Source organism: Theropithecus gelada, chromosome 9 (assembly GCF_003255815.1).
Source record: "Theropithecus gelada isolate Dixy chromosome 9, Tgel_1.0, whole genome shotgun sequence".
Lineage (NCBI taxonomy): Eukaryota > Metazoa > Chordata > Mammalia > Primates > Cercopithecidae > Theropithecus > Theropithecus gelada.
Window position 1 is genome coordinate 64,480,455 of NC_037677.1, and position 142,248 is coordinate 64,622,702.

Below are 142,248 nucleotides of genomic sequence, written 5' to 3' on the forward strand. Positions count from 1 at the left end.
ATTTTTACATTTTCAGGTCTGCTATTTGTTGTGTTCAATGCAAATTGAAGTCAGTTACTGTATTTTTTATCACTGTCTCCTACCACGAATTGTCCTTATCTAATAGAAGTACTCTCTTGTACCTTACATAGAGCCTGAAGTACACATATTCTGTCTTTGCCAATACAATGTTCAGTTGAGGAAGGTTATACTCCGAGTTGTGTGTCCAGTCAACAAAGACTTATTGAGCACCTACTACGTGTCTTGGGAGGTGCAGGAGCTACAGTGATCGTAAGACGCAATCCTCGCCCTCTTGTTCTCCTTTCCCTGTAACTGCCCCCTTTCCCATGGGCCCAGTTTTCCTCCTGGTGGCTCCTCTAATGGAGAGTTATTTCCACAGGCCCTTGGATGCATGGGTTGCCCTGGCTCCCACGCAGGCCCCTCAAACCCTGGCAGAGCCCTCCTCACAGAGCCAAGGCAGGGATATTGGGGTGTGTGGTGCCAGCCGGGTCCTGGCCAAGGTAACATTCTCCACAGGCCCATTCCCCTTCCAGGTATGAGTCCTTCTGATCCCCCAGGCACCATGGGCCAGGAGCCTCTGGGTGTCTCTGCTGCTCTGTGGTGGAACCTGTGTCCTGCTCTCACTGCCCACTCTCTGTCCAGATGGCTCCTCTCATGGGAGTTGGTTTCTGAGACCCACTTTTGCTGCCAGTAAGGCCCAGATGATGCTGAGGGGCCCTCCACCGACTTGCCCAGAGGTTCCCCAATGGAGCCCTTGTCAGACTCAGGAGGGCAGCTAAGGCCAGTCATAAAATCCCCCTTCAGGAGGCTGAGCCCCCGGCAGCTCCTTGCTGATGGTGTCGGTGTGGGCTTCTGCTAGAACTGCTCCAAGTACTGCCTCAAGCGCAGGCTTAGCTTCTCAAACTTGATGTGGATATTTTCTATTTGTGTGATTTATCCGGGTGTTTCCACTGGATATTGGGACTGGGGGCAGCCCTGGCATGCTGACTTTGGCAGATGGAGGAGAAGACACAGGAGCAGCGAGAGGAAGGGACAGTGCAGCCACCAGCGAGGTGACAGGTGGCATTAAAGGGCACCCGTACATCTGGCACAGCCACTCCCTGAGCCATTACACCTGGAAAGCCTTAGATGCCCCTTCTGGAGAGGAAAAGGTAGAGGCCAGAGAGGGACAAAGGTTTGGCCACAGCCTATAAGGAGTCCAGCACACTGAGCCTGGCCCTCTGGGGCTCACACATGGGATCCAGTGAGCCCACTGAGTCCTGGGGGCCCAGACAGTGCAGGGGCCACAGTGCCAGGCCACTTCCGTTCCCTGGGTTGGCACCTGCTTAGTGAGCACCCCTTATGTCTCAGGCACCGCAGCCTCATCTCTCGGGAGACAGCAGAACAGAACGCAGGTCACGATCCCACGCCCCAGTGGGGGAGACTGACCATACACAAACAAATCAGTGAAATGGATACCTGTGATTGCGGTTTATTATCATGACCTGTTACTATAGCCTGTTCAGTGCAAGGGCAAGTGCTGGGGGAGGGGTGGGTGCTGAGCCCTCGCGGGGGCTAAGAACTTTCCATGCATGATCCCATGTCCTCCTCACAGAGACCCGACCAACTGGGGATCATCCTTTTGCTTTTGCAGACGAAGAACCTGCCCTCCAGAGCCCTAGCACTCCCACTTCTCATTCTGGCATCTAAGTCGTGGCCACCCTCCCCAGCCTCAGTCCAGGGCCCTCTGCAGCTGTCTAAAGACGGAGGCCTCCCTCTGGTGGCCACATGATGCCCAGGTGGAGGCACTGCTGGGAGACTTCACCTCAGATCCTATTGGTGGGGGAAGGAGGCAGCACTGGGCCAACAGGTGGCCCTGATCCTACTCAGCTACTCAGATGCAGGCAGAGTAGTTCAAATCCTGGTTCTTCCATTTATTCCACTAACTGTATGACCTGAATAAGTCAGCTGATCTCTAAGCCTCTATGTCCTTACTTGCCAAATGCAAATCATAAAGGCCCTGCCTTTTTGCTGTGATGACTAAATGGGATGAAGAATGAAATGTGCTAAGCAAATGCCTGGTATATAGTGACCGAATGAGAGCCAATAACAGTAACCTTGGTTGCTACCCCTATTGTTAGTATCCAGCCTGTTTCCCAGCCTATGAAATGGGAGTAGAAAAGTCTCATCTATCCCAGCTTCACAAAATGATCACTCTTTTAGTCAACAATTATTTATTGAGCACCTACTATAATCAGGACCTATAGTATTTTAGGTCTCCCCACCTTGTGGTCTGCTCTTTTTGGGGTACGGGGTGGAAGGCAGACTCCTGCTGCCACCCAAGCAGGTGCCCAGGCTCTAGGAGTGGAGAGGGTGGAGTTGCTGAGTGCTGGGTGCCAAGCAGTGGGTCAGCTGCGCCACCTAGCGACCACATGCCCCCAAGTCAACTCTGCTCATTTTCTTGCTGGGAACACTTGTGCCTTCTGCCTGGGCTCTCAGGACTGCAAATCAGGCTCCCTCCAAGGTGTCACAAGCTATAGAAAGCCAGGACCTTGTGCCAGAGCCAGTGGCCCCATAATATTTCCAGGTGCTTCTCAGGCCCCAGGAAGGTGGTAGGCAAGGCAAGAGCTTGGAAGGAGCCAGGCTCTGGGATTGCTGGCAGGGCCTCTTGGCCTGCAACTTACTAAGCTAGTCTGGCCTTTATCTTTCTCTCCTGCAAAATGGGTTATCATAAAAGAAGTCCCTCCACACACAAAATTGAAATGAGCCTCAGAGGAGATGGGAAGGCGGGGGAGGATGTGAAAGTGTTGGGAGCTAGATCTTCCTGTGAGAGGACAGATGGAATCGTGTGAACTACGAATGAACCGAGTCAGCCCTGGTGACCTGCTGACTAGAGCAGGGACCCAGGGCTGAGGCTAGAGTGGTGGATAGGACCTCAAATTCCAGGCTGGAGGAGGTCAACCAGGGATTGTGGATAGAAAAGACAGATGAGGCCCTCAAATGCTGAGGTTGGGAAAGCGAAATCAACAACTGAGACTCATAAGAGGGGGCCTCAGAAGTAAGAGAAAAACTAGGTTAGGTTGGTGTCTTGGAGGAAAACCAAGAAGGCATTTCAAGGAGGAGAGAATGATCAACTGGCCACATGTGGCAGACAAGCCAAGGAGCTGAGTAATGCCACGGGGACATAGGACCTAGCAATGCAGCGGTCACTGGTGATGTTGATGAGAGCAATTTGGGGCAAGTGGGACAAGAGTCTAATTAGGGACATCCAAGAATGATGGGAGAAGAGGAACCAGAAACAGAGAGGACAGACCCTCTTTCAAAGCAGTTGCTGTGAAGGGAAAGAGAGACAGGGCAGGGGCTGGAGAGGAGAAATCATCAGGAGACTTTGCTTGTCTGTGTGCTTGTTTAAGATGGGAATACTGAGCCTATTTATATGCTCATGAGAATGGTCCAGCTGGCCCTTTGAGAAAATCTTTAAAATCCATAAACCCCAGTCAGACTAATTAGGGAAAAGAGACAAAAAGACAAATTGCCAATATCCAGGAATAAGAGAGATGAAACCACTACAGGTTCTAGAATAATAAGGGAGTGTTATGAACAACTTTATGTCAATAAGTTTGACAGCTTAGATGAAATTATAAAATTCTTTGAAGGACAAAACTACCAAAGCTCTCAAGAAGAAATAAGTAATCTTATATCAATTAAAGAAATTAGATTTATAGTTTAAAATCTTTCTACAAAGAAGATTTTCCAGGTAGCTTCACCAGTGAATTTTATCAAACTTTTAAAGAAGAAATACCACCAATTCTACAAACTCTTCCAGAAAATTGAAAAGAAAGGAATATTTCCCAGCTAATGCTATGAAGCCAGCATGACTCTGATACCAAAACGAAACAAAGATTTTACAAGAAAACAATCCTCCTAAACAAAGGTGCAAAAATTCTAAACAAAATTTTAACAAACCAAATCCAACAATGTATTAAAAGGGCACTTCATCATCACTGAATGGGGCTTATTCCAGGAATTCAGCATGTGAAAATCAATGAAATTCACCATATTCGCAAATTTTAAAATATGCAGAAAAGGCATTCGACAAAACCCAACATCTAGTCCCAACAAAAATGTTCAGTAAACTAGAAATACAAGAGAACTTAGTAAACCTGGATAAAGAATATCCATGAAAAACCTACATCTAACATTATACTTAATGATGAAAGACTGAACACTTTCCCCCTAAGATCAGGACGAAGTCAAGGATGTCTGCTCCAACATTTGCTATGCAACACTGACCAAAGCGTAGTGAAAAATCCAGAAGTAAACCTACACATATATGGTCAATTGTTTTTCAACAAAGGTGCCAAGGCAATTCAGTGGAAATTCACCTCTGCTTTCAACAGGTGGTGCTGAAACAATTGGATATGCATGTGCAAAACAGATTAACTTTGATGCATACTTTGTAGCATATTAGAAAATTAACTCAAAATGAATCCTTGACTTAAATGTAAGAGCTTTATGTAATTGTAACATAACTATAAAACTTCTAAAAGAAAATGTAGGAGAAAACCTTTGTGACCTTGGTTTAGGCAAACATTTCTTAGCTATGACACCAAAAGCATCATGCATGAAAGAAAACATTGATAAATTGGAGTTCATCAAGTTAAAAACTCCTGCTTTTTGGAAAACACCATTAGGAGACTGAAAAGACACACCACAGAGCACAGTGGCTCATGCCTGTAATCCCAGCACTTCAGAAGGCTTAGGTGGGAAGATCCTGAACCCAGGAGTTCAAGAGCAGCTGGGGCAACACAGTGAGACCCAATCTCTACATGAAGGAGAGAGAGAGAGAGAGAGAACAAGACAAGCCACAGACTGAAATTTTTCAATCATACAACTAATCAAGGACCTGTATCCAGAATATACAAAGTGTTGTCAAAATTCAATAATACAAAAACAATCTAATTTTTTAAGAAAATATTTCGAAAGACATTTCAGCAAAGAAATTATGTGGATGACAAATATGTCTAAGAAAAGCACTCAACATGATTATTAAGGAAATGCAAATCAAAACCACAGTAAAATATCACCACACACCCATTAGTATGACTAAGAAAAACGGCCATACCAACTGCTGGCAAGGATGTAGGGAAACCAGAACTCTCATACACTGCTGGTGCAAATTGTGCAACCGCTTTGGAAAATAGTTTGGCACTTTCTTAAAAAGCTAAACATATAGTTACATATAATCCAGCCATTCTACTTCTAGATATTTACCCAAGAGAAATGAAAGTACGTGTTTTTATAAAGACACATGCACAAGTGTTCATAGCAGCTTTATTTTTAACAATCAAAAACTAGAAACACAAATGTCCATCAGTAGGTGAATGGATAAATAAACCATGGTATATCCATATAACAGTATACTGCTCACTTTGGGAGGCCGAGATGGGCAGATGACGAGGTCAGGTGATCGAGACCATCCTGGCTAACACGATGAAACCCCGTCTCTACTAAAAATACAAAAATTAGCCGGGCGCGGTGGTGGGCGCCTCTAGTCCCAGCTACATGGGAGGCTGAGGCAGGAGAATGGCGTGAACCCGGGAGGCGGAGCTTGCAGTGAGTAGAGATCACGCCACTGTGCCCCAGCCTGGGCGACAGAGCCAGACTCGGTCTCAAAAAAAAAAGAAAGAAAGAAATGAACTTCTGATATATGCTACAAAATGAATGAATCTTAAAATGATTACTGAGTGAAAGAAGGCAGACAGAAAGAGTGCATGCTGTATGAGTCCACTTATATAACATTTTAGAAAATACCAAGTAATTTATAGAGACAGAAAGCAGAGCTCTAGTTGCTTGAGCATAGGGTGTGGGTGGCGGGAAGGGTTATAATAAACAGATTACAAAGGGACAAGAGGACATTTTTTAGAGTGATGGAGGTGTTCATTATCTTGACTGTGGTAATGGTTCCACTGACACATTTGCCAGTTTAAATACACGCAGTTTATTTTATATCCAGTATACCTCCATAAATTGTTAAAAATATATTTCAAGAATATTGTATTGGACATTTTTATACAAAATCAGTCTTCCTTAATGCATCTTACAAAAAATAATTATATAATAAATCGAAAAGCAAAGCCCAAAATCTCCCCAACTTCACAAATGATGTAGGCTGCACAAATATTATTATTTTCTATGTGTGTCATGGTGTGGGAAAGGAATCGTTTATGGATCATTCTTCCATCCTTGTGAGACAAGAGGCCAAGATACTGTCATTGGCTTTGAAGCACAAAAGGGTGTCATGGCCAGGGAGTCCCCAACCACAGGATGGACAAAGCCCTCTCCTGGTACTCTGCTTCCATCCATTTCTTTTTTTCTTTCTTTCTTTATTATTATACTTTAAGTTCTGGCATACACGTGCAGAACGTGCAGGTTTGTTACATAGGTATACATGTGCCACGGTGGTTTGCTGCACCCATCAACCCATCATCTACATTAGGTATTTCCTCTAATGCTATCCTTCCCCTTGCCCCCCACCCTCTGAAAGGCCCCAGTGTGTGATCTTTCCCTCCCTGTGTCCATGTGTTCTCACTGTTCAACTCCCACTTACGAGTGAGAACAAGCAGTGTTTGGTTTTCTGTTCCTGTGTCAGTTTGCCAAGAATGATGGTTTCCAGCTTCATCCATGTCCCTGCAAAGAACATGAACTCATCCCTTTTTATGGCTGCATAGTGTTCCATGGTATATATGTGCCACATTTATTTTATCCAATCTATCATTGATGGGCATTTGGGTTGGTTCCAAGTCTTTGCTATTGTGAATAGTGCTGCAATAAACATACGTCTGCATGTGTTTTTATAGTAGAATGATTTATAATCCTTTGGGTATATATCCAGTAATGGGATTGCTGGGTCAAATGGTATTTCTGGTTCTAGATCCTTGAAGAATCGCCACACCATCTTCCACTATGGTTGAACTAATTTACACTCCCACCAACTGTGTAAAACCATTCCTATTTCTCCACATCCTCTCCAGCACCTGTTGTTTCCTGACATTTTTATGATTGCCATTCTAACTAGCGTGAGATGGTATCTCATTATGGTTTTGATTTGCATTTCTCTAATGATGAATGATGAGCTTTTTCTCATATGTTTGTTGGCCGCATAAATGTCTTCTTTTGAGAAGTGTCTGTTCATATCATAACAAACAGTCTCTCAGACCACAGTGCAATCAAATTAGAACTCAGGATTAAGAAACTCACTCAAAACTGCACAACTACATGGAAACTGAAAAACCTGCTCCTGAATGACTACTGGGTAAATAATGAAATTAAGGTAGAAATAAATAGGTTCTTTGAAACCAATGAGAACAAAGACACAACGTACCAGAGTCTCTGGGACACAGCAAAAGCAGTGTTTAAAGGGAAATTTATAGCACTAAATGCCCACAAGAGAAAGCGGGAAAGATCTAAAATCGACACTTTAACGTCACAATTAAAAGAACTAGAGAAGCAAGAGCAAACAAATTCAAAAGCTAGCAGAAGACAAGAAATAACTAAGATCAGAGCAGATCTGAAGGAGATAGAGACACAAAAAACCCTTCAAAACATTGATGAATACAAGAGCTGGTGTTTTGAAAAGATTAACAAAATAGATAGACTACTAGCAAGACTAAAAAAGAAAAAAAGAGAAAAAAATCAAATAGACACTATAAAAAATGATAAAGGGGATAGCACCACTGATCCCACAGAAAGACAAACTACCTTCAGAGAATACTATAAACACCTCTGGGCAAATAAACTAGAAAATATAGAAGAAATGGATAAATTCCTGGACACATACACCCTCCCAAGACTAAACCAGGAAGAAGTCGAATCCCTGAATAGACCAATAACAAGTTCTGAAATTGAGGCAGTAATTAATAGCCTACCAACCAAAAAAAGCCCAGGACCAAACAGATTCACAGTCAAATCTACCAGAGGTACAAAGAGGAGCTGGTACCATTCCTTCTGAAACTATTCCAATCAATAGATAAAGAGGGACTCTTCCCTAACTTATTTTATGAGGCCAGCATCATCCTGATACCAAAACCTGGCAGAGAGACAACAAAAAAGGAAAATTTCAGGCCAATATCCCTGATGAACATCAATGTGAAAATTCTCAATAAAATATTGGCAAACTGAATCCAGCAGCACATCAAAAAGCTTATCCACCACGATCAAGTTGGCTTCATCCTTGGGATGCAAGGCTGGTTCAATATATGCAAATCAATAAACATAATCCATCACATAAACAGAACCAAAGACAAAAACCACATGATTATCTCAATAGATGCAGAAAAGGCCTTCAATAAAATTCAACAGCCCTTCATGCTAAAAACTCTCAATAAACTAGGTATTAATGGAATGTATCTCAAAATAATAAGACCTGTTTATGACAAACCCACAGCCAATATCATACTGAATGGGCAAAAGCTGGAAGTATTCCTTTTGAAAACCGGCACAAGACAAGGATGCCCTCTCTCACCATTCCTATTCAACATAGTATTGGAAGTTCTGGCCAGGGCAATCAGGCAAGAGAAAGAAATAAAGGGTATTCAGAGAGGAAGAGAGGAAGTCAAATTGTCTCTGTTTGCAGATGACATGATTGTATATTTAGAAAACTCCATCATCTCAGCCCCAAATCTCCTTAAGCTGATAAGCAACTTCAGCAAAGTCTCAGAATACAAAATCAATGTGCAAAAATCACAAGCATTCTTATACACCAATAACAGACAGAGAGCCAAATCATGAGTGAACTCCCATTCACAATTGCTACAAAGAGAATAAAATACCTAGGAATACAACTTACAAGGGATGTCAAAGACCTCTTCAAGGAGAACTACAAACCACTGCTCAAGGAAATAAGAGAAGACACAAAGAAATGGAAAAACATTCCATGCTCATGGATAGGAAGAATCAATATCATGAAAATGGCCATACTGCCCAAAGTAATTTATAGATTCAATGCTATCCCCATCAAGCTACCACTGACTTTCTTCACAGAATTAGAAAAAACTACTTTAAATTTCATGTGGAACCAAAAAAGAGCCCATACAGCCAAGACAACCCTCAGCAAAAAAAAAAAAAAAAAAAAAAAAAAAAAACCTGGAGACATCACGCTACCTGACTTCAAACTATACTACAAGGCTACAGTAACCAAAACAGCATGGTACTGGTACCAAAACAGATATATAGACCAATGAAATAGAACAGAGGCCTCAGAAATAACACCACACATCTATAATATCTGATCTTTGGCAAACCTGCAATGGGGAAAGGATTCCCTCTTTAATATTTAATAAATGGTGTAGTGAAAACTGGCTAGCCATAAGCAGAAAACCGAAACTGGACCCCTTCCTTACACCTAATACAAAAATTAAGTCAAGATGGATTAAAGATTTAAATGTAAGACCTAAAACCATAAAAACCCTAGAAGAAAACCTAGGCAATACCATTCAGGACATAGGCATGGGCAAAGACTTCATGACTAAAACACTAAAAGCAATGGCAACAAATGCCAAAACGGACAAATGGGATCTAATTAAACTAAAGAGCTTCTGCACAGCAAAAGAAACTATCATCAGAGTGAACAGACAACCTACAGAATGGGAGAAAATTTTTGCAATCTATCCATCTTACAAAAAGCTAATATCCAGAATTTAAAGGAACTTAAATTTACAAAAAAAAAAAAAAAAAAAAATCAAACAACCCCATCAAAAAGTGGGCAAAGGATATTAACACACACTTCTCAAAAAAAGAAGATATTTATGCTTCCATTTATTGAGAGGTGAGTGACCAAGGTTTGGAAAAGATGAGATGAGTGTCTGCTGGAGCTTAGCCATCTGTGGCACCAGTGCTGGTCCACCGAAGCAGCTGGCCACAGAAGCAGTGTGAGGTAGAGGGGTGTCTGTGAGTGGTGCTGGAAAGAGGGAAGACAGGGGGTCCAGGTTCCGGGTTCCAGGTAAGGTGACCTTGGATAAGCGATTCGGAGCAGCCCATCTCCCACGGTGCCCCTGCCATCCTGCTGCCCCTAAAGGCAGCTGCCGTCTCCCCTCTGGGCACAAAAGGGGTTCTCAGAACAGCCAGGGTCTCCAGGACTACAAGTCCTCCAGCCAGACACAGAGCTTGACCTGGCCTTGTGTTCATTAGGTCAAACTGGGACAAGACAGAGGCTGCAGCAGTGGCTACAGTGAATATCCCCGGGACAGAGCTTCAGAGGCAGCTGCAGCCTCCACTGGTTTTGCACGCCTAGTACTGTGTGTGCAGAGAAGGCAACAGAGGCAGTACAGCAGAGGGGCTGAATGGCTCAAGAGATGCTACCTGGGCTCAAGTCATGGCTTTGTCACTTACCAGCTGCCTGCCTGGGCAAGTTACTTAACTGCCCTGTGCCCAATTTTCCCACTAAAAAAATGGAGATAAGAATTACCCTAGTCGTGAGGATTAGAGTTAATATTGTTCCTGGCAAAGTATGCTCTATGGTGTGTTTGTTATTGCTGTGTTATTGCATACTTTTAAAAACCCTCCTCCTGCCCCTTCTTACACATGGGGTTGGTACACATGGCAGACCAAGCATCTGACCACTTGACTTCTGGGTGTATAGACGGTTCCCACCGTTAGAGTTCTTCACGTTTGGACATTTGGGGCTCTTGCTGCTTTATTTCTTTGTCTTTTTTTTTTTTTTTTTTTTTTTTTTTTGAGACAGAGTCTTGCTCTGTTGCCCAGGCTGGAGTGCGGTGGCGGGATCTTGGCTCACCACAACCTCCACCTCCCGGGTTCAAGCGATTCTTCTGCCTCAGCCTCCTGAGTACCTGGGACTACAGGCGTGCACCACCATGCCCAGCTAATTTTTGTATTTTTAGCAGAGATGGGTTTCACTATGTTGGTCAGGCTGGTCTCGAACACCTGACGTCGTGATTGGCCTACCTCGGCCTCCCAAAGTGCTGGGGTTACAGATGTGAGCCACCGCGCCCGGCCTCTTGCTACTTTATTTCTATTGCCCTGGCTACTAAGAGCCTCACAAAAAATCTAGATCCCATGTCTTGGGGCCGGAAGGTTTGGGTGGACTGATTCACGCAAGTCCCGGCATCTCCAGCAGGGGTCGACGGACACCACGCTCTGCATGCGTTGCGCGGCAGCCACTGGGCACACTGAGGGCTGCAGGGAGAGCTGTAAGTGGACCTGTGGGCAACTCCGCTTCCCTGGTACCCCGTTCACCCCATTTCCTGGAGGTGGAGTCTCATGCTATACCTGGCCCAGGCTCTTTCCCTCGGTTCTCGGTAAAACAGGCGTGGTCACCTCTGGCCCTGTGGCTTCCCCCCACCACCACCTCCGCCTGTGTCCCAAGCTATACCAAATCTTCATCCCATGCTCCCTCTTCATCCTCGCATCCACAAGAGGTTTCCAAATCCAGATTGCAGCCTTCCTTACCCCCGCCCCAACAAAACGGCACACAGGAAAGGCAAATAAATAAATAAATAAAAATAAATCATATTTTTATTGTTTGATTAACAAACTGGTTGGGGGGAGGGCAAGAATAAGACATGCGGGGAAATACCAGCTTTGATTAGTCAGAAACTCCTGTTATCTGTACAAAAAAATGAATGTTACAAAAATCACATAAAAAACTAGGCTCAAGGAAGCAGCCGCCCTCGCAAAAGAGGGCTCAAGGCACCTGGGAGGCTGAGAAGAGGCCAACCTGGTCATGGGCGTGGCTGTGGGGACAGCCCTTCCCTCCTTCCCTCCTTCCCTTCTGCCCTTCCCCAAATGCCCTTCCCTCCGGCCAGAGGGGCACACTCCCTCTCCCCGATTACAAGTGCTACAAAACTGCCTTGAATACCACCGGCCAAGGCACTGCCAGAGATGACATGGGCCCTGAGTGGAGCCCCAGGCTCTCCCTCCCCGGTGGCCCAGGCCTGGAGAAAGGAGGGCCTTGTTCCCCAGGCCCCCAGGCGGGCACAGATTCTGGAGCTGCCTGAGGGAAGCCTCTTAGGGGAGGCCCAGGCTCCGCCCCCTGGGGAGGCAGCGGCCGTGGGACCCACACACAGGCACACACACCCCTGGTTTTGGTCAGTACTGAGTGTGGGCAGAGGGGCCGCAGCCCTGTCCAGTCCCATGATGTTGACTGAGAGGTGCTATCCCAGACGGTCCTTGCTGGAGCTGCCATCGCAGGCTGGGCCCTAATTGGGGTAGCACAAACAGCATCCCGTGCCCGCCGCCTCCACGCTGGCCTTGGCACCGGGTCCCAGGAGCCCATCAGTGACAGAGTGCTCCATGATGATGTCCTCCACCCGGGTGATGTACAGCAGTGTCAGCAGCACCCCCAGGAACTGAGAAGAAGGGGCAGGGCTGGTGAGGGCCTGCTGGGCATCAGGGCAGCCCTCCCCGCAGCTCCTGGCTCCCAGAAATCCAAGCAGCCAGTCCCAAGCCCTCATGGCCCTGTGTGACTTGGGCAACACCCACAGCAGAGACTTCTCCCAGCACCCACACTGCCCAAGAAGCTGGGCCCCTCTCCCTCTCCCAGGAAATCCCAGAGTTCCTTGCTGTGCCCGATCAGCAAGGGCCCCTCCTTTCTGGGATTTCTGCCTCCACCCCAGCTCTGTTACACACTATCTAGGGGATCTTGGCAAGTCACTGAAGCTTGCGGCTCCTCAGTTTCCTCCTCTGTGAAATGGGCATCGTAATAGTGCCTCCCTCACAAAAAAGAAGTGAAGCAGCAGTGCCTGCGCAGCACTTGGAAGAGCTTTGCCACCACTGCTATTGCCATTCGCCCCTCCTTCCAGCCGTGCAGCCCTCCCTGGGCAAGTCCTGGACTTCTACGGAAAAAGCCCCTTCGCTCTCCCGCTCTGCACCTTCTCTGCCCTTCTGCAATCACCAAGCCACACTTTCTCTGAACCCATGGCCGGCCCACCTGGGGGAGCAGGATGCCCAGAAGGATGCCCGCCATGATGGTGTAGTTGTCCATGAACCAGATGATCACAGCGTTGGTGCAGCCCCGCACATAGATGACATCCTGCACGCTGAAGCGCTGCATGGGAAGGAGCTGGGTCAGCGCAGAAGAGCACCTGGGCTGGCAAGAGCCACAGTCCCGACTCTGCCAGTTACACAATGTCCAGGCTAGTCCCTCAACCGCTGTGATCCTCAGTTTCCCATATGCAGCATGAGAAGGTGGCCCTAGATTCTGGTTCTTAATGGACAGTACTGTTCTCTAGAGAGGACTGGGGACACCGTGGTGGCACTTTTGGTTGCCCCAGCAATCGAGGTTGGGAGCTGAGGGACTGCAGAGCTCAGGGTAATCCTACTCCACAAACAACTGCCCTGCCTGCATGTTTCTCAGATATCCCTGCATGAAAAGCCTCACGGATGTTTTCCATACATGGAAAGCCTGTCTATAATTATCCAAGCCAACAGCCCCACTCCAGGTACATATAAAAAACAAAGCAGAGCTGGGCATGGTGGCATGTGCCTGCAGTCCCAGCTACTATGGACGCTCAGTTGGGAGGACTGCCTGAGCCTAGGAGTTTGAGACCAGCCTAGGCAACAGTGAGACCCTGTCTGTCTCTTAAGTCGGGGGGGGGGGGGGGAAAAGCATTTCTGCATTGGTTTTAATATACCATGAATTTTCCAGAACTACTACTAGGTAAATTAAGGAATGATTATACATTATTTAATCCAGAACTTTATCAAGAGTTGTTCACCGTTTTTAAAAACCATGCCCATGCCAATGGCAAAAATGATGCCCATGGTATGTGAGTCGCCAACACAATGCCTCCTATCAGCTGCCCTGTAGCTACTGCAGCCTCAGGGATGCCTCACATCAGTGCAGACACCTGACTACATTGTATCTTCTCCTGCACCCCTCACTGCCTAAGCACTTACATGATGAACTATGTTAAAGAGCTGTAAATTGCTGTATTTCATTTCTACTTTATCTCAGATCATCATGTTAATTGTTTTGGAATCGGGCATGTAGGCAGGTTATCTGTGAATTTCACTTGGGGATAATACATAGGACATTACCACTGTTTGTTATTAAAATGGCCATTGGTTCTGAGGGGTTGAGAACCACTGCTGTTCTATGGCTCTCAAACATGTGTCAGAATCAGCCACTAGCCCCATCCCAAGAATGTGCATTTCTCACATTCCCAGGGGATGCTGTTGCTGCTGGACAGGGGACCCCACTTTGAAAGCCACTGCTCTGCATGTCAGGTCACCATTCCTTTTAGGTCCCTTCTCAGCACCACCCCTGCTTCTCTCTTAGACCAGGAGTGTTGCCCAGGAAGCTGACCCAGGGGCAGCCCCCAGAGGGGGTTACCATCCTCTAGAACTCCTGGGTCCCAGGTGGCCCCAGGGGCAGAGGCAAGCTGGTGCTGAGCATGGCTGAGCACACAGCACACTGCGGGTACCAGGAAGGGCCGTGGTGGCTTCATGTGGACCAGCCCACAGTAGGTGCTTGGTAAACCCTGACAGGTGGCATCTCCCAGCCTGGGGGAATTCTTGGTTCCTTGAGCCCTTCTGTGTCTGGGTGGGGGTGGAAAACCCCAGCAGCCCTGGCTCTGGGTCACAGCCAGGAATGTTGGAAAATCTCAGTGGCCAGAACCCCGACCTCAATAAACCCCTCCAATCACCCCAGGGTGGAACAGGAAGAGCAACATTTCCAGGGAAAGGCGTTTCAAAGACATTACCTCCTTGTCGATAGTTTTGTAGCCACACATGGTGTTGACAACTTCTGTCTGAAATGGAAATGTATAATAGCTAATATTTATAACGGTTCTAACTCAAAAAGGCACTATTATCCTACCCATTTTACAGATGAAAACTGAAGCACAGAGTTGCACTGTCCAGCAGGGATGGAGCTGAGATTCCGACCCAGGCAGTCTGGCTTGAGTCTCCATCATAACCACCTCCTCCTCCGAGAAATGCCCCGTGAAAACACTGTAGGAACGCAGGTTCCATGACTTTTACAAGGGAGAACCGCCCCTCCACAAGCAGCAGATCAGGACCCCAGAGAAAGGCGTGCTGCCCAGGCTCCTGGGCTATGACCGCCTCACAGCACTGCTTCGCTCACATGGTAATGCACCGTCTCAGAAGTCAGGGTGGGGCTGTTCCTGTACCGCTGGCTCTTGGGGAGGAAAACCTCAGACCACAGCTGGCACAGGGTCAGCTGTGGTTTACCTGAAGTCCAGGCCAGGGCTCCTGGCCACGCTTCCCTGTTCCATAGACCACTGCTCCACCAGCAGAGAGGGCTACCAAAACTTCCTTCTTGGGAAGAGAGGTGCTCTCCAGATTTCCCAACTACTGATTAATTCAGGCATAGGGAAAGCTGTGGTCACGCCCTAGACCTCGTCAAACCCCTCCCCAGGCAGGCCCTAACTCACAGGCTGCCGCGGGCACCTCCCATCACCACCTGTGCCCTGCAGGGTCTCCTTCTCCAACCACCAGGGAAGAGAGTGAGACTCCCTGGTCCAGCCCGTGACCCCCACCAGCCCTGCTGCTCTACATCTAAGTGAACACTGCCGTGGGGGATGGATGCCACAGGCGCCAGTGATGACTCAGGGAGTCAACAGCAGAGCCCCCAGTGTACCCTCTGGTGTTACATTTCCTGGGTCCAGATCCTGCTGTGCCACTTAGGAGCTGTGACCAACCTTAGGTGGGCTGCCAAGGAACCGGCACGCAGAGGTACTTAATACATATTTGTTAACTGAGCGAATGAATGAATGAATGAATGAATGAATGAATGAATAGGCTGTGATGATCACAGAACCCCACCTCCTAGGGCTGTTCTGGACATAAAGTGAGATGCACATGTAAAGTGCTTATCATAGGGCCGGACACATGGAGAAGCACAGGAACGCTGGCAGGTGTGATTTGTTCATAATTCCTGCCCTTGGAAAGGTAAGGGAGGGTGTCTTCTCTCCTTCCAAGAAAGAGGGTTGGGCTCCAGATGTCATCTAGGTCAATCTAAATGTCAGGGCTTGATGTGCAGGCAAGATAACTTCCCTCGGTCTAGCTGGTTCTCCAGGTAGCCTCAGTTCCAGCCAGTGTTTTTGGCCCTTCCAGGCCATAAACACGACCCCAGTGGAGAGGGTCAGGCCTGGAGAGCAGGTGCACGGGCACATGATGGGAGTGAATGCTTTCCATCTCGTTGGTTCATCATTCATTCGTTCATTGAACAAATATTAACTGAGCACCTATTGCATGCCAAGCCCAGTTCTAGTCACTTGAAATACAAAAGTCTTGAACAACAAGACAAAGTCCCTACCTTCATGGAACTTACGCTGCAGAAAGGGAGATAATGAACATAACAAATAGGTAAGCTGCATGGTACGTAAGGAGGTGACAAGAGTGACTTCACTGGGCCAGCCCTGGTGACCCGGGGGTGATAAGTCTCTTAGCAGACAGGCGACTGGCATAGGCCTCTCTGGTGCCAGAGCCCAGAACCCTTCTCCAGGCCCAGGGGGGACTCACCTCGCCCTGCCAGGGGATGCATCCATAGTCTTTCCAAAAGTAAAGCCTGCCTGGGTTTACCTGCCTGACCACAGAATCGATATTCTGCAAGAGGCTCTGCTGAAGTTCACAGACCCCAAGACCAGGGTCCAGCAGCCTCTTCCATCCTGCACAGGGCCACAGGACAGGAAGTCAGAAAGGGGACTCCTGGGCAGCCAGAAGATCACAGCAACGTTCGTGTGTGCATCCTCTCACCCTGAGCAGACTGAGCAGCTAATGGGACAGGGAGGGGGGCCTTCACGACAGGCCCCTAAGGGGTAGCCGACAACAAAGAAGGGGAGGTTCGTGAAAATTTGTCCTAAGAGCTCAGCAGGCACAGCAGTCTGGAGCCATTTAATGTAGAAGCACGCTGCCCTCTGCACCAACAGCTCCCAAGGATATATCCTGCTATAACCAGATTTTACAGCCCTATGTGAACTTCTATGGCTCAAATCCTCTATTGGAAGCTCATTTAAGACATTTCTGTTAAAGCTGAGTGTTAGAGAAAAAGTTACTTTTCCTGAAGAACTGGTATGTTCTGCTGAACAGTAACAATGTAACAGACCATGTCTCCCTTTTCCTTTTGGCTGCCAGGAAACTCTAAGCTAGCGGCCTCCAACCTTTCTGGCACCAGAGACTGGTTTCAAGGGAAACAATTTTTCCACAGGATGGGGTGCGGAGGGGTGGGGGAAGATGGTTTCAGGATGAAACCATTCCACCTCAGATCATCAGGCATTAGTTTGATTCTCATAAGGAGCACGCAATCTAGGTCCCTTGCATGCACAGTTTACAATAGGGTTCGTGCTCCTAGTGCCACTGCCAATGTGACAGGAGGTGGAGCTCAAGCGGTAATGCTCCCCCACCCTCTGCTCACCTCCTGTTGTGAGACCTGGTTCCTAACAAGTCACTGACCGGTACTGGTTCATGGCCTGGAGGTGGGGGAGCCCTGCTCCAAGCCACCAGAAATGAGGCTCAGCTCCTTTTCAGTGAGTCCATGAGGCCCTGAGGCTTAGATAGCAGGATTTTATATTTTTCTCCACCATCTAGGCCTCCTATCTGAGAATACAATTTCCACAGTCCTGATTTTTAATGTTATTTTAGTTTTTTACACTACATATTTCCTGTGTACTTGTTCAAATCCTAGGTTGAATGGTATAGTGTAAAATAAATAGATTTGGACACAAATCAACCAGTTCTATGGAGGAAGGGAATGCCCTGTTTCACGTTTATAGAAAATCATCCAGGTGTGGTGGCACAGGGAGAATCAATGGTCATGTGTAACACAGGGTCAGATAACCCTGGCCAGGGGAAGGCTCCTCCCTACCTCGGTGCTCTCATTCAGATGCTGTCTTCAGATTCTACCCTCTCTGCAGACGGTGTCCGTGTTTATACCCCCAGCCTAGTCGTCCCCAGAACTCCAGACTCCTATATCCAACCGCATCTTTGACATCCCTGCTGGGATGCTGAACAGGCTCTCAAGCCCCCCATGTCCACACTGAGCTCCTGGTCGCCTCCTGCCTCCTTTCAGTCCTCCCCTCTCAGGCAGTGGCAGCCCCATCTTTCCTGTGGCTCAGACCAAAACCTGGGTATCCTCCTTGATTTCTCTCTTTCACTCATCGCCCACATCTGCTATGCCAGCAAATCCTGTAGGCTTACTTGCAAAATACAGCCAGAATGTCACCACTTCCACCACCACCACCACCACCCAGCTCCAAGCATCTGTCTTCTCCTGCCTGGTGCAGGGATGCTGCGGGCAGCCCTTAGCTGTCAGCCCCCTGCAGTAACTACTTCATGTGATCGTTAATTTTATATGTCAACGTGACCAGGCCACGGGATGCCCAGATATTTGGCCAGACATTATCCTGGGTGTCTCTGCAGAGATGTTTCTGCATGAGGCTAATGTTTAAATCAGCAGACTAAGTAAAGCAGATGGCCCTGCCCAAGGGGGAGAGGTCTCATCTGATCAGTGAAGGCCTGAACAGAAGACTGCCCTCTCCTCAGTGACCATAAGAGATTTCTCCCTGCTTGGCTACCTTCGGGCGTGAACTGAAACACTGGCTGTTCCTAGGTTTGGAGCCTGATCGGCCTTTGAATGGGAGCTCCACCCTCAGCTCTCCTGGGTCTCTGGCCTGCCCACTCACCCTGCAGATCTTGGAACTTGCCCACCTCCATAATTACACAAGCCAATTCCTTATTATCAATCAATCCCTCTCTTTGCTCTTGGTGTATTAGTCTGTTCTTGGCTGAACAGAGCCAGCAAGTCCCTTCTTGGGTGGACCACTGGACTCATGCAATGCCTGGTCAATGTGGGTGGGAGTGTGAAGGCCTGGCCCCCTCATCCCAGTAGGGGACAACTCTGAAGGGCTGTCCTTGTAGATGTGGCTGAGGCCTTCAGCCGAACTGAGCTGAGGCTGCATCACTGCTCAGCTCCCTTCATTGCCCAGTCCCGCTTCTGGCTCCCGCTGCCACAGGTGCTGATCCAAGAGCACCTTCCTGGACAAGATGACCTGTGACCCCTGGATCACTGCGTATCAGCCCCTAACTCTATCCCTTCATCTAGCATGTCCCTCACAACAGCCAGGCTGATTCTTGTGAAACCAAGTCAGAGTGCCGCTCTTCCATGCAGCCCTGTATGGCCCCTGTCACTCCTCCCTGACTCCACTCCTACCATCCTCCCCTGTAACTCCCTGTGCTCCAGCCACTCCGTGCATTTCTCAAACGCCCTGGGGTGATTCCCACCCGGGGCCTTGGCACAGCTGTTCTTGCTGCCAGGAATGCCCCTCCCCCAGACACCTTCCTCGCTTTCTTCAGAGCTTCACCCAGATCTCACCTTTCTCAGTATCCCAAACTGCAATCCTCTATGCCCTACTTTCTTTTTCTCCTTAGCATTTATGACCCTCTAACTATCTTTTACTTATTTTGTCAGTTTTCTCCAGTAGGATGTCACCTCCACGCAGGCAGAGACTTTGTTTGCTACACCCCCAGAACCTGGAAATGTGTCTGGCATAGAGTAGGTCCTCAGCCAAAATGTGTTGAATGAATGAATGAATACAACTTCGGCTTCCACATCTCAGCTTAGGTATTCAGATGCTGCTGCCCTGGGTGACGAGGCTCAGGATCGCCCCATGTAGGCCTCTCTGGAAACTCTGCTCCTCCTCAGCAACCCCCTTCCCAGAGAACTACCCTAAAATGGCAGCTAACATTTCCAAACAAAGTTTCCCTCCTGGCCCAGCCTTTTTTAGAGCTAGTGCACTTGGCACTGGCTCTCTGACTCATGGGCGAGGCCCCCACCCGCAGCTGCTCAGTTTACAGAATCTGGCTGGGGATGGGCCCACACTGGAATCTTCCCTTTGCCCTCCAGAGCACCTCTCCACACTCCTCCACTATCCAGCCTCTTGTTTTACAGATGAGGATGTAAAACAAGAGGCTTTTTGTTTTTTGGTGGGGATGTCAGGAGAGAAACTTTCCATGATTATCTGGCCCATGAGTAATTGCAAAGCTCTCCACCTCGTTCCAATCCTGAAACAGTTTCTGGACACATTTGTCAAACACAAGGACTGATGAAGACTTTCACTTAAGCGCTGACTACACAGGACATTATCCCAAATGACCAAGGTGACAGAGCCGAGAGGATTGTGCTGGGGAGAGGAAGAGGCTGGCATTTACGTCATCAGACCCCCTTCCAAGCACTCTGCTGCTGAGGATCACCAGGACCTCAAGGCTAAAGACTAATAGAGATGTCCAAGGTGCAGGTCCTACCAGGCTCCACTAACACTGCAGAGCCAGCTCTCCCCGGCTAAGCTCCCCTGGCCTAGGCGCCTCTCCCTGCTGCCCTCACCTGGCCTGCACAGTTCTCCAGAGTGTAGCTCAGGTAACAGCTGCCTGCACTTCATCCCAGCCCTGCCAACCTTGGGCAAGACACCCAGCCTTTGGGTGCCTCAATTTCCTCATCTGTAAAGTGGGTAAAATAACAGTATGTACCTCACAGGGTTGTGAATACTAAATGAGTAAATACCACCAAAGTGCCCAGAGCAGGCCTGCACAAGGTAGGTGCTCAATAGATGTTAACCAACACCACTAAGAAAGATATGGCCTCCCCACCCCCAACCCCTAGAAGCACCATTTTCAGGAGCCCTTGAGAATCAGGAAAGCCTCCGCTCTGCCACCAACTCCTACTTCCCCGCCATCCACCCACACCACCCATCTTCAACTTGGGGAGAGAAACAAGAGAAGAGTTGTACTATCTGGGGTCCCTGACAGCCCCCCACCCCCCACAGGAACAGTGTCTACCGTGTTCCTGATGCAGCAGGTGTAGGGCACCCCACAGGCTAGGGGTCCAGGGGCACTGCAGTCGTGGTACTGGTTCTTGCTCCAGTCTCGGTAGTCCTCCCCGCCACAGCACTTGAACTAAGGAGGGAAGCAAGCAGGAAAGAGGAGCTGCCGTCATCACCCAGGCCCCGCTCCCACGACAGGAAAGGGCCCTGCCAGAAGACGGACGCAGTTCATGATGTGGGTCACCCTGGTGCAGGGAGAGGCTGTACACTTTCAAGTCGGAGCTGTCAAAGTGTGGCATGGCTGCCTACATGGTAGTGAACCCCCTGTCATTGGAGAGGTATGGAAGCCAAGGCTGGGCTGCCTCTTGATGGAATATCAGGATAGTGACTAGACACTGGGAGGAAAGGGGCTTCTTTGACAACTGGCCTCTACCTTCTTCATCTTCGTGTCCCCAAGTGCAGGTGCTGGGCTGGAAAAGATGGCCCTTAAAGTCCCAGAGACCAAGCATGACTCTGTGAAAGTCCCTGCACCTCAACTGACCTTCGCACCCGCCCTAGGAGCCACCCTGTCCAGCTCAGCTGGCCCTGCCCTTAGCAAGGAGAGCACCCGAACCTCACAATCTGCCTGGGACTCTCCCCTTAGCCAAACCCTCCCTGCCTCCCCTCCTTGCTCCTGTAGGAAGTAGTTGGTAATCCTCCTGATGGCAGGTATGTGACTGGCATTGTCCTGGGCACTGGAGAGACAGGGTGAGCAAAAGCAACGCAGCCCCTGCTTAGGTGGAACACATTCCAGTGGAGAGACAGAGTGAGCACTGGATGGAAAGGTGCTGTGCACCCCGGAAATGGAGAAACAGGGGAAGATTGGGGAGGGGCGGCTCTAGGTTGGAAGGTCACAAAGGGGCTCTCTATAGAGAGGATACTTCCTCTGAAACACGGAGACAGGAAGAAGCCAGCCGACTCATGCAAAGGCCCCACACAGAAACAAGCTTGTATTTCAGCAACAGGTGTGGAGGCCAGCAAGCCTGGAACAGAGAGAGCGCAGAGCATGAGGCTGAGAGGGCAGCACAGGCTGGACCATGCAAAGCTTTGCCAGCCAGCTGAAGCAGGGAGCTGGGACTGGAGGGCTCAACCAGGGCTGTGGTACATGTCCTGGTAGCCAGACACCCTTCAGAGTCCCCACAGTGCCCCTTAAGCCATCAGGTTTGGGGACCTGGAAGTGTCTTTCTGCAATGCAGTTCAAAGGGCATTTGCTTTGCAATGGAACAGACCCAAGGTCAAATCCTCAGACCACCACTCCCTGCTGTGCAACCTCAGGCAAGTTGGTCAGCCTCTCTGAGCCTCAGAGAGTTGTCTGTAAAGCAAGAATAAGGATGGCAGCTCTGCACAGCTGAGCTGTGATTACATATAGTGCCATGCATGAAGCACTCAGCACTGGGCCTGGCACCAAGCAAGTGTTCATTCAGCATTAATCACCTCCTACCTCCACCCCAGGAGACATGAAATCCCCAAGCCAGCTAAAGGCTGGTTCCAATAAAAACATCTCACTCCACCCGGAGCAGAAGTCAGCTCTCCCGGCCCAAGCTGGCAGGCACATCCCTGGCAGGAAAAGGCCTTCCAGAGGCTGCACCTGTTGTGACTGAAGACAAGGTCTGGGCCAAGGGTGCGGCCACAGCAAGTGGCCCTGCGTGTGGGGAGAGGCTGGTCCCCACTGAGGGCTGGCACAGGGGCCCAGGCCAGCTGAGGCCCCCAAGATTATGTCCCAGGAAGTGCTGCCCCGGCTGAGTGGTCCTGCGGCCCTCACTCTGTTTGTCCTCACCCAGGAGAACATACCAACCATCCCCGCGGCTGGCGCTGTGGTCTCACCCTGTGCCTGGCACTGTTCTAAGCACGTCTCCTAAATTGAGTCAAGGTAATCCTCATGACGACGCCCCAAGAGCTTCCTGTCATTATTCCCCTTATGCAGGTGAGGAAGCTGAGGCTCAGGACCAAGTGAAGTTGATGTACAAAAGCCACCCAGGACAGCGGCTGGCCCTACCACTGCTATTATTAGTAGTAGTATTGCACCAACAGATTTGGGTGGACCTAGAGGGGAGAGATGTGTCCCAAAAGGAACAGGATCATCATCACATTCAAGAAGTGTCATGGAAGTAAGAGAGGAGTCTGGTTCAGTGTCCCATATTTGGGGGAAACTGAAATCAGTGAAGAGCTTTCTCCCGATCAGGGCTGTCTTTCACTTGACAAGGAGTGAGTTGTCACTGAAGAGACTTGGCAGAGGGGGCTTTGGACTGGGGGAGGTTTCTCCCCTCGAGGTTGCTCACCCTCAAGGAAGGAGGATCCTTGCCCATTGGAGGGTGGTACCCTAGGACCCCGCAAGGTTGCTTGTAGCGACACCTTACTTTGTATTTGGGGGTGGGGGATAGGAAGCCAGTGTAACTGGAGAGGGACAGAAGGGTGACAAGGTTTTGGGCCAGGAATGTGGGCAGAGGACTGGCTGAGAAGGTTGGGTCCTGGCTTCCCCATCCTTGGTGGACCATCCATGCTTACCCTTGCCTCCCAACCTGGCCAGTCACCTGCTTTGGGAATGGATAAGTCACCTGGCCCCTCACCCCATCTTCTTGAGCAGGGGCCTGAATGGGGGGCTAAGGGCACGGGAGGTGCATCTCTACCCCAAAGCACCTGGCTCACCTTTTTCTGAACAAAGTCCATGATGTTTTTGAAGTCCAGATCGTCATAGTAGTTCTCAATTCCTCTTCGAATGTTGTCGTTAAGGAAGGCAATGGTCTATTCAAAAGGAGAAATTACAAAGAAAAAGAACCACACACTCCTGGAGTCCAACTCAAGGTTCCCCGGAAGCCTGGATGGGTAGAGAATGCCATGTGCTGGTGCCTCCAGTGTTCACCTGATGCCTGAGTCCCTGTGCTATGTCCCAGCAGGAGTAATTCACTCCACTCCCTTTACAGACCAGACAGCCCAGGCCCTGAGAGGCTGGGCTGTGCTTGGGGACACACAGCTCTGATGCCGCCATGCCTGAGCTGAGACCTGGCTGTCCTGGTCCCAGGCCCAGTGTTCTTTCTACCGCCCGGGGATGGGCCCACACTGGAATCTTCCCTTTGCCCTCCAGAGCGCCTCTCCACACTCCTCCACTATCCAGCCTCTTGTTTTACAGATGAGGAGACCGAGACTTGGGGAGGGAGTGAGGTCACAGAGCAGGCTGGGTGGGGTATTGCCAGGACTGGAATTCAGGTCTCCTGACCTCCCTCACATGGACCGCTCTCTTCATCACTGCAGCGCTCAGTCCCCCTCGGCTGGGGCTGGGACAATTCCTGCCAGGAGGAACGTGGCAGGCCGCCCTCTCCCAGTCACGCTGCACTTTCTGGATCAACAGCCTGGCTGTTGTGCTGAGACCCAGGAGCACAAAGGGCCCCACAGTGGGAAGGGGCGGGGGCAGGAGCGGGGGCAGTCCAGCTCACTGTAACAATTGCAGCTTTCAGAGCACGGAGGTCGAGTATCAGCAGAGACTGGGGACAAAGGGGGCATTCTCGGCTGCGATGCCGGCCTGAAGAGCCAGACAATTCCCGGGGGTGGCACCACAGCGTACGCTGGGACAACAGGATCCTGGTTCCAGGCCCCATCACGGCTTACTTCTCCTCTCTGGGCCTCAGCTTCTCCACTGTGAGCCAAACCCGTAGGCCTATCTTTAAGGTAACTTCCAGCTCTGAGGATCAAAAACCAAGTCCCAGAGGGGCTGTCAAGCCTCATAATCAAGGACACGGTCCCCACAGCCACCCAGGCCTCTGCTACTTCTTGTAACTTCTGAGCCTCTGTTTGCTCACCTGAAAAATCAGGAGGAAAACACTCTCTGCCTCATAGGAATGTTGTGAGATTTAAATGAACAAAAGCTGTGAAGGTGTTTAGCAGGACACCAGGCACATCGTAGGTCCTGGTGTTATTATTCAAGATTTGTCTGTTTTTCAAGGAGACGAATACTCTATGGTACTACTTCGCACCCACATGTCGGTGGAAAACAAATCCCATGGGAAACCGAGGCTCCAACTCTTATTCAAAAAACTGACTGCGATGGAGGCAGCCTCTGAGGGTCGAGTCCTGGCCAGCCCCACTCTCACAAACACCCTGCAGCCCATAGAGCGATGTGGCTAGTCCAAGGTTGTCCAGCTCGCCACTGGCAGAGAGCCGCTGGGACCAGGGTGTCAAACTCCCAGTCTGACAAACTTGCTAAGAAACCAAGTTTCAGGTTTGGAGCCATCTCCCGAAATTATCTCCAGAATCAGGAAAAGAGGAACAAAGACTGTAGCACCCACCTCCTCCCTGAGCCTCACTCTGCTCAAAGTCAAGGTAAAGAAGGAGATCGAGGCCTGGTGCGGTGGCTCACACCTGTAATCCCAGCACTTTGGAAGGCCGAGGTGGGCAGATCACCTGAGGTCAGGAGTTCGAGACCAGCCTGACCAATGTGATGAAATCCCGTATCTACTAAAAATACAAAAATTAGCGGGGCATGGTGGCATGCGCCTGTAGTCCCAGCTACTCGGGAGGCTGAGGCAGGAGAATCGCTTGAACCTGGGAGGCAGAGGCTGCAGTGAGCCGCGATGGCACCACTGCACTCCAGCCTGAGTAACACAGCGAGACTCCATCTCAAAAAAAAAAAAGGAGATGGGCTCGGGGAAACTGGCCTTCGTAGCCAGAAGGAAAGTCCTCTGCTGATGATAAACGCAGCTCTGGAGCAGGCCTGGGACTGCAGAAGACTGGAGTCAGCCCCAAGAGAAAAGAGGAGATGCAGGCTCCTGTGAACGGCTGTCAACTCACCAACCCATGGCCCTTCGCGGGCCTGGCACTGACCCCCAGGGCAGAAGTTGGGTGGGAGCATTGCCTTCCAGCCGAGCAGCCTGAGCAGAACAAGGATTCTCCTGGCCCCGGGCCCACCCTCCCAGAGGCCCCCAGCTCACGAAGCTTTTTCATCCTTGGGTGCCTGCTCCTCTGGGTGATGAAGGGACAAGCCAGCTGGCTAGGGTGTGGTTGCGGGTGCCTAAAAAACAGGACACCAGGGTGGGGCCAGTCTGCCATCCAGGGTGGGGCAGGGGAATGAGCTTACAGCATTGAACGACACGCTTGGCTGAGCTACGTACTCTTGGGGTGCCGCCAGGGTCAGGGCCTTGCCTAAGGCCACACGTGGGGAGGTTCCTCCCAGGCGGCTTGCCCTTACTCTCGAGGCACCACAGACACAGTCCTGGCCCACCATGTCCTCTGCACCTACCTGGGCCCACTGGCCCACTTACAGCACCCCCACTGGCCACTATGCTGTTTGGACTCTCCCAGGGCTGCCAACAGGGTGTGATGAAGGTGGGAAGCCCAGGGCAGGAAGGAAGGGAAGTGGCAGAGTAGAGGCTGCTCTGTGGCTGTGGGGAAAGGCTCTGCATCTCTGGTGAACAGCCACAGCCTGCCTCTCCAAACCATCCCCAAACCATCCCGGCTCCTGGGCACTTTCCAAGGTTCGGACTTCAAGAGGGGCCTCGAAAAATTAGGCCTTCCATCTGGTAAGCTGAGCCCAGTTTTTGGGGGAAGGGGGGCCCTGCAGGAGCAACAGATGTCCCTGGGCTTCATGGACAGCAGCTGCCCCGAACACCCATCAGGGAGCAATTTGGGGCCTGCTGGCTCTTGCAAGTGTGCACTACTTGTATTTGTGTGCACGTGTGTATGTGTACCAGGGAGACGAGGAGGACACTGAGATGGTTCCTGTGCTGTGAGGGGCGATGGCGGGGTGGGGGGTGTGTGTGAGAAGATCCCATGAGGCAAGCTGGCTGTGCAGTTTGTTAACTGGAAAGTGCTTATGCCCACGTTGACAGTACTGGTAATGTTCTGAGAGACCAGAGGAGCCACTCAGAGGACAGGGAAGAGAGAATTCTAGCTTCCTCTGCCATTCTCAGATGCCCAACATACGCAGGGCCACTGCCCCCACCCCATCCCCCTCCAAACCAGGCCATGCCAGCAGGAGCAGTTCCAGTGAGGACTAGAAAACCAAGCTAAATTAAGCAAAGAGTAAGCAAACATCAAAGGCCACAAAGTTTGAAAGCATGTTGTTTAAAGCACCAAAGAAAGCTATGAAGAACTGTCCTTTCTAGCTTTGTCTTTTAAACCTAGTTTTTATCTGAAGCCTCCACATCACCCCTCTCTCAGGGTTTTTAAATGAATGAGGAACTGAAGCAGGTGAGGCATGTGGCGGCAGCTCCTCCAGCACAGAGGACAGAGGGGTAGGAAAAGGAGTGGAAGGGGCGGCTGCTGGAGTCTCCTACCAGGCCAGCTGCCTGCATAGGACTAAGACCCCCTCCGGGGAGGGAGCAGGCTAGGGCTCCCCTAGGCTGCCTCTGGCTAACACCACTTCCATGTCAACCTGAGACCTGAGGCTGGGAAGGCCCTGCTGCTGGTCTAGTGCAGGCCTAGCTCTCAAACTTGGAGGAGGAGCTGGTCACGGTGGTCCCTGCCTATAATCCCAGTACTTTGGGATGCCAAGGCAGGAGGATCACTTGAGTCCAGGAGTTCGAGACCAACCTGGGCAACATGGTGAGACCTCATCTGCACACACACACACACACACACACAATTAATTATCCAGGCATGGTGGCATATACCTGTAGTCCCGACTACTCAGGAGGCTAAGGTGGGAGGACCGCTTGAGCCTAGGAGCTGAGGCTGCAATGAGCTGTGATTGCACCACTGCACTCCAGTCTGGGTGACACAGCAAGACTCTGTCTCAAAAACAAAACAAACACTTGGAGGAGAGGTGCTTGGCCCAGGATTTTCTTCCTTCATTTGCGCCTGGAGCCAAGCCATCATCTCAGCCTTTCCCCAGTCCCTCTAGAATGGGGACTTGTCCTCATTGCCCCTGGACCCTAGCCTCTGCTCCAGTCCCGATAGAAGCCTAATGTGACAACCAGGAATGGAAGAGAACCCAGGGAGCCAGAAGAAAAGAGAATGCAGGAAGGGGCGTGTGGAGTGAGCATCTGCCAGACCCTTCCTCAGAGCCTGGCCGGGGTCACAGGCTCATCTCCATGGTGGGGGAGGGTTATGTTTCAGTGTCCTTGGGACTGGGGGCTCCAGCCTCACTCCCCGACGGCTGTCCACAGTGGGGCACACCTGTTGGGGAGCCTGGCCAGACCAGCGAGGAGCACTCTCTACTTCTGGACGGCCAACAGCTCTGCTGTAGGTGGGAAAGACACACAGCCGGCCCTCCACATCCACGGGTTCTGTACCCGCAGATTCAAGTAACCGTGGATGGAAAATATTTGGGAAAAGGAAAAATAAAAAATAACAACACAACAGTAAAAAAATAATACAAATTAAAGAACAATACAGCATAAGCAACTATCTACACAGCATTTATACTGTATTAGGTATTTGGTTGTTTTGTTTTGTTTTGTTTTTTGTTTGAGACGGAATCTCGCTCTGTCACCCAGGCTGGATGGAGTGCAGTAGCGTGATCATGGCTCACCGCAGCCTCTGCCTCCTGGGTTGAAGCGATCCTCCTGCCTCAGCCTCCCTAGTAGCTGGCATTACAGGTGCCCACCACCACGCCTAACTACTTTTTGTATTTTTTCTAGAGACAGAGCTTCACTATGTTGGCCAGGCTGGTCTCGAACTCCTAACCTCAAATGATCCGCCTGCCTTGGCCTCCCAAGGTGCTGGGATTATAGGCGTGAGCCACCATGCCCGGTCCTGTATTAGGTATTTGCAAGTAATCTAGGAGTGACTTATGGAAGGATGCGTGTAGGTTATATTCAAGTACTACACCATTTTATGTAAAGGACTTGAGCATGCGTGGATTTGGGTATCCTTTGGTGGGGGGGCATGTCCTGGAACCAATCCCCCTCAGACACCAAGGGACAACTGTATATATTCAGGTGTTGGCCAAGACAGCCATGGTGCCACCTACTTTCTCCTGCCTCTGACCTCAAGGTTGTGCCCAGAGCCAGCTTGTGCCAGTGCCATGATAAAATAGGCAGGCTGGTGCTCCCCACTGTTCCCTGACCACAGTGTCAGGTAGGACCACAGTGTCCACTGATCCTACCGTGGTGGTAGAGAGAGGAGGCCTGGGATGGGGATATAGACACACCCGCTACTGCCCGGACCCTCCAGGTGTCCATGCTCAGCTGCACCTGGCTGGGAACATGAGGAGCTGCCCACCTCTGACACCTGACACCCTCACGAGAAGTCCCAGAACAAGCTGGGACAAGAGCAAGTATCAAGAGGGCTGAGACCCAGACAGCTGGGGAAGTCACTCAGGTCCTCCTCTGGCCCCTGGCTGGGGTCAGGGTGTCATACTTCTCCTGCTCCTAAGGCCTGCTCTGTGCCCGGCTCCCCAGCGCATGGCCACTCGCCCCTGTATGAGTGCAGAAGCGGCTCCAGTCCAACTGTCAGGCCACGCCTAGCAGCAGAAATCTTGCCTGGGGTCAAAGGCTGGGGGAGTTTCCTTCTTATATCCAGGAGTCTGTTTAGCTTTCAATGCCTGGCTGTGGCTGTGGTCTGTGCACCTCGCTGAGAACCCAACATGTAATCCTTAGCCTAATGACTTGTTCTGATTTGTCATAACTCAGAGTTAACAGGGCCCGTGGCACTGGAGACTGAACTTGTTACGTTGTGGCTCAGAGAAATCCTCTTGATCAAGGAAAAATGGAATTGGGAAATCACCTCCTCCTGGAGGTTGACCTTGATTGCTCCTCACCTTTTTCTCCATTTACACTGCCCTTCCTACCATCATCAACAGCCAGGCTACTCCTTCCCCATCTCCACCACTGGCCTGACTCCTGTTTTACAAAATCATATCACATTAGAGTTGGAAGGGATATTATTTTTCTTTTTGTGATATTTTCCCCTTGATTATTAAAAAAAAAAAAAAATTGAGAGCTAGGGAAAAATATAAAGGGGAGGAGAAAAATCACCCTAGTCTCATCCCTCAGAGGAAATATGAGTTCACATGCTGATATTTTCATTCCTTTAAGTCTTTTTCTAGACCTATTTTTTTTTCATTGTAGAGATCTTACTGCATTTATAATTTTGTATCTCATTTTTTAAGTTTTCAAGATGACGAATCATGGCCTGAGCCTCCAAACAGCGGAGAGGCGTCAGTGAAGACCCTTCCTGGGCTGCACACCAAGGCCCTCCCCATGAGGTGACACTACCCAAGGGGAAGGAGCACCCTTCACAGGCTACCGCACCTGCAAGGTCTGGGGATGACGGGAAACCATCAGGCCTGACCTCAGGCCCAAGGAAACCTAAGCTGTGAGCACTGAAGGGCCCCTGGACGTTCCGCCGGCCAAGGCCTTCATCTCAGCCCAGCTCCATCACTTGAAAGAAGGAGGTGATGTTCTGTTGACCTACAGGGCACCGGAAAATGACAAATCAAATGGCCTTTGCAGCAGTGCGCTAGAAACTAGAACTGCTGCCCATCATGGAAGGATGGTTTATGAAGGCCATGCATGCTGCTGACCACAAACTGGACGTGGGCTCCAGCCAGGAAAGCACTAACCCATAGTCCCTGGAAAGCCGCAGGCCGGCCGGGAGCTCTGCTGGCTGTACAGAGAGGCAGCCCCATGGTCAAATGGAATAAAGATCTCTCCCCTCACAGCTGCTGAAAAGTGAACCAGTATCCTGGATCTGCCAGCTCAGAGGAGAGGCTCTGACAAGTAGAAAAGAGAGACAGGGAGGGGCACGTAGCAAGACGGGACTGGGAAGCATTCCTGAGGCGCCTCTGCCTTGCTGTGTGCTCTCGGGGGAATTCTTAACTTCTGTGTGCCTCCATGACTCCATTGATGGGATGGCCACTTGCCCCTGTATGAGTGGAGAAGCCGCTCCAGTCTGACCGTCAAGCCATGCCTAGCAGCAGAAACCTTGTCTGGGGTCAGGGGCTGGTGGAGATTCCTCCTTCTATCCAGGAGTCTGTTTAGTTGGCCACAAACTGGACCTGGGCTCCAGCCAGGAAAGCACTAACCAGTAGCCCCTGGAAAGCCGCAGGCTGGCCAGGAGCTCTGCTGCCTGCACAGAGAGGCAGCCCCATGGGCAAATGGAATAAAGCTCTCTCCCCTCAAGTCTGCTGGAAAGTGAACCAGCATGCTGGATCTGCCAGCTCAGAAGAGAGGCTCTGATAAGCAGAAAAAAGGCAAAGGGAGGGGCAGGTAGAAAAGAGGAAAAGGGAGAAGCAGTCTCATGGGCAAATGGAATAAAGCCCCTTTCCTGGGGCTCATAAGACAGTAAGGCCCCTGGATTCCAGGTGTGCAGACTTGCCTGTGGTTAGGTCCCACTGCAGGAGGTCCCAGCAGAACTAGTATGGTCCCTGCTTCCACCCGAGCTGGAATCACACTCCCATGAACATTTTCACAGGGCCAGACCCTGGGCCATCTGAGAGGTCTGCACAACGCGGGCTGTGGGACAGCACCTGCTGCCTTAAAAGCAACTGCTGACAACAAAGATAATTTGGCTGGGCACAGGGGTGCATGACTGTAGTCCCAGCTACTTGGGAGGCTAAGGTCAGAGGATCACTTGAGCCCAGGGGTTCGAGGCTGCAGTGAGCGATGATCGCACCACTGCTCCAGCCTGGGTGACAGAGTGAGACCCTGCCTCAAAAAAATAAATAAACAATTTTTTTTAAAAAAAGATAACTTGGCTCACAGCCCTAATGCATGTCCCAGCAGCGACTGTCCAGCTGCACCAGGACCAAGCTCTCTGGGGCAGGGAGGGGTGCAGGCCAGGCAGTGGACACAGAGAATGGGGTTTCTGCAAACATGCCCTGCTCCTCGAGCCCCACCTATGGCAGCAATGCAGGATGAGGACAAAGGAAGAAGATTATGGGAGGAAAGACAGAGTCCTGGGTTGGAGTCAGCCCTGCTCCACCACCAGCTTCTTGTGGGGACTTGACCACTATGTGCCAGAACCATGACCAGTCCTTCACATGCATTCTCTCATCAGATCTGTGAGCTAGGTGTCCCCTAATAATCCATGAGGCCAAGCAATTCACCCAAGGTGGCACAGCTAGTATGAAGTGCATACATCCTGCCTGAAGGAGCCGGAGCGGGGAGCCATGAGAACCTTTCTGGCTCTAAGGCGCCCTGATTCTGCAAACCCTGCCAGGGTCAGGATGCCAGGCATCATCCTGTCAACCTGCCCCTCTCCTCACTCCTCTAGACAGCGCAACAGCCTCTGACGGTACTGCCTCCAAAACACACACCAAATCACCTTTTCAGCCCAGGCCCACTGCCTCCACCTCAGTCCAAGTCATCTTACCCCATTCCCAGGATGACCCCCACAGCCTCCCAGCTGGGCCCCTGTGTACACCTTCAACTCTTCCCTGTCCATTCCCCAACTCAGCAGCCATGGTAAAATATAAACTGGGTCACATCGCTTCCCACGTAAGACTCTCCAAAGGCTCCTGCCACCTCTAGAAAAAACTCCAAGCTCCTAACTCATGGCCTACAAGGACCTCTGTGACCTGCCTGACCAGCCCTTTCGACGTCACCTTCCACCCCTCTCCACCCCACCCATCCTCAGCCACATGGCCTCCACGCTGTTTTGCTCACATGCTAAGCTCATTTCTGCTCAGCTTCCCTCTGCTGGGACCTCACTCGGCTGGCTCCTTTTACCATTTCAGCACGGTCCTCCCATCTCCTCCCCAGGCACTCTCATGTCAGCCTGCTTCATTTTCTTAGTCACTGCTTTACTTGTTCAGTGTCTGTCATTCTCTTTTAGCAGAATGAAAGCTCCATGGGGGTTATCTGCCCTGCTTACTGCTGCACCCCTAGTTAACAGCCTAAGGCACCCACAGTGGGTGTTCCGTACACACATGGCCGATACACAAATCCACAGGCCCACCTGGTTCCGGAAGGTCAAGGCCACCACACCACCAATGAGCTCCATGATGAGGCAGATCCCAAGGATATACATGAACTGGAAAACAGAATTCAGAGACTCACCTGGAGAGGGGCAGAGGGCATGTGTGGGGTACAGGGGATGCACCATCTGCTCCAACAGCAAGCACAAGGAGAAATGTCCCTAGGGGAGCTCCTATCAGCTCCCAGGCCTCTGCCCCTTCCTCCCCTGAGAACGTGGACGTGGACAGGCAGGCCCCAGGAAAATCTGTCTCTGGAGCCGGAGGGCAGGCAGAGTGACTCAGCTGTCCCAGCCAGATCGTCACCTCCATTCGTCTTGGGGGTCTATGTGGAAGAGCACACCCTTCCCCCACCACCATAAGAGAGCTGGACCTCACTGCCACTGAGCCAGAGGGGCTGGGCCTGGCTTAATGGGCAGGCTGGGGCAGTATTTCCAGCTCCCCACAGAGAGCCCTCAGATGTGACCTCCCAGATCCCCCAGAGTGGGTGAGGGGGATGGCTGAAGCTTAGAGGATATGCACCCCCACCTCTGCCCTTTACTAGAGAGCAGGCATTATCCAAACTGATTTCGGCAACTTCCAGCCTCAAGTAGCACCCAAACCCGGTTTATAGCGGATTGCAGGGGCTTCCCATATAGGGGGAGACAATGAGGTCAAGAGACACACAAGTGCAGAGTGAACGGATCTGCCTACTCACTACCCCCAACTTTGGGGAGTCATCCCTCACCCCACAATAATGGGATGCAGATAGGATTGACTCCCCATGCCCCATCCCAGAATGGGCACATGGCCCAAGCCAGGCCCACCAGAGTCCTGGGACTTTGGCCAGAGCTGGTAGGAAAGACTCCCTGAAATCTAGAACCATAAGGACTCTGCTGGCCTGAGGCCAGCAGCGACCACCGCAAAGGGGGCAGCCCCGGCTGGCAGGGGCTGGGGAGATTGCCCAACCCTGCCCAGTGGCGCCATCTAAACCCCTGGACCCAGTGTGGGTTTGCTGGTTGCATGAGCTAATGACTCACCACCTCCTTTTTTTGTCTTTCCTTGCTCTCATTTGAGTGTGGTTTTTCCTACTCACAACTGAGCATCCAGATGAACACAGAGTTTAAGTAAGAGCAGTATTCCAATCAGCTTTAACATGCAGAAGGGGAGGTGGCCTGGGCACTCTTGGGCCAGTATGATCAGATGGGCTGATCTAAGGAGCTCTCTAAAGGAGGTGGTTTGAGGCAGGGACCAAAGAAACTGAGCTGCCCAAGGGCACAGGGGCAGGTGCCGCAGCTCTCCTGGGGAGTCCCAGCTGAGGGGTGGTGTGGTCCACTCACTGCTTGGAGAAGGTACAGGTTGTCACGGAGGGACGCCAGCACACCAATGAAGGAGACCATGAACATGACGACGCCCAGGAGGATAAGGATGATGGCTGGAGCCAGGAAGGCACTTTCAAGGGTTTTATATTTCTGCCGCTCGACCTCTGCATAGATGCCCACAGATAGGACCAGGGCCCCGATCAGCTGCAGCAAGAAAACAGAGGGTGAGAAAGAGACTAAGGTCACTTGATTTTCCAAAGCAAACAGTCATCTGGGGCTGTGGTACCTGCTGTGTGGGAGGCTTGCCCCAGGTTACGGCACATAAAGGGTCCTGTTAGTGGCTGAACTGTTTCCCCAAAATTCCTCTATTGAAATCCTAACCCCCGGTACCTCGAAATGTGACTATATTTGGAGACAGGGTCCTTAAAGAACTAATTAAAGTTAAAATGAGGTCACTAAGGTGGCCCTAATCCAATATGACTGGTGTCCTTATAAGGGGAAGAGATTATGATACAGACACGCACAGAGGGAAGACCGTGTGAACACGCAGGGAGAAGGCAGCGTCTACAAGTCAGAGACAAGCCTCAGAAGAAATCAGCCCTGCAGGCCGGGCACGGTGGGTCATGCCTGTAATCCCAGCACTTTGGGAGGCCAAGGCGGGCAGATCACGAGGTCAGGAGATCGAGACCATCCTGGCTAACACAGTGAAACCCCATCTCTACTAAAAATACAAAAAATTAGCCGGGCGTAGTGGCAGGTTCCTGTAGTCCCAGCTACTCAGGAGGCTGAGGCAGGAGAATGGCATGAACCCAAAAGGTGGAGCTTGCAGTGAGCCAAGATTGTGCCACTGCACTCCAGCCTGGGTGACAGAGTCAGAGTCCAACTCAAAAACAAAAAACAAACAAACAAAAAAAAAACCCTGCCACCTTGATCTTGGACTTCTAACCTCCAGAACTGTGAGAAAATAAATGTCTGTTGTTTAAGTCATTCAGTCTGGTACTTGATGTTATAGCAGCCCTAGCAGACTAATACAGACCCAATCTGGAGATGCCACTTTAGAGGAGAGTACAGATGGGTTAGGGGAAATGCCACTGGCTGGAGGGTCAGAGAACATGGGTTCGAGCCCCAGCTCTGCTACTTGCTAACCCTGGCCTTGAACAGGCATTTCCATGTGATTCTGTGTTCTCATCTGAAAGACAGGCATGAAGACATTCATTTCTGCACTGCTCACACCACGGCTCTCGTGAGAGAATGAACGTGGAAACACTACAGACCTGGAAGTGTGAGGCCGCCGTGACCTGTATTAAACAGGCAGGTCACCCAAAAAACATTCCAGAAGTGCTCAGGGCGACAGACATTTCACACAGTACCATAACACAGAATTTACTTTCAGGATGACCACAGAGAAGGCCAAAGGGTGAAGCAGGAAGAATTTTGAGGGAATTCGCAAGTAGAATCCCTCACTCTCAACTTTTCTAACAGTGGACATGCTGTTACAGAACACCCTGTAACTTTCCACCAGGAAAACCCAGGCTTCTTGTTGCTTGTCAACTGCCATGTGTGCTCACCCCAGGGCCTTGGCACAGGCAGTTCTGACTGCCTGGAATGCTCTTCCCTGACACCCGCATGGCTCACTCCCCCACCTCCTTCTCTTCTTTGCCCAGTTACCACCTGCAAACGGGGGCCCTTCAGGGCCACTTTATTTACAAATGGGAAGTTCCTCCCCGTGAAACTCCTGATCTCGTTTCTCTTTTTTATTTTCTCCTTAGAACTTACCCATATTTAACATACTACACTATTTCTGGTTGGTTTTTTTATGTTTTTGGTTTTTTTTTAAATTTGTCTTCCTCACTAGAACATAAGCTCCAGGAGGGGTTTTTCAATTGCTTCGGACATCCCCAGCACCTAGACATTCTGACACTGAGGAAGTAGAATCAGCATTTATGATCAACATCTGCTGAATGAACAAGATCTGGGCTTTCCAACAGACCCTCTGAACTCAAGTCAGGCACTGTCTACCCAGTCCCCTGACTGTCCAAGGATTCTGACTTTCTGGGCCACATATTCCAAAGGGCAGGGACAAGTCATCAGATAACTGGACTTCTCCACTAAGCTGAAGGCAGCATGGGAGAGTAAGTGGAAGACACGGTGCTGTCAGCTAGGGTCCAAGGAAAGGAAGGGATGATACAGACAGATGTTGGTGGGAAGTGACATGAGCATAGCCATCCCAGTGTCACCATGCAGAACACCGAGGAGGCTGCCCCTCCAGCCACTCACAGGGCTGCCTGAGCCTTAAACTGACTTCATGGGTCTCCTTACTGATCATCATGTCCTCAAGTAGATGTCCATGACCTCCTTCTAAAGAGAGCTAAATCCTGAGTAAAGGGAAGTGACTGCTTCCTCGTAAGCTTTGATGCCTGACAGGGAAGCCAGAAGTCAAACAAGCAGACACAGCTTATGCAGAAACACAGGATAACAGAGGATTACCAGGAAACCATCTCACTTGGATCCAGTACGCTGCTATGTTTCAAGGCTAAGTGCCATTCCCCTTGGCTTGAAAATTAATCCAGGATTAGTGAGACCCTTCCCCCAGTCTAAAAGGATGCCTTTCCAACACATGGGCCAGGAGGGACTCAAGACACTGACAAGCTCGGCCACCAGCCACTTACTAACAAGTTGGCCTTAGAAGGCAGGACACACACACACACACACACACACACACACACACACACCCTCTACAGGAAAATGGAGACCATGAAAATACTTACTTTTGGTAAAGAAAGGTAAACCAGAGACTATCCGGTCAGTCATACTCCAAAACTCAGAACATGGAGAAATCACTGTTCGAGGGCAGCCTAAGTACCCCAGGTCCTCAGAGAGCAATGGTGAGCAGCCATTAAAAAGCCAAGTCCAGATTGGGCACGGTGGCTCATGCCTGTAATCCCAGCACTTTGGGAGGCTGAGGTGGGCAGATCACCTGAGATTAAGAGTTCGAGAGCAGTCTGGCCACCATGGCGAAACCCCATCTCTACTAAAAATACAAAAATTAGCCGAGCATGGTGGCACGTGCCTGTAATCCCACCTACTCAGGAGGCTAAGGCAGGAGAATCGCCTGAACCAGCGAGGTGGAGGTTGCAGTGAGCCGAGATTGTGCCACTGCACTCTAGCCTGGGTGACAGAGCAAGACTCCGTCTCGAGAAAGAAGAAGAAAAGAAAAAAAAAAAAAAAAAGGCCAATCCCCCTCCTCAGTGACTCCACCTGTGAGGAATCACTCACTAAACTCAACCTGGACAAATAAAAGAGCCCTGAGGCTCATCCACCTCAAAGCAGAGAATCATGGTTAAATAAGAACCCCACAGAGCATGGAAGTTTTCAGAGCCCAGGCATGGAGTAAATAAAATATTCAAGGACTCGGGTACCTGAGGGTGGCAGAGGTAGGGTTTTATCTTCCATTTTGATAAAAAGCATAATTCTCACCCTGTCGTGGAACCAACACAACTATTATATCTTAACATTTTCAGAACTGGCCCAATATACTTTTGGAAGTTCTATGTTCCCTGTTGTAAAAAAAAAAAATCCTTTTCTTCCTTGGCAGGATGGGGACAGCTGACATCCTTCCCCGTTCCCCTGCCCCCAGCCTGTTCCCATTCCTCCTTCCTGCCTGAGGCTGTGCTTCTGAGTGAAGGTACTCTGCTTTGGAAACCATCCCCCAAGTACCGGAGCTGCCACTGGCCCCAATGCTGAGCAGAACTGACCCCAACCCGCTCCATAAAGGCAGTCAGTGGCTTCTTCTATTTTTACAAGCTCCCCAGAGCCCTGGGACCCACTCCAGAACACCCTTGCCAGCAGAAAACAAAACTTCCCTTGCTCCGATCTCACTCTCTGCTGTTATAAAGCATTGCCATTTCCTTGCTAGTTAGCCTTGAGACATTTCCAGACCATAAACCCCATGGGAAAAGCTCCCAAAGCAAATGTAAACCAAGGACTCCCTCAAGCCATCCTAGGCCCTATTTCTCCTGGTCTAGCAGAAGGAGCTGCCACCCCAACCCTCCCAGCAGCCTGGCAGGCAACTCCCAGGCAGCTCCTCATATAGCACAGGCCTCTCTGGCCTCCCCATTCAAGTGCCCCCAAGAGCAGCAGGCATGGGGAGAGGCCGGCATAAACCTTCCCAGGAACTTCGAAATTTCCAAATGATATTTACATCTCTGATGACATCAGTTTATCCATCTGAGGATAAAATTATCTGTCAATGCCAGCATGCAATCCCATCCGCTCCACTCTGCTAATTATAGCCTTCCACTAGGCAGCCGGCCACTCAGCTCTAGCACAGGAAGCAAATGGCCCATCTGTCAAGCAGGATGGCCTCAGCTAAACAGGGCTGGGGGTGGGGGGCACACGGCCATGCCCATTTAGGGCCAAAGAGGGAAAATGCGAGCTGCTGGCAGCCCACAGCCAAGCCCAAAAGCCCAGGCTTTGTGAACCACATGGCATCTTCAACAGGCTGCAGAGGAGCCCTGTGGCCCCACATGAACCAGGCCTGAAGGTCCCCTCTGAGCCCTGCATCCCGGAACCCTGCTTCCTCCTGTGCAGGGAGAGGCTCAGCTCCAGGCAGCTGCTGGGAAGCAGGAGACTCTGTGAGGCATTCCAGCACCTGTGCCTCCTGAAGGAAGCATCTGGTCACCCGTCCTGGCTGGCTCACCACAGCTGGGGCAAATCTGTGCTTAATGAGGACCTGCAAGGCCCATTTTCAGCCCCAAAAGGCAAACGCTAGGCTCTATTGTGTTCCAGGCCCTGTATTACTCTCTGTAGGCTCACAAGGGGCCAGAAGACTATTGAGAAGGGAGGGTAAGAGAGGCTGGAACTGATGGTCCCATGGATGGAATTTAGGGAGCTTTCAAACTGGAGATGGAGAAAAATCCACATCTTTACTTTTGTTTACCTCTAACTGAAATATCCCTTCCATGTGGGATGTGGCAACAAACTGAAGTAATATTAACAGCACCTGCAATTTTGTCAGCAGTAGAAATCTCATATCTTAAAATGTCATTTACATTCCTCATTACTTCAAACTTACGATAGTATTCGACTCACTGCTAGTCACTGCTAGATCTTGTGAGTGAATGCACTGATAAAGTTGCACATTATTACATCAAAAATTTGGTTGTATAAAATGCTAATAATTGTATCCTACTATAATTGGTTTCTTTTGTAACCGTGTGTATTTCATTTTATGCATTTAAGTATCTTGTCCTGAAAAAGGATCCATCCACAGGCTTCCCCAGAGAACCAAAGGGTCCCTGGCACACAAAAAGTAAGAACCCCTGGTTTACAGGAAGCAAATATCATTCCTGCCAGGAGAGGTGAAGAGGGCTCTAGGAATTTGAATGAAAGGGACAGGGAAGAGGGAGAGTGCGGGACTTCAGGATGAGCCCCCTGTCGGAGCCCGCAGTTCCTGGAAGGCCCTGAGAACCACTTCATTCTGCAACCGTCTCATGGAGCAATCGAGGTCCAGGGCTCCATGTCGGGCCAAAACAAAGCGCTTTTCAGACTTTCTAGCTTGAAAGGGGGTGGGGAAGAGCTAAACTCCAAGGCTTGAGAGAGGTTTTGAATAAAGTGAGACTAGCAGGGCCCCCTCCTCCTGCCCAGAGAAACCCTGCACCTCCCTTCCTGAGGCCCTCTGCCCCGAGGCCCATCCTGCCTGGCCCCGGGCCAAGCCCACCCTGCAGACAGTCACCTGCTCTGCACACTGCTGCCCCAGCTTCCCCTGTCCCAGAGCAGGGTGCTGGCGGGAGCAGCAGAGGCAACAGAGGAGGCAGGAGTTCTGGGCCTCCATGGGTGAGCTCAGTACCCTTGGCCGTGTCACTTCCCGCTTGTGGGCCTCATTTTTCACCTGTAAAACAGTAAAGCCTGTTGGCTCTTATAGTGATTATGCTGTGCCACTATCCTGTCAGGGGTCATACCTGCATCATCTCATTTCCTTTCATCAACATACCCCCTCAAACACCCAAGAAACGACTAATCTCGTTTCACAGACTAGGCCCAAAGAGACTAAGCAGCACAGAACCCATGAGAGAGTCAGGATTCACAACCAAAACTCTGCCTGGCCAGCCACTAGGGCTACCAGACGGGCCTTTTGTGAAGAACTGGGGGGAAAGAGGTGGAAACACCTTTGCAAAATACAAAGCCGACAATAGCAGAGCAGCAGTGCTGAAAGAACTTCCTGGATGATGCCAACACTTAGTGTGGTATCCACGAGCCACGTGTGGCTAGCAAGCTCTTGAAACGGGGCCCTGGTGCCTGAGGAACTGAACTTTCCATGTTATTTTGCTTTAAGTTAAATTCGACCACAGGTAGCTGGTGGCCACATATTGGACAGCACAAGTCTAGAGCGTCTCTCACTGGTGCTGCCCCTCACCACTCCTTCAAGGTTCCTTTCTGAAGGTAGATTCCATCCTTATAAAAAAGGTGGCCGGGTGCGGTGGCTCATGTCTGTAATCCCAGCACTTTGGGAGGCCGAGGTGGGTGGATCACAAGGTCAGGAGTTCGAGACCAGCCTGCCCAATATGGTGAAACCCCACCTCTACTAAAAATACAAAAATTAGCTGGGCGTGGTGGCGCACACCTGTAGTCCCAGCTACTTGGGAGGCTGAGGCAGGAGAAGCACTTGAACCCGGGAGGCGTTGGTTGCAGTGAGCCAAGATCGCGCCACTGCACTCCAGCCTAGCGACGGAGTGACACTCTGTCTCAAAGAAAAAGAAAAAGGCACATGCTTCAACCCTCCTGCCACAAGCTAGGGAAGGCTCAGCAAGTGTTCACCAACTTACTCAGGAGAAAACAGTCTTCTCTCCTACATCGCCAGGGCAGCTGGGTTCCTGCCTTCCCACTCCCCTTTCCTGTAAGGAAAGCAAAACAGACCAAGGATAGGAGGTCCTGGCAGTGCCCCCAATCCAAACTGCTATAGGGCCCATTCTGTCTCCCCTAGGGAGCACCAGCCCCACCTCCAGGACCACCAGGCTGTACTCTAAGCTCTGGGGACACTGAACCTCCATCCCACTGACCTGGCCCTACTTATGCTTGAGGAACGGGGCTCCCGCACAACCCCAAATCAAAGCCAGCTCTTGAGAAAGCAGCAGAGGCTGCCTCCTGCCGCCAGCAAAGACGCATTCACTTGTCTTTGTCACTAGTACTTTGCTGTCAATCCTGCCTTGACTCTGGACAGGACTTCTTCCTTTATAAAAACTGGACATCAAGTACAGAGAACCTAGTTAATTGTAATCCTTGGTCCCTGACATTCTCTGACACAGCCTCTTTTGTTACTCTTTTTTTTTTGAGACCCTTTGAGACAGGGTCTCACTCTGTCATCCGGGCTGGAGTGCAGTGGCGTGATCATAGCTCACTGCAGCCTCAATCTCCTGAGCTCAAGCGATCCTCCTATCTCAGCCTCCCAAAGTGCTGGGATTACAAGTGTGAACCACCATGCCCAACTTTGTTTGTTACTTTTGTTAATGTCAGAGCACCATTGATCAAACCAGTCCTTCTGTCCCCACTGATCTGCTATGACCCCACTGTCATACTCTAAGGTTTTCCATAAGCCTGGGGCTGTTTCTGGCTATCTCCTCCATTGGTTGTTCTGTCTGTTTCTAAACAAACCTCCTTATTGTAATAACTTCAGTTTTACAACACATCATGCCATCTGGTAGGCCAAGTCTCTTCTTCCTGTCTTCTTCAGAAGTGTCCTAGATATTCTTAGATCTCGAATCTTCCATACACATTTTAGAATCATCTTCTCAAGTCTCAGGAAAAAACTCAACTGAACTGAACTTTGATTGGAACCACAATGAATCTATAGATCCGTTTGGGGAAAAATGGCATTTCTACTCTAGCAGGTCTTCCTGCTCCTAAATGGAATAAATAGTAAATAAATATTTATTATTTGTAAATTATCCCTTTATTAATATTATTAAATAATAATCCCTTCTTATTTTATGTCTTCTTTAAACAATTATGGCTTCTTTAACAACAGTTCTCATTGCCTCCCTCAAGCTTTCCATGGTGTCTGAGCAGAGCTGGAGAAAGACATCTAAAGTCTTGGGTTCATCAGTTCAAAGGTGACAAACATGGCCTTTGGAAAACAAACCTCTCTAGGAAGCGAAGTGGGCACACCAGTCTGTTTTGCTACCCCTCCTGTTGGCAATAGTTGCAGAAACTTGATTTAAGACTCCCACAGGCACACAGCACATTCCAGGCTGTGAAGGAGCTATGCTGGGAGTTTTGCAAACCCCAGTTATTCAATCCAGCCAGGGCAGAGAGTGGAATTTCTCATCAAGGACAACCACAAATGAATGAAGTACAGGGTGGGAGTGGGGGTGGCATGCCTTGGGCTGTTTGGGGGAAGAGTTTGGGGACAGGCAGGTAGAAGCGGTAGAACAAATAAGTGACCAAGGCATTCTGAGACAAGATGCAGAGCAATTACTTCCTCCTGGGGAAACCAGAGAAGGACTCTGAAGGATGCACGGAGTTTGACTTCACGCAACTGGACCCTCCCTGAACACAGGGACTGGCCTAATATATCTGCTGGAAGAATAAATCTGAGAAATGGTTTATGGCTTCAGACGCCTGTAAGCCCAAAGAAGGAACTCTGCGATGATCCCAGTCTGGAACAGAGCCTTCCAAGGCTTAAGGATAAGAATGACTCATGGTTAATCGGAGAACCACAGAAACAGCCATGGGAAGGAGAGTCAAGAGCGACTTCATCTCCACCCAATACCCTCCTCGCCTTGCTTTTCTTTCTCCCTCACTCTCCAGACCTCTCTGTCTCTCTCTCCCCACCTTCCATGTGTCTGAACCAAGAGAGTCAGAGCCTGCCTCCCAGGGCTGTGTCCCCAGCGTACATGGGAAATGGTGTCTGGTGATTTTGTTCACAGATCTCAGCCCCGGGTGGACCTCCGGCCAGGCCCCCGCAGACCCAGCTGACTGAGTAGCCAGAGGTCAATCAGAGCAAAGACAGTGCTCCCGGGTGCACCCTGGACGTCTGGCCCTGGTGGCGAGACAGGAAGCCCCAGCTCAGGCCACTGCTGGCAGCATCCTCTGTCTGGGGTTGGAGCTCCAGCTGAGGGGTAGGAATGGGGAATGGAGGCTGGAAGTCTGGGTATGGGCTTAGGGAGCCCAGGAATGAAGAGCTGGGTGGGGTGGGGTGGGGTGGGGCTTGCTTCCTCCCAGGGTAACCGCTCACGGGTATATTCCTGTGTCAAAGCATTGCTGGTCACCCCTCCTCCTCCTTCTGGCCAGGACCGTGTCCCTCTGCAGCCCACAGCACCCAATCAGCTAAGCCTCCACCACTCACAACTGTAGGCCGCCACCAGCAGGAGTGAGTAAGATGGCCCAGGTCTCCCTTCTCTCAGACCCTTTGAAAGGAGACACGGGCTCACAGAGATGACAGGAGGCCTTTGTCCTATACAACAGCCTCCAGTCCAAGGTCCTGGCAGCCTTTCAGAGCCCACCCTGTCTGGGAACTGCTCCATGCATCCCCTGTTCCTCCACTGGCCTAGGGTCTTCCCTAGAGACTGCCTGAAAGTTATCCTCATGGGGCCCGACCGTGAGGGCAACAGGAGTTCCAGGGAAGGGGTCTGGGAGTGCCCTGTGGTCTCACTCTCCTGACCCCTCTGGGCTGCCGAGACGAGAAGCCACCATGAGGGAGAGCCATCTGAAAAGGAGCAGGCGGTGGGGAGAGCAGGTGCGGGGAGGAGGTGGGCGGAGATGAAGGGAACTCCAACAGCAGGAGCTGAGGATGTGAGGCTCAGTCAGAACTGCCGGCTCCCAGGAGACACCTGGCTGAGTAGGGCATATATAAACTATCTCTACACAACTTGGGCAGTGCTAAGGCTTATGATTATTTCATGGATCTTGTTTTTAATGTCAGATGTAGTTCTCTATATAAAAAAGAAATGCATCAAATTGCTTTTTACATATGTGGCCCTTGGTTTATTCTTTCCCCCTTTGCATGGAATCCCACATCTGAACTGTACCCTTTGCCCCTGAACTATGGATAGAAGGCAGAGGCGGCAATCAGATCTCAAGTGTCTGGAATGCGCAGGGCCTTAATGAAGACATAGGGCCCCAGTTCAAGGGCTCATGTCTCCAAAGAGGACAAAGGGGAAAGGAAAGGAGCACTGGGCAGCTGGTCACATGGGCACCCTAGGCTCCAACCCCAGTTCTGCTACCAACTCTTTGTGACCTTGGGGAAGTCCCTTACCTTTTCTGAGCCTCAGTTTCCCAGTTGGCATGACAACCCCCAGGGTTGCTCCACTGCTCTGGGAGTCCATGGAAACTCCCCTCGAATCCTGGCATATAAGCAGACTGCGGATGGCCCGTCTCCTCCTCTCGCCCCACACACTGCTCTGACTCCGCCCCCACGGGCTGCCCTCTGCTCTCCCACCTAGCCCAAGGATGTCACATTTCTGCAAGGGTAAAACCCTAAAGCAGACAGCAATGCCTTCCCTCCCCAGCCTGATGAAGGCACACACCTCCAGCACTGCCTCCCATAGCAGCCTCGGAAAGGACATGGTTTCCTGGAAATAATAAAGCCAAAAGGGGCTCATACCCATCTTCCAAGCTCAGCTCAAAGCCCTCCTCCCATTGCTTGAGCCCAGGAGATCACGGCTGTAGCAAACCATGATCGTGCCACTGCACTCCAGCCTGGGTGACAGAGCAAGATTCTGTCTAAAAACAAGAAAATGCCCTCCTCCCCTGGGAAGCCTTCTTGGATCACCCCTGCTACAGGGATATCTCTCCACTTCTGAATATCTATAAAACCAACAATGGGAAGCCCTTGCTGGTAGTGACATTGACAGCATTAACTATGCTCTTTGGACAGAGAATTCCAGGTATTTCTTATGGACAGCATGCAGGACATGGTGGCAAGATCCAGCAACACACACAACTTTGCCCTCAACAACTTCACAGTCTGCACGTACTATGCAAATGCATTAGGATGTCCCAGAAGTTCACAGAAGTTTGGTGGCTTAGTTACCAGACCACACTCTCCTCATGGAAGCCAGACAGAAAGTGGTTAGGGCCCAAGCCTGTTCACAATGGCCAAATAAACCACAATGTCCTGAAGCCAGATGCCACGCGAAAGCTCCTGGCACCCAGCAGGCGCTTAGTAAATGTTACTTCTTCCCCAGTAACCATGCAGTGCTGTTGTAATGCTGACATTTCAAAACCCAAGTCAGAAGCCAGAAACCATTTCCCCTTCAGACCCTCTTTGGTCCAGGGTTAATTCCAGGGAGGGAGGAGTCCCTATTCTGAATTCCAAGGCAGCACTCACTGATTCCACATACATTAAGCACCTCTTATGTAGCAGACACTGGGAATAAGCAGATGAGTTCCTGTCCTCAAGAAGCTCTGTCTGGTGAGAGACCTACCAGCACATCAACACATGTGGGAGTCATCAAAACCCTGGGGTAGATGGGATCAAGTGTGCAAAGGCGCCGGAGAGGAGACACTAAATGAAAAAAGCCAAGATCAGGGAAGGCTTCCTGGAGGAGGTCATGTTTGAACTGAGTCCATTTAATGGACAAGCAGGAATTCCTAAGGTGGACAAGAGGGATAAGGAGTTCCAGATGCCCATGAAGGTACCACAGAACAGCAGGTCAGGTCAGCAGAGCTGGAATCAAGGACAGGCAGAGGACGAGGGAAGGGGAGGCAGACAGGGAGGTTCACAGAAGCCACAGCACCAAGGCCAGGTCTCATGGGTTAAGCCAAGAAGTCCATTTATTCATATGACATCTATTGACTGAGTGGTTGTTGCACACCATGCATTATTTAAAGCCAATGGGTCTCAAAGTTTTTGGCCTGAAAACTCCTTTTCATTCTTAAAAATGTTTGAAGATCTGGAGCTTTTGTTTATGATGATATCCATCAATTATTTACCATAAATTAAAACTAAGACTTATTTTAAATATTTATTAGCTCATTTAGAAATAACAAGAGACAGCTCGGAGCAGTGGCTCATGCCTGTAATCCCAGTACTTTGGGAGGCAGAGGTGGAAGGTTCACTTGAGTCCAGAAGTTCAAGACCAACCTGGGCAACACAGGGAGACCTCATCCCTACAAAAAGTAAGAATTAGCCAGGTGTGGTGGCACGGCTCTGTGATCCCAGCTACTTGGGAGGCTGAGGTGGGAGGATGGCCTGAGCTCAGGTCAAGACTGCAGTGAGCCGTGATTGCAACACTGCACTCCAGCCTGGGTACTAGAGTCGAAAGAGGGGAGGGGAGGGGAGGAAAGAAGGGAGGGGAGGGAGAGAAGGGAGAGGGAGAGAGACAGAGAAAAAAAGAAATAAATATTGATTTATATGTTAAATAGCATATTTTTTTATTTAAAAAATTCCCCCAAAAAAACACACAAAAACTGAGTGAGCAGAGTGGCGTGGGCTCTGCATGTTTGTAAATGTTAACGTCTGGCTGCTGAGAAGGCAGCTGGATTCTCAGATCTGCTCCTCATCGGCTCCATTGCCACATCGAGTGTTCAGGTGCCTCTGTGACACTCCATCACATGCTCCCGAGAGAGTGACAATAGGAGTCTTAGTATTACTATGAAAGTGGTTCTAGATGCAAGAGCACCTGACAGTGGAACCCAGAGGTCCCTAGACCCACTTTGGGAGCTACTATTTTAAGAACTGGATGTGCAACGAGAGCAATGAAAGAAAACCACAAAAATCCCAGCTTTGGTGGAGCTCACATTCTACTTGGGGAGAGGCAAATATGTAAGAATAATATCTACTATGCTATGGTTATAAGTGCTACCAAGAAAGATAAAACGGGGAAGAAGGCTAGGGAAGCTGGGGAAAGTGGCCATCAGTGTGGCCAGGGAAGGTGACATTTGAGAAAAGACTTGGAGCAGAGGAGGCACCAAGCCACACGGATACGTGAATGAGCATCCAAGCAGGCACCATGGCCTTGGGATGTGCCTGTGTTTTCAAGAAACAGCAAGGGGGATGGGGCTGCTGGAGAGGGAGCATCTAGGAGATGAGGCAGTGGGCTGATCAGGAAGGAACTCTGAGGCCACTGAGAAGACTGACTTTTGCTCTGAGTGGGTGGGAGGCACTGAAAGTTTGCAGATAAGTGCTCAGTTGCAACTGTGATCTTATTTTATTTTAAATAATTGAGACAGGGGTCTTGCTATGTTGCCCAGGCTGGTCTCGAACTCCTGGGCTCAAGCAATCCTCCCACCTTAGCCTCCCAAGTAGTGCTTGCCACCACGCCTGGCTGTGATCTTTAAATGAGTTGCTTGGACTGCTATGCCAAGAGACTGGGAGATGGAGGTGGGATGGGCCGGTCAGGGAGCTACTGTGGTGACCAATGTGAGGTGACAGTGGCCTGGACCACAGTGGGCATGTGAAGGGTGTCCAGAAGCAGGCAGTGTATTTTCAGGCTGGAATAGGGAAATAATTGAAATAATTTAAGCAGGGGAGTCTCATATTCAGATTAACTTTTAAAAGTTCTTTCACCAGAGTGTTTCACATCAGCCTATGTGTTCATCATGATGGGGAAAGGTGCCATTGCAATGGAGAGGGCTGGTCAAGTTCAGGATGGCCAACCATGGTGTGTGCTATCTGGCTTAGTATTACTATGAAAGTGGGGAAAGTGGCCATCAGTGTGGCCACACACCCCTAATGGGATATTCCGTACTTCCCGCTGCACCCCCTGTGAAATGCTCCTGCAGGAAATGTGTGGCATGAACCTAATCATGAGGAAGCTGTGAAGCTCTGAAGCAAATCCAGACATTTCACACATCAAGTGGCCTGGAGGCTTCAAAGGACTCAAAAGAAGCAAGGATAGTCTAGGCTGGGGGAGATTAAAGAGATATAGAGCCAGAAGTAATGTACAAACCTCGGTTGGATCCTGGATTGGGTAAAATATCAGCCACAAAGGACATTTGGGGAATGAGGTGCTTTCCAACACCATCAGCCAGTTCTCTGATTCTCTTGAGAGACCAGCTGGGTGTCATACAATGTAATTCAATTCTGACACCATTTACCTGGAGTTAGCATCAGATCCCATAGGTTAACGTGCTCAAGCCCACGAGATTAGGCTGGGCATGGTGGCTCATGCCTGCAATCCTAGCACTCTGGGAGGCCAAGGTGGACAGATTGCTTGAGCTCAGGAGTTTGAGACCAGCCTAGGCAGCATGGCGAAACCTCATCTCTACAAAAAAATACAAAAATTAGCTGGACATGGTGGCGAGCACCTGTAGTCCCAGCTATTTAAAAAAATATAGTATTATTAAAAGTAATGGCAAAAACTGCAATTACTTTTGCACCAACCTAATACTTGGGAGGCTAAGGTGGGAGGATTGCTTGAGCCTGGGAGGTAGAGGTTGAAGTGAGACAAGATCAAGCCACTGCACTCCGGCCAGCCTGGGCGACAGAGTGAGACTCCGATGCAAAAAAAAAGTCTACAAGATTGCCTGACCTTCAGATGCCAATCACAAGTCCAGGACTCAAAGTCTGGCTATAAGTCAGGGGTTCCCACAACCCCTTCCCCAAGTTTCATAATTTGCACGAATGGCTCACAGAACTCAGGGTTACTTGTATTAACCAGTTTATTACAAAGAATACAACTCAGGAACAGCCAGAAGGAGATGCACTGGGCAAGGTGGGCAGGCAGCTCCCAGGCCCACTCTGGGCCCACGCCCACCCCTCAACACCTCAGTGAGTTCCCAAACCCAGAAGCTCATCTAATCTCATTGTTCAAGAGTTTTTCTCTTCTACTGGTTGAGAGTTGGAAAAAAAAAAAAAAGTTTTACAGAGAGCCCAATCTCCAGCCCCCATCCCCCACCACCCACACCCTTTCTGTCCAGCCTATGGGAGAGGCTGAACTGTCCAACCCTCTAATTATTTGGTGTTTCTGGTGATTCGCCCCATCCTAAGGCCGTCTAGGGCCTTACCCTAAGTCGTTTCATCAGCGTAAACTCAGGTGTGACAAAATGGGCTCACTATTAATAACGAAAGGCATTCTTATCAGGAAATTCCAAGGGTTTTAAGAGCTCTCAGCAGGAACTGGGGACAAAGAACAAACATATTTCTTACAACACAGGAATGTCATAAGAAATGTGGCCTGTATGTAGGACTGAAAAGTCTGATTTCATGGTGATTTTTTTTTTAATCAGATGGACAGCAGTGGTGTGAGGAAGAATGCCCTTTCTGGGAAGCCGAATGCTGGGGTATTTAGAGGAGTGGGGTCACAACGATTGCAGTCTCCTTGTAGCTAGGTTGGCAAAAAAAAGAAGTGGTGTATTTAGAGAGAGCTGTTAAGGCAAGATGTCCACAACTGATAACTCAGAGGTGGGCAGATGTTCTTTGAATTCTTCCTTCCATTTTTCTGTGGGCTTAACTTAAAAAAAAAAAAAAAGTCCATTTCCCCTATCGCAGCTTGACACAGGAAGTATTGATTAGGGGATACTCCAGCCGCCTGATAATGCTCCCCGTCTGGTATGAGAGAAGGGGGCTCTCTCGGCCCTACCCCAGCCTATCCCAAGCATCAGAACCAAGGAACAAAGAGCCGCTGCCCCACACATCAGTGCACTAACTTTCCAAGAGCCATGACCCGGTCACACCAGGGCACACTGGGTCTCCCCAGGCAGGCTGTGGACCGCCAGCTGGGGGTCTTTCAGTCCTTTAGAGCATCTTTCCCCAGTGCCTGGCACGGGGCCCAGTGTGTGCACCTGGTGATTAAGGGTGGAGATTCAGGGAGCCTTGGGTCTGGCTTCCAGAAACCGATCAGCTCTACTAATGAGACTGTGGGGGAGCGGGCGGAGCCTGGAGTCTCGTGGGTGGGGACAGTTTTCCAGGCAAGCCTTTCCTAATTGGCTTTCTGAATTTCCCCTAAGCAACGAAAGGAACCACCTGGCCCCAGTAGGTCTTGGATCAGGGACAATGTAGGCAAGTAACACACAACAGTCCCCACCAGGACCCCAGAACCTATAACATTCAGGGTCTCAGAGGTCACCCCTCAAGTTTCAGATGCACTGGGCCATTGTTTATCAAAAAGAAACCCAAAGCAATGTATAAGCTGTGATGCTGCGTCCTGATTTTTTTTAATGCGCTATGAGAGATGTTTTAGGGACAATTAGGTGTGCTTTGGCATAAACTTAGTATTTTCTTAGGCATGACAATGGTGGTGTGGCTATAACTATATCCAAGAACATTCTTTTACCTTGTCTATAGCAAGCAAGTTCTATGTTTTCCAAGAAGAGTTTTTTTTGTGTGTGTGTGTGTGTGCGTGTGTGTGTGTGTGTGTGTGTGGGTGTGTGTTGTTTTATTTTGTTTTGTTTAGAGGAGACAAGGTCTCACCCTGTTGCCCAGGCTGGGGTACAGTGGTGTGATCATAGCTCACTGCAGCCTCAACCTCTTGGGCTCAAGCGATCCTCCTGCCTCAGCCTCCCAAGTAGCTGGGACTGCAGGCACATGCCACCATACCAGGCTAAAGGAAGAGGTTTATTTACTACAGGTTTGAATCTTCCTTTGCCTAAAACTCCAGACCAGATTCCATGCCATCAGGAAAGTCTCAGTGGCCACAGGCAAGGGTGAGCTCACCGAGGCCTCAGTCTGGTGGCCTGTTCTGGCCTGGAATTAATGCCCAAACCAGATGTTTCACTAACTGCTACCCTGGAGCTAAATACAGGCTGTAATGGGAACCTGCCTATTACACATCCAAGTGCACCTATTAGGAAACAGGGTGCCGAGGGCTTTAGAACATGCTCCTCGCTGCATGGGGAAGAGGCCTGGGGGAAGGGAGAGGGAGGGTCGCTTGTCATCTTAAATCCTTTTCTCCTCTGCTTTAAGAATATCAGGACAAGAGAAGATGCATGCAACAAGCCAATATGACTGTGAACCCTGTGCAGAAAGTGGCAGCCGGGAAAGGAGGTAAATGTCAGGAACGGGCTCCCAGAGGGCTGGCGCTGATGCGACCCAGCAAAGAGCCTAGGCCAGCTGGAGGCGCTGGACCACTTACGAGCTGCGTGAAGCTGGACAGACCATCTCCCTCAGAGCGCCAACTGCCTCTCCACTGTGACATGGGAATATAATGGTCACGCGAAGGAGACTCTGAGGTGGCGAAACTACTTTGTAAATGTAAGATGCTGGACCATAATGAGAAGCCACTTCCTTAACAGTCAGCAGTACACAGACTGTGTTAAGTGTCTGCACCTGACCAGGAGATGCCACACTGCCTACATTCTCAGAAAAGAGGTGGAAGAAACTACTAAGAACTCCCAGTGTCTCCCAAACTCCAGCCATTCTCTTATCACGTCTCCATGTGGTCAGGTTGGCCAGCTACTTGCATTATTATTAACTCAATGTTTTAATAAAACCTCACTGGCTTTTCTTACTCAAGTAAATACGGTCCTGACCTAAACTAATCAAGACCTACACAATCACAAGTTTGAGGTACTAATTATTTTTTTAATACACATCACACTTCCCACATGCACACTAAAATGTTTAAATGTTTCCCCCATAGCCCACCTACAATCATCTCGTGCACCACCAGGAATCAGCGGGGGGATGCTGATCTGGCCCAACCCCATGATTTTGCAGATGGGAATCTGACGCTGAGAGAGAGGCTGGCACGCCCACCAGGTCACACCGCAAATTAGCCCTCACTCAGCAGCTGCAACCCGGGTCTCCCATCTCCCAGGCCAGTGATCTGTCCGCCACAGGCCGCCCTCCCTCATCAGGAACAAGACTTCTCACGCCCTGGCATATCCTCTCCAAAAAAAGAAAAATTTAAGGATGCATTTCTGAAGGACAGTGATGCTGGCCTCACTTCTGCCTTCCTGCGGCTCCAGAGAGCCAATGGGACCTGGGCCCTGGCGTCTGGTGCCACTTCGGGTCAGCTTGCTCCCTCCATCCCAAGGTGGCAACCAGCCCACCTCCCTGGGAGAGCCTGTGGCCCCTGCCCTGGGGAGCTGGTGCTACTCCAGCAGAGATACCAGTCCGTGTGTTAGCAATGTCTTGTAACTTCTACATAAAGTTACTAATCTAGCCGGGATGGCCTTCTGGAAGCGCAGAGCCTCGGGGAGGATCAGAGACACCCTCATGCTTAGAACATGTTTGATGAGTGACTAAATGACCAAACCAATGGACAAACAACACATCCCCAAAAAGTCCATCTCTCTAAGAAAAGTTCTCCCAAGAAAGAAGAACAAACATCTAGGCCAGGAAGGAAGCGGGTAAGTCTGCCGAGAGAGAGAGGCTTCACACCCCACCTCCAGTTCTCACGAGTGAGTTACCTAACTCTCTGAGCATCTCCTTCCCAAGTGCAAATGAGGCAAGAGCAGCGCTGTCTCTTAGGCTGCTGGAGGATGAAATGAGAGAATGGCTAGAAAACAGCTCAGCCCAGAGCCTGGCACACAGGAAGAGCTCGTTAACTGTTAGTTTTAAAGACAATATAGGACAACCTAGGAGGATGCAGAAGGCACAACCCAGCTAGACAGAGTGTGGGGGAATTCCTGGCTGAAAAAAAGTCAAGTTTCATTCCATGTGAGGCCAGCACCAGGAGACCACAGTGGAGAAGGAAGATACTGTAGAAACAAACAGGCCAGAAGAAGGCCCCACTCCATCTCAGGGTCTGTGGGTACCTGAACAACTCCTGCCCTCATCTTGTCTCTGCTCTCAACATGAGTCTACCCGCCTAGTGGTTGGAAAGCCAAGTGGCCACTGCCACCCCCAGGGGAAGCCCAGAGCCCAACACCCTGAAGCTAAGTGTCTCTGCCACAGCCTCCTGGGAGCCTCTGGCCAGGCCTGCTTGCTCCACCCAGATCACAGAATGTCTGCAGCTGTCGGAGCATGCTGCTAGGACTCAGTGAGCGCCAGCTTCTCAAGGGGACAGGGACAGGGCTGGCTCATCTGTTCCTGTGACCCGGTCCCTCCCAGGTCAGAGGCTGTCAGAACCAAGCCAGAGACATGAACAGGGTTCCCTCAGCCTGGGTTCTGACCCGGCAGGGAACATTCTTCTCTTCTCTGTGAGAAGTCACAAGTCAGCACTCTGTCCCCACCCCCTGGCTGGACAGGAAGCTCCTGGTTTGAAACCACTGAGTAGTGTCCATTGTCCCCCCTGCACACTAGAAATTGTCCCATTGGCAGAGTTTTAGAACCAGGGGCACATGCTGGGTAGACTGGGGCTTGGTTTCCTTCTCTCTGAAAGGAAGGGGTAGCACTAGATGCCCTCTATGGCCCCTCAAAGTTCAACCCACTGGAAGTCCAGGCCACATACTAACTGCCCCACACAATGGGTGACACTCCTGTTCTGAAGCTGTCAGGGAATCCCATGTTTTACAGCTCAGCTTGGCAAGCAGTTTTGATTTAACTGTTTTCACAACTGGCAAGTCCTTCCCGAGAGCTAGCTCGCATCTACCTTCCTCAGTTTTAACCTCTTTCCATCAGGTTTTCCTTGCAAAGGGGAAGCCCTAAGAAACCAGCTGTAGGGCATGGCCCCCTGGCCTGAGGAGGGGCCAGAAACCTCACTACCCACAGTCTCACTCCTCTCCCAGCCCCCCTGTTCTCACCCTGCTCCTTCCCCCTTGGTTTTGAGCACAACCCACAGAAGGAAGGTGGTTCTCAGGGCCCTGCTCAGTTGGGCCCCTCCCTAGTAAGGCCACCTGCTGAGGCAGAAGGGCTTGCATTTTCCTATGGCTTCCTGAACAAATGACCACAAATGGGGTGGCTTAAAACAGAAGTTTAATCTCTCACCGTTCTGGAGGCCAGAGGCCAAGGTGTCTACTGAGCCATACTCCCTCCAGAGGCTCTAGGGGAGAAGCCCTCTTGCCTCTGCCAGCTTTTAGTGGCTCCCAGAGTTGCTCGGCTTGTCTGCCTCCGGCTTGTCTGCCTCACAGAAGGCCATGTACTCAGTTCCCTCTGTGTGCCCATGGCCTCCTCTTCTGTCCATCTCAAATCTCCCTCCGCCTTTCTCTTATAAAGACACTTGACACTGGATTTAGGGCACACTCAGGTCACCTAAGACGATTTCATTTCAAGATTTTGAACTGAATTATATCTGCAAAAACCTTTTTTCCAAATAAGGTTACATTCACAGGTTTTAGAACCTAAACATACATACCTTCATACTTTTTTTTTTTTTTTTTTTTTTTGAGACGGAGTCTTGCTCTGATGCCCAGCTGGAGTGCAGTATCACCATCTCGGCTCACTGCAACCTCCACCTCCCAGGTTCAAGCAATTATACTGCCTCATCCTCCCAAGTAACAGGGATTACAGGCATGTGTCACTATGCCCGGCTAATTTTTGCATTTTTAGTAGAGACGGGGCTTTACCATGTTGGCCAGGCTGGGCTCTAACTCCTGACCTCAAGTGATCCACCCGCCTCAGCCTCCCAAAGTGCTGGGATTACAGGTGTGAGCCACCGCACCCAGCCAAGAACATACCTTTTTAATGAGGCCACGACTCAACCCACAACAGAGCTCACCCATCAGAGTGAGAAATCAAGGCCTCATCCTTCTGCTAACTGGCCCCTAGCTTACCACCATGACCCCAAGCAACGTTCTCTCCCCTGTTTGGCCCTCTTTCACCATCTGTGAAGTGGGGATAGATCACCGCCTGCCACATCTCTCCTATGGGGGCCAGAACTGGGGTCACTGACCTGGAGATTACAGCCAGCTTTCCAACACGATAATCCTGCATCGAGACTTCTCAAACTCGAGATATCATTTAAGGAGGAAGAATTATCACCGGCCACCCCACAAGTTTCTGAATCCCTGACTCATAAAACTCAAGCCTGATTCTATAGAAACTTACTCGGTTACAAAGGTAACCGCACAGAAACCTTGTCTTTAGAGCACATAAAAGAATGTTTTGAAGATAACCAAAAGGAAAGCAAAATTCTACAACTCACAGACTCCTCTCCCTCCCACAACATACATCCTGGTTCCCTGCAGGAGAAGCCAGCTCTCATAGTCTCCCACATTCCCAGGCCGGTGGTCTCCACATACCTCCACCAACCCTTCCTCACCCACATGGGGCCCTACTGACTCCCCCTACTCTTCTCCCAAACCCCTGGCTAGAGTGTTCTCTTTCTTTCTGGGCCTCTCCCAACTGTGTTTGCTAACTTTTCCCAGCTCAGAGAACCTGTCCAGATTGTAAGAGAGGTCAGAAGAAGGTCTCAAATCACTCAGGATTCACCTACAGAGAAAGGTGTCCTGGAAATCGCCAGTACCATCAGAATTCCCTTACAGATACCACCCGGAGCTGTGGTTTCGCCTCCAGCTGCAGATTAGAATCACCCAGGGAAGTTTAAAAATTATAGGTAGGGCCAGGCGCGGTGGCTCATGCCTGTAATTCCAGCACTTTGGGAGGCCAAGGCAGGCGGATCACGAGGTCAGAAGATCAAGATCATCCTGGCTAACATGGTGAAACCCCGTTTATACTAAAAATACAAAAAATTAGCTGGTTGTGGTGGCGGGTGACTGTAGTCCCAAGCTACTCGGGAGGCTGAGGGAGGAGAATGGTGTAAACCTGGGAGGCGGAGTTTGCAGTGAGACGAGATCGCGCCATTGCACTCCAGCCTGGACGACAGAGCGAGACTCCGTCTCAAAAATAAAATTAAATTAAAAAATAAAAATAAATAAAAATATTACGGATAAAGCTGGGTGCGTTGGCTCACGCCCGTAATCCCAGCACTATGGGAGGTGGAAGCAGATGGATCACTTGAGACCAGGAGTTCAAGACTAGTCTGGGCAACATGGTGAGACCCTGTTTCTACAAAAAAAAAAAAAACACAAAACTTTAAAATTAGCCAGGTATGGTGGCACATGCCTGTGGTTGTAGCTACTCAGGAGGCTGAGGTGGGAGGATCACTTGAGCCCAGGAGGTCAAGGCTGCTGTGAATCATGACTGCACCACTTGCTCTGGGTGACAGAGCAAGACCCTGTCATTATAATTATAATTTTTTTTTTTTAAATTACAGGTGCCTGGGCCTAGCCCAGACCCACTGAATCAGAAGCTCTGGTGATGGGGGCGGGTCGGGAGTAGACACGTGTCCTTGTGAAATCCTCCCAGGGTAGGAGGCCTTGAGCCATGAAGTCGAGGTCCACTGGCCAAGAAGGTACTGTCTTTTGACTCTGGGAAGTGACCTAGTCTCAGAATCCTGTGCAGTCTCAGCAGCCGACACCCCACCCTACTGCACCTAGGGGATGGTCCCAATCTGCCACAGGGCGGGCCAGAGGCTGGCCTCAGCCCACCACCAGCCACAGTGTGCCCATGCCTGCACCCAGCACCTGGCACATGGTGAGTGCCCAGAAATGAACACCCTGACCCCAAGCACCCACAGTCTCCCCACACTGCACCCAGCACAGCTGGAGAGGCTGGCATGGCCAACTCTCTGGTAGGAGATGGGAAACAGCCTGGGTGGGTAGGGGGTGCTGTGTCACTCGTATAAGGTCACAGGCAACATCCTGAGAGGGACTTCCAGCAGCCCCAGGAGTCGGGAGTTCCCGCTCTCCCAGGCAGTGGGAGGGCTCTGAGGAGGGAAAAACAAGCCCGTCTGGGCCAAGGCTGTTTTCCTTCCACCCTCCAGGGAAACATTTGCTTCCCTGCAGGCCCAGATGCAAAATGTCTTGGCGAGAAAGTCCCTTTTGGAAAAAATTAAAACCCAACAGGCACCTTTCCCACAGTGAAACGGTTCTTGTCTCAGGAACAGATGCAAATGATGGTTCTCACACAAGTTACTTCCATGCTCAGGCCTCAGTCTCCTCCTCTGTAAAAGGGGACAAGGCACACGGGGTCATTCTGAGAATGCAGAGAGATGACGCAAAGTGTGGCGAGACACGTGGCAGATGGCGTCTCCTCCCAGCATCTGCATGAACGGTTACCCAGCCAGATGCCCACTCAGAGCTCTGTGGGCACTGCCTCATCCAAGCCTCACCCCTGTGGGCAGCACAACAGCTATCCCCTCCCAGCAGACAAGAAAACCAAGGCGCAGAGAGTGTTCCATGACTTGTCACATGGACATTCTCCTCACCCGCCAACCAAGAAGTGCTCATCCTCCTCAGCTCTGCTTGGCCTCCAGACCTGGTCTTCCCAGAGGGCATTTCTGACCTCAACACTCAGGCCCAAGAAACATTCTGTAGCCCGCCCTCCCTCTCCCAAGACTCATCTCCACTCCTCTCTGCGAGGCCTCCCTGCCCAGTGAAGCCCTCAGAGTCCTCCCAAGGACTCCTCTGTAAAACACGACAAGACTCCCTGTCCTGCCCAGCTCGAGGGTCACTCTGAGAATCCAAAGAGATGAAGCAAAATGTGGCAGTCAGGCCACCACAGTCACGCAGCCCAGCTCAGACTGGCCCTTGATGGAACCAGCTCCTCCAGCCAGTTGGTCTGACCCTTTGGGCATGCATGTGGTCTTTTCCAGGGACTGGGCCCTTCCCACCCCTTAGTTCCTGGGTTACCACGGCACACCACCAGAGGCAGAGATGGCTGCCATCTGCTTCACAGGCCGACCCTCTAGCTGGGGAAGGTGACACCGTAAGTCTATGGTGTCTCTTCCTCACCTCCACCGGCTCAGGGGCCTAACTTGGAGCTAAACAACTCATGCTGACTGAGGGCTAGGACCTCTCAGAGCCTTGCAGGACACTTCTCAGACAGCCTGCCTGGCCCTGCGTGCCTGTTGTGGCCCAGTGCCTCTGACAGTGTGCCATGGTAGCCAAGAAACTAAGAGGTGGGAGGGGCCCAGCCTCTAGAAAAGACCACATGCACGCCCAAGGGGTCACACCATCTGACTGGAGGAGCTGCTTCCATAGCCATCTGTTCTAGGCAGGCTGAGTACCCCTAGGGGCAAAGGAGCCTCCTCTGACAAGACCGATTCCAGAAGTTCTCATCTCATCACCTCATCTCATCTCATCTCATCTCATCTCATCATCTCCCCAGCTACCCCTGGGCAATGCAAGACTCCCAGGTGACTCTCCCTCCCTCCATGGGCGGGGGGCCCTAGAGTCTCCCTCCCTCCGTGGGCGGGGGTCCCTAGAGTAGACCCTGTGCTTTTGTACCTCTCATCTCACAGGATCCTCCCTATCACCCTCTGGGGTACCCACAGAGGAGGCATCTTGGAGGCTCAGAGAGCTGGTCCTTTACCCAACGTCACACAGAATAGCCAACACCTGATCTAGGTCTCTGGATGGCAAGACCACAGGGCCTGACAATGAAACCCTGCTTCTCAGTCACTCGAACCCCAAACTCTTCACACAACCAGGCCCCTGCCACCCTCTCCACCCACAGCACGGCCCTTCCTGGGCTTCCTCATCTGTGGCAGCCATGCTTGCAACCTGCCTCAGGGACTCTGCACTCATGGGTCTCTCTGCCTGGGATGCTCTGGACAAGTCTTTATGGCTGTCCAGAGTCTTTATTCTCTGGACAAGTCTTTATTCTCTATTTGAGCTTCAGCTGAAATATCAGCTCCTCATAAAGGCTTTCCTGACCACATCATCGAAAGTAGAAACGCCCATCCCTCCCCACTTGCTTCCTAATTTTCTCCTTAGCACCTATCCCAAGTGATATTTATTTACTGCTCTGTCTGTCTTCCAGGGCCTGGACTAAGCCTGCCTTGTTCATAGTTGTTTCCCACACCTATCACAGTATCACAGCGCCTGGCACTCAGTAGGCATCAAATAACTATTTGTTGACTTAATGAACAAACAAATCAACCAGAGAGCACGGCTGGTTAAGACTGAATGCTCCTGCCTTCCAACAAGAAGTCGAGTCAAACCCATTCGCATCTAAAAGTTCTCTCTGGGAAAGCTTGTTTTTTTGTTTTGTTTGTTTGTTTGTCTGTTTTGTTTTTTACCCCCGCAAAGTTTTCTGACCAGACTTACCCAGAAAACATCTTTCCCCTGTGGGGAGCCAGTTGGTACAGAAATTTCATTATCAGTCCCTTATCAGGTTGACCGTGAGCCCCACCCCACGGTGGCATTGTGAATCACCTGGGAAGAAAGGGCTCCGGGCAGGAGGGCAGGTGGTTATTCCTGCTTCTCCAGGAACCAACCCAAAGGCAGCAAGGTCCAGTCCTATGACACAAAGCAATTCCCCTATTAAAGTGGGGAAGGAGACCATGTACAAAGTCGAGGCTAAGAGCGAAGGACATTTCTCAGGGCCTTAGTTTGCTCATCTATAAAATGAAGGTGTTGGAAGGTTCTCCACACCCCGGGCAGGGCTGCAGGCCTGATTCTCTGGATATTAAAGGCTCTGTGGCCAGACTGGGGGAGGGGAGGACCTCTCTGTCCCCGAGGCCTGAGCCCAGTCTGACGCTGTGAGATCATCTCTGACGGCCCATTAGGCACGGCTGGCCACTTCTCCAATATGAAGGCTGCTCCACTTTCATCTTCACTATTTGAGTTTCAGTATTTGGATTGCTTATCTACAGCCAGAAAATGAACTTTGCTCGACAAATCAAACACAATAAGAAAAATGATTAAAGAAATAAAATGTCTACATATATTTACAAGATGTCCAGATGGATGTTTACCGACACATAACAGTGGTTGAATCCCAGTGGTAGAATCAGAGGGGACTTTTGTTGTTTTCATTGTACTTTCCTGAATGCCTTAATTTTTTAAGCTATGCACATGTATTATTTTCACAAAAACAAGAAAGCTCTTCTTGAAAGTAAAAATCTCGTCCTGCTGCACTCCAGCCTGGGCGACAGAGCGAGACTCTGTCTCAAAAAAAAAAAAAAAAAAAAAAAATCTCCTGGAAACTGTCTCCAGAGAAGTGCTTTCTTTTCGGCCTGGCTTCACCTAGCGCTTCACTGGGAGGCCAGGGACGTGGCCTTTTTCAGAAAGGTTATCTTCCACCGTCACCCTGACAATAGGGAGGAACATACACGGTGCCTGGAAAGGTCATGAGGGCCCGAGGAAGAAACTGGAGTCAGGCAACCTGGGTCTGGTCTTGGCCTGTCACTAACTTGCCGTGGGCTTTCAAGCAACTCACTTCTCTTCAGGCCTCTGATTTCTCCTCGGTAAATTTAAAAGGCTGCACTAGAGGTGTCTTTAACAGCCCTTCTCATTCTTAGTGTATGGCTCTTGAGCAGCAAGGCCAGAGAGGAAGGCAGGAAAAGAACGGCTAATCCGTGAGTAGTTGATGGCGTGTTCGTCATGTGCCAGGCACTGCTCTAAGCTCTTCAGATGTATTAATCCATTTAATCTTCTCAGCAACTCTCAGGTAGGTACATAATATCCATTTAGAGAGGTGCATGGAAGTTATGCCTAGGCCACTTAAACTTTAAGTCTCAGAGCTGGGATTTGAACCCAGGCAACAGGGTACAGAATCCACACTCTTAACCATTAAACTATAAGAAATGTAAGAAATCACAGGCCAAGCTCTGATAAGTAGGTTCATCCTTGGAGAAGGCCCAGAAAGAGTTTCTATTGCCTCTGGCGTTCACTGCCTCCATGACCTATCCACCCTCAGCTCCTCCCTACTTGCCCCCAGCTCCCACCAAGTCCTTTTCTTCCTGATTAGTCAACACTCCCCAGCCATGACACCTCTACCCACTTGAAAGTCCTACCCTGTTATCAAGGAAATAGGCTTAGTGCTCTGAGGGGAGCCCATAGCACCACGATCAGCCCTGCCCACTTTGCAAAGTCAAGGCCTCAGCAGACCTGACCACTGCGGGTTACACCCCCAGCCAGGCCTCTGCCCCACGTTGGATCCCGCCTTGTAGGTGCAAGTGGGACTCAATCACCATCATGCAACAAGCCTCTCCTGAGCACCTACTGTGTGTCCAGGCCCCAGGGCCAGCATTCAGAGGAGGATATGGATGAGCGACAATCCTGACCTCCGGGAGCCCACAGTCCAGCAAGGAAAGCAGTCCTGTAAGCGGATCTCTAAGATACCCTGTGGGCAGTGCTAAAATTAGAGGTGTGTCCCCAACAGGCTGAGGGTGCATGTGTCAGAATGATTCACCCTGTATGGTGGGAAGAGGAGGCTCTAAGTGCCTCTGTGTGAGCTCATTTCTCCCGCAGACATCTCCATGACTTACTGGAAGGGCGAAGGAGCACTGGCCTGAGGATGCGGAGACCTGGGGTATATGCCAGCTCTGCCAAGTGAGCCTCAAACACACCCTTTTGCAGCCCCAAAGTTCCCTGCTGAAAACAAGAGGGCCCTGAGTGTGGGACACATAACCATAAGTGGTTTAGGGGCATATTCATAGGGACTTACAGACTGAGCTTTCCTCATTCAATGCCCTTTCCACCCCTCCGATTGCATCAAGGACTTGCCAACCTACCTTTTGAACAGAGAGGGTGGGCATCAGGGTCACAGCCTTCAGCACCCATGACATCTAGCTAGGATTTAGTATCATTGTTTTGTTTTCCCTGTACTATATTTACTTTAAAACTTTACCTGCTATTTATGATGAGGGGTCTTGGTTTCTCATTCATAATACTAACATAAAACCTTCTTTTAAAAATAAATTTAAAGGCGTGTATATTCAGGGCAACTTGAATCTATGTGCCTAGAAAATAAAAAAATATATAATTTTAAAAAGGGAAAAAAGAAAAAGAAATTTAAGTTTAAAAAGTAAGTTTAGGCTGGACGCAGTGGCTCACGCCTGTAATCCCAACACTTTGGGAGGCCCAGGCTGGTGGATCATTTGAGGTCAGGAGTTTGAGACAGTCTGGTCAACATGGTGGGACCCCGTCTCTATCAAAAATACAAAAATTAGCCCAGCATGTTAGTAGGTGCCTGTAGTCCCAGCTACTCGGGAGGCTGAAGCAGCAGAATCGCTTGAGCCCGGAAGGCAGAGGCTGCAGTGAGCCAAGATCACACCACTGTACTCCAGTCTAGGTGAAAGAGTAAGGTTCTGTCTCAAAAAAAAAAAAAAAAGTAAATTTAAATAAGCATATTAAGTAAATAATATTACAATTGGTATCACCTCTATATAGGACAATTTAATAACATCAAAATGTTAAATGCACATACAAAAACAGGCAAAGCTATTCTATACTCCTAGATAATCTAGTGGTGACCACCCCCAAAGGTAAAAGATAGTGCCTAGAAAAGGGCTTGAGGGGTATCTGGCTTCCGCTGTCCATTCTGCTGGTTGACCTGGGGGCTCACTGTACAGGTGTGTTCACTTTGTGAAAACTTATTAAGCTATATACACTGATGACAGGCGTGTGTCTGCATGTATAACATATATTCACATACCCCTTAACTCAACAACCCCATGCCTAGAAATTACTCCGCAGACATATACACCCATGCAAAATGACACATTCAGAGATACTCACTGTGTCACTGTTCTCAGTTAAAAAAAAAAAAAAAAGAGAGAGAGAAAGAAGGAAGGAAGGAAGGAAGGAAGGAAGGAAGGAAGGAAGGAAGGAAGGAAGGAAGGAAGGAAAGAAGGAAGGAAGGAAGGAAGGAAAGAAGGAGAAAGAACGAATGAACATTGGAAACAACCAAAGAGTTCCCCAGCTGGGGACTATTAAATAAATGTGGCATAGATTCCACTCTAGTGGTACATAGTTTTGTGCATAGTGTGCTACCTTATTTTAAATATACATATGTTTGGCCTAGGACATCCTTTGACTAGGATAGCTCAGAAAAGAGTGACAGGAAACTGATAACAAAGGCCCCCTCTGGACTGGGCAGGCCAGGAGAGAGGAGTAGGAGGGGAGGCTTTTCACTAACCACTACCCTTTTCTCTTTTTTTTTTTCTTTTTTTGAGACAGAGTCTCACTCTGTTGCCAGGCTGGAGTGCAGTAGCGCTATCTAGGCTCACTGTAACCTCCACCTCCCGGGTTCAAATGATTCTCCGCCTCAGCCTCTAGCTGTAACTGAAACTACAGGCACGCGCCATCACACCAGCTAATTTTTGTATTTTTAGTAAAGATGGGGTTCCGCCATGTTGGCCAGGATGTTCTCGATCTCTCAACCTCATGATCCACCTGCCTCGGCCTCCCAAAGTGCTGGGATTACACCTCACCCAGTCTTAGCCTTTTCTACTTCTAAATTTTGTACCAAGCCATCATGATGGAAACCATGCATTTCCATCAATAGTAATTTATTTTTTATTTTTTTGCAAGAGTCTCATGCAGGCTGGAGTGCAGTGGCACAATCTCAAGTCATTTCAACCTCCATCTCCTGAGCTCAGCTGATCCTCCCACCTCAGCCTCCCAAGTAGCTATGACTACAGGTGCATGCCACCACGCCCAGCTAATTTTTTTATTTTTAGTAGAGACAGGGTTTCACCATGTTACCCAGGCTGGTCTCGAACTCCCAGGCTCAAGCAATCTGCCCATCTTGGCCTTCCAAAGTGCTAGGATTACAGGCATCAGCCACAACACCTGGCCAATAGTAATTTTTTTTATTTTTAGACCGAGTCTTGCTCTGTCTCCCAACTGCAGTGCCATGGCATGATGTCAGCTCACTGCAACCTCCGCCTCCTGGGTTCAAGCAATTCTCATGCTTCAGCCTCCCGAGTAACTGGGATTACAGGCACACGCCACCACGTCTGGCTAATTTTTGTATTTTTGGTAGAGATGGGGTTTCACCATGTTGGCCAGGCTGGTCTCAAACTCCGGACCTCAGGTGATCCTCCCACCTCAGTCTCCCAAAATGCTGAGATTACAAGTGTGAGCCACTGGGCCCAGCCCCAGTAGTAATTTTTAAAGTAAGCAAAAAGTCTTACAGAAGGTACAAGCCTGTCATAAAACTTATGAACCCTCTAGACCTAAAAACAGATGCAAATTGTTAGCACTTTGTACTTATAAAGCAAGTAACCCTTCCCTCAACCCCAGAGATGGACCCAGAGATAATGGGCTTTCCTGTAAATGGTTTCCAAATAACAGTAAACCTGGTCCAGGACAAATTACTTAACTCACACTGGGCCCTGCCCTGCAGTCAAACTCTGGCACCTGGAGCTGCCCTGGCAGAGCTGGCAGGTGGCTGAGTTCTTGGCATGGGTGTGGAGATTTTAAACAGAAATACTTCTCCAGATGGGAGTTAAGGATTAGTAAGGCAACCTCAGTCGGCAGAGGAGGGAGTCCAAGTTCTGAGAACCACCCTGCCCAAGAGAAGCAAGGCAAGGGTCATTGAGTGGGCTTCTCTGGGAGCTGCAAAGGACAGCGACAGAGCAAAGCCTTAAAAATTAGAGTTCGGGGGCCGGGCGCGGTGGTTCACACCTGTAATCCCAGCACTTTGGGAGGCCGAGGCGGGCGGATCACGAGGTCAGGAGATCAAGACCATCCTGGCTAACACGGTGAAAGCCCGTCTCAACTAAAAAATACAAAAAAAATCAGCCGGACGTGGTGGCGAGCGCCTGTGGTCCCAGTTACTCGGGAAGCTGAGGCAGGAGAAGGGCGTCAACCCGGGAAGAGGCGGAGCTTGCAGTGAGGCAAGACTGCACCACTGCACTCCAGCCTGGGCGACAGAGCGAGACTCCATCTCAAAAAAAAAAAAAAAAAAAATTAGAGTTCGGTTTTATTTAACTGCATGATGTATGTTTGTACTGCACTTGTTTTGCTCATATGTCACTCTTTCCCCATATTGCTAATCCTAAAATAATTCAGTGAGGTGCAGGGCAGAGATTCACTTATTCATTTTACAGATGAGAAAATGGAAGTGTGAGGAGGTAGAGAGATTGGTTAGTAATTTATACATCTGGGGAAAGGGTGAAGCCCGAAATACAACTCCCATCTTCCTACCTCCCTACCCATCAACCTTGGGCTCTCCTCTTTCAATTCTGATCTACAGAGAGAAGGGCTCACAGGCCAGACAAGGGGCAGGCACAGAAATCCTAGGGACGTAAAGGACCTATGAGACCACCTAGGGCAGCAGTTTTCAATACTGACTGCACACTAGAATTACCTTAATTCTGGTAAGTAATTTACTAGAATTAAGCTTAAGTAAATTTAAATAAATACCTATGCCAGGGCACAAGAATCTGTAGATTCTGATGCAACCGCTGATTTCTAGCTCAAATCACCCGCACTCCCATCCCACATATGACCCTCTGTCTCCCTGGAGCTTCCACCAACAGGTCCTTGCTCCACCCTCCCACCCCAAACATGCTGCTCATCTCTCTTCCACATTACCTGGAGTCAGAGAATTGGATTGGAAACTGGTCTCAGACTAGTTTTATAAATGGAAAAGTCAACGAACAGTTCTGAGGCCCAAAACAGGGAAGTGACTTGCCTAAGATATCCATAAGTCAGTAACAGAGCTGAATCTGGATCTCCCATTACTAGGCAAGGCCCCACCCACAAAGGGGTCACAGGCAAAACCAGTCCTGATGGCAAATCCAGCAGCTCCTGCTAGCAGAAGAGACCCAGCAAGGGGTTAAGGAGGACAACAGGGGAGAGTGTGTGCGTTTGGTGGGAATGGGGTGTCAGTAACCACCCTGGGGTCCCTGGCCAAGTCTGCTCTCCTGGCGTACTGGAGGCAGGGAGTGATCCCGGAGTGAGGGGGCAGAGCTGGCCTGTAGGAAGATATCTTCATCTCTAGACCACGGCCCAGCCTAATCTGAGACACCCTTACAGAAACCCAGTATTTTGGGGCAGCTTACACCACAGGTGTCCAGATTCCCTGCGCATGATAGTAATCATGTCTCACACTTCTTGAGCTCTTAGCTAGGCACCGTACCCGGCCTATTTCATTTAATCTCCGCGAGTATCCTAGAAGTTGAAAATAATTACTGTGTCCATTTACAGATGAGGAAACCATGGCCGAGAAGGATTAAGTAACCTCCCCAAGATCACTCAGCAAGTGCTCATTTCAGAAATGCACAAACTAAAATTCGAACAACACAGAGATTAGCAATGTTTTAAATAAAAATTTAAATGTAAAATAAAAGACCACTGGGAGCGACGGAATTCAAAGCTTGGTTCATGTCTAACCCCTACCATCCTGTCCCCTAACAAGGCAGAGGAGGAGGTGAAGCCCAGCGACAGCGGAAACTGAGCACCTAGGAGTGCAGGAGACGTCGTCTGATGGAATCCTCCTCGCCACGCAGGAGGCACGCGCATCCACCAAAGAGGAAATCAAGACGCAGCGGGGAAGCGTCTTTCTTGCTCAGGGTCATCTGCAAGTAATTAGCAGGGACCAGACCCGGAATCCAGGTCTCCCAACCCCGACTGCAAAGCCTAACTACTTAAGCTCCACAGGCCGATGCAGAGGCAAAGTCAGTCCTACAGGGTAGGCGTGGTGGGTGCGGCCAGCGCGGTCACCTCGTCCTAGCCAGTCGGCCAGCGGACAGGTGAGCCAGGTGGCACTCGGCCGGTCGGCAACCAGCTCTAACACTCCCGAAAGGGCGGCTGAAAATTCAGGCTGAGCTCTGGCCGCCAGAATTTTCCGGTTCCCGGGTAGAACAACACACAAGGAGTTCGCGCGCGCTCCCCTGCGCACTCCCTGGAGCGGTTAAGTCTGGACCCAACCCCGGGTTAGTGAGGCGGCGGTCGGAGTGTGGTCCACACCCCCCATCCCGGGGCCCTACTGGGGTCACTCACCCAAAACACGGTGGAGTAGATGATAAGTGAAAACTTGAGCCAGAGGTAAGAGAAGCGCGCGCAGTAGCGCACCTGCTCCGAGTCCCCGCGCGGCATTCTGGGCGCTCCCCGCGCGGGTTACGGGGGCTCCGGGGCTCTCCGGCTTGGTCTCTCAGCCAGAGCTCGAGGCCCCACCTGCGGCTGCCCGGCTACGAGCCCCGCCACCGGCGTTCTCTCCGGGACTGACACTGGCGCGCGGCAATCACAGCCCCAGCCGGGAAGCCTGCCAGTCCTGGCGGCCAATGGGAGGCCGCGGCGGCCCAGCCTCTGGGAGGGGGCGGGCCAGGGGCGGAGCTGCTGCCCTGGGCCCTAGAGGGGACCAAGAAGGGATGGGACCGGGAGACGGTCTTGCAAATAGCTCGAGTGCAACTCTGGCAACGCCTGTGCTAATGCAGGGGGGCGTGGGAGAGTGTGACCCAGAGGTGCTCTACGGAGACAGCGAGCGTGCCTAATCGGGGTACTTAGAAATGCGAACTTTCCTCTGTTGTCAAGAGGGAAAACTATGGGAAAAGGGCAGGAATTAATCGCCCAGGTGTTGAAAGTGCAAATGAGTGTGCCAAACGTGAATGGAATAAGGAAGTGGAGTTGCTCGGCCTCAGGGAGGCGGAGTACGGCATCTTGGGATGTGTGGTAGACCAGGGTGGGGCCAATAGGCTCCCATGGAGCTGGAGTCTGGGGTTTGCTCGTGAAACAGATCTGCTGAAGGCCTTCACAAAACGACCTCGGAAGTCCCTTTCTTTTGCCAGGTGATAACCCAGCCTTGGGAAGGGGTCCTCCCGGGAAACCCCATCTTCAAATTAGGTTGAAGTCCTAGCGCGGTGGCTCACGCCTGTAATCCCAGCATTTAAGGAGGCTGAGGCGGGCGAATGGCTTGAGCCCCAGGAGTTCAAGACCAGCCTGGGCAACATGGCAAAGCCCCGACTCTATAATTAAAAAATAAATAAAAAGCCAGGCACGGTGGTGCGCCTGTTGTCCCAGCTACTTGGGAGACTGAGGCAGGAGGATGGCTTGAGTCGGGGAAGTCAAGGCTGCAGTGAGCCGTGATTGTGCCACTGCACTCCAGCCTGGGAGACAGAGTGAGACCCTCTCTCCAAAACAAAAACAAAAACAAGGCCGGGCACGGTGGCTCAGGCCTGTAATACCAACACTTTGGGAGGCCAAGGCGTGCGGATCACTTGAGGTCAGGAGTTCCAGACTAGCCTGGCTAAATGGTGAAACCCCGTCACCACTAAGAAATACAAAAAAATTAGCCGGGCAGAGGCCGGGCGCTGTGGCTCACGCCTGTAATCCCAGCACTTTGGAAGGCCGAGGCGGGCGGATCATGAGGTCAGATCGAGACCATCTTGGCTAACACGGTGAAACCCCGTCTCTACTAAAAATACAAAAAATTAGCCGGGCGTAGTGGCGGGCGCCTGTAATCCCAGCTACTCGGGAGGCTGAGGCGGGAGAATGGCGTGAACCTGGGGGGCGGAGCTTGCAGTGAGCGGAGATCGCGGCCACTGCACTCCGGGCTGAGTGGCACGCGACTGTAGTCCCAGTTACTCAGGAGGCTGAAGCAGGAGAATCGCTTGAACCCAGGAGGCGGAGGTTACCGACATCCCGCCACTGCACTCCGGCCTGGGCGACAAAGGGAGACTACGTCTCAAAAGAACAAAAAACAAACAAACAGAAACTACAGATGAGGGAGGCAGCTCCCTCTCTTGCACATAGCCAACCACTAACCCAGCCTCCTCCCACCTGGCCTTTTCTCAGCCTGGGACCAGAGGTGGCTGTGAGCCTGTCTCTCATGCTAGATGGTCCCAGTTTTACTCACTGTTGCTTTCCTGTCTCCCCAAGCCTAGCTCAGCCTGGGACTTGGGAGCCAGACAATCCCTGCTGTGGCCTTCAGTAATTAAATCCATGGCACAGAGGTCATAAGCTCAAGCAGTGCTGGGTGGGGTCCCTGGTGGTGATTTCAGGAATGACACTCTTATACAAGTCCCCAGTCCTGGGTTCCCAAGGCTCCTGCATACACAAACTCAACAGAGAAGGACAGTCTCAGAGACTTGAGTCCAGGCTGGCTCTAGCCCCCAGGGCTCTGCCCTAGGAGGAAGAAAGCAAGGTTAGGGGGTGGGAGGGAGGCAGTGCCATGCCTGGAAGGGTAAAAGGAAACCAGTTTCCTGGTACAAAACGAGCAAACCTTGGGAGGATGTTTGTGTGGGGTAGAGAAATAGAATCAGTGGCTCATGCCTGTAATCCCAGCACTTTGGGAGGCCAAGGTGGAAGGTTTGCTTGAATGCAGGAGTTTCAGACCAGTCTGAGCAACGTAGCAAACCTCATCTCCACTGAAAATCAAAAAAATTAGCCAAGCATGGTGACTCGTGCCTGTAGTCCCAGCTACTTGGGAGACTGAGGTGGGGGTATCGCTTCTGGAGCCTGAAAGATCAAGGCTGCAGTGAGCTATGATTGTGCTACAGCACTCCAGCCTGGACAACAAAGACAGATCCTGGTTTAAAAAAAACAACAGAAAAAAAAAGGTGGAAAGAGAACCAGAGACGAATGCAAGCTGCCCTCAAATGATTACCTGAGAGCCAAGAAGACAGCTTACCATAGGGTTAAAAGTTGTCCATTTTGGCCGGGCACAGTGGCTCATGCCTGTCATCCCAACACTTCGAGAGGCCAAGGCAGGGGGATCACTTGAGGTCAGGAACTCAAGACCAGCCTGGCCAACGTGGTGAAACCCCAGCTCTACTAAAAATACAAAAATTAGCCGGGCATGGTGATGGGTGCCTATAATCCCAGCTACTCGGGAGGCTGAGGCAGGAGAATCACTTGAACCTGGATAGCAGAGGTTGCAATGAGTCAAGATCGCGCCACTGCACTCCAGCCTGGATGACAGACCTAAACTCTGTCCCAAAAGAAGAAAAAAAAAAGTTGTCCTTTCTGTCCTTTGAGGAGGAAGACTAACTTTTTATTCCTCTTTGAGGGCTAGAGCCTCCATCCAGCCCTGCAGAGCTAAGTTCACACCCATTATTTGAGGTGCTAGTCTCTTCCCCACCCATAGAAGCTTGGAATCCTTTTCATACCCTGGAAGGCTAGTTTAGCCTCCTAGTTCCCTTTCACTCTCCGTATTTAAACTACAGTCCCAACTGCCACACACCTCCTCCATCGGGTTTCCTTCCTAGTTGCCCCTGGACTTCTATTCTTCCCTTCAGGCCTCTCCAACCAGCTGCATTTTCTCTCATCTTTCAAATATTCCCTGGTGACACACAAGCTTCTTAGCAAGCCCTCTCAGCTCTCCCTAAGCCCTTGAGGTGAGCCATCCCTACAAAGAGCCTTGGAGCTCTTTGGGGCTGGCACAGCCTTTCCCCGGCTGCTGGGCTCCTTCATTGTGCCTCCCCACCTGCACCCCTGACCCTGGCCCCAAGCACTAGCGCTCCTCCTGAACCACATTTGCAAACACTGAGACCTCAAAAGAAATGGCCATCTGTTTCCCACTTTTCCTTCTTTAGCCAGGAACTCTGGCCTAGAGGCCAGTCGGCCTGGTGCAAATCCTGGTTTTGCCATTACTTTTTTGTAGAACTGTTAGAATGTGTGGCATAGTGTGACATACAGGTGTGAATGTAACCCTAGCTGCAGATTAAAAGCACCTGGTGAGCTTTAAATGTATCCTGATATTCAAGCCCCACTGCAGTCAAGTCAAAATCCCCACCAACAGGAACCTGGTAATCAGTATTATTTTTAAACTCCCCAGGTAATTTCTTATTTTTATTTTTATTTTTTTGAGAGGCAGTGTCGCTCTGTCACCCAGGCTGGAGTGCAGTGGCATGATCTTGACTCACTGCAACCTCTACTATCCAAGTTCAAGTGATTCTTCTCCCTCAGCCTCCCAAGTAGCTGACATTGCAGCCCCCCACCACCACGCCCAGCTAATTTTTGTATTTTAGTAGAGACGGGGTTTCACCATGTTGGTCAGGCTGGTCTTGAACTCCTGACCTCAAATCATCAGCCCACCTCAGCCTCCCGAAGTGCTAGGATTACAGACATGAGCCATTGTGTCTGGCCTCCCCCAAGTAATTTCTAAAGTGCAGCCAGAATTAAGCATCACTGGTACAGAGGTAGTCATGAGGGTAAGGTTGTCAGCCAACATCTTACCAGAAAGCCACATTCCAGAGGCCACTTACTCAGCTATCCACTGATATACTGGTAAATATTTAAAAACTGGCTGGTGTGGGGGATTCCAATTTCCATAAAGTAAATACTTCCACCATGTCTGATTTTAAGTTACCAACTTCAAGTCAATGAACTTGGGAGTTCAGAGGCGTGCAGAGTCTGGAACAATCGCTCAGTATCCCATGCAAATATCCATATCTCAATCTACCCCAAGGCCTTTCTAATTAGCATAATGAATTGGGCTTATTAATTAGCATAACAGGTATTAGAAATGAGTCTCCTTTGGAGAAATTAACAGTATTCAAGATATTTAGATTGGCTAAAATAGTTTTGGCACCACCCATTCCTTGTTCAAACAGTGTCAAAGAATCTTGGGAAGCTGCTAATTCTCACTTATGGATAATATACTGAGCTAAAGGCTTGAGAGTGCTTCTGTCTCGAAGTATTCCAATGCAGCCATTGGTCAAACTGAATCTTGCCTTTAGAACATTGTATTTTCCTCCAGCAGACCCTTCCTGAAAGGTGGAAAAGTTCCTAAAAGGACAGAAAGCTGGGCCTTCTTGAGTTTCACAGAAGAGGTTGTATGAACCAATTTTATGGCTACTTGCTAATAAATGTTTGTTTTATAGACATTTGTATGGGCAGCAGAATCCATCCTGAGATCTGTTTTCGTGTTAGCTTGGCAGTGAGATTTAGGGGGAAATGACTAACCCTTGCCTTTAGTGGCTATTACAGTTTGTGAAAAAGAAGCTAAAAATTATGCATGACCAACTTGACTTGAGTATGTCTGTATTCATGCCACTGGGCAAAGGACTCTGTCTGTGCCTCTGTTTCCCCACCTGTGAAACAATGAGGTTGGCCTGTTTCTCTTCCAGCTCTAACAATCTTAGCTGTAATTCTCACAGTCAATAGATGAGTCAGCAAATACACAACGAGCTTCTCCTATGAGTCAAGTCCTGCCCAGGCTCTGAGGATACAACTGCAAACAAGATACACAAGAGCTTCTGTTCTATTCTCTTGGAGAGTGGGGGATTGTAGGAACATGCAACACATGAAAACAGACACATGAAAAGTATCATTTCAGCCCTCAAAGTGGCTCACTGGTAATCCCAGCACTTTGAGAGGCTGAGGTGGGAGGATGGCTTAAGGCCAGGAGTTGGAGACTAGCCTGGGCAACAAAGTGAGACCCTGTCTCTACAAAAACAAATGTTTTAAACCGTCCGGGCACAGTGGTGCATGCCTGCAGTTCCATCTACTCAGGAGTCACTGGCAGGAAGATTGCTTGAGCCCAGGAATTTGAGGCTTCATTGAGCTATGATTGCAACACTGCATTCCAGCCTGGGCAACAGCAAGGCCGTGCCTGAAAAAAAATAAATAAATAAATAAAGGAAAACAGAAAAGTATAATTTCAGATATGGATCCCTGCTAAAGATCTGAGGGTAAAGCTTTTAAGTGGAAGAAACAGCAAGTGCAAAGGCAGGAGGCAGGAAAGGCCTTGGAGAGATCTGTGTGGCTCATGCAATGGGCTCCTGGGAGAGTGGAAGGAGGCAAGGTCAGAGACATTGAGCCTGTGGCTTTAGAAAATGGTTTAGATTTATTTCTAGTTTCACTGAGGGCCATTGGTAGGTTTTAAGCAGGAAGGTGATACAGAATCTGATTTGTGCTTGGGCAGGCTCCTGTATGGAGGATGGACAGGAGTTGGGTGAACCTACAGAAAGGGAGGGAGGAGGAAGACTGGTTAGGAGGCCATTGCAGCAGTCCCAGTGCAAGAAGGTTTTGACTTGGACTAAGAGGACAGCACTGGAAATAGTGGCAAGCAGTTTCATTGGGGATATACATTACGGGTAGAGCCAGGAGGGCTTACTGATGCATTGGGTGTGGAGTGTGAGAAAAAGAGAAACCAAGGATGATCCCAAATTCTTTTGCCTCAAGCAACTAGGTAGATGTTGCTGTCACTTACAAAGGCAAGAGAGATCAAGAAGAGTGGCAAGGGAGGTTAGGCCAAAACTGGAATTACTTTTGTGCTTGTTTCAGCAGCACATATGCTTTTTAAAAAAATGCAATTTATTTGGCTATTTTATTTTTTGAGATGTCTTTTCAAAATCCAGGTGCAGCTGTCTGGGGGGCTCAGAGGTGAGGTTTGGGTTGGATGATATAGATTTGAGAGTCATTTGATCCATTTATGGCCTATATGAGGTCATCTAGGGAGAAAGTATAGCAAGAAGAAAAAAGAGAGACAAAGGCCGACCCTGGGCCCTCCTACATTGAGAATGAGAGAGGCAGCAAAGAAAACAGAGAAGGTACAGTCAGTAAGGAAGAAGGAAAATAAGGCCAGTGAGGGCACAGGGATGCTTGGAGAAGGAGAAAAGATGTGGGAAAGGATTACGTGTCCTGGCAACTCCCCTTCCAACCTGTGCCAAGGCTTCCACTATGTCCTGAGAGGTCAAGTAGGGGCAGCACAGAAAATCATCCATTTGCTTTGCAAGATGTGAGTCACAATGACCTGATGAGAGCTCTTTCCACAGAGCATCGAGGTGAAAGCCTTATTAGAATGGATGAAAGAGAGGAAGAGCGAGAAGTAGAGGAAGCAAGTACAGGAAACACAGGGAAGAAGACATTCCTTCAAGCAGTTGTGAAACCATTCACAAGGGAGTTTGCACATGGACTTCTTCCCATTCCACCAAATACACAAAAGTAACCTCTATTTGGGAGATTTTCAATGACCATGAACTCCTTACAGCTTCTATCAAGAGGTAGAATCTATTTTTCCACCTTGTGAGTCTATGCTGCACTTCTGACTTGTTTTTATCAATAGAATGTGATGGAAGTGAGGTTTGAGTTCTAAGCCTAGGAATCAAATGCCTTGACTTGTCATGAGAGCACTTCTGAGCTAGCCTGCTGGAGAGACCACATGAAGTAGAGCCATGGCTCCTTGCTGACAGCCACCAACTGCCTGACATGTGAGTGAAACCATCTTAGCCCATCCAGCCCATCAACCCAACCGCTGACTATATCCATGTAGTGGATCCAGGCAAGACCAGCAGAACCACCCAGCTGAGTCCAGCCCAAGTTTGTCAACACACAGAATTATGAACTAATGCATGATTGTTGTATTAAGGCACTAAGGCACTAAATTCTGGGGTAATTTGTTTTACAGCAAAAGCTAACTGTTACATTCATAGATCCTTTTTTTTTTTTTTTTTTTTTTTTTGAGATGGAGTATTGCTCTGTCACTGAGGCTGGAGTGCAGTGGCACGATCTCAGCTCACTACAACCTCTGCTATCTGGGCTCAAGTGATTCTCCTGCCTCAGTCTCCCGAGTAGCTGGGATTATAGGCACCTACCACTGCGCCCGGCTAATTTTTGTATTTTTAGTACAGATGGCATTTTACCACCTTGGCCAGGCTGGTCTTGAGCTCCTGACCTCTTGATCCACCCACCTCGGCCTCCCAAAGTGCTGGGATTACAGGCATGAGTCACGCCCAGCCTCATAGATACTTAAAAAAAAAAAAAGGAACTCAAATACCCATCCCTTTCTTTCCTATTCCTCTAGTTCTTCCCCCGAAATACTGCAATTTTGAATCTATATATTTATTCTTGAAATGGGACTTCATCCTCATTAGTAGAGTGATGAGTAAAAAAAACAAAAAACAAACAAAACACACACAACAACAAAAAAAAAGACGGAAAGAAAAAGGACTTCACTGGGCACAGTGGCTCAAGCCTGTAAACCCAACACTTTGAGAGGCTGAGGCAGGAGGATTGCTTGAGGCCAGAAGTTTGACACCAGCCTGGGTAACATAGTGAGACCTCATCTCAAAAAAGAAAGAGAAAGAAAGGAGGAAAGGAAAAGAAAGGAAAGGAGAGAGGAGAGAAAGGAAAAAGGAAAGGAAAAGGGAAAGGAGAAAAAGAAAAAGGACTACCGTTGTCCAGGTTTTCCATGACTCCTGTCTTTCAACTCCCAAGGCTCTATATTCATTCTCTACTAGTTATTTCTTTAGCATCAGGCATTGAGCTGGGGGCTCTCACATAATTACCTCTTAAATCTCACAACCCATGGAATTTGGCAAATAAGGAAACTGAAGTTCAAAGAAGTAAACTGATTTTTCTCCATTAAAGTGGGCTGGGCATGGTGGTTTACGTCTGTAATCCCAGTACTTTGGGAGGCCAAAGCGGGCTGATCACGAGGTCAGGAGATCGAGACCATCCTGGCTAACACAGTGAAACCCTGTCGCTACTAAAAATACAAAAAATTAGCTGGGCATGGTGGCGGGTGCCTGCAGTCCCAACTACTCGGGAGGCTGAGGCAGGAGAATCGCTTGAACCTGGGAGGCAGAGGTTGCGGTGAGCTAAGATCGCGCCACTGCACTCCAGCCTGGGCGACAGAGCGAGACTCCATCTCAAAAAAAAAAAAAAAGTTAAAGTGCCCCCTGACCCAGCAAGCAATGTGCTTTTTACTCCAATGCAGTTGTAGCCTCAGCTACATTAGAATAAAATGATTTAACTAAGTGGCTAAAAAGCAAATTGGAACAATACACTCAGTTCAAATATTGGCAGTTCAATACTGGTTGGAGTTGAAGCTTTACATGGAGAGGCAGGTTACTGCAAAATAGTAGTTCCAAGAGATTTTAAGTGTTTTTTTTTTTTTTTTTTTTTTTTAAGGATCCATTAAATAAGTCTAGGAAATACTGCAGGACTTCTTCATAGCCTTTAGTGAGAATGGATACGGTACTGTGTATCTCTAAGAGGAAAGAAGGATATGTAGCCTCTCTGAACTGCATTTGAGGACACAACATTTTCCCTAGACACCAGCTATTATCATCTCAAGGAACTAGCATATCTTGAAACATACTTCGGGAAATGCTGTCCCATGGCACTAGTTCCTAATTCTTTTGAAGTTGAAAGCAACCTCCTCAAAGTTTTATGCTCTATACTTAAGAGGAAAGTTAAAGACAACAGTGATTATTTATGTTTTATGCTTGGCTTTGCAAATTACACAACTTATTCTGCAATGATTGTCAAACAACCAGACTAGGCTATGATCACCCGTGTTAGGGTCCTGCATGGGAGATGGGCACATTTTAGTGACTTTGGCCCCAAGGGGATTCAGGACAACAGCCTCCAAGGACGTGCAAAATGCTCATTACTCAGAAGGGCCTGGGTCACCCCAGCGGCTTCCTGTTTTAGAAATCCCCTGGAGAGCTGCCTCTAAAAGCCCTGCTCCTTCTGGCTTCCTCTCCACAGCCCCCACCACTGCCCCCACAGAAGGCCGACTGCCCAGATCCTCCTCCATGCATCCCTGGGCCATTCCTACCCTTGGCTACTGAACAGCCGTCCTTGCAGCCCCCATCCCAGAACTCCTGTCCTTCCTCCTGTCCTCTGCCATCCCCTGATGAAAGACTGCTCCTGACCACCAGCTGGGGAGAGTGGATGGCCTCATGATGACCTAACTGACCAACCACAGTGTCTATTAGTGGATGATTGACACAGCCATGCTGTGAGCCCTGTGCAGCCATTGGAGGTGATGTAGAAAGGTATTGAGTGTGCTGGAAACTGCTCTTCATACCCTGAGGTTCTGTCTGTGTGTTTGGGGGTGGAAATGGAACATAAGTCAGGTTCTTTAAGTTCTGAGACTTCAGCAGGCTTTCTGGGCCTTTATCCCCAGCAATGGTACGGGGAGCAGAGAGGTGATACCAGCAGGTGTATGAAGCCTTTGGAACCCACAGAGGAACTATCTTCAGCCTTTAGAAGGGGACATCTGGGGAGTTCTGCAGACAGTGGCCTAGGCCAGATGACAGAACCAAACTAGAGGGTCCTGAATCTGGCAAGTGGGTATATGCTATGGGAGATGGTCACTCCAGGCTGGGGTCCCAGGGCTGGGAATGCAGTCAGGAGCTGGCAGAGCCTACTAGAGTTCTGCTGTGTCTGGTGAGCCTTTCTGAGGCAACAGGCTCTGATTGTGCACTGCCCCTAGGTGATGGCAGTGCATGAGTTGGGGAAGGCTAGTGGGTCACTAAGCATAGGGGTGCTGGGCCATTTCATGATGTAGTAAGGAAGGTATGTGGGGCAGGACACACAACAGTAAGTTCAATATAATAATAACTATTTCCCAAAACATACTGTACCTCCATTCGTAAGAATGAGGTCACACCTTTATAAAAGAAAAAAGTGGAAGGGAGTTCTCCTCAAATAGAAACATGCAGATGTCAGGCCAGGTACGGTGGCTCACGCCTGTAATCCCAGCACTTTGGGAGGCCGAGACGGGCAGATCATTTAAGGTCAGGAGCTCCAGATCAGCCTGGCCAACCTGAGGAAACCTTGCCTCTGCTAAAAATGCAAAAATTAGCCAGGCATGGTGGTGGGTGCCTGTAATCTCACTCTGGAGCCTGAGGCACAAGAATCGCTTGTACCTGGGAGGCAGAGGTTGCAGTGGGCCAAGATCACACCACTGCACTCCAGCCTGGGCAACAGTGAAAGACTCCATCTTAAAAAAAAAAAAAAATGCAGATGTCCATTCTTCTCCTGTATGACCAGTTTCCCAGCCTGGACCCCAGGTGCAACTGCGCATCTTTTGGGACTTGTTCATTTTTCGGCAGTGTGTGTGTGTGTGTGTGTGTGTGTGTGTATGTGTGTGTGTGTGTGTATACGTATATACATATATATATACGAAACCCTCAGAGAGTAGAGGGAAAATCTTCCCTCACCTTCAGAGGCAAAGCCTCCAAGACCCCCAGAGCCACTTCTCTTCCTCACAGCCCAGGGCTAGCCCTATACTTGGCATCCACCCTTGTAAGGTATCTGTCTTCTGGCTGGCTTTCTCTGCCAAAATTTTTTAGATTTCTTGATAGCTTATTATACCTCCCAAAAAAATTTTTAATCTTTTTGGAGTCACCTAAATCAGTGCTGTGAGGCAGGGTGGGTAGCCGTTTGTATGCCCAATTACAAATGAGAAAACAGGTTAGACTATTTCCCCAGGTCATTGAGAGAATTAGCAGTAAACTAAGACTGACAGTAGTGGTGATTCAAGAAGTCCCAGAGCTGGGAGGATCTTAGACATAATTGTGTCCAACATCCACATGAGTGGATAGAGAAACTCAAGCTAAAAGGGTGGCGTGTTGCTCACGGCTATATATTTAAGTTTGTGTCCTCTTCTATTTATGTGCTGTATTGCACAATAAAATGTTTTCTAAATGAGAAATATCCTGTTTAATTTTCATGTCTATGATGATTAGTGAGGTTGAGGACACACATTTCTGAAAATTTCCTGTTTTTATCCTTTGCACATTTTCCAATTAAGAGATTCTTGTAAGTGGCCAATGCCAGGTGGCTGACAGGCTGAGAAAATGCCATTCACACCTCTTATCTCCACAGGAGAGGGGCCCTTCTAGATGAGGAGACTCCAGGCTGGTCTTGCAGAGCTTTTTGTTTTGTTTTATTTTGTTTTTTTGTTGTTGTTGTTGTTGTTGGGGGGGGATGTGGACAGAGTCTCTGTCTGTCGCCCAGTCTGGAGTATAGTAGCGGCACGATCTCAGCTCACCACAACCTCCGCCTCCCGGGCTAAAGCGATTCTCCTGCTTCAGCCTTCCGAGTAGCTGGGATTATAGGTGCCCACTACTACACCTGGCTAACTTTTGTATTTTTAGTAGAGTCGGGGTTTCGCCATGTTGGCCGGGCTGGTCTCGAACTCCTGACCTCAGGTGATCCACCTGCCTTGGACTCCCAAAGTGTTGAGATTACAGGCGTGAACCACCGTGCCCAGACATCTTGCAGAGCTTTGACAGAGGAAGAGTCTCAGAGCCATCTGCCTGCAGGGCCTGGCCTTGTTGGGGTTCAGCCAGGCATTCCGGGGAAGCAGCTGGGGAGCATTGGCTGATGGGATGTTGGACCAGGCCTGCCTGACTCATACTGGAAGAGGTTAGATGTCCCGGTGCCTGGGCATCATGCCCCGAGCAGCTCCACCTGTCACTCAGGAGGGCAGGGCAGCTGCTCTGGGAAAGGTTGGGTGCTTCTGGGGGAGGGGAACCTCAGGGGAGTCAGCTGTGCTCCCAGGGCAGCCTGAGGGCACCAAGGATAGAGTAGTAGGGGACACTGAAATGGGGTCTGGACTTGAACCTGTGATTATAGAGGAAGGTGGGCAGAAGAAAGGCTGGAAGGCTTTTACATTCAAAAACACACACGGATCTGCTGGTTCATGAGCAGCAATCAACGAACCACAGTGTCTGGCCATGTGCTGGTTGCTATGGAACACCAGCAGCCCTTAAAGGTGGATTTTACAGTTTGCAGTTGACAAAGCACCTCCACCTCATATATTAGAGCACTTTCCACATGTAGATTTACTTGGAGAGTGCCCCCTTCCTTGCTGGATTGTCAGCACTGTGGGTGGGAAGAACCATCTTATTTCCAGATGCCACCCCGGTGTCTGGGTGCCTGCGGGGTGCCGGACACAGGTAGGTGCTCATTAAACATGGAAGCCAGCTGTCCCCTCAGCCATGAGGACTGACTCTCCGGCAGCCCCACCTTAGACTTCTGGCAGCTGAAGACTTCTGCTGAATTCTGCAGAATTCTGTCCTTCCCCAGACTTCCCCTGAAATTCAGTCACCATTTGATGACAATCTTGTTGGGTCTCCGGGAGGCGTCAGTTATCTGCTCCCAGACTTTCTGGCTTTCTCCTACTTCCTATTTTCCCTCAGGGCATTTTAACTTCCTCTTTCCTGTTTACTGAGCTCAGCTCAGCGGCAGCACCTACTTTCTATCTTACCCAAATCCCTCTCAGCCTTGTTCAGAAAAAACAGAAGGCACTTCATTAACAAAATATAATCTTCGTTACAACATGTGTCGACTAAACTGTTGTTTTTCTTTCTCATGGGTCATCATAATCACTCTGTGTGTAGAAAAAGACAGGAAGGATTCTCCCAGGTTTACCCAAAAGGAGACAGTCTCAGATTTTTTGCCCAAAGTTTCTCACTCTGCCAGAGCATACAGCCCTGAGCATTTCACAACTGCAGAGAAACCAAGTCAGCCCCGGGGGATAGAAGCAGGGGGTCTGGGGAAAGACCACTGCTAGGGGCTGCTGAAACATTCACTGTGGGTGCTCAGTTTCACCTACTATTTAGTGCTTAGTTATAGTGCAGTGTAACTGCTGTGAGGCTACCTTGTAATTAAAGTCAGCTGGAGCTAGAGGGATCATAAACTTCTTTTGGTAACGGATCTAAACTCCCTCCAATTTCATTCTCTCAGGAAGCCACGTCAACTGCCCCCAGAATGTCCTCTAGCTTAGCATTGCTCATATGTTTTTAACATTACCCGGAAATGTATGATATACTATAGCACAATGTGCATACAAATCACACAACTGAGCCTGAAACAAACTCGCCCTTACCATGTGATGCATTCTTTTATTTCCTATACCATCCTTTTGTTTGAACTCTATTCACAACCCACTGTTTGAAAGCACTCATCTAATTGAATCAAACTGCTGACAGAATGCTTCCAGAGAAGCCTTGCTGGGCCCATTTTGGCAAACAGGAAAGATGCACTTGGATTTACAACATCTGTTTCTACAGCAAATATCGAGGTATTAAGCAACAGTCAAACCTATATAAATATGGCTCCAGTGATCCTGAAAGTTCCATGATGAAGTGTTAAATGCCAGTGTTCCTCACCTCCCTTACCCTGTCAGTTCACTCACTCTTTGGGTAACATAATCAGGAAGCCCTGAGGTGCACCTGAAGCCCAGAGAGCCCCGACATCTCCAAGGACAAGAACGGGTTTGGGGCTTCTGTCTCCTGAGCAAGAGCTGAGAGGCCAGTGGCCAGAGAGAAGGCACGTCCTCCTTTCAGCATCAGATGGCAGGGAATTTCTGGTGTCTGGAGATGACCCCACCAGCAGAACTCTTCTCAGGGAGGGGCTGCTTCTGCTGCAGGCTGTGTGTGGCCCTTGGGGGCCTGCCCTACCCACCTGACCTCTGTGGAGCAGGGGAAACTGCACGAGCTGACTGATGGATCCCAGATGGCCATGAGACTCTGAGGACAACTGGGAAGGAGAGAGTGAAGAAGTGACAGTTTGCCAGACCCGTCCCTCACCATGGGCCCAGGAGAACACAAAGTACATGATCTTCCAGCACTTCACTGGTTTTGCCCTACTCTAGAAATATCAACAGCCTTGTCCCTGTGGGGAACCAAGAGGAAAAAAACATGAGCAAGTAAAGAAAAATTGCACCTGTTTAAGAGGACTCAGTAACACGAAGGAGGAAGCCCTAGGTGAACTAGTAGGAAAGGCAGAAAAGAACCCCAAAGAGAAAGGAGGGAAACGGGTATGGGAACTCTCAAGATGTGATCAGAGCACACTCAAAAAGATTCTTGCAAACTAAAATGCATGACTTTCAAATATAGCAATTCATTAGAAGACAGTAAATGCTGAGAATTGAATCAGTGGTCCGGAAGACATTGCGAGAGAGACATCTTGCAGTATAGAGCAAAAACATAAAGAAGTGGGAATCTGAAAGGAACGAGAAGAGATGTGGAGGCGAAATCCAAGATGAAGAAACGTAGCAGCTGCTGTTGGCTGGCTAGTCAACCCCATTTCCATCCATTCCCTTCTCTGACTCCACTATGGAGACTGGAAGAGTAAAATGTACTCATTATCAGCTCCCCTTGCTGGATGACACAGTTCTGGCCAATGGGACATAAGCTTCCAATAAGATTTTCTGGGTTTTTAAAAACTATAAAATGCGGCCAGGCACGGTAGCTTACGCCTGTAACCCCCAGCACTTTGGGAGGCCAAGGCAGGTGGATCACGAGGTCAGGAGTTCAAGACCAGCACGACCAACATGGTGAAACCCTGTCTCTACTCAAAATACAAAAATTAGCCAGGTGTGGTGGCGTGTGCCTGTAATCCCAGCTACTCAGGAGGCTGAGGCAGGAGAATCGCTTGAACCTGAGAGGCGGAAGTTGCAGTGAGCCAAGATTATACCACTGCACTCCAGCCTGGCCTACAGAGAGAGACTCTGTCTCTGTAGCTCAGCCAGGGCTACGTGCTCCACGGAGCTGGTGGGAGCCAGGAACAGATGGGAGCCCCACCTCCTTCCAAGTTGGCGGGGTGGGAGCCCTGCTATCCTGGGCACAGCTGCAGCTGCCCAGCCGCAGCTACAGACTCAAGCATCCCTTACTCTCAGGGGCCCAGGAAGCTCCTTGCCCTGCAGGCTTCGAAGTGCCTGCTCCCACTGCCTGGCCTCTCCCTGCCCCCAGCGCCTGCTCCAATTATGGAGCAAGGTTGTGACCAAGCCCGGGTACTCTCATGACCCAACCGGGTGTGTGCATGCTTGGGACGGTGCTGATATGCCAGCCCCCTGCCGCCTCAGCCCCCTCCTGACTCTGGACACAAACAAGCCTGGGAGGGAGGCTGAGGTGGGACTGAGGGTGGCTCAGCATGGGCCTGCCAGCCTTCCAGGCCTTGGCAGGAACTGCTTGGGTGCCACGGATGACATGTAGATGGTGGCACGAGGCATATAGACTCTTGGGTGGAAAGGGGCAGGTCCTTGGTGAAGCCCCACATTCAAGCCAGGGACGTCCTAAAGCATAGGGCGAGGCTGTCAGTTCTGTGTAGAGTCCACAGCCCAGAGTGAGAACTTAAGGGTGTTTTTTCCAGGCCCACCCATGGCCGCCCATGAACCAGTCAGCACACACTTCCTCCCTTCTGAAGCCTGTAAAAAGCCTGTAAAAACTCAACCAGACTCACAGAGACATCGGGACAACCTGCCTGTGGATAGGAACTACCCACTCCAGGTCTCCTCTCTGCTGACAGCTGCACTTGTCAGGACAACCTGCCTGCAGAAAGGAGTTACCCACTTTAGGTCTCCTGAGAGCTGCACTATTGCTTGATAAAGCACCTCTTCACCTTGCTCACCCTCCAATTGTCCATGTGCCTCATTCTTCCTGGACACAGGACAAGAACTCAGGACCCAGCCAAATGGCAGGACTGAAAGAGCTGTAACACAAACAGGGCTGAAACACACCCACCCGCTGGATTGCCACATTGTGGACCACGAGAAGGAGAGACGAACTGCAGCCCTTTGGGGATCCTAGACCTAGGAGCTCCCCAGCACAGGGCTGTGACACCCTGTTTGGGGCTCTGTGGTTCTTGGCATTTCCCAATCTTTTGGGCACCACTGCATTCCCAGGTGCCCACATTGGAGGCCACTTGTGGTATGCCTGGTCCAGTTGCAGCCTTGCAGGGAGCCAGCACCCATGCTGGCGCCTGGAGCTGCCTACCCCACCACAGCTGGCATGCCTGACTGTGTGCAGTGGCCAGACCCCATGCTCACTCACTCATGCACCCTTTACCGCTCTGTGCCTGGCTCACCCTTGGTAGGCATGGGATGCAGGCCAGTAGCGTGACTCAAGTGCAGCCTGCCAGGTCAAGTAGATAGAAGGAGCCCAGTGAGCGCAAGTAAAACTCAGGCAAAGGCACCACCGGCCACAGACGTTTCCGGTTGGCAAAGCGGTACCTTTAAGGATCCCGTAACATGAGCCACTGATGGGGGAAGACAAAGAGAAAACAGTAGTGAGCAATAGATGTAGTTAAATCCAAATGAATGCTACTGATATGGTTTAGATTTGTGTCCCTTCCCAAATCTCATGTCAAATTGGAATCCCCAGCATTGGAGGAGGGGCCTGGTGGGAGGTGATTGGATGATGGGGGCAGGTTTTCCCCTTGCTGTTCACGTGATAGTGAGTGAGCTCTCATGAGATCTGGTTGTTTAAAAGTGTGTAATACCTCCCCTTAATTCTCTTCCTCCTTCTCCAGACATGTAGGATGTGCTTGCTTTTCCTCTGCCTTCTGCCATGATTGTAAGTTTCCTGAGGCCTCCCCAGCCATGCTTCCTGTACAGCCTGTGGAACTGTGGGTAAGCTAAACCTCTTTTCTTTATAAATTACCAAGTCTCAGGTAGTTCTTTATAGCAATGTGAAAATAGACTAATACAGCTACCACAGGACTCAGAAATTCCTCTTCTGGGCATATACACAAAGGAAGTGAAATCACCACCTCATAAAGATATCTGCACTCCCATGTTCATTGTGTCATTATTCACCATAGCGAAGATATGGAAACAACCCAAGTGTCTGTCCACAGATGAACGAATAAAGAAACTGGTACATGTATACAACACATATATTCAGCCCTAAAAAGGAACGAGATCTTGCCATTAGCCACAACATGGATGAACCTGGAGAACATTACACTAAGTGAAATAAGCCAAACAGAAAGAAAAATATTATATGATCTCACTTATATATGGAATCTTTTTTAAAAATTGAAGTATACAAAGATAGAGAACCAGACAGTGGTTACCAGGAGCTGGGAGTCAGGGAGAAAGACATGGAAAGACATAAGTAGAGTACCAGACATGTGGGATGAAGAAGTCTAGAGATCTAATGTAGGTAGATCTAATAAAATGTAGATCTAATTTTATTTCTTAGGGCTCTAGGTAATAAAATTGTACTGTCAATGAGATTCATGCTAAATGAGTAGATGTAGCTGTTCTTGCCATAAAAACAAAAAAAAAGGTAACTGTGAGATGATGGATATGTTAACTTGCTCCACAATAGTAACCTTTTTATTATCTATATGTATCCCATAATATCACGATGTATATCTTAAATAAACACAATAAAATTTATTTTTAAAAAAATCTAGGGCTGGGCATGGTGGCTCATGCCTATAATCCCAGCACTTTGGGAGACCAAAGCGGGAGGATCTCTTGAGCCCAGGAGTTCAAGACCAGCCTGAGCAACATACCAAGACCTCATCTCTACAAAAAAGTAAAAAACCTAAATGAATTATGATAACATGACTGGGTATGAAATGTGTGTGTGTGTGTGTATACGTGTGTGTAGATATAGATACATTTTTAAGTGAGAATTCTTGGAATAAATAATCCAGATTTAAAAATACTCCAAGACAGCTGAGACCAAGGGCTAAAGCTGGGAGACTGAAAAAAATATGGACCACCGGGGCAGTACTCATTTCTCCAGCTCTGATCTGCTGTTGTACCAGGCGTCTAATAGGGCCTGTGTCTGCCTCCTTCTTGAACAGCTCAGAGAATTCATCTAAACAGCCTTCCTACAGCAGCCCCCAACTCCAAGGGCCAAACAGGAGTTCCAGACCAGTGTTGTCTCTGGAGACATTGACACAGCAGCCAAGTTGATTGGTGCTAGGGCAGCCACAGTTGGTGTGGCTGTTTCAGGGGCTGGCATTGGAACTGTGTTTGGCAGCTTGATCATTGGCTATGCCAAGAACCCATCTCTCAAGCAGCAGCTCTTCTCCTATGCCATTCTGGGCTTCCCTTGTCTGAGGCCGTGGGGCTCTTCTGTTTGATGGTCGTCTTCCTCATCCTCTTCGCCATGTGAGGCTCTGTGGGGATCACCTGCCTGTCCCTGTTGCTGCAACTCCATGCCATTCCTGGTGCTGGGATGTGCTAAGCTTTACCATTCAACACAATGTTTCTCTAAAAACAAACTAACAGGCCAGGCGAGGTGGCTCACACCTGTAATCCCACCACTTTGGGAGGCTGAGGCAGGTGGATCATTCGAGGCAAGAGTTTGAGACCAACCTGACCAACAAGGTGAAACCCTAACTCTACTAAAAAAACACACACAAAAAACAAAATTAGCCAAGCATGGTGGCGCATACCTGTAATCTCAGCTACTACGGAGGCTGAGGCAGGAGAATCACTTGAACCCAGGAGGCGGAGGCTGCAGTGAGACGAGATCATGCCACTGCACTCCAGCCTGGGCAACAGAATGAGACACCATCTCAAAAAATAAAAAGAAAAACAAACAAAACGAAAAAATACTCCAAGGACTAAAGAAGTTAAATGATATCGGTGAAACCCAGGACCTTGAGTGGAGAAGAGGAGAGAATAGGGGGCAGAAAACTGTCTAAAAATTTTATTTACCTTGAAAAATAAAAAGTAAGTAAAATGTCTTATTGGGGAAAATGTAGCTATTTAATTTTATGTATTATTAGAGAACTAAAACTTTAATTAAGGTGGTTAGAAACTCCAAAGCAGGTGTTCTAGAATTTGACCAAGAAAAAAAAGGAAAGAACGAGATACAGAGAAAAGAACCATGTTGCCTAAAATAAAGCATAAATGTGGCCGGGCGCGGTGGCTCAAGCCTGTAATCCCAGCACTTTGGGAGGCCGAGACGGGCGGATCACAAGGTCAGGAGATCAAGACCATCCTGGCTAACACGGTGGAACCCCGTCTCTACTAAAAATACAAGAAAAATTAGCCGGGCGAGGTGGCGGGCGCCTGTAGTCCCAGCTACTCGGGAGGCTGAGGCAGGAGAATGGCGTGAACCCGGGGGGGCGGAGCTTGCAGTGAGCCGAGATCGCGCCACTGCACTCCAGCCTGGGCGACAGAGCAAGACTCCGTCTCACAAAAAAAAAAAATAATAAAAATAAAAAATAAAATAAAATAAAATAAAGCATAAATGTAAAACATGATGAAAGGAATAAAAGTATTTCAGTTACTACAACAAATATGAATGGGTTTATGCACCTATTCAAGAGATTGTCAGTTGCATTGAAAAAGAATCTAGCTATATATGGTTAATGTAAGATGTACCAAAAACAAAGTGAAAAAGGAAAGTTGAAAATAAAGGAATAGGCAAAGAGGTAGCAAGCAAAGGCAGCCTACGAAAAAAAATCAGCATCACAACATTAATATCAATGTCACAAGATAAAATGCATAAAACGGCCATGCATGGTGGCCCAGGTCCATAATCCTAGCACATTTCGAGGTCAAAGCAGAAGGATTGCTTGAGCCCAGGAGTTTGAGACCATCTGGGCAACATGGTGAAACCCCATCTCTACCAAAAATACAAAAGGTAGCCAGGCATGGTGGAGCCTGTAGTCCTAGCTACTCAGCAAGCTGAAGCAGGAGAATCACTTGAGCCCAGGAGGTGGAAATTGCAGTCAGCTGTGACTGCGCCACTGCACTCCAGCCTAGGTGAAGAGTGAGACCCTGTCTCAAAAAAAAGAAAAAAAAGAAGGAGAAGGAGAAGGAGAAGGAGGAGGAGGAGGAGGAGGAGGAGGAGGAGGAGGAGGAGGAGGAGGAGGAGGAGGAGAAGAAGAAGGAGGAGGAGGAGGAGGAGGAGGAGGAGGAGGAGGAGGAAGAGGAAGAGGGAGAAGGAGAAGGAGAAGGAGAAGGAGAAGGAGAAGAAGAAGAAGAAGAAGAAGAAGAAGAAGAAGAAGAAGAAGAAGAGAAGAAGAAGAAAAGGAGAAGGAGAAGGAGAAGGAGAAGGGGAAGGAGAAGGAGAAGGAGAAGGAGAAGGAGAAGGAGAAGGAGAAGAAGAAGAAGAAGAGCATGAAACTGGATGAAGTATATTATGTAACTTAAAAACCTCTGGAAAGCAGCCGTGACTGAAGCCTGTAATCCCAGCACTTTGGGAAGCCAAGATGGGTGGATTGATTGAGCTCAGGCGTTTGAGACCAGCCTGGGCAACATAGCAAAACTCTGTCTCTACAAAAAAAATACAAAAATCAGCCGGGAGTGGCAGTGTGCATCTGTAGTCCAAGAGGCAGAAGTTGCAGTGAGCCAAGATGGTGCCACTGCACTCCAGCCTGGGTGACAGAGCCAGGCCCTGTCTAGAAAAAAAGAAAAAGAAAAAAAAAGAGAAAGAAAAGAAAAGATAAAAGAAAAGGAAAAGAAAAGAAAAAAAGAAAAACCTTTGGAAGAGCCAGAAATCTTTATGTACCAAACAACAGCAGCCAAATATATAAGGTAAACATCCCTAGAACTACAGACAAAATTAATAAAACAATATAGTTGGGCATTTTAATATACATGTTCAAAACTTGATAAATCAAGTAAGCAAACAATAATCATGTATAGAGGATTGGGCAATAAAATCAATAAACTCAGTTTAATAGGTACATTTAGAATTTTTGGCCGGGTGTAGTGGCTCACACCTGTAATCCCAGCACTTTGGGAGGCCAAGGTGAGCGGATCACTTGAGGTGAAGAGTTTGAGAAGTCAGGAGTTCAAGATCAGCCTGGACAATATGGTGAAACCCCGTCACTACTAAAAAAATACAAAAATTAGCCAGGCATGGTGGCGCGTGCCTGTAGTCCCAGCTATTCAGGAGGCTGAGGCAGGAGAATCACTTGAACCTGGGAGGCAGAGGTTGCAGTGAGCCGAGATTGCACCACCACACTCCAGCCTCGGCAACAGAGCAAGACTCCATCTCATAAAATAATAATAATAGTAATTTTTAATGCCATGAATACAAAATATACATCCTTTTCATATGCCCATGGAAAGTTTACCAAAATTAATCATGTATTTGTCTAGAGTGGAAATTTTAATAAATTCTGAAAAGTAGAGACTTCAAATGAAGGATATGCTGATGAAAGCCATTAAAACTAGAAAAAAGGAAGGCTAGGCATGGTGGCTCACACCTATAATCCTAGTACTTTGGGAGGCTGAGGTGGGAGGACCACTTGAGCCCACGAATTGGAGACCAGCCTGGGCAACATACTGAGACCTCATCTCTTCGAAACATTTTTTAAAATTAGCCAGGTGCAGTGGCAGATGCCTGTAGTCTCAGGTACTCAGGTGACTGAGGCAGAAGGATTGCTTGAGCCTAGAGTTCAAGGCTGCAGTGAGCTATAATCACGTCACTGAATTCCAGCCTGGGTGACAGAAGGAGACTTTTTTAAAAAAAAAAAAAAAAAACGTTTTTAACTGTTAAAGAAAAAATAAATAATAATGTTATTATGTTAAGACATATGGATATAAATTCCAGAAAAAATGACTAAAATAATTGAAATCAGTTACCTCTGGGAACAGGAATCAAGATTAGGGAAGTATTAGAGGAGACCACTGTCTGTTGCTGTTACTCTTATGGTATTATTTGACTTCTTAAACTATATAAATATATCACTTTGATAAAGATTAAATTAAGCAAAATTAAAAAGTGAAGTGAAAGCAGCTCTGGAACTTTTTTACTTTTTTTTTTTTGGTTTGACACAGAGTTTCGCTCTTGTTGCCCAGGTTGGAGTGCAGTGGCACGATCTTGGCTCACCGCAACCTCCGCCTCCTGGGTTCAAGCAATTCTCCTGCCTCAGCCTCCTGAGTAGCTGGGATTACAGGTGTCTGCCACCACACCCAGCTAATTTTTATTTTTAGTAGAGAGGGGGGTTTCATCATGTTGGTGAGGCTGGTCTCAAACTCCTGACCTCAAGTGATCCACCCGTCTCGGCCTCCCAGAGTGCTGGGATTACAGGAGCGAGCCACTGCGCCCGGACTTTTTTTTCTTTTTCTTTTTCTTTTTTAGACGAGAGTTTTGCTCTGCCACCCAGGCTGGAGTACAGTGGCACCGTCTCGACTCACTGCACCCTCCACCTCCCAGGTTCAAGGGATTCTCCTACCTCAGCCTCCCGAGTAGCTGGGATTACAGGTGCAGGCCACCACGTCAGTCTAATATTTGTATTTTTAGTAGAGACAGGGTTTCACCATGTTGGCCAGGCTTGTTTTGAACTCCTGACCTCAAGTGATCCAGGCACCTCGGCATCCCAAAGTGCTAGGATTATAGGCGTGAGCCACCACACCCAGCCAGCTCTGGAACTTTGACCCATCCTGATATAACAGAAAAGACGGGCGGATCACGAGATCAGGAGATCGAGACCATCCTGGCTAACACAGTGAAACCCCGTCTCTACTAAAAAATACAAAAAATAGCCTGGCGAAGTGGCGGGCGCCTGTAGTCCGAGCTACTTGGGAGGCTGAGGCAGGAGAATGGCGCAAACCCGGGAGGCGGAGCTTGCAGTGAGCTGAGATCCGGCCACTGCACTCCAGCCTGGGCGACAGCGTGAGACTCCGTCTCAAAAAAAAAAAAAAAAAAAGAATATGGATAGTCAGTTAAAGCTAAGTTTGGATTTTCCCTCTATTACTTATTAGTAACAGGATCTTGGACAATTCATTTAGCCTTTTGTCTGGGTTTCTTCCTTTGTAAAATGGGACACTGACCTATAGACCCCCTAGAGGGGAGACAATACTGGGCTGCAGCCCCTCAAGATAAAACCTGTATCCACTGCCCACCCCTACCTCAGCACAGGCAGGAACCCCAGCCACAGACACTTGCGGGTTAACTCAGCCTATCCACCCCATGCTTGCACCTCCTGGTTAAAATTGTTGTTTTGGTTTTGGTTTTCCATACACCATAAGCATTGGGGGGTATTTTCCATAGAGTCAGGGTCCGTGGGTAAGGATTAGCCACAGCTTGGAAATTTCAAGTAGAAAATAGAACAAAGTGGCTTTGAGAGTATTAAGTACAGGTACTTTTATATCTACATCTGTATTTGAAAAGAAAATGTATCTCTTTGCGCTTTAAACACTAAACAGATCACTGCAAAAATAAAAACCTGGGGCAAAATTCAAAATTGCTAAGAATAATAAAACTCACTTCTTGTGTTCTTATAAAGATTTGTTCCATTCCCGTGTTTGCACACACATGCAGCAGGGAGCCCAATCCTTTCTCTCCGTGGAGGGAGGGCAGTTGGTAGTGACGGGTAGAGAGGCGTGTGTTTGAAGAAGCAGTCACAATGCAGCATGCTAAGTGTGGCTGTGGGGAGGAGCAGTCGATGGCTCTGTGCTGTCCAGGTTGGGCAGCAATGTTAGAGACCTGCCTGATTATCGAGTTGCCCAGGTAAAAGGATGTGGAAGAGGGTCTCAGACAGAGGGCACAGCGTTGCCTAAACTTGGCTGCAAACTGGAACAATCTGGGGAGCTTTAAAAAGTACTGACGCATGGCCGGGCACAGAGGCTCATGCCTGTAATCCCAGCACTTTGGGAGGCCAAGGTGGGCGGATCACCTGAGGTCAGGAGTTCGAGACCAGCCAGACCAACATGGAGAAACCCCGTCTCTACTAAAAATACAAAATTAGCCAGGCATGGTGGTATGTGCCTGTAATCCCAGCTACTCGGGAGGCTGAGGCAGTAGAATTGCTTGAACCTGGGAGGCGGAGGTTGCGGTGAGCCAAGATCACACCATTGCACTCCAGCCTGGGCAACAAGAGCAAAACTCTGTCTCATATATAAAAAAAAAAAAAAAAAGTACCAATGCCTGGTTCCCACCCCCAGACATCCTGACTTAATTGGTCTGATGTGTGGCAGCTGGAGTTTTAGAAGCTCCAGGAAATTCCAATGTGCAGCAAAGTTCAGGGACCACTGGCCTGCATGAGGGCCTGAGGCAGGAGACTGGCTCTCTGTAAATTGAATGGAAAGTTGGAGGAGAAGGACAAACTGTGGGCCTGGAAAGATGGGGATGGGACAAGATTTAGCATATAGAATGGACAGGAGTAGGTGGCAGAGTGGAGAGAGGGAGGGAGGAGGAAGCTGATGGCAATGCCCAGGTTTCAGACTTGGGTAATGGTGGAGCTGGGCCGTTTTCTGTGATTCAGGACACAGCAGAACGTGGTATGCACAGAAGACCTGCTGGCTAGAGATGATAAATCATCTTGGCTCAATACATACTAGTCTCAGTCACGACCACCACCACCACCACCACCACCACCACCATCATCATCATCATCCTCCTCCTCAATCTGGTGGAGGCTTCTTAAAAGCCTTTGCGGTCACTAGGATTAAAGCAGTGAGGCTGCCCTCTAGTGTCGTTATCTGTGTATTACAGGCATTCCCGCGCTCAGGCTACAGTCTGCATCTCTCTGCAGAGGATGTGCCTGGGCCACCCAAGAGCCAGGGTGGCAGTGGAGGGTCAGGGATGAGTAAGGCATGGTCTCCGCTTTAATGGTTAGGCCAGGATCTCCCAGACAAGCCCCATTCTTGGCCCTACTGTGAGTAAGGCTCTCCTTTGGATGAGCCGCTGTCTCTGTGAAATGCTCACAGGGAGGAAGCCCAGAGCAGGGAATGGGTGCTGGGCACTGAGCCTGGAGGCCTGAGTTCCAGCCGCGGCTGCCCTAGTACTTGGCTGTCTGACCTGGAGGGAGTGCCCGTCCTGGCTTTCAGTGTCCTCATCAGGACTGGGCATCTCTGGAGGATGACGTTGTGTCTTTGCAGCTGACCACAACAGTGGGCAGGACCGACATTCCCAGCCCTCCAGAAGAGACAAGAGGAAGCTCCTCATGTTCTCCAGAAGGGCCTTCCCAGTACCAGTGAGGGGCAGAGAGCAAGTGCCCTGGAAGGTTTCCAGGAGGAGGTGGATTAATGAATTAGTAAACAGTGTCTGTGGCAAGACATCCCACATTTGAGACACTGAGGAGAAACTTGCAGACGCAGCAAGGTCTGGCGGTAAGAGAAGAAAGGCTGTGGGCTCTGCAGTCAGGGAAACCAGGCTTTCACTGTTGGTTCCCCCGACTGTGTGACCTTGGGCACGTTATTTATTCCATCTGTGAAATGAGGATATAAACAATTCACAGCAGCAAATGCTTATTTAGCCCTTTGCGTCAGGTACTGTTGTAAGCACTTTGTCTGTATTAACTAATTTAATCCTCATAACAATCCCACGAGGTAGTACAAATTTTACAGGTGAGGAAAAGGAAGCACAAAGAGGTTATGCAACTTGTTCAGTCCCCAGGCATGTGGCTGGTGCTCAGTAAATAGTAGCTACGCTGTAACCACAGAGATAACAATCACTGATTGCACTGAAATGGGTGAGCTTATCGGCAGAGTCAAGGGAAAGGCTGGGTGGGCCAGTGTCAACGGAGAGAATTTCAAGAGACAGAATGTGACATCCTCCAGCAAGCATCAAGCACAAAGCATGGCTTTTCATTCGTGACCACATCGTGATACCCCATTGTCCCTGGGGCTTCCCGAACGGGACCACCTGGGCAAGGAGGGGCAAGGGCTCTTAGAACTGGTTTATTCCCGCTGGGTCCTGAAGAAGGAAGAAATTCCCTTTCTCAGCTTCCCATGTGGCCTGGGGTGGTCATTTGACCTAGTTCTGGCCAATGCGATGTGAGGGGCATCTGCTGGGGGGAATCCTGGGGAAGGCTTTCCTCCTGACCAAAAGAGAGAAGCCTAGAAGGAGACTTCTTTTCCTTCCTGCTCCTTTCCTGGGATGAGAGTGCAGTTAGATAAGGACAAGATCGTTGCAGCTGTTGCAGCCATCTTGCAGCTATGCGGGGAAGGGCAAGAAAAATCAAAGTTTCCAAAGAGCTTTCGAAATCACTGAGCTGTTTCTCATGGGATCACCTACTTCCAGACTTCTGGTTATGTGAGAAAGATATTTGTTTAAGTTACTGTTACTTACAGCAAAAAGTATGCATGGTATCATATCCAAGTTGTTCCAGTGTGTTCATTCATCAGTGCACCTTTCATTTATTTAATTAGAAGTTATCGTTGAGCCAATCACAGTGGAGGACAGGGAGGATATGGCTGCCATCAAGGTTGACATCATTCCTGGCTTCGTGGATTTCCTAGTATGGTAGGGAGAACACACTTTGAATACATGTGATGGATCAGGATGTTAACAAGGAAAAAAGCACAGGAATGCTCTTAGAATGTAGAACAAAAATAGTTAACCTGTGGAAGCATCAAAGAAATTTTTGAAGGCTAGTGATTATTTAGAGTTACATGCCATCATAAAGGGACCCCAAGATGTAAAATGCAGTGCCTCAAACAAGAGAGAAGTTTGTTTTGTTTCCTTTTTTTCTTTTTTTGGTTTTTTTTTTTTTTAGACTGAGTTTCAAAAAACAGGCAGACAGGGTCTCCCTGTGTTGCCAGGCTGGAGTGCAATGGCTTAATCTCAGCTCACTGCAACCACCACCTCCTGGGTTCAAGCGATTCTCCTGCCTCAGCCTCCCAAGTAGCTGGGATTACAGGCACCCACTACCATGCCTGGCTAATTTTTTGTATTGTTAGTAGAGACGGGGTTTCTCCATGTTGGTCAGGCTGGTCTTGAACTCCCGACCTCAGGTGATCCAACCGCCTCGGCCTCCCAAAATGCTGGGATTACAGGTGTGAGCCACTGTACCCAACCTGTTTCCTTTTTCTTTTTCACGTAAGAGCCCTGGGACCTGCCCAGGCTCTGCCATCCTCAATATGGCCTCCCTCTGTGGATTCAAGATGGAAGCCGCTGTTGTTGCCATTGCCCAGCAGTAGGAACTGGGGAGGCATCCACTCCCTCTTTAAAGATGAGACCGTGAAGTTGTGTGTGTGTGTGTGTGTGTCACTTCTGCCCACATCTAATTGGTCAGATCTTAATCATGTGACCACTTGTAGCTTGGAAGGGAGTCTTGGAAATGCGGACTTTAGCCGGTCAGTCAGGTGGCAGCTAACAGGCAGGGAGGTTCTGTTTCTAAAGGAAAGAAGGGGAAGTAGTTCCTGAGGGAGAGTGAGCTATCACAGCTGGTGAAGGAGTGGGGTTATTTCCTCTTAACCATGAGAACAATGAGTCTTTGAAGAGCTCAAAGCAGGAAGTACCTGGCCAGGTTGTGTTTTTGGAGAGATCACTGTGAGCAGACATGGAGAATGGAGTGGAGGAGAGCGAGTGAATGCAGAAGGTAATGAGGAGGCTATCGTGGCAAATCTGGTTACAATGGTGACCTGGACCAGTGGGGATAGAAGGAAAAGCCTGTGGGTCCAGATATATTTTTGGCTGAGTGAAAAAATTTTATACAAAGTATGGCAAAGACTAGATGGTATTCCAACATGAATTGAAGGCATGTAACACCTTACTTTATCGCTGTATTCCATTGGTCAGGGAGTCTTCCAAATCCCCCAGCTTTATGACATCATTTTACTGGAATTGAACTGGAGCAACCTAAATTGATATCATGAGAACTAGTCAACTGTAATTTCAAACACAGCCAAGCCTGGGATGGGCTCATGTCAGCTCCCCTACTATGACATGGACAGGGAAAAAATGTTTTGCAAATTATCCGGAGTGTACCACCCCAGGGGCAACATCAGTGGTCAAGAAGGCCACCTGGGGACTGGCGCTCACATCTGTAATCCTAGCACTTTGGAAGGCCGAGGCAGGAGGACTTTGAGCCCAGGAGTTCAAGATCAGCCTGGGCAACACAGGGAGACCCTGTCTCTAATTTTATAATTAAAAAAAAAATAAGAAAGTCATTGGCCCAAAGGTCACATGCATCCTCGAGGAGGTAGCATCTGAGGGGTCCTTGAAGAACTGATAAGATGGCCTCAGACAAGGGGCCCCAGAAACGGCATTCAATGTTCTCTCCATCAGCCTTCACTTTCCCTCTCCAGCCTCATCTCTGGGCAGGAAATGGATATTCCAAAGCTTTAATGTGGGAACCTAGCTTTAGTTTTTCCTGCCTTCCTTTGCCATGCTCCAGGGATGGAATGCAAATATTTTTCTCCCTTCTTAGTAAGGTCTGAAGATGAAAAGTCTGCATGTCCTGGAGGAAAGCAGGATGGTTTTTTTGGTTGCCAGTGTTCTGGGTCTTATCAAAGGCATCATGAAAGAGCATGAAGGATGGTGGGATTTGGGGGAAGAGGCTGAATTACTTACAGAAGCAGGACTTCCTGAAAGGGCAGGGAGAAGAGAGGACTGTGGGGCCGGGAGAAGTGGGTGTTCAGTTCTTCCCGCTAGCAAGACCCTGAGAGGAATGGCCAAGATGAGGGAAGGAGAGGAGCTCTGGGAAGTTGGGCCTTCAGGACCCAATGCTCAGCTAAGCCCCAAACTCCCAGGGCCCAGGATTGTCTCAGAAACAACAGTCCCCACCCCCTTCCTCAAGAACCCTGCAGAAATGGACAGCAGGCATCTCCAAAGTGACCCGTGTAGATTAATGACCAGTAAAGGCGCACCCCAGATGCCCTGGCACCATGGACGGCACCAGGAGGGGGAAAGTGGGAGCCCAGGAGTAATAAGTTGGATTTCCCTGCCAGCTGGACGAGATGAGGACTCAGAGTCAAGATCAAGTTGCTTTTCAGAGAATAAAGAGAATCTTTCTTGCACTCCTGGGGTTGTGACCAGGATTTATACTCGCTGCATCTCTCATTACTCTCCTGAAGGAACCCTTGGCTCCCCCAGGCTATTCTGAACTTTCTCTCAAGATTAGGGCTCATTCCCATGTCCCCTCCCTCATGACCCCCCAGAGCCACTCAAGCTCACTCTCCACCACCCCTAAAGGCCTCTTCCTCCCTCCTCTGAAGCTTGAAGCTCACGAACCATCCATTTGACAGAAGGGTGTGGTAAGTTCTCTCTGCAAGGCTGAGTCTTGGCTACCCAGCTTGTCCAGGAGCCTCCTGAAGGAGGAGATGAAACCCTTTCTCCTAATTCTGGGCTGAGCCTTGGAGCAGCTGCTCAGTGACAGATCCACCACAACACACAGGACTGGAGCCTTTCAGCAGGCAGGCCCTTTGCCAACTCTGTCCTCCCCTCAGCCATGCCACAGCTCATGTTGCCACATCCGCCAACACCCAGAGCAGACACCAGGTTCCTTCTGTCTGCAATATCCAGGCTGGCTCTGGGATGACTCCCCCGTGACCCAACCAGCCAGTGGGTGTCAGGGCGTCCTCTCCTAAGACGAGCCTCACCCACTTCCTCCTCCACCTGCCATAGATGGACAGATTCTGCTGGAGCCCGATGTTGAGAAATGAATACGTTTTGTGTTAAGATCTCTGTGTACACCAGGACCACAGCAGATGTAAACACTCCCGCCTCTCTTCTCCAGCTAGATAAACTTCAGGCTTTCAGGGTGAGGCGCTACCCCCAGCACCGTCTCAGTGTTTAAAGAAGATGTCAGCGGCAGCCTGTGCTCTTGGCAGAGGCCAACTCTCCCTCTCCCAGCTGAAGTGCCAAATTCTGGGCCACTGATGCCCAGGTCAAAGGGCAGGGGGCACAGAGCTCACTTCCTAAAGGGGCCAACCTGGGGCCCTCTGGTTTATAGACTAAGAGAGGACTATCTGTGAGAAATAAATCCAGGAGTGCTATAGACTCTGAGGTCCTGCTACAAAATCCATGCAGGACTTATGGAGAAATATTCTCTTACTTTAAGCTTTAGGGCCTATAAAAATAAAAATGCTACCCATTCACCCCTAACAAGGTGATAATTTTGACTTTACTCATCATTTGTTACTCATTTATTCATTTGATGTTTATTGAGCATCTACTATGTGCCAGTGTGTCAGGCATTATACTGCCCTGCCCACTCGAAATCCCACCATTAACTTAGAACTTTCATATCTATATCACATAGACATAGATATAAAAAATAAATAATATATACGTAAGATTCCCCATCCCTCACTGGTGTAGTATTTTACATTTTATTCCTCATTTTTATTCAACCAACCTTTATAGGACACTGACAATGTTCTGGCCACTCCTAGACGCTGGACACAAACAAGATGCAACCCAAGATCTGAGAAGCCCTGCCTCCCATCAGTGTGACAACGAGGTGACCAGGGAAGTGGTTTCGATGGGCCTCTGGGATGTGGAGGCCGACAGAACAGTGAAGGCAGGACAAGGGGACGTGAGCCCCACCTCAATGGGGATGAAACCAGGTCTCACCCTGCCCCTCTTGGGAGCTCCCACACCTCTTTTTTTTTTTAGATGGAATCTCAATCTGTAGCCCAGGCTGGAGTGCAGTGGCTCCACCTTGGTTCCCTGCAACCTCCATCTCCCACGTTCAAGTGATTCTCCTGCCTCAGCCTCCCGAGTAGCTGGGATTACAGGCTGCTGCTGCTGTACCTGGCGAATTTTTGTATTTTTAGTAGAGATGGGGTTTCGCCATGTTGGCCAGCTGGTCTCCAACTCCTGACTTCAGGTGATCCACCCACCTCACCCTCCCAAAGTGCTGGGATTGCAGGTGTGAGCCACCATGCCCAGCCTCACTCCTCTTCTCTAAATGAGGAAATAGATAGGGGCTTCTGGGTCTTTGAATTTCATGGGCCAATATAATATTAAAAACCCCTTGAAGGGACCAGGCATGGTGGCTCACGCTTGTAATCCCAGCACTTTGGGAGACTGAGGTGGGCAGATCACCTGAAGTCAGGAGTTCAAGACTAGCCTGGCCAACATAGTGAAACCTCGTCTCCACTGAAAATATGAAAATTAGCTGGGCATGGTGGCGGGCGCCTGTAATCCCAGCTATTCGGGAGGCTAAGGCAGGAGAGTCACTTGAACCTGGGAGGTGGAGGGTACAGTGAGCCAAGATTGCACCACTGCACTCCAGCCTGGGCAACACAGTGGGACTCAAAAACAAACAAATAACAACAACAAACAAACAAACAAAAACCTATTGAGGGAAACATACAGGTCACTGACTTTTTATTTCACCAAGTAAGGAATTTTAAAGAAAAAGCAAAACTAGATCAACAACTACCATCTGCCATCACCATCATTTCATGAAAGAACTCAAAAAGCAGGAAGGCATGGTCTCAGAATGAAGGATGGTCCATGGAACCAGATTCATCTAGCAGAACGAAAAGTGTTCTTCTTCTTGTCCTCATGTGGCCCCACCAGGAGCTCCTGCAAATACAGATGTGGCCCTTCCTCCTGTCTCTGGGACGATCATTGGAGCAGCTGCTCAGGGTCAGACCCACCACAGGGCGCAGGACTGGAGCCTTTCAGCCAAGGGGCTGACCCTTTGCCAACCCCATGTCCTCCTCTCACTTCGGCCACCTCCTGGCACCCCCGGCATTGCCCTGGTGACAGGGTGACCCTCAGCGCTAGTGTCCCGTAATGCTACCTCTGACCACTGAAGCCAGGGCCCAGAGCAGCCTCCCAGATAAAGAAAGGCCGCTGCCAAGAGCATTCCCCAGGCGCTGATGGCAACACCTCCTCCACAATGCTTCCTGGAGCCCCCTTTCCTCTCCCGCCCACTTCTCTCACACACCACAGCTCTCCATCCTTTTCTTCCTCAAACTCCCTGGAAGATCATTCCTCTCCCGACTCTGGTCTTTAAGCCTCTAGCCCAGAAGTCACAATTCACCAACCAGCAAGGCACAGTTGCCAGCACACGCCCGTCTGAAGGAGCGGCTGCTGTCTAGCTGTGGTGGACGTTGCCCTGAGCTTCCCAGGCCCCCTTCAAGCTGCTGGACAGGCATGCAGTCCCAGGACCATGTTTAGCTTCCCCCACTGCAGGCCTCGCCTCAACTGCCTTGACAACAATTACATGCTTTCTTGGGGTGGCCCATGTCCAGTGACCAATGTGGAAATATAAAGGCCTGGTTAACTTTGCCCCACACAGGGCAACTCTGAAGCTGTTCCAGTTCCAATTACCCATGGGGCTACCAAGGCTGTTGTGGGCCTGGACCACAGCACGATGCCGTGCTTCAGCCACACTTGCTTCTTGCCCCATCTGCCCCAAGTGTTGACCCAAATGGTAGCTCCCTGAGAAACAGCTGGTGTGTTTCTTACACAGCAGGGTCTGCTTCCCGGACACACACAATGGGCACCATCGGCTCAGGTGTGGGATTACAGGCGTGAGCCACCATGCCTGGCATTTTTTTCTCTCTCTCTTTTAAAAGGACTGGCCTTCCAAGCGCAGTGGCTCACGCCTGTAATCCCAGCACTTTGGGAGGCCGAGGCAGGTGGATCACTTGAGGTCAGGAGTTTGAAACCAGCCTGACCAACATGGTGAAACCGCATGTCTACTAAAAAATACAAAAATTAGCCGGGTGTAGTGGCATGCACTTGTAATCCCAGCTACTTAGGAGGCTGAGGTGGGAGAATCACTTGAACCCAGGAGGCAGAGGTTACAGTGAGCCAGGATCGTGCCATTGCACTCCAACCTGGGCGACAGTGAGAGACTCCATCTAAAAATAAATAAATAAAATAAAATAAGGACTGACCTTTGGGATCGCTGTCTAGCTATGGACTCAGAAGGCTAGCGCCAAGCAGCAAAGCTGATCAGGAACCCCTTCATCCTGGGAGGCCCGCATCTTCCCCTTTCACGAGACTTCAAACCATAGCACATAGTTGGAAAGCTGCAAGAGCAGATAATTTAAGGGGGAAATTAAAACTCAGATGTACAAGTTCCAAAACATAATCCTGTTTATATACACAGTGGAAGTGGTGGAATGTTGTGGGGAGGAAGGAACTTGAACTTTGCTGGGCTTCTGTGACTGGTGACAGGCGCTCAGACATCCCAGCCCTGCACTGGGTTTGCACCTGAAGCTTCACAAATCCCCGCTGCCTGGGAGCAGGAGGACAGCAAAGAGAGCAGGCTATCTTGGGCTTCCATTCTTATTTCTACACGTTCTGCCCTTTAGGACTCTGGCCAGATGGGCACGAAACAGAAGCAAGCCCTAAAGTACCGCTACTGTTGCTGCCACCAACAGAGATCAAAGGCGGAGACCCTTCTGCTAGAATCCAAAGTCCAAACAGGCCGCTCCAGAGAGGAAACAGGCACACACCCACGGGAGGGGTAGGGGCCCAGGAAGCACCCCCTCCCCAAGGGCAAGGATGGGGTTCCCATTCGACCCCGCACATGCTCCTCACATCTGCACAGCAGGGACACCAAACAATAGATACAATTTCAGTGTTGATTGTGATGAACTTACCCAGAAGTTCACAATCAGTAAAATCCATAAAGAAGCTCTTTCAGTGTCAGCATGTTTAAGTTGCATGACTTATGGTTTAGCGTTGTTTTTATATTGGATTCCATGGGTGGCACAATCTCTTCAGCACTAGAGGCCTTTAAAGGACTTTCCCAGCTCACCCTGGGAGACAAGGGGCTGGGTGTCAGGGAAGTGACACATAGGGAGAAGAAAAAATTGACTGGGAGTGTGGGGGCCAAGGCCCAGCCAACGAGAAACCCAGGCCGTGCAAGGCAGAGCCTTGGGAGCACAGAGGCTGCTGTGCGAGGGTTTGCTGGTGAATGAGAGGCCTCCCCTGCTTTAATGAAGAGCATGCCCTCCTCCACTCCCGCTAAGCCTGCCCTGCCTTCATGGTCCACACACCACAGGTGTGCACAGGTTCATGCGTGTGTGTGAGCTTAACACGTCAGCCGCACATACAGTCACTCAGAAACATCTTCGCAGCTTCACACACGTGCACACAGTCAATGACCAGGAACAGGTATCTTGGGGCAAACCTAGAGCAGCTTCTCAGGGATTAAAACTCCAGCTTTTCTGTGGTTCCTGGAAGAGCCCTGACTTTGTCCTGAGACAGTGGTTCTCAAAGTGAGGTGCTGGCTCCAGCAGCATCAGTATCACCTGGGAACTCGCTGGAAATGCTCCGGGTTCTGGCTTCTCCTCCTAGAGCGCCCAGAGCTGTGGGGTCCTCCCTTGGGGGCAGAAACTCCAATCATAGTTTTTATGTACCAACCCCTGTGCTAAATAGACTTTGTGCATATTATCTCATTTAAAATTCACAAATGTAGCATGAGATGCATACCATTTTTCCCTATATTTTTCAGATGGGGTAGACAGAGCTCAGAAAGGTTAAGAGACTTGCCTGGAGTCATCAAACCAGGCTCAAACTCCTTCTCTGTTCAGAATCACTCTTTAAACGTAGCTCCTGTCCTGGGGTGAAAGTCAACACCCGCCAAGAGCTGGGCCCTCCGTGCCAGCCCCATCTCCCCCAGGTCTCTCCCTGCCTCGGCAGCTAGTCCTAAATCTTTCAAGAGACAAGGCCAAGCAGGGGGTGGGGCCAGGGGTGGGAGCCAAAGCCCCACCTCGTGAGCAGGCAGTACCTCTGCCAAGGCCCCCTGCCGGCCCTGCCCCAGAGAAAGGCAGGGAAGCTGCGGTGAGGGCTGGCAGCTGGAAGAGCCCTGAGCACCCAGCCCCCAGCCCGGCTCACACCCCAAAGCCTGGAGAGAGGCTGCTGCGCCATTGACCTGTGGACTCCAGAGACTCCCGCAGTGCATTCCTCTGATCCAGAAGGTTTCCTGGATTATGTGATGAGAAACCTGGGTTCGAACCCTAACTTGTCACCAACGTCCTGAGTGACCTGGGCTGTCCCGTCCCCTCTTGGAATCTCCGTCTTCCATCTCTTCAGCGAAGGGGTTGACTTATAAGGATGTTTTCTGCTCTGACGCTGTGATTTGAATTTTGTATTTCTACGAGATATTCGAGAAGTCTGGCCAGCAGGATGGAATCTGAAATAACAATGGTTCTGGACTGGGCTTTGTGCTCAGCGCAACTCATCTTTGCCTGAGACCTAGGAGTGGTCCCAGGCTCTCCTGATGTGTCACCATGCTTGGCATCTGCTCCTCCCCTTGCCCCCATATACCCATGCTCTGAAGGGGAGTTCTCTTCCATAGCAAATCCGGGAGGAGCCGAGGAGCCAGGCCCTTTGTTCCAGACCCAGAAGCAGCCATGGGGACCTGTGACATTGTGACTGAAGTCAATATCTCATCTGGCCCTGAGAGCAACACCACGGGCACCACAGCCTTCTCCATGCCTGGCTGGCAGCTGGCACTGTGGGCCACAGCCTACCTGGCCCTGGTGCTGGTGGCCGTGACGGGCAATGCCATCATCATCTGGATCATCCTGGCCCACCGGAGGATGCGCACAGTCACCAACTACTTCATTGTCAATCTGGCGCTGGCCGACCTCTGCATGGCTGCCTTCAATGCGACCTTCAACTTTGTCTATGCCAGCCACAACATCTGGTACTTTGGCCGTGCCTTCTGCTACTTCCAGAACCTCTTCCCCATCACAGCCATGTTTGTCAGCATCTATTCCATGACTGCCATTGCTGCCGACAGGCAAGAGGGGCCTTGGGGAAGCTGGGGGGAGCCTCCTCAGTGAGCTGGGGCTCAGACAAGGGTGTTGACATACCTGTGGTCACATAGCATGTTTGGGTAGAACCAAGAGAATGGCCTCCCAAATCTGGTCATGGTCCAAAACTATGAATCTGGAAGGCGGGGGGACTGTGGAGCTGAAGAAGGTAGACTGAGGGTTAGACACAAAGAAGGACTTTGTATTAGATGCACTAGACGGGTTGTTCGAGTCTGTAGGGGAAATGGGCGATGTTTTAGCGATCTTCTAAAGTGTTCTTTGTTTTGTTGTCTTTCTTTCACTCCAAAGAAATGTCTTATACTGTTTTTTTTTATTATTCCAGATAGATTACACAAAGGGAAAATGTTGAGAATGCTTGCAATTACAATCTAATAGGGCCAATTATTTTCCCAACGCTGCTCAGGGCTGAGCTTCAGGCTAATGTTGGATGCTCAGTCTTGCCCTGAGATGGGCTTCCAGTGTGGCTTTCTTGTGGCCCTCCAAGGGCATGTCTGTGCCCAGAGGGAAATGATGGGCTGGGGTACCTGGGCTGGGGTTCCAAGGCATCGGTGTGCTGTGTGGCTGCGGGAAAGTCACCAGCCCAGCGGACTCTCTGCAGGTCGGCTGAGACTATGACATCGACAGATGGCAGCAGTGCGGGGAAGGGCTAGAGGGCGTGGGCCTGGGTTGGGAGAGAGGGAGACAGGGGAAAGGGAGCTGGGCTAACAGGAGGGCCCCTGCCACTCATGCTGCCCTCTGCTCACAGGTACATGGCCATCGTCCATCCCTTCCAGCCTCGGCTTTCAGCCCCCGGCACCAAGGCGGTTATTGCTGGCATCTGGCTGGTGGCTCTCGCCCTGGCCTCCCCCCAGTGCTTCTACTCCACCGTCACCATGGATCAGGGTGCCACCAAGTGCGTGGTGGCCTGGCCCGAAGACAGCGGGGGCAAGACGCTCCTCCTGTAAGGCCTCTGGGGGATTGTGGAGGGCAACTGTGTGTGCGTGTGCACGTGTGTGTGTGCACACGTGCGTGCATGCATCCATGTCCATGCATGTGTGGTGTGTGTGCATAGGTGTACACATGAGTGAGTGTACACGGGATTATGCGAATATAGCTGTATGCTTAGTAAACAACACACACGATGTAGCCGATCTGTTCTTAGCACTTTATAGATGTTGACCCATTTTATTCTCCTAACAATATGGAGTATGTATTATATTATTATCATTACAATTTTTTAGATGAAGAAACTGAGGCACTGAAACACTAAGTAACATGCCCAAAACCACACAGCTAGTAATTCAAATCCAGCTAGCGATTCAAATCCAAGCAATCCTGCCCAGGACCCAATCTCCTCACCACTCTGCTACTCAAATATGCACCCGTGCATCCTTAGATAAGGATATGCATGCATGCACACGTGTATGTGACTGTACATGTCACATGCACACGCGGCACCCATTTCTGCCTGTGTATGCACGTGCAAGTGTGTGGGCATGTTTGTAGAGGTGCGTGCACTCGGGCACATGTTAGGGACATGTGTAGGCATGTGTTTGGGGGAGACTCTGTATATGCTCAGGCCACAAAGCGGCAGGAGACTGAGGCAGAAAGCGTCCACGATGAAGCCTGGGACATTTTCAGGCTGCTGAGGTGGGCATCACAGGCTGGAGGCAGGGAGGGCAAGGTTAGAGGGACTCAGGTATGGCCCAGCTGCTGTGTGACCCTGGGTGAGTCCTTTCTCCATTCTGGCCTCAGTTTCTGAGGATCTCACATTGTGTCTCTGGAGTCCCCAGGCACTGAGCCATTGCTTGGTAGAGGCTAAAGAACTGACTGGGGTTCTGGGGTCAGTCAGGCCCATAACGTGGCCTGCTCCCGCCTGGCCCGGGGATGCCTCACACTCACATAACCTCTGAACCTCTGGCTTTCTCTCTCTAAAATGAGGATTCATAGTAGTACCTTACTTTGTCAGTGTCAGTGAGATAGTGTACGTGAAGCCCTTACTTAGCACCATGCCTGGCACAAAACTGGTACCCAGCATTGGTAGTTTAAATAGTGGACACATGAAAACACACCTGCAGGTGACAGATCCTTCCCACAAAGTGTCAGCTGCCCCAAGCATGAGGGTGTGCATGGTCTGAGGTGAGGGCTGCCAGGTAGCCATGGCAACACACCTCTCCTCCAACACCCTCCCTGCCTGGTCTCCATCTGTCCTGAGCACCTGCCAGGAGAAGGCTGCTTTTGTGGGTTTCAGGGCTAGGGAAAGTGCCGTTCCTCTGAGAACTCGTTCTTCTGAGAAGCCGTTCCTGGGAACTGCCCAGGGTCTCTGATCTCTCCCTGCACCCCCACCCTCTCACAGAGAGCAGTTTCCATATATTTCTGGCTCAGGAAAGGGTGGAGAGCAGAACATATTGACACCGGCCACTTGGAGGCGGTATTTCTCCACCTTAATACAGGACCACTGCGCGCGCCAACTCTCTGGGAACAGCGAGTTCCAACCCAGATTCTGGCAACCGGGAAGAACAGGCAGGCAGGGGCGGGCTAGGAAAGCCATACTTCGGTGTTACTTAAAATTCCGAAAGGATCTGGGGAAAGCCTGATTTTAAGTATGAGAATGTGTTATTGTTTTTCTTGGGGGAGAGCTAATTTAGAGATTTAGTATGAGGGCTCCATCCCCACAGGCTCATGTAACTGTGTGTAATTAGGAATCTGATGAAATTAAAGATGCCCTCTCCAGGAACACATGCACACACCCCCAAAATCAAAATACAAAAAGACTCCCTTTGGGAGGCCGAGGCGGGCAGATTGCCTGAGGTCAGGAGTTCAAGACCAGCCTGGCCAATGTGATGAAACCCCGTCTCTATTAAAAATATAAAAATTAGCCGGGCATGATGGCGGGTGATCCATCCTCAACTATTTGGGAGGCTGAGGCAGGAGAATTGCTTGAACCCGGGAGGCAGAGGTTGCAGTGAACCAAGATCACACCATTGCACTCCAGCCTGGGCAACAAGAGCGAAACTCCGTCTCAAAACAAAACAAAACAAAACAAAACAAACAAAAAAAGGTGGCCCCTGGGACTCTCTCCCTCTGCCTTCTGCATGGAGACCTAGCCCAGGGTGAATTCCTGTCCTGCACAACATCCTGGGAGCAAGCAACAGAGGAGTGTGGCTCCTGCTAAGGAAGGACTTAGAGATGGCCTCCTCCTTTTACAGATGGGGAAACTGAGGCTGAGGGAAAGCCCTGACTTGCCTAAGATCATGCTTTAAACAAGAGGCTGGACAAGAGCCCTGTTCTGACTCCCACAGTGCTGACCCTAAGAAAAGGGGAAATTGGGTCATGATTAAATCTGTAGACTGATATGCCACAGACTGCCTGTGCCTCTCTGGGCCTCAGTTTCCCTATCTGGACACCGAGACAGGGGAGCCTGTTGATCCTCACTCTGTAAGGTGACGGGCCCTGGCCTTCGTTGCCTTTCCTCCCCTCTTATCTGCTTCACACTGGGGTTCTCAACCCAAAGCCTACTTGAGGATCAGGGAGTCTAGGAGTGCCTGAACCTCTTGCAATTGGCATGTTTGCACAAGAACCCAAGCAGAATTCTAAACACAAGACTTTAGGAGAGAGATTGACTGGAGCCTTTATAATCACCCAATAGGTTCACCTTGCCTGCTGCCTAGACAGAACTGATTTATCAAGACAGGGGAATTGCAGTGGAGAAAGAGTAATCACGCAGAGCCGGCTGTGCAGGAGACCAGAGTTTAATTTACTCAAATTAGGCCAGGTGCGGTGGCTCACGCCTGTAATCCCAGCACTTTGGGAGACCAAGGCAGTGGTCAGGAGTTCCAGACTAGCCTGACCAACATGGAGAAACGCTGTCTCTACTAAAAATACAAAAATTAGCAGGGCGTGGTGGCAGGCATCTGTAATCTCAGCTACTTGGGAGGCTGAGGCAGGAGGATCACTTGAACCTGGGAGGTGGAGGTTGTGGTGAGCCCAGACCCCGCCACTGCACTCCAACCTGGGCAACAAGAGCAAAACTCCATCTCAAACAAAAACAAAAACAAAATCAAATCAGTCTCCCTTAGCATTCAGGAATCAGAGTTTTTAAAGATAATTTGGCAGGTAGGGGATTGGCAAATGGAGAATGCTGATTGGTCGGGTTGGAGATGGAATCATATGGTGTCGAAATGAGGTTTTCTTGCTGTCTTCTGTTCCTGGGTGTGATGGCAGAACTGGTTGAGTCAGATTGCTGGCCTGGGTGGTGTCAGCTGATCCACGAGTGCAAGGTCTGGAAAATATCTCAAGCACTCATCTTAGGTTTTACTATAGTGATGTTACTCCCAGGAATTTGGGGAGGTTCAAACTCTTGGAGCCGGAAGCTGCATGACCCCTAAATTAATTTCTATTCTTGTAGCTAATTTGTTAGTGCTGGAAAGGCAGATTGGACCCCAGGCAAGTAGGGGGTCTTTTCGGGAAAGGGCTGTTGTCAATTTTGTTTCAGAGTAAAATTATGAACTGAATTCCTTCCCAAAGATAGTTCAGCCTACGCCCAGGCATGAACAAGGACAGCTTAAGGGTTAGAAGCAAGACAGAGTCGGTTAGGTCTGATTTCTTTCACTGTCATAATTTCCTCCGTTATAATTTTACAAAGGTGGTTTCACCATGGGTCCCCTTCCCTTGGGGTGGCAGCACCTCTAGAAAGGGGCCCAGCAAGGCCAGCACGTGGCAGGTAGATGCAGGAGGTTTGGGAACACCTCAGTCCTCCCAGTAAGAAAGAAAAAGTCATGTGACAGGACCAGGGGTCTCAGGCCCCTTTGGTGGAATGTTCCAAGGACTCTGTTCTATGAAAGGGATTCCCGAATGCCAAAGGAGCTGAGACCCAAAGAAGGAGGCAGAACAAATCCAGTTTGTTAGTATTGGGTGATTTATTGAGGGAATTTACAGACAGAAGCAGGATCTTGGATGGCCACAAGACAGGTGGAGCTCTGCATTCTCACTCCCCAGACGCAACGCTTAGATACCATAGGGAAAGGGTATTCGTGCTCCAGCAAGACAACGAAAGGCAGCCCTCCAGAACAGGCAAGAACGCTATGTGCGTCACAGCTCACGATTTGTGGAGTAACATCAAGGTTGACAAGTTCTTTCACTAGGAACAGTAAATAAAGTAGAAATCAGAAGGCATTCACAAGACTGGAGTGCATCAGAAGTCAACACGGGGGAGGGCACCCAAGATGGAGTCACTTTTGTCTCCACAGGCTCCCACTGCAGATCTGCCTGGGAGTCAGTCCCCAGCCTGCAGCTCATCAGAGAGAGGTTGCAGTGTCATAAACCAGAGATCTAAGGACTGGGGGCATTGTCTTTTTTTTTTTTTCCGACAGGGTCTCACTCTATTGCCCAGGCTAGGGTACAGTGGTCCAATCATAGCTCACTGCAGCCTCGATCTCCTGGGCTCAAGTGAACCTGTTGCCTCAGCCTCCTGAGTAGCTGGAATTACAGATGTGCCCCACTACGCCTGGCTAATTTTTAAAAATTTTTTATAGAGATAGGGTCTCACTATCTTGCCAAAGCTGGTCTCAAATTCCTGGTCTCAAGCAATCTTGCCATCCTGGTCTCCCAAAGTTTGGGGATTACAGGCATGAGCCACCACGCCTGGCCTACACTGTTTCCAAAAGGAAATGAAAAGCCTCAACACAACCCAGTGTCCTCCCTGGGGACAGAGTAGGAAGCCATGCAGTGGTACTCTGCACCACTTCCTCAAAGATGGTATGAAAAGGCATTTGCTGACACAAACAGGTTCCCAGCCAAATGCTGATGACCGTAAGCAGATGACACAGCAGCATGTGATATACGGCGCTTTTCCACTGTCCCATTCCCCCACAGCGATGTTGGTACAGATGGAGTCTTATTAACACCAGTCATTCTATCCATCCAGACAGATACAGATTATATATATATACACATACACATATATATACACATACACACACACATACATATACATATACACGTACACATACATATACATATACACGTACACATACATATACATATATGGCTATACTGTAGGATACACTCCAAGACCCCCAGAGGATGCTTGAAACTTCAGATAGTACTGAATTCTCTCTCTATATATGAATACTATGTTTTTTTTTCTCAACGTATCTATGATAAAGTTTAATTTATAAATTAGGCACAGTAAGAGATTAACAATAACTATTAATAAAACAGAACAAGTATAACAATATACTGTAATTAAACTTCTGTGAATGAGGTCTCTCCCTCTCAAAATATCTCGTGGTACTGTCCATCCCTATTTCGGATCCGCAGTTGAGAGGGGTAACTGAAACCCGGGAAAGTGAAATTCCCATCAGGGGTGACTACTATTCATGCATATGATTCTTGAAAAAATATGCCAGATATTAATGGTTAATGTTAATAGTGGTGGGAGTGGGATAATTTTACTGCCTCCTTTGTGCTTAATGGTATTTTAAATTGTAAACAAGTTACTTTTTAATTTGTTTCGCTCATTTTTCCTTTTTTTGACACGTGTCTATCACGTGGAAGGACGCAGGGCTACTGCTGGCGTCCCTTTTGCAGGGGAAGCCGTCTCCTGGCACACAGGCTACCCAGTGTCCCCTTTATTTTTGTTTAAATCAAACCAAGTCCCTGGAAGGCGCTCAGGGTGGGTCCGGAGGGGCGGCTCCACAGTGCCAGCGGGGTCCCAGGACCAGGCACTGGCCGACTTCGGCGTCGTCCCCGGGCCGCCCGCTGCCGAGGCCCCCGGCTCTCCCTGCAGGTACCACCTCGTGGTGATCGCCCTCATCTACTTCCTGCCGCTCGCGGTGATGTTCGTCGCCTACAGCGTCATCGGCCTCACGCTCTGGAGGCGCGCAGTGCCCGGACAGCAGACCCACGGTGCCAACTTGCGCCACCTGCAGGCCAAGAAGAAGGTAGGAGCGGGGGCGGGGCCTGGCGGGGGCGGGGCTGGTCCTGGCCCCGCCCTGGGGAGCCGCCCTTGAGGTCTCAAGGCCGGTCCGCGAGAGGGCGCCCGGGAGAAGCTTGCGGAAGCTGCCTTTGCGCGAAGCCTGGGGCCAGAGCCTGACCGCGTTCCTCCCAGGCGGGCAGATTTCCCTTTGGTCTTTGGCCACACACAAAATTAAAGAAACTTCCCAGAATGTTAGGGGAGTTAGGGACTCCTAAAGCCCCATAGAATTCAGATACCCCCAAGAATCTTAGAATGATAAAATATTAAAATCTTAGACTGAATAATCAGAATGTTGAATTTGAGAAGCCCCACAGAACTATAGAAGGAGCCTAGTCTGTCACAGGAGAGCCCTCAAAGGCTGGAACTGCGGACCTCAGAAGTCGTGGAGACCAGATTGTTGTCCAGCTTCATCAAATCTGTCTCCAGTTTCTTCCGGAAGTGCCAGTGTCCCCCTACTCTCTGCCATCCAAGGCCCCCCCCGAAGGTCCTGATGTAGCCCTCTGTGTCCCAGACCCCCTTCACCCTCCTCCAGTCCAAGCTTGTCTTTGCCCCCTTCCTGCCGGGCAACAGGGGAGGTAATGGGTTAACCACATCATGTAGCCAGGTCTAAGCCACGGCTTCTCACCCAATAGTAGGCATCTTTCACAGGTGGTTTGGGGAGGTAGCTGCACATGGGCGCCATCTGGTGCCCCTCATGGAGCACTGGCCTCCATCTGCTCCACCCTCAGGGTCTCAGCCCAGATCCTACGTGAGGATCAGGGTGCCCAGGAACCCCCAGACCTTTTGTAATTGGCATGCGGGCTGCCGAGCGGAGCAGGAGTGTGCCTGCAGGGGCCAGGCTCTGAGGAGGGGGAGGTCCGGGAACTGACCCGTGGGCAGAGGCAGGGGTCCCTAGTTGGAACCTCACAGCCCACAGAGAGAAGGGCTGTGCCGATACAGATCCCAGAGAGGGGGCGACCTGGGAACGCATAGCTGACACGGGGGCTCCCCTAGGGATGGGGTTAGGAGAGAGAGCTCAGCCACTCTCCAGGGAGGGGGAGCTGCAGCGAATCAAGGGGTCCCAGACACCTCTTGTAGGAAGTGGCCATTGAGCTGGGCTTCAAGGAGTGAGGACTTCAAAGGAAGGATAGCAGTGTGAGCAGAGGGACCGGCCTGAGCAAAGGTCCCTGAGGTTGGGGGCTCAGGAAGGTCTGGGCGACACATGCTCAGGGGCCTGAGTAATACAGCTAATGGGGTCTGAGTGTGGAGCGATTCCCAGGTGGGCTGAAGGGTTGCTTTAGGTCTGCCCTTGGAAGGCTGGGGCTGGGACTTGGGCACTGAGAAGTAACTTGAGCCTCTCCTGGACCAGTTTGTGAAGACCATGGTGCTGGTGGTGGTGACGTTTGCCATCTGCTGGCTGCCCTACCACCTCTACTTCATCCTGGGCAGCTTCCAAGAGGACATCTACTGCCACAAGTTCATCCAGCAGGTCTACCTGGCACTCTTCTGGTTGGCCATGAGCTCTACCATGTACAATCCCATCATCTACTGCTGCCTCAACCACAGGTGAGCCCCCACTCCAACCCCACCCTCTGCCCTCAGAGCTCCACTGCCCGGCCCCAGCTGGGCTCCCCTGCACAGCTCAGGCATCCACCCTCCTTCCTGCTGGAGCCTGTGGCCCTGTTCCCCCAGCCTACACGAGAAAGCCGTCCTCACACTCAGCCCCCAGCATAATCCTCCCTCTGGCCTGGGCCTAGCTTGAGCCCCCATCCTCCCCAAAGCCTCACCCTGTCTCCCAGGCTGTAGCTCTAACCGTCTGTTACTGCTGGCTCTTCTGGGTTCTGTGTCTGGGGTAAGGAGAAGAGAGAAGGGAGGACCAGAGAGATGGAGGGAAGGGGAGCATCAGAGAGAGGGGGCGGGACAGACAGACGGCGGAAAGAAGAGCCAAGTAGCGGGAGGGAGGGACTGACTTCTGTTCTAGTATTTTCACGAGCTTCCTACGGAGGGCTTTCCTGGAGCCAAGTGAGCGGCACCCATCTGGCAGTGGAAGCAGGGATGGGGGCTGGGGCCAGCACAGGGGTGGGACAGGCTGCTTCCTGGAAAGGTCACAGTGCATGCCTTGTCCTCCAGGGGCTTTCAGGGCAGCTGAGAGGTGACCTTGGCAGAGACAGCCAGGAAGGAGAGCGCCAGAATCTCACTCTCCTGGCATCATCCGGTTTCCCGAGCCCTTGTGATTCTGAGGAAATGAGTCCCAGAGAGGGGCCTGCACTTGCTCTGGGGCACCTGGAGAGGTGGGGGGTGAGGAGCCAGGCAGGAACTCAGCCCCAGGAGTCCTGCAGAGCAGGCCTTTCAGCTGCAGAAAACCCTGAAGGTGGGACAAGTAAGGGGCAGTGAGAGGTGGACACAGTCTCACCTCAGTGAGATAATGATGTGGGCAAAGTTGGCCTCAGACCTCTTTGTTTGTGTTTTTTGTCACCTCCCTGGCCAGGTAGCCAGGCTACTCATAATGCCATTAGGATCTTTGTTGCTCAGACATTTCACCCGCCTGGGGCAAGCCAAAAGGAAGTAAGGAGCTATGATTTTTTGCATGCTTACTGAAGGGTTCTCCTCTATCTTCTGAGAGGGAAGTAGATAATAGGAGAGAAGCAGGTGTCATCCCCACTCTACAGATGAGGAAATGAGCTTCAGAAAGGAAGATGCTCCCAAACTCATACAACAAACAGTAAAGCCAGGACTCCATATGTCTCCAAGGCCTGTCATCTTATCCTCACACCACGCATTTCTCTTTTAAAGACTTGTGGGATTGAAAACCTGGAGACAGGGACTCGACATCAGGGAGGGGCCACCAGCCCACTGTCTCTGTGGGTTCATCACTCTCCTGCTACCCAAGGGAGATACAGTCCCTGGGGGTCTGAACAACACCCCAGGCTCTACAAGATCCTGACATCGCTTCTGGATCATTCCCCTCTCTGAGCGGCCGGCGTTCCATTTCTGCTGTCTGATTTCTTCCACCCACTGTGTGTGCTTGCTCTAAACTCCCATTCAGTGCTGCCATGGGGAGAGCTATTTGTTTTCAGGCAAATGCACCAGAACTTGGTGGCTCCAAGTGTGGGTTTTTCAATGCAGTCCCCTTGGGAAAAGCATCCTTGTTCTCCCAAGTTGCCAAAGCTTCCATTGTGTTTCAGCAGGTTCTTCTCTGACTCCTCCCTTAGAAGCCAGTTAACAAGTCAAACAAGAATATCTGCTGGTTTTGTGTGGGGTTTTTTAGTAATTATGCTGGGGTGTTGTTTTGTTTGTTTGCAATAACAGGTGACCTAAATCAGCTTAGTCACCCACTTCATTCACTAGACCCCACGCCAGAACACTCTGGCAGTTTCCAAAAATCAAACTCACCCACGAAGGCATCTCTCAAGAGCCCCTGAGCCGTGGGAGGCTCTTGGAGAGAGACAGTGACTTTCCCCTGGAAGGAACTCGGTTTCCTAGGGGTGGGGCAGTCACATCACAGCTCCTGTGCCCCTAACTCCCTGGCTCAAGGTGCCCCTTGCTCCCCCAGGTTTCGCTCTGGATTCCGGCTTGCCTTCCGCTGCTGCCCGTGGCTCACACCCACCGAGGAAGATAAGCTCGAGCTGACTCCCACGCCCTCCCTCTCCACGAGAGTCAAAAGGTGTCACACTAAGGAGACTTTGTTCATGGCTGGGGATGCAGCCCCCGCCGAGGCTACCTGTGGGGAGGCGGGGCGTCCCCAGGATGGATCAGGGCTATGGTTTGGGTATGGTTTGCTTGTCCCCACCAAAACTTATGTTGAAATTTGATCCCAATGTGGCAGTGTTGGGAGGTAGGGGCTAGTGGGAGGTGTTTGGGTCTTGGGGATGGATCTCTTATGAATAGATTAATGCCCTCCAGCTGGAGTTAATCCTCACTCTTGTGGGAATGGACTAGTTCCCAAGATAACAAGTTGTTAGAAAGAGTCTGGTGTCCTCAGTTTCCCTGTCTTGCTTCCTCTCTCACCATGTGATCTCTTTGCACAAAAGCAATTCCCTTCTACTTTCCACCATGACTAGAAGCAGCCTCAGGCCTTCACCAGATGCAGCTGCCCAATCTTGGATATTCCAGCCACCAGAATCATGAGCCAAATAAACCTCTTTTCTTTATAAATTACCTAGTCTCGGGTATTCCATCTAGTCTCGGGTATTCCATGAAAGCAACACAAATGGACTAAGACAGGTGCCTGCTGAACCCTGAAGCCTTGTCTGGCTGCGGAACAAGGTGTAGCACCCTTTGAGAAGTAGCCAATCAAGAAGACCGATCTGAAAGTTCAGCTCATGCCCATCTTTCAGTACACCAATGCAAAGACAACATGGGGCCAGAACTCCAGAAAGGATGCTGACTCTAAGAGGACTCAGCCACCCATCTCAGAGAGCACTTCAGGGAATCCAGTAAGGGTCAGAAAAGGCAGTGTGAGCTGATATTTATCTAATCTAGGAGATGCAAGCTCAAATGCCTTCCTGGGGCACACAAGAATATGTATAAAAGAAAAGCTGCAAATGTGATGATAAAAGGCAACTGACTTCCAGCTTCAGTTTGAGCTATTAGGGAGTGGTGGGGGCCATGGCAACCTGGAGAGGATAGGCATTCAAAGGGGACAGGAACTACTCGGCTCTGGACAAGCGTTGCCACATGGTAATGGGAGCCCACTGTTGCTAGATATTCCTAAATCTTTCGAGAGAAGCTATAAATCCACATTTGTATGTGAGTCTTCCAGATTTGTTGAATTTGACCCACATTTTTGTAAACTTTGCATAAGCTAAACAAAACATATCCGTGGGCAATGCAACCATGACACTGACTCACCATCAGGATGCGGATACAAAGGAGGAAACTTATTTCACGAAGCCCAGTGACTGAGTCAGCGGAGGGCTTCTCTGTCTCAGTATTTAAGATGTAAGATACAGCCCAGGTAGATGGTGATTAAGAGTCAAAAAAGCCAGCTGTTTCCCCTCAGGCAAGTCACTGTGACCTCTGCCCAGTATCGTCACTACTTCACAGGGATGCTGTGAGGAACGATGGGAGTCATGCCTATAAGCTAGCAGGCCAGGCCAGATTAAGTGCCCAATACATGGTAGCCAGGACTTTTTTTTTTTTTTTTTTGAGACAGGGTCTCTGTCTGTGAGACCCAGGCAGGAGTGCAGTGGCACCATCACGGCTCACTGCAGCCTCAACTTCCTGGGCTCAGGGGATCCTCCCGCCTCAGTCTCCCATGTAGCTGGGACCACAGGTACACACCACCACACCCAGCTAATTTTTAAGTTTTTTTGTAGATATGGGGTCTTGCTATGTTGCCCAGGCTGGTCTTGAACTCCTGGGCTCAATCATTCCTCCTGCCTGTCTCCTGAAGTGGTGGGATTACAGATGTGAACCACCACACCTGGCTGTTAGCCATGACTCTTAACTGTTTTATACAAAAGCCACCTACAAAGCAGCAGCACAGCTCCCACCCACTCCCACTTCTGCAGCAAGAAGCTGGAGGGCAGAAAGCAGCAACTGTCTCAACTCCCAGAAAGCTCCAGGTCTGGCCCAGCCCATCCCAAGGGCACACCACCTCCTGCTTGCCAACTCAGCCTCCACGCCCTGGTTCCCCTGCAGAAGAACCATGTAACATTGTCAACGCACACTGGAAGGTGTAATGCTACCTGTGTTCTCCAAAAAATCCCTGCTCCACAGACACCAGCACCATGCCCCTAATAAAGGGAATCTGATCTCACCAAACCAGGTGGTTTGGCAATCAGTCCTGTGGAAAGCCACTTAGAGCCGCAACTGTGGCTTGGGACATGACAGGGTGCTTTGGTGCAGAGTGACACGGAACCCACCAAAGGCTGGGGGAGAATCCAAAATGGTAGCCTGGGGATGGACCGGGAATCTCTTGAGGTGGGGGTGGATAGGGCGAGTAAAAGGGTCAGACAAGGGTTAGTTTCCTAGGGATGGGGTCAGTCTAAGATCCAGGAGGGATGGGCCGGGAGTGATGGCTCATGCCTATAATCCTCACACTGTGGGAGGCTGAGGCGGGCAGATTGCTTGAGCTCAGGAGTTGCAGACCAGACCTGGCAACATAGTGAGACCCTGTCTACAGAAAATAAAAATAAAGAAAAAAGATCCAGGAGTGGGAGAGTGCAGTCACCCTGGGCTGCTTGAAGATTTCATCTGTGTTTGGGTGGAGGGGGCGGAGGGGGTGGGGCAGGGCACATTTCATCCTTTGTCTTGGGGTTGGCAGAGAGGAAGATGAAGGGCAGGATCCGTGTGGGGATGGCAGAGAGGGGACCAGTGTTGCGGTCCTCTCACTGAACCCAAGCAGCCTGGAAGCCAAGTGGCCTTGTTCTGTAATCCCAGCACTTTAGGAGGTCAAGGCAGGCAGATCACTTAGGTGTGGAGTTCGAGACCAGTCTGGCCAACATGGTGAAAACCCCATCTCTACTAAAAATACAAAAATTAGCCGGATGTAGGGATGAGCACCTGTAGTCCCAACTACTCAGGAGGCTGAGGCAGGAGAATCGCTTGAACTTGGGAGGCAGAGGTTGCAGTGAGCTGAGATTGTGCCACTGCACTCCAGTCTGGGTGACAGCAAGACTCCATCTCAAAAAAAAAAAAACCTCCTCCACCCAGAAGGCCACAAAACTCCCCCAATGTTTGGTCTTTGCCACATCCCAAGAAACCGCGCCCCCCTCCGCCTGTCCCCCCATCCCCAGCCATTAAGCATCACTCGGGTCTTTGAATCGGTACAAAGTTTACTAGGTCATATGACATGGCTCACAAAGCGGTGGGAAATTCCAGTGATGGCATTGTTTGTTGGTTGGTTCCTTTTACCCAAATGGAGACAAGACACATTTCCGCAGGACTGTCCACCTCCCCCCACGAGACAAACAGAATGCGAGACTGTCACACGTGGCTAGGACTGGTTCCACGGACACACGATTTTGTGGCATTGACACACCACGATGCGATGCCAGGCCATATAGGTGCCAGGAGGGGAGGAAGCAGCTAATGCTATGCCCACACTCGCCTTCAGGCAGTACCCCCAGGAGGGAGGCCTGGCAGTGTCTGCTGGTGATAATACATTTCACACGGGGAGGGGGAACCCCAAGGATGGGCTTTGGAGGCCCAGAAGGCCCATCAGGTGGTGTGACTTTCCATCTCCAGTCAATAAATAACTCTGTTGGATGAATGCATACGTTAGAAATGGATGCCACTACACTTCACACGTGGGGGACCAGGTCGAAATCAAACCATGCAGAGTGGCAGGGCAGGTGAGGAGGGATCCGGGTGAGAGATATTATCAACAGCACACGCTCTATTCTGTACCCTACAATATACACCATTAGTTGGATTTTGCTTTCCTCCCCGCGCCGGCGGGCCCCGGCGCCGGTGTCTCCCAGCACAACTCGCTGGAAGGGTAGGGGGTCGCCGCTCGAAGAGAGAAGTGCTGGAGAGGCAGCAGGCTGGGGATCCCGGGCTCTTAGCTGCTTGCCTCTGTGCGTAACCGCACGCCCACGGCCGTGATGAGGGCGGCTCCCTTGCCGCTGCCATCCTCAGACAGGAGGAAGGACACGTTACATTTTGGTGAGAGTTCCTTCACCGTCTGGTGCATGATTCTGGAGAAGCTAAAAAGGACGAGAAAACAGGAGAAGGTAGTTGGAGGAAGATGAGAGATGCTGGGCCTACCTGAAAACACCAAAGCACAGACAGCCCCCTGACTGGTGATGATTCGACTTAGGATTCTTCGACTTTGTGATGGGTTTATCGGGGCATAAGCATCGGAAGTCAAAGAGACTCTGAACCTAACAATAAGAAGCGTGAACGCAGTTGGGAGGGAGGCTGCTTAGAAGCAGCTGTGGCCAGTTGAGAATGGCTGGGAGGCAAGTGGGCCTATGGTCAATCCCATTGTCACAGTTTTCGGCAGAGAGGCCCAACTGCGAATCCAAACACAACTGCTCTGTATGGCTTATGAGGGCTAGGACATGAATAACACACACAGCCACATTGGAGCTTGAGGCTCCAAGGGGACCTCAAAACCAAGGAGGATGTTAGGGGCCGATATGGATCATTAAGGCAGGCCCAAGCGGACCAAGCACTGGATCGGTTCAGGAGGCTACGCAGGAATGAATATCACCCACCTCCAGCTGCAGCCCTGAGACCCCCAGCCCCCAACCATCAACAGCCTGGCTCCCAAAGACAGGAATGCCCTCCAGTGAAGATAGTATCTGAACAAAGGCTGAATCTACATACTTGCAATTTGGGCTGAAAATGAAAGGCAGGGTCAGGCTGAAGATGCTTGGGGCTCTCAAAAGTAGTCACTGCCCTTGGTTGGGGACCTATTAGGTGGGCCAAGTGTGGTGGCTCATGCCAGCACTTTGGGAGGCCAAGGTGGGAGGATCGCTTGAGCCAAGGAGTTTGAGGACCTACCAGGTGCCCCATACTTCATAGATCTAATTTCTAGTCCTGCCAGTGGCTGCCACCCCATGAGGAAGATGAGATTTTGCAGGGATTAAGCAATTGCACACAGATTCTAAGTGACAGTGCCAGGGTTAAATCCAAGAGTATGTGGCTCCAAAGCCTAGCCCTAAACCACTCCTGTGTGCTGCCTCAGCTGATGGCAAGGAGAGCTATTAAGCAGGAGAGACAGAGGTGAGGATGGAGCAAGACAGATGGTTCCACCCCAAGCCACGGCCATGAGGTAAGCAGGTAACGTCTACACTGAGTCGGGTGAGGTTGTTTATAAGTAGGGTGACACTGTGGTCTCATTTATCTGGGATGGTCCTAGTTTGCCTACAGTCCCAGAGTAATAATTATTAGCACTCCTGACTGGCAAGAGTACCTTAGTGTAGACAATAAATAATATGGTCACCCTATTCATAAAAGCCAAGCTTTGAGACATGTGGTGGATCACAATCACACAGCAAGTGCAATCACATGTCCTTCTCTGGCATGGGGGATCAGACGCCTGACAAGAGAGAGGCCACTCCCTACCCCTCCCTGCCATGAAGCCCAGGGCCCAAACCACTCCCGCCCTTTCAAGTCTTAGCAAACTGATTCAGCAGATGAACAAGAGAGTGGCTCTCCCTCCTTTCCCATTTTATTTTTTGAGATAGGGTCTTACTCTGTTGCCCAGGCTGGAGTACAGTGGCGTGATCTGGGCTCACTGCAATCTCCACCTCCCAGGCTCAAGCAATCCTCCTGCCTCTGCCTCCCGAGTAGCTGGGACTACAGGCATTCACCACCATCCTCGGTTAATTTTCAAAATTTTTTTGTACAGAGAAGGTCTCACTATGTGGCCTAGGCTGGTCTCAAACTCCTGAACTCAAGCAGTCCTCCACCTAGGCCTCCCAAAGTGCTGGATTACAGGTGTGAACCACTGCACCCGGCTCCTCCCCTTTCTTAATATCCTCTCCCCACTTACCCAACGCAGCCTCTGGCCTGGCTACAGCTCACCAGGCTTATGAGTGAGCCCACGCCCACCCTCACCTCCTCTCCCACTGCCCAGCCCCCACCTAACAGGGCCTAGGAGGAGTGGAGTGAGGGTCACATCATGCCATTGGTGTGAGCTGGCCAAGTGAAGCCACTTCTCTATATCTCCCTAAGGATCCCAGTCAAACCCTACAAACTGTTCATTACCTTGTCCCAGATAATCTCCAGTTCCTGAACGCACAGCCTTTAGGCTGGCTGGGCTCCGGCAGGGAATTTCCCCAGCGTGAACCACACCGATACCCCCTAATCCAAAGGGATCCCAGCAAGCTCTGCACATCCCAACTGGAAGGCCCACTCACTGCGGATGAAGCTTGTAGAGCGTCCCGTCCACTCCCACAGTCACGTTCAGACGGTCCAGTCCTCTGTTCTCTCGGATCTTATCCACCACCGCAGCCATGCCTGCGCCACACAGCTGTGCGGCCCTCCTGGACACCACCCCGCACACAGTCTTGACGAGGATACTGTCATCGCAGGTGCTATTCAGACCCAGCTGCTGGAGGATGGCCCGGACCTGGAGCAGTGCTAATCGGTCACTGTGGGGGACAAAAGCCAGAGGGCTGGATGAAGTGGGACCCACAAGAGCAGCCTGGGGACCGCCTCCGAAGGATGGCCCCCCCCCCAGTCACTGTACTCATCCACAAACAGAGTCAAGGGCAAGTGTTACATGTTAAATTGTGGAGAATTTGGCAAATCTAGCAAAATAAAAATTGGAAAATTTAAACCACTGTCTCAACATCTCGGAAAATGCTATTAACATTCTAATATATTTCCTTTCAGTTTATTTTTCCTAGCTGGTATGCTTTCTCATGATATGCGAAATGGGATTATCCTTGATATGTGATTTTCTTGCTCTTTCCTGTTTCATGCCTTGAGCAATTTCCCACAGCCTTATCTGAGAACAGGATTGGAAACAGCTGCCACAATATTCCTTCTAGGGATGCACCATGATTTCTTTAGCCCATTCGGAGAAATTCAAGTTAATTGCAATTTTCTGCTATTATAAAGAAACATTTTAGGCTGGGAGCGGTGGCTCACGCCTGTAATCCCAGCACTTTGGGAGGCCGAGGCAGGCAGATTGCCTAAACTCAGGAGTTTGAGACCAGCCTGGGCAATACAGTGAAACCCTGTCTCTACTAAAATATAAAAAATTAGCCAGGCATGGTGGCGTGTGCCTGTAGTCCCAGCTACTCAGGAGGCTGAGGCAGAAGAATTGCTTGAACCCAGGAGGCGGAGGTTGCAGTGACCTGAGATTGTGCCACTGCACTCCAGCCTGGGCAGCTCAGTCTCACAAATTTGATAAAGTTTGTTTATAAATCTTAAATTTCTTTTGCTACACATTGCCAGATGCCTTACAGAAAATTTTATCCATTTACTCTCTCTTCAGCAGAGTATTTGGCCACACTTATTCTCACTGGAAAAGACCATTTTTTACAACTTTAGATAGTTTTATAAGGTGGCATCATAATCACAAGACTATAGTTTAATTTATATTCTTCTCTATTAGTGAGGATGACTTTTTTTTTTTCCCATTTGTTTTTTGGCCATATAAACTACTTCTTATGTCTCAAGACTTTTCTCCTGGTATGTTTGTCTTGTTTATATTAAATTGAAAGAGATGATGATGACCGGGATGGTACACTGAAGACCAGCCAGGCTTCCTGGAGGACTTATCATGTAACATATATTTTACATACATTACCTTACTTACTCCTCAACCAACCAATGCATGTATGATTATTCCCATTTTAAAGATAAGGCAACTGAGGCTGGGAGAAATTGAGCATCGCAAAGCACACAGCCGGTGGAGAAGAGCAGGTGTAGACCAGACCTGCCAAAGCCCACCATGCCCTGCTAGGCGTCTTGTCATACACAGTACAAATGTCTTCCTCAGTTTACTGTTGCCTTTTAAGTTTGATTACTATTTTTTTTTTTTTTTTACTTATAGATGCTATGTAGCTATATTTGGCTATTTTTCTTTATGATTTCTTTCTTTGCTATTATGCTTGAAAAGACTTTCCACACCACTTCACACCCCTTAGGATGGCTATTCTCAAAAAACCCAGAAAATTACAAGTGTTGGCGCGGAGGTGGAGAACCTAGAACTTTCACGGGCTGCCGGTGGGAATGTACAATGTTACGGCCACTGTGGAAAACAACATGGTGGTTCCTCAAACAATTCAATGGGGAATTACCGTATGATCCCGCAGTTCCACTTAGGGTGCATACACACACACACAAACTGAAAGCAGGGACTAAAGGAGATACTGGTCACCCATGTTCATAGTAGCATCTGTCACAATATCCGAAAGGTGGAAGCAAGCCAAGTGTCCATGGATGGATGAATAAACAAACAAAATGCAGTGTGTGTGTGACGGAATATCACTCAGCCTTAAAAATAAGGAAATGATGGCCGGGCGCTGTGGTTCACGCCTGTAATCCCAGCACTTTGGGAGGCCAAGGCGGACGGATCACCTGAGGTCGGGAGTTTGGGACCAGCTTGACCAACATGAGGAAACCCCATCTCTACTAAAAATACAAAATTATTTCTAGTGGGGCGTGCCAGATGTGCATGGTGGTATGCCCCTGTAATCCCAGCTACTCAGGAGGCTGAGGCAGGAGAATCACTTGAACCTGGGAGGCGGAGGTTATGGTGAGCTGAGGTTGTGCCATTGCACTCCAGCCTGGGCAACAAGAGCGAAACTCCGTCTCAAAAAAAAAAAAAATTAAAAAATAAGGAAATTCTAATACATGCCACAATACAGATGAACCTTAAGACATTATGCTAAGTGAATTAAGCCAGTCACAAAGGACAAATGCTATATGATTCTATTTATATGAAGTATCCAGAGTTGTCAAATCCAAAAAGACAGAGAGTAGAATGGTGGTTGCTGGGGTGGGGGAAGGGAGGAATGGGGAGTTAGTGTTTGCTGAGTACAGAGCTTCAGCTGAGGAGATGAAAAGTGTTCCGGAAATGGATGGTGGTGATAGCTGTGCGACTATGTGAATGTACTTAATGCCACAGAACTGTATACTTAAAAACCATTTTGCCTGGGTAAGAGCAATGTATAGGCTTGTTAGGTTTTTTTTGTTTAAGGTTTAATATCTTTCTTTTCTTTCTTTCTTTTTCTTTTTTTTTTTTTTTTTTTTTTTTTTGTTGTTGTTGAGACAGGGTCTGTCTCTGTTGCCCAGGCTGGAGTGCAGTGGTGCAACCTCAGCTAACTGCAACCTCCGCCTCCTGGGCTCAAGCCGTCCTCCCACCTCAGCCTCCCAAATAGCTGGGACGACAGGAATGTGCCACCACACCCAGCTAGTTTTTGTGCTTTTTGTAGAAACAGGGTCTTGCCATGTTACCCGGGCTGGTCTCGAACACCTGAGCTCAAGTGATTCACCCGCCTCAGCCTCCTAAAGGGCTGGGATTACAGGCTTGAGCTACCATGCCCAGCCTACACAGAGCCTACATTAGGTTATTATGACCATTCTAAAAAGAACACAGTATTTGCACAATTGCTTTTGTTTTTTCTGACCATTTTTCCTCCTTCTCACACAGTGTGCCTTGGAAGACAGCAAAGGCAAGGAAGAAACGTTCCCTGGACAGGAGAAAAGTAGAAAGAAGGTGGAACAACTTGCCGAGGGGCATCAGCTCCTAGGTGGCCTGGCACTGAACCCCAGGCTGCCTTTCAGATAAATCCAGGGTGGGCCCTATGCACCCCCAATTCAAGTATGTGTAGTGCACCTTTACCATCTGAAATGGAATCCATATAACCTTCTTACACACATAATTTCAAATAAATCAATATAATGCCCCAACATAAAGGATGGATAAAAGGAAAGTAAGTAATTTATTTACTTATTGAGATAGAGTCTCCTTCTGTTGCCGGGCCAGGCTGGAGTGCAGTGGCGCGATCTCAGTTCACTGCAACCTCCACCTCCTGGGTTCAAGCGAGTCTCCTGCCTCAGCCTCCCAAGTAGCTGGGATTACAGGCATATGCCACCACACCCGGCTAATTTTTTGTATTTTTAGTGGAGACAGGGTTTCATCATGTTAGCCGGGATGGTCTCAATCTCCTGACCTCGTGATTCACCCGCCTCAGCCTCCCAAAGTGCTGGGATTACAGGCGTGAGCCACCGCGCCAGGCCAAGGAAATTAATTTATAATAAAATTGTAAGATTTCACTATGCAAATGCCCAGGGTCTGCTATTCCAGAGGAGAAAAAACATCCTCAAAAATGGCCAATGTCCCCTAGGGTCCCTACCACCCCCATCACAATCCACTGGCCAGGAGACCTCTGAAGGGTGGGTGCTGGCAGGGAAGGCACTGCCCACTCACCTCTCGATCTGAGAGAGAAACTTGGTCTCAAAGATGCCCCGGGTCTTCAGCGGCTCTGAGATCTGCCCTCGGAAGAGGAATCCCTTCTTGGTGAAGTCAATTAAGATGTTGCGGACGATTTCACCCAGGTACATACCACTGATCATCTTCTCATACCTGAGACAGGAGGAGGGGCCTGGGGTGTCTATGGGAAGTGGCCAGGAGGACTGTCAGCCCTTGGTCTCAAGGTCACTCCGCGTCTCTTACTGCCCCTCAAGCGCATCACCAACAGCCAGTGCCCAGCCCTGTGCTCTGCTGCAGAGGCAGCGTGGGAGGACCAGGGGGTCCTCCACTCTCTCACATCAGAAACACCACCACCAGCATTCATGTCTATCCGCTAGACTGGTCTCCCTCCTCAGCCACCTTCTAGCTGTCGGCCCCAAGGGCACTTCCCTGAGAGCCTGTCCTCCTCCTCCATCCTGGGTTCTACCTGCCTGTTTCAGGTTCCCACACACCTCACCATTCTCCTCCTTCATAACACACATGAGCTCACTGCCTCCCACCACTGCTGCAGTGACAGCCCCAAGAGGACAGGGCATGTGTGCCTTTTTCAGCTCTGAGTCCCCAGGGCACAGCACAGCATAGCATAGCACTGGGCCCTCAGTAAAGTGCCCAAAAAATATCTGCAGAATAAGCAAATGACTGGGCTAAGTCTTAAAGGAACAAGAAGACAAAAAAAAAAAAGGAAAGTTCCTAGATTTTTCTAAAGGTTTTGCAAATACCCAGAGTACTGGTCAAGCCCACAGCAGAGTGACAAAGCCACACAGAAGGGAGAATTCAGTGGCCACAACACACTGGAGGTCAACCTGTTCTTGGAACTTTGAATGTCCTGCCCTCTCCATGCTCAAGGGTCTCAAGGAATAACAAAGGATTGATTAATTTCCACGGCATATGCCCAAGCCCAGTGTCCCAAAGCTGAGAAGAGTCCCCTGGAATTAGGATACTCCAGGATTCCTCCTATTTCTTGTGGTACATGGAAGAACATGAAACACAATGGAATCACAGAGGCGTGGACACCACTACCAAGTCCCATCCAGTCCTTCTCATTCCACCACAAAGACCACCCCAGTTTGGTGCTGACATGTCTTTAACCCCTTCCAACACTTGCTGATTCCCCCCTTTTTAACCAAGAGGATCTTACTATTATTGTTGTTATTATTGTTACTAATTTTTAGTAGAGATGGGGTCTTGCTATGCTGCCCAGGGTGGTCTCAACTTCCTGAGCTCAAGCAATCCGCCCGCCTTGGCCTCCCAAAGTTCTAGGATTACTTTGATGATCCACTGCACCCGGGCCAAAGGGGGTTTTAGCTCAGGGCCTTTGGTAGGCGACAGCATCTAGCTGGACTTGAATAACACAGTTCTTCACTATACTCATTTTATAGTTACCATCTCTTTATGGTAATACTGTTTCTCCCTCTTTTTCCTCCTTCATTAAATGTCAGTAAAGACTATAAGTGCCAGGCGTGGTGGCTCATGCCTGTAATCCCAGTACTCTGGGAAGCCTAGACAGGCAGATCACCTGAGGTTGGGAGTTCGAGACCAGCCTGACCAACATGGAGAAACCCCATCTCTACTAAAAATATAAAATTAGCCGGGTGTGATGGCGCATGCCTGTAATCCCAGCTACTGGGGGAAGCTGAGGCAGAAGAATCACTTGAACCCGGGAGATGGAGGTTGTGGTGAGCCGAGATCACGCCACTGCACTCCAGCCTGGGCAATAAGAGCGAAACTCCGTCTCAAAAAAAAAAAAAAAAAAAAAAGGAGTATAAGCTGATTTAAAGAAAAACACTAAGTAAATAACAGCATAGGTGGTATTCAGAAACAGCAAAAACCTTGAGGGGGCTAGGGAATGACTCGTGTTGGGTGCTACTCCAGCCCTTCTTTCTGCTCCTGGGAGACAACTTGGACCAACTCATCCTGGCCGTGGCAGAGGATGGCCTGATTCCTGGGGGCTTGGGACAAAGGGTCACTTGTCTCATTTCGGAGTATGGCAGACACTGCCATTTTGGACATGGTCCCTGAGACCTGAGCTGCAGAGCTCCACACGGCCACTAGGTGGTGCAGGAGGCTCGCAGAGGGAAGTACAATTGCCACAGGGCCTCTGCTTCACCCCAACCTGCCACCCAGCCACCCTCACCCCACCCCCTTGTTATTCTGATGGGGAAGGAACACAGCAAGAGGATCGGAAGGCCAGAATCCTCCAGGCTAAAAAACAGTCACAGGTGGCCCCTAGACAGGCATCAACCCCGGGCCATCTTGTACCATGTTGGGGGTCTGTCCTCCCTGGTTCTCTGCTGTCCAAAAGGCCAAGGTCAGGAGTGAGCCAGGGGGTCCAGTCTTGAAGCCTCTGTTCACACCTCTCCTCCTAGAAACTTCTTCCACTGCAAGTGGCAGAATGCAGCCAAGTGCTGCCCCCATCCCGACTGTGGGTGCCCTCTCCGCCAGGCGGGGTTACCTTTGTTTCCCGGCATTTAGGGAATATTCATCCACCAGTCTGTCGTACTGTGTCCTGATATCATCCAGACACCCATTGTCCCCAAAGGCCCCCCACTCCATGTTGATGCACATCAGCCCCCGGTCTCCCTCCACCATCTCCACATTCTTCATCTCCTCCATGTAGCAGGCATTGCTGCCAGTCCCTGGAACACACAAAGGGGCAGTGAGGAGTGGTGGCCTTGCATTTGGGGGTCTTGCAACTGCTTTATAGCAAAGAGATGGAGCGTTAATGGTAGAGATTTAGGCAACATTCAGACCAGAAGAAAAAATATATACATAGACACACAACAATATGCATACATGCCTATACAATACATACATGCCTATACAATACATACATGCCTATATGTATGTGTATAAAATATTAGGGGATTATCTTCTATTATACTATGGATATTCACTTATTTTCTTTTTCTTTTCTTCAAGACAGTGTCTGGCTCTGTCACCCAGGCTGGAGTGCAGTGGCGCAATCTCGGCTCACTGCAACCTCCAAGTCAGGGCTCAAGTGATTTTCCCACCTCAGTCTTCCAAGTGGCTGGAACTACAGGCACCACCACCATGCCTGGCTTTTTTAAATTTTTAGCAGAGATAGGATTTTGCCATGTTGCCTAGGTTCATCTCAAATTCCAGGGCTCAAGCTACCCTCTCGCCTCAGCCTCACAAAGTGATTACAGGCGTGAGGCACCATGCCCAGGCCCACTTATCTTTTCTTGACAAGGATGGTTGGTCATGGACTCTGCCTGCTCAATAAGCTTTCCTACATATCTTGGGATGAAGCCCACAGTTCAGGGCAGGACAGTGTCTTCAGCATTTCAAGGGGGGCTTTCAAAAGCAATGGTTTTTCATCCTTTTTGTATCAGACCTCTGAAGATCAGATGATTCTTCTATGAAAAAGACACCTTTCATAGGTGTCTTTTTCACCTATGAAAAAGGTGAAAAAGACACCTATGTGTGCGGTGTGCGGTGGACCCACACACCGCACACATGTAACCTGGCATATGCTTGCCAGGGGCTCAGGGATCTCTGACTTCCATTCCTGAACTCCCTAGAGAAGAGTCGCTTAAAATAGAAGGACCACAGACTGCTGTTCCAGCCCAAGAGGAGCTAAGAAACTGAAGGCAAGCATCCTGCAACTTTCACAGCAATTTTAATTGCCATGATATCCAAGCTTGTGGTCACTGAACTTGTCTCACTGAATAGACTGGACATTTAAAAACCAATCAACTAACCCAGGAAGAGTGCTTCACACACATACTTTAATATGCACCTGGATCACCTGGGGACCCTAAGAAGCAGATCCAGATTCAAGAGGCTTGGGCCGGGACCTGAGAGCCTGCGTCTCTAACAAGCTCCCAGGATGATGCTAATGATGCACCCAGGAGCACCATCCACCCATCCAGGGTGGGATGTAGGTGAACCTTCATCAGGAGGACACAAGACACACCCCCTGACCAGACCAAAAGGGCTTTGGTAGTTTTCATCCCCTTTGAAGAAACTTAAGTAGAGTTCAAAGACTGTACAGCTGGATGATGTTTGTTCTTTGTTTTCTCAGCCCCCCTTTCACCCAAGGTTAAAACTGAGAGAAGAGGAGCTCCAAAAATGGAAGATGATGGGAGTGGGAGATGCAAAGAAAGTCAAAACATGGGCCGGGCGCGGTGGTTCAAGCCTGTAATCCCAGCACTTTGGGAGGCCGAGACGGGCGGATCACGAGGTCAGGAGATCGAGACCATCCTGGCTAACACGGTGAAACCCCGTCTCTACTAAAAAATACAAAAAACTAGCCGGGCGAGGTGGCGGGCGCCTGTAGTCCCAGCTACTCGGGAGGCTGAGGCAGGAGAATGGCGGGAACCCGGGAGGCGGAGCTTGCAGTGAGCTGAGATCATCCGGCCACAGCACTCCAGCCTGGGTGACACAGCGAGACTCCGTCTCAAAAAAAAAAAAAAAAAAAAAAGAAAGTCAAAACATGGAAACTATACATCTTGCCTATGTGAGTCCTGAGCAAAGAGATCAATTGACGGAGGAAAGAAGAAGTAGTTATGAAATGTAGCTGGAGCCTGGTGCCAGGAAACAGGCGGGTCTACCTCCCAGGAGGGAAGGTGGGGCCCCTAGCTTTGCATTTCATACCTAAGCCCATTCATAGAAAGAAAGGGAGGGGCTGGGTGGAGAAAGCCAGGCCCCAAACAACCTTTCACCACGAGCTGCTCCCTAGTTTTTTTTAATTTCAACAGAAGCGAAAAGTGGCTTAACAATGAATGAAAAATTCTTCCTGGCACCTGGAAGGCAGCCTGCTGGGGCCTCTTCCCAAGCTCTAGATGCTCAGCAACTGATTCAGTAGCAGGGGTGCCACTGCTCACTGGCCAGGCAGAGTCTGCAGATGTTGGCTAAGAAACTCTCTGGGGTCTTTCCCAGCATCCCCTGACATGAGGAGCAGGACCAGCAGGACAAATGGTTTCCTCATAGCCCAAATCAATATGCTTCAGGAACGATGTGCTCGAGGCCCAGACCCCTAATGTGTTTGGATTACAAGGCAACAAACTGCAGTGACCACCTCTCTGCAACCCCCTTCAGTGGCTGGGACCAAGCACAAACAGTGGCTGCTAAAGGCAAAATGGTGCCCAAGACCATCCTGCCCCTTTCCATGCTCTAAGCATGGTCAGCATGGGAAGTGCTCTCTACTTCCTTTCCAGCCTCAGACTCCCTCCCTACCCCATCCCTCTGCAATACCTGCCCAGAGCCCCTCCATACAAGGCCCATAGAGCTGCCATGTTTGCCAGTCCCGCTCCAGGTACCTGTCTCCACTCAAGCCACGTGAGCCTTTTGGGGCCTCATTCCACAAGAGTTCAGTTCATGACAGTCTGATCATAAGCAATGTGTAGCATTATGGGTGTCTTAGGAAAGAGACCCTGACCCCCGGCCCCCGTTGGAGACTCTGCAGCCTTCATCCAGCCCTGAACTCTGGAGGTGGTCAGGAAACGATACTGACAGATAAGACCACCCCATACAGAGGACCAAGCTGCCGGGCCAAGGCTCTACAAAACAGGGAAAGCCCAGCCTTCCCTTCCCCAGGGAGAGACCTTCCAGGAAACTCACCAACAATGAGTCCGACCTCACAGGTGGGCTCCTCATAAGCACAGGTCATCATGGTGCCCACTGTGTCGTTGACCACAGCCACCACGTCCAGGTCAAATTCCTTTGCAAAGAAAGGGACACAGCTTTAGGAATAGGATCATTATGCCTGGCTTGAATGCTGCTGGTTCTGTCTGCTGCACTGCAGTCAGAGAGCCCTGGTTATCATGTTAGATGGTTTTCTTACCAGCCTACAAAAACGTAATGAATGTTCCTTCACAGACTAAACCTCTGCTATTAAGGATATATCTGAAACATGAGATCTAAGGAAGGGAAAGTATTCTACCCATTTTACAGATACTATTAGAGTGAATCATAGAATAGGGGAGACAAGCAGCAATGATCAAATAGCTTCTTCCCTTTGGAGTTTAAAGCATTATGGCCTTTCAGAGGGCAAAACGGAAAATATCAAACTCATTGCTCAGAATCTGTCCTTGAGAAATAGTCATGCAGGTGCACAAAGGCACACATACAAGGATATTTACTGCATGACGTGCAAGTCAGAAAAAGGAAACAATCCAAGTGTAGATCAAATGGGCTATGTAAACCGCATTCCAGACATATGCTGGAATCCTACACAGCCAGGAAAAAGAAAGAGGTTGGTCTAAATGCAATGATGAGGAAGGATACCTGTTTCATATTAAATCAAAAAAACAAGTTGTCATGTTATATAAATGGTATAATTCCTATTTTTTAAGTGTGTGTGTGTGTATTGGCATATGCGTGAAAAGCAAGATAGAAGAATTAACACTAACAGTTGTGAAACAGGCAAAAATAGAACACCAGGTATCCTTTCTAATTTAAGAGACAGAGTCTTGCTCTGTCACCCAGGCTGGAGTGCACTACCCCAATCATGGCTCACTGCAGACTCAACCTCCTAAGCTCAAGTAATCCTCCCACCTCAGCCTCCCAAGTAGGTGGGACCACAGGTGTGCACCACTATGGACTGGCTAATTTTTTATTTTTTAATTTCTTGTAGAGACTGGGTCTTACTACGTTACCCAGGCTGGTCTCCAACTCCTGGGCTCAAGCGTTCCTCCTGCCTTGGCCTCCCAAAGTTCCTCCTGCCTTGGCTACAGGTGTAAGCCACTGCACCCAACCTGCAGCTATATTTTCAATGAAATATTGTAAGTTGTGTAGCATACCCTTCCAGATGCAACTCAGCCCTCTTTCTTTTTTTTCCTATTTAACTGCAAAAGACAGCAGACAAATCAGCCCTCTTTCAGACACTCATGTCAGCTTCCCTGACTGCCTAGTGCCTAGGTATCTGTCTGCTCTTTAGATTGTCATTTGAAGTGTTTTTGTTTTGCTTTGTTTTTTAAATTTCTTACTTTGCTCAGTGTAATGGGGTTTGAAAAAAGGCAAAAGAAAAAAAATGTGAAACAGTCTCTGACTCCCTAATTAATTAATGAGTTAAATATTGGAAATTTTTCATTTTATATTTTTTCAACGTACTCCAACCAAAGACCACCAGAAACACACCTGTAATCTAACAAAGTCGGGCTTTACTGACTCACTGCAACACTGAAGAACACACCCCATGGGGCATCTCGGAAAGTGGCTTGGTGTGGTGGCCCATGCTTGGAATCCCAACACTGAGAGGGTAAGACAGGAGGATCACTTGAGCCCAGGAGTTCAAGACCAGCCTGGGTAACACAGCAAGACTCCACCTCTATTTAAAAACCTCAACACTTTGGGAGGCCAAGGTGAGCAGATCACTTGAGCCCAGGAGTTGGAGACCAGCCTGGGCAATATGACAAAACACCATCTCTACCAAAAATACAAAAATTAGCCGGGTGTAGATGCCCACCTGTAGTCCCAGCTACTAGGGAGGCTGAAGCGGAAGGATCTCTTGAGCCTGGGAGGCCGAGGTTGCAGTGAGCCAAGATTGCACCACTGCACTCCAGCCTGGGTGACAGAGTCTGTCTCAAAAAAGGAAACTTTAAAGTTCTAAAAAAAAAAAAAATGTAATTTGGATCTGTGTCTGTGTTGTGGTTTGGGGGAAGGTTTAAAGAATTGGGGCTTTGCTCTGGATTGGATATTGTCAGGAACCAGGGGCAATTCTACGGTTACAGACTGGTCTTTTTCTTGTCTAAATCCATCATGGTCCCGGACGGAGTGGCTGTGTCTGATGTTTCCGCTCTGTAATTGTTTGTGGACTCTGTGAAATTGTTTGTGTTCCGCAGGAGAACACCAAGGCACAATTGAGAGTGTCAGGCTGTGCCCACCTGTCAGGGACTGCTTCTCTCTTTTTCAATTTGTATGAGAGTCATGATTTACCTTTCTAAAAATAATAATAATAATAATCCTTTAACAACATAAACCTATGAGCCCTTGTTTCGCTGCGGGCAGTGGAGTCAGGAAATAGGGAGCTTTTCTTGGCCAGGTCACATGCTTCTGTATTGTTTGAATTCTTTTTTTTTTTTTTTTGAGATGGAGCCTTGCTCTGTCACCCAGGCTGGAGTGCAGTGGCACGATCTCAGCTCACTGCACCTCCTCCTGGGTTCAAGCGATTCTTCTGCCTCAGCCTCCCGAGTAGCTGGGACTACGGGTGGCACCACCACACCCGGCAAATTTTTGTAATTTTAGTAGAGACGGGGTTTCACCATATTGGCCAGGTTGGTCTCAAACTCCCGACCTCATGATCCACCCGCCTCGGCCTCCCAAAGTGCTGGGATTACAGGTGTGAGCCACCACACCCAGCCTGAATTCTTTACAACAGGCAAACACACGTTTTAGAAACCCCTAAAACAGTAAAGATTTTTAAAAACATTATTTTAATAGTTACCTCTCTCCTTTTTATCGCATCCCTTAGTAAGGTGGCTACATCATGGCCCACGCAGTCTGTTGCCTTAAAACCCTTTGTCCACGTGATCAAGATTCCCTAAAACATAAAAAGCACCAGGAGAGTCCTGTGTAATTAACCCAGAAGGGGTGAATACAAAATTCCAACCCTCCCTCCTGAGTCAACAACTGCTGAGGGCTCACAACATCGGAGACAGAGTTCAAACATCTGAGGACAAACCAATAAAATATGATAGACCCTCCTCACCATCCTCATAGGGGTCTGAAATAATCCCACTTCACAGATGGAGAAAATGAGGTACATTAGGTAAATAGTGATGTCTAAGTTTACCCAGCAGACAGCAAAGACGGCACTCAATAATGGAGAGCCCAGACCACCCGATTCTTAGCCTGGTACTGCCACTGGCATAACCAGCTGTACAGAAGAGTCTACTGACACTATAACTAAAGGATCCTAAGAGTTTAGTAATGCTGTGACTACCTAAAATACATTTTAGGTTTCACTGGATTGAAGTTAAAACACTTCCTGGGGAAAAAAGTACCCTGGGTGTGTGTTGACTGTGATGAATCCAAGGTGAAGGTATAAGTGAAGTGCTTTAAAAACAAACAAACAAACAAACAAAAAACCCTCAAGTTTTCATAGATCTAACTCCTGAGCTCTAAAACAGTTTCAGAAGAAAAAAGTCCCAAGTCAGCGACGTGACTGGATTAACTGGTTTACAGAGGCAGGTGACCATACCTAGCTCTCCTAGGGCTGCTCATTAAGCCTTAAACCCTGGCCTAAGACCCACCTCCAGAACTCCTGCCTGGTTATGTCTCTACCTGTGACACCCAGAGCTACCTACAGCTCTTCCAACATGACAGGCTGGGTCTTGCCTCCGTGACTCTGCACCATTGGTTCTTTCTGCCCAGAATCCACTCCCCAACCCTGACTGCATGGAGCTGGAGCCGCTGGTGTTAGGCACTCGGCTCCCCCACTAGACTGTGGCCTTCCAGAGGACAGGAGCTGTAACCTTCAGCTCTGAGCCCAGTACTCAGTAGTCAGCAGGTGCTCAAGCTCTGATCTTGGACCCTGATTCATCCCGTGTATTGAACAAACATTTATTATCTCCTCTGATTGGACACTGTGCTAGGGCGTGTGGGGATACAGGTCCTTGCTCACGGAGTATACCACTAGCAGAAACAAAAGACGCTGTCACTAAGAACTAACTGTGTAAGAAGTGCTATAAGCAAGGCAACAATCAAATGAACAGGGGGCACAGAAGAGGACAAGGTTCTATTTTTGCCTGGAGGACCAGAAGGTTTCCCAGAAAAGGTGACTGCTTTCAAAGAGAAAAGAAGAGAGAAGAGTCCCAGTATGTCCTGCAGGCTGTGAAATAAAGCCTGGCTCAACCCACTGTGACTGTGACTGTCACCTAGGAATGACACTGAGGCTGGAGAAGGCCTCAAGGGCCAGCCCACCCAGGCCACAGGGGACTCGGTGCTGCCTGATCACTGAGGCCTAAGGACAGAGACTCACCGCATCCAGACTCGTCTGCTGGCAGGGAAATGAGAACGTGAAGCCCAGAGGCATCCTAGGGCCTTTGATCCCCATGTAGTCCAGGAAGTCAGAGATGCAGGAGACAATGTGATCAAACAGCTGCAGGAGAAAAGAAAGGATCTCCTATGCTCTCTGTGGTTTTAATTTTATCAGTGCACATGGACCAAAGTGTGTATACACACACACACACACGTATGCAAACACACCCCCCACACATGCAGAGTGAGCATCCTTTTCCAGAGCCTTGTCAGTCACCAGAGTGTCACAAGCCAGGCATGGCAAAAAGCATCTGGTGCTTCTGGGCCACAAGGACACAAATCCATGTGGGCATCCCATGGAGGATTTTGGTCATCACGTGACTGCCGGTGCCACTGGCCGTGTGTGCAGTGCATATGCACTATGGTTTTGTAATCTCACCTCTTCCCCAGTGCCCTGCATGATTTCAATAGGAATGGCGTAGATCTTGTTGTGCATTTCCACCGTTCTCTTTTTCCCACTACGGATTTTCACCAGCAGCACACGGAAATTGGTTCCTCCAAGATCCAGGGCCAAGAAGTCACCATTCTCTGTTGCAGTCAAAAACGTAAAGAATGTCAAAAACAGCTAAGTGCCTCTTGGCAGCCAGTAACCCCAAGACTCCAGACTTTCAAGGGGAGAATCCCATAGCAAACACAGAGGAGAAGCTGCAACTCCTCCCTTAAGGACACAGCACAGACTCAGAGGAAGAGTGGGCACTACATCCCTGACCACCACAGACTTGGAGCCACACTGGGAGGGGAGCATGTGAGTAAACCACCTGTCACAATACACAGACTTCACCAGGGCTGCAACAATGAAAATCTCCTACAAAAATTAATAATTTATGTCAGGGTGTTGGGTATTTGCAAAAACAGCCACATCATTCCCTTCCCTGCATGTGCAAAATCCTTCTTTGCAATGTGACTGCAGTTCTTCCCACTGAAAGATGGAGTCAATTTCTCCTCCCCTGGGATCTAGCCCAGCCCTAGGATTGTTCAGGCCAACAGAGTGTGGCAGAGGCAAAGCTGAGCCTATCCCCAGTCTGGGCTTCCAGGAGGCTTTGAAGTCTTCCCCTCTCCCTTGCAGCCCTTACTGCCACCACTTGAACAGACAGGTGGCCCACTGAAGGATGAGACACAGGGCCAGGGACCCCCGCACCCCAGCCAGCAACCAACCGCTGGACATGTGTGGAAGGGCATCTGAGATCTGTCTCAGCTGACCCAACAGCTGACTGCAGATGCAGGAATGAGGCCGGCAGAGGTCAGCCGCACCTGGCCCTGAAGAGCAGAACTGTCCAACTGACCCACAGATGCATGAACAATAATAAAGGGTGGTTCTTTTAAGCCACTAAGTATAAGGGTGGCTTATAATGTGGTATTAGGTAACTTACACATAGGACTCATTCCTGTCACAAACATTCATTACTCCAAGGACCCACCTGAAAAGCTCTTCAGATTCCCCATAATGATCGGCTTCAGTGAAAACTACCAAGGTTAGCATAAAGGGTTGGATTCCGTGCTACCATTTGCCTGAATGCAAAACTCCCCAGGCCCTGAATGTCTCATGCATACTCTATCGAGATTTAAGAACGGTACACTGAGTGTTTATCCTTCTGCTGGCTTACCTTGGCTTTGGGAAAACCTAATCAGTGCTGTGGGATTTGCCCAGCTTTTAAGAACACTTCTTTTTTATTCATTTAATACTTTTTGAGACAGGGTCTTGCTATGTTGCCCAGACTGGTCTTGAACTCCTGGGTTCAAGCAGTCCTCCCACCTCAGCCTCTTGAGTAGCTGGATGACAGGCGTGTGCCACCTTGCCCAGCTCAGAGCACTACTCTGAGCAGGGCTGTAGTTTTAGAGGTAGATAGCACTTGCCTGGGAGGTCTGACCAGGAAAATTTAACTGCCCCAACTCACACATATGACAAATCAGTTAATAAAAATGGAAAACAGGTATGAGGAAGTTTCTAGCTCTGGCAAAATCATGCATCACCAGTGCAAAGGCATCCACTGGTGAATTCAACCTCCCCCACTGTGGCTCAGTCCCTGGCAGGAGCAGGACAGGCATGTCAGCCCCTAGCAGGCCCTCACCGGTCCCGTCAGGGGTACTCCGGACGAAGGAGGGCAGCATCTTAACCACGGCATTGTTGTGCGTCTGCTTCCTCAGCCCCAGCTCCATCTCGGCCCGCATCCTCTTCTTCACCTCCAGCAGCATGTCCTTGGTGAGGTGGAAATGAGCCAGGGTCTCCTCTATTTGCCGGTGCTGCTCGGCCAAGCGGTAGGCCACCGCTGTCACCATGGCAGCCCCCTTGCCGCTGCCACTCTCCGAGAGGAGGAAGCGCACATCGGAGTCCGGCACCAAGCGCCTCAGAGTCTTGTGGAAACGCCGGGAATACCTTGTGGGGGCGGGGGGGACATGCCACAACAGCTGGACTGAGCATCCACTGGGGACCTCTGGCCACCCTTTCTTTCTCCACTCTTTAACTCTTTTTCCCCCCCCACTTTTTTTTTTTGAGACAGGGTCTTGCTCTGTCGCCCAGGCTGGAATGCAGTGGCACAATCACAGCTCACTGCTGCCTCAACTTCCCAGGTTCAGGTGATCCTCCCACCTCAGCCTCCCTAGTAGCTGGAGCCACGCCTGGCTATTTTTTTTTGTATTTTTAGTAGAAACAGGATTTCGCCATGTTGCCCAGGCTGGTCTCAAACTTCTGGGTTCAAGCTATTCACCTGCCTCAGCTTCCCAAGTGCTGGGATTGCAGGCATGGGCCACTGTGCCCAGCCTAATTCCATTTTCTGCACCTGCTTGTTTCATCACACAACTCATATATATCCACTGTAGAAAAGTTAGCAAATGCAGAGAGGTAAAAAGGAAAAATGAAATCGTTCATAATCACACATAAAAAGAGAAGATTCTCATTATTACATGAGTATCACACACAAAAATTCCAGGTCTAAAAACATTTTGCCCTCCACTGTGAAGAAGATAATACAGCACAGTGGTCAAGAGCACGATGTTCAAAAATCAGATGGGGCCAAGAGCAATGGCTCATGCCTGTAATCCCAGCACTTTGGGAGGCCAAGGCAGGTGGATCACCTGAGGTCAGGAGTTCAAGACCAGCCTGGCCAACATGGTGAAACCCTGTCTCTACTAAAAATACAAAAATTAGCTGGGCATGGTGACAGATGCCTGTAATTCCAGCTACTCAGGAGTCTGAGGCAAGAGAATCGCTTGACCCTGGGAGGCGGAGGTTGCAGTGAGCTGAGAGCACACCACTACACTTCAGCCAGGGCAACAGAGCGAGACTCTGTCTCAAAAAAAAAAAAAAGAAAAAAAGTCAGATGGGAAAACAAGGGCGAACTCCACCCACTCCACCTCAGGTGACCTTGAGCAGCTGACCCTGAAGTAATGAGGGTCTCAGTATCTGGGTGTCAGTGATGTGCAGGGAACTAACTGAGCTCGTTAAAAAGCTCAGATTAGTAACTGCTGCTGAGGAAGGGTTCAATAAATAATCACTTTTTTTCACTTGGCTCTTTCCCTCACCACATAAAAGTCTGGAGATTTCTCAGTGTCTAGAAGAGAGCTTTGGGACAGCAGTGAGATAGAACTTCCTCAGTTCTATCTCTGTCTGCGGTCTGCAGTCAATAGAGAAGGCTGGCAAAACAGTTCCCCCAAAATATTAACAGCAGTCAACTCCAAGGGGTGGAATTAAGGATGATTTCTATTTTCTTCATAACTTTTTGAACTAGTTAAAGTTTCTATACTGAGTAAATATTACTTCTGAAATGAGAAACATTTAATCAAAGCTATTTTTTAAACTGTGATGAGAAGAGTTCTGGCTCATAGGGATTACTGCACAAGAGTATGAATGTACTTAATACCACTGAACTGTACCCTTCATGGTTAAGGTGGGCCGGGCACAATGGTTTATGTCTAAGCCAGCACTTTGGGAGGCCGAGGATCACTTGAGGTCAGGAGTTCAAGACCAGCCTGGCCAGCATGACGAAACTTCATCACTACTAAAAAAACACATACAAAAAATTAGCCCGGTGCAGTGGCATGGCTGAGGCAGGAGAACTGCTTGAACCTGGGAGGCTAAGGTTGCAGTGAGCTGAGAGCACACCACTCCACTCCATTCCAGCCGGGGCAATAGGGCAAGACCCTGCCTCCAAAAAGAAAAAAAAGTTAAGATGATATATTTCATGTTATGTGTATTTTACTACAATCTAAAAAAATTCTAATGTGATGCTGCAAATCCCTAGGCTTTCTTGTTCAAAAAATTAGCCAAGAAATTACAAAGAAAAAAGAAAGAAAGAAATGGCTAATAAAAGTTTCATTATCAAGAATTTTGCAAATACTTTAAAAATATTTTAAAAATACAATTACATCCTTGGCAAATAACATCCTCTAACTTGGCTCAAACCCTTTCGCCTCAGCAACACAAAACTATTTCTCTCTCTTTTTTTTTTTTTTTTTTCTTTTGAGACAGGATCTCGCTCTGTCCCCCAGGCTGGAGTGCAGAGGCACAATCTCAGGTCACTGCAACCTCCACACCCCCATGCTCAAGCGATCCTACCACTTCAGCTTTCCAAGTAACTGGGATTATAGGCACACCTATAGCTGACACCCAGCTAATAATTTGTATGATTTTTTTTGTAGAGACAGGGTTTCACCACATTGCCCAGGCTGGTCTCGAACTCCTGGGCTCAAGCAATCCACCTGCCTTAGCCTCCCAAAGTGCTGGGATTACAGGTGTGAGTTGCCATGCCAGGCCAGGACTATTTCAATTTAAGTTGACATTCTTTGAGCCATCACCAGAGCTGGGTGTGAAGGTGCAGTATTGATGTGAGTACTTCACATGCACATTATATTTATATGTACAGTGGGAAACAATTCTGAGGTCCTGTGCAAAAAAATCATGTCACAGGCTATCATTAAAACTTATTAGATAATGACTTAGAATTTACCTTTAGCCTTTTAAAAAAGTACAAGCCACGTTCTCACAGGACAACGTGGCTTCTGAAACTAAGGTGAGACAGTATGAGGACTGGCTGGGGCTACTGACAGACCAGAAGGCTGCGTGGGGAACAAAGCACCCCCTCGCCAGTGGGGTCACCTTACAGCTCCTACAGCTCCAGCTCTCAGAGGCCAACCACAGACAAGCTGCCCATTTAAAAAAGTAAAGTCTGAGGGTTTGGGGGGTTTTAACAGCAGCTTCTGAAACAAGAATGTGGGTACCACACCTCTGACCCAAGGTCCTCCTGACGAAATGCGGACGAGAGACAGACACATTCCACCCAGTGGGACCAACAGCTACAGAAATCTCCATCTCGACTTTTGACAGGGCAAGGTAACAACGGAGTGCAGAAACAATACCAGCAAGGATCGGCTAAGGGCGATCCTTCCCAAATGGGCAACACTGACCTTACTGCCCAGAAGTAGGCATGTTATTTATTTATTTATTTTTTATTTTTTGTAGAGATGAGGTCTTACTATGTTGCCCAGGCTGTTCTCAAACTCCTTCCTCCTGCCTCGGCCTCTCAAAGTGCTGAGATTACAGGCATGAGCCACAGCCCCTGACCACCATTGTCTTGTCTGCCGAAAAATGTTCACTGGGTTCAAAAGTCTGATTTCTGGAGAAGGTCCCCACCCACAATGGGCACAGAGTGCCAATGAGAGCAAAGGGCAGACTCACTGTGGGTGCGTCTTGTAAAGAGATCCGTCGACACCAACCGTGGTCCGCAGCCTGGGTGTGCCCTTGTTATCACGCAGGCGGTTCAAGATGGCGCCCAGTGTAGCAGCCACCAGGTTGGCTGAGCGAAACGAGACAATGGTGCAAACGTGCTGGACCGAGACACAGTCATCATCGGACGGCTCCACTCCCAGGCGGGTCAGGATTTCTTTGGCATTGTGGAGGCCTTCCTTATTCCTGTGAAGTTAGAGGCCAATACTGATGCACTGAGGACCACACGAGGCAGTGCAAAGCACTGAGGCTCGAAGGAGCTAGAAAGGGAAAGCCTGTGTGTGGTATGGGATGAAGACAGTCAAATGCCTGAGAAAGGCCCAGGAAGGGTTCTCCTCCATAAGAAATGCCAGGTAGTAATCGGAAAAACTGTACCAGCCTGCATTACGCCAAGCCAGAACCATGAAGAGAAGTGGAGAGGCAAAACGATGTGGCCTCTGAACAAGTGGAGAAATGGCTGCCACCACCTAGGGCTCAGGAGGCTCGGGAGAACCTCCCACTCTCCAGGTCTGTGAGTTGCCCTGGATGCTTACACATCCTTCCTTGATGTCTCTCAGCCAAATTGTAATTTTCTGTATATGTGTTTTGTGTATCTTTTGTTGGATTCATTCCGAAGTACTTTATAGTTTTGTTATTACTGTAAATGGTGTCTTTAAAATATATATGTATACATACATGTATATACACACACACACACAAACACATATACACTCTATCTTTGCAGCTTTCCTGTAAATCTAAAATTATTCTTTAAAAAGTATTTTAAAATATGTACATATTTTTATTATTGCTGATAGAAATATAACTGATTTCTGTATCTTATCTCCAGACATCTTTTTAACCTCTTCCATCATTCTACTCATTTGTCTGTAGGTATTTTGGGGGTATTCCATATAGACTTTTACCATTTGCAAATAATGGCAGTTTTACTTCTTTTTTGATTCTCACACCTTTATCTCTCACCTTTTCTTTAAAAAAAAAAAAAAAGAAAAACCCCACTGGCTAAGACTCCAGTACAATGCCAAAATAGAAACTGGCGATACTGTCTTGCTCCTGATTTTAGAGAATGCCTCTAACATCTGCTCTTGCAGGATGTTTTATATAGTTTTTGTTTGTTTGTTTGAGATAGCCTTTATTATAATATACATGCTTCCTTGAGCTAGCTGGGTCAATATCAGAAACAGGCCAAGAGGAAGGAATGCATTTCCTGACTTGGCCAGTGACTTTCAAGACAATCCACGAGTCTTCTGCTCCCCTTTCTTCCCAGCCACTGACCAGGAGACTCATGAAAAGAGACGGCTAGAAACTCAGGAGCAAGGCTCCCTGATTATCGGGGCTTTGCACCTACTGTTCCTGAAGGAGAGTAATCATCAAACAAACTCCAGCACATGGGTATGGCAGAAGAGTTGGTCCAGATAAACCCCTTTCCTATTCCAGCAGCTGCCTTCTCTAACCTCGAAGAGAGCTAATGCAAATCTTCTCCCAGGAGCCAGAGCTATGAAGCACTGGCTCCATCCAAATTTCTAGGACCACACAGGGAGCAATGGGAATGACCACTTTGTGCAGAGATAAAATAGCATTCCTTGCACCAAAGATGGCAGCAAAGCTAGCCTTATCTTTATCCAGGTGGCCTCACATGGCTACAAGGAGTCTCCTTAACCAGGAGTACAGCCTTCTGCACACGGAGGCCAGCAACAAGACAAGAGTGCTTTAGACTTGGAGGCACCAGACTACATCAGACTGCCACCGGGATCGGGGTCACCTGCTTCCCTCTCTGCATGAAGGCCTGTGAGTTACAGTTAAGACAAAGAATCCCGGGTTTCTTGTGTGATGTCAAGGGGCTGCAGTTAGTTGCTGGCTGGCTCTGTCTTTCCTTCTAACTGTCCTGTCTCATCTGTTAACCAGTGTTTCTCAACTTGCATGCCAGGGCACATTTCTGGCTGTTAACAGGTTTCCCCTGAAAGAATTTGTGAGTGGCAGGGAAGGGGTGGTTTCAAGCACAAAAGAAGTCTGGGAAATGACAAGTCAGTCAAAGCAAACTGGGTTTTCTTTAATGTGTTGATGATACTATAAATCTGTATTCTTTTTATACTTTATACTTCTCATTCTGTTTTACTGTAAGTCTGTATTTATTTTACCATAACATTGTAAAATGGAAAATAAATGTGCCGTATTCCCAATCCTATTGGTCAAGGAAGTCTTTTTTCAGGAAGCACCTAATTAACACCTTGAGGTTACTAAGGTGCCCTTAGTGCCCTCAACACAGTCTGGAGAAGGTCTGGAGAAGGTCCAATTCCAAAAGGTGCAATTGCAAAAACCCAGGCTCCAGGCTTCACCAGCTCCTTGCTCCTTGCTTGAATCGTCTGCTTCCCGGACGTTAATCTTACCCTGAGTGTGCGTGGAGGGTGGGGGTGACGGGCTGATGGGGGTAGGAGAGGAAGCTGCTCTTGTAGCTAGACAGGAAAATCACCTGTGCACTTGAGGCTAACTATGTCATTCTTTAATGAACCGTGACAAGTGCCTGCAGGGAGTCTGGCCCAGGACGGGTCAGATAAGACTGAGGGGACACGGACCCAGAAAGCCATGATACTCTTGAAGGAAAAGCCACCAAACTTGGACTCAAGAAGTAACAGGGGACCAATTGCTCTTCTCTGCCCCAACACCCCAAGAAAGCCTTGAGGGGACGGTACCTACTTTTCAATGGCTGACACATCACTGGTGTTAAACTTCCCTCTGGTGAGCAGCTCCGGGGTGATCCGCCCTTCAAACAAGAGGCCCTCCTTGGCCATCTTGACCAGGATCAGTCGAACCAGCTCTCCCAAGTACATGCCACTGACCATCTTCTCAAACCTGCGGGAGAAAGGCAAACCGGCACTTGTCAGCCTTCCTCTGCGCCCCACACACGAGGGCTGGGACAGACACAAAAGGAATGGGAAGCCCCAACTCACCCCTCACCAGCCCCCAGCCTCACGGCAGGCAAGACCATGCTCTTGCGTGACTGAACAGCAGAGGGAGAGGGATCGGAAGCCAAGACGACTCTAGAGAAGGCAGGAGTATCCAGACCCCATGCCTGTGACTAGGAGAACACCATAGGCAGGAGCGGGCAGGGAAGGCTGCCTGAAGGCACGGGGAGCGTTCGGATTTAGATTGCAGATGTCAAGAAGGCCCCAGATAGAAATGTGCAAAATATTTTAATCTCCTCCTAAACTGTATGCTATACTTTTTATTTTTTATCTTTATGTATGTATGTATGTGTGTATTTACTTATTTATTTTTTGAGACAGGGTCTCACTCTGTGCCCAGGCTAGAGTGCAGGTGGCATAATCTTGACTTTGCAGCCTCAACCTGCTAGGCTCAAGCCAT

General features: G+C 49.5%; 3 protein-coding genes and 1 pseudogene across 13 annotated transcripts in view; 2 read left to right on the forward strand and 2 right to left on the reverse strand.

Moving 5' to 3' along the window:
* Nucleotides 1-11,489: 11,489 nt before the first annotated feature.
* TSPAN15 (tetraspanin 15) lies at nt 11,490-66,691 on the reverse strand. Of its 2 annotated transcripts, XM_025397712.1 has the most exons (8): nt 66,468-66,691; nt 33,981-34,166; nt 32,646-32,720; nt 23,460-23,555; nt 20,791-20,907; nt 14,700-14,747; nt 12,926-13,042; nt 11,490-12,344 (listed from the first exon to the last, which is right to left on the reverse strand). In XM_025397712.1, exons 1-8 carry the CDS (start codon nt 66,561-66,563, stop codon nt 12,195-12,197), a joined length of 885 nt encoding a protein of 294 aa, XP_025253497.1. In that variant the 5' UTR covers nt 66,564-66,691; the 3' UTR covers nt 11,490-12,194. The 2 variants fall into 2 exon arrangements, with proteins under 2 accessions (XP_025253497.1, XP_025253498.1); XM_025397713.1 differs by lacking the exons at nt 32,646-32,720; nt 33,981-34,166.
* A 17,815-nt stretch (nt 66,692-84,506) lies between these two features.
* Nucleotides 84,507-85,066, forward strand: LOC112631052 (annotated as a pseudogene).
* Nucleotides 85,067-101,322: 16,256 nt separating this feature from the next.
* Nucleotides 101,323-113,434, forward strand: TACR2 (tachykinin receptor 2). 2 transcript variants are annotated; one of them, XM_025395792.1, is made up of 5 exons: nt 101,323-102,308; nt 103,088-103,282; nt 109,112-109,265; nt 110,649-110,845; nt 112,833-113,434. In XM_025395792.1, exons 1-5 carry the CDS (start codon nt 101,917-101,919, stop codon nt 113,089-113,091), a joined length of 1,197 nt encoding a protein of 398 aa, XP_025251577.1. In that variant the 5' UTR covers nt 101,323-101,916; the 3' UTR covers nt 113,092-113,434. The 2 variants fall into 2 exon arrangements, with proteins under 2 accessions (XP_025251577.1, XP_025251578.1); XM_025395793.1 differs by having other exon boundaries at nt 101,329-102,212; nt 112,833-113,244.
* Nucleotides 113,435-116,040: 2,606 nt separating this feature from the next.
* The window catches only part of HK1 (hexokinase 1), a 130,910-nt gene continuing 104,702 nt past the window's right edge, over nt 116,041-142,248 (reverse strand). For all 9 annotated transcript variants that reach the window (XM_025395785.1, XM_025395782.1, XM_025395783.1 and 6 more), the window contains 11 exons: nt 141,580-141,735; nt 138,838-139,071; nt 135,236-135,540; nt 133,546-133,694; nt 133,108-133,227; nt 131,572-131,667; nt 128,748-128,847; nt 125,617-125,800; nt 123,123-123,278; nt 119,095-119,328; nt 116,041-116,931 (listed from right to left, as the gene is read on the reverse strand). In XM_025395785.1, the coding sequence (XP_025251570.1) occupies nt 116,787-116,931; nt 119,095-119,328; nt 123,123-123,278; nt 125,617-125,800; nt 128,748-128,847; nt 131,572-131,667; nt 133,108-133,227; nt 133,546-133,694; nt 135,236-135,540; nt 138,838-139,071; nt 141,580-141,735 (1,879 nt within the window). In that variant the 3' untranslated portion in view covers nt 116,041-116,786. The remainder of the gene's footprint in view (nt 116,932-119,094; nt 119,329-123,122; nt 123,279-125,616; nt 125,801-128,747; nt 128,848-131,571; nt 131,668-133,107; nt 133,228-133,545; nt 133,695-135,235; nt 135,541-138,837; nt 139,072-141,579; nt 141,736-142,248) is intronic.

Coding starts and splice junctions, on each gene's coding strand:
- TSPAN15 (XM_025397712.1), bottom strand. CDS start 66,563: ATGCCGCGCGGGGACTCGGAGCAGGTGCGCTACTGCGCGCGCTTCTCT. Junction 34,167..66,467: donor TCTACTCCACCGTGTTTTGG/GTGAGTGACCCC, acceptor TTCTTGCTGCAG/CTGATCGGGGCCCTGGTCCT. Junction 20,908..23,459: donor TGGACTTTGTTCAGAAAAAG/GTGAGCCAGGTG, acceptor TTCCCTCCTTAG/TTCAAGTGCTGTGGCGGGGA.
- TACR2 (XM_025395792.1), top strand. CDS start 101,917: ATGGGGACCTGTGACATTGTGACTGAAGTCAATATCTCATCTGGCCCT. Junction 102,309..103,087: donor ACTGCCATTGCTGCCGACAG/GCAAGAGGGGCC, acceptor CTCTGCTCACAG/GTACATGGCCATCGTCCATC. Junction 110,846..112,832: donor TACTGCTGCCTCAACCACAG/GTGAGCCCCCAC, acceptor TTGCTCCCCCAG/GTTTCGCTCTGGATTCCGGC.